This window comes from Cygnus atratus, chromosome 1 (genome assembly GCF_013377495.2).
Source record: "Cygnus atratus isolate AKBS03 ecotype Queensland, Australia chromosome 1, CAtr_DNAZoo_HiC_assembly, whole genome shotgun sequence".
Lineage (NCBI taxonomy): Eukaryota > Metazoa > Chordata > Aves > Anseriformes > Anatidae > Cygnus > Cygnus atratus.
The window spans coordinates 26,033,587-26,177,765 of record NC_066362.1 but is presented as its reverse complement, the minus strand read 5'-3'; the positions used below and the strand labels follow the sequence as shown (position 1 = coordinate 26,177,765).

The 144,179-nt window shown below is 42.6% G+C and overlaps 2 protein-coding genes and 1 long non-coding RNA gene across 3 annotated transcripts; 2 read left to right on the top strand and 1 right to left on the bottom strand.

Annotated features, from left to right (window-relative positions):
• Positions 1-41,663: 41,663 nt before the first annotated feature.
• On the top strand, positions 41,664-47,335 carry LSM8 (LSM8 homolog, U6 small nuclear RNA associated). Its single transcript, XM_035544179.2, has 4 exons — positions 41,664-41,814; positions 42,316-42,356; positions 44,650-44,777; positions 47,084-47,335. The coding sequence occupies exons 1-4, from the start codon at positions 41,784-41,786 to the stop codon at positions 47,172-47,174; spliced, it is 291 nt and encodes a 96-aa protein (XP_035400072.1). The 5' UTR covers positions 41,664-41,783; the 3' UTR covers positions 47,175-47,335.
• An 18,065-nt stretch (positions 47,336-65,400) lies between these two features.
• Positions 65,401-117,566, bottom strand: LOC118246889 (ankyrin repeat domain-containing protein 26-like). The gene is given in 36 exon segments (XM_050709043.1): positions 65,401-66,741; positions 68,177-68,222; positions 73,114-73,360; positions 74,166-74,401; positions 75,093-75,374; positions 76,590-76,731; positions 77,127-77,239; positions 78,071-78,205; positions 79,654-79,731; positions 81,213-81,306; positions 81,491-81,666; positions 82,361-82,513; positions 84,297-85,253; positions 86,475-86,621; positions 88,294-88,477; positions 88,752-88,965; positions 90,415-90,553; positions 90,784-90,817; positions 92,399-92,551; positions 93,341-93,579; positions 94,419-94,677; positions 94,679-95,412; positions 97,429-97,514; positions 98,673-98,784; positions 99,986-100,047; positions 101,076-101,223; positions 101,930-102,930; positions 103,975-104,035; positions 105,352-105,424; positions 105,505-105,538; positions 110,518-110,666; positions 114,168-114,305; positions 114,826-114,932; positions 115,044-115,217; positions 115,434-115,548; positions 117,270-117,566. Coding segments are annotated over 36 exon segments (7,380 nt in total). The 5' UTR covers positions 117,479-117,566; the 3' UTR covers positions 65,401-66,592.
• Positions 117,567-117,583: 17 nt separating this feature from the next.
• On the top strand, positions 117,584-129,473 carry LOC118246890 (uncharacterized). Its single transcript, XR_004778240.2, has 3 exons — positions 117,584-117,705; positions 120,236-120,474; positions 128,957-129,473. It is a non-coding gene; the product is annotated as an uncharacterized LOC118246890 (long non-coding RNA).
• Positions 129,474-144,179: the final 14,706 nt, after the last annotated feature.

Below are 144,179 nucleotides of genomic sequence, written 5' to 3'. Positions count from 1 at the left end.
TTGGTGGTTGATAACTCTGCGGCAGAAGCATAGCCTTGCTTCTTTAAACTCATGTTGTGAAAGATGCCAGCTAGATAGTCCTCAGGTATGATGTATATCATTCATCTATATACCAAGAGAAACGACACAAAATTAGTTCTCAATGCTATACAAGCACCCACAATAAATTACTAGAGCATTTTTTTAGTCCACAAATTATAAGAAACAGTATTCCTAGTCATATTTGCTATGCACTTCTTTTCTGTGAAAAGACAGAAAAATGGCAAATGAATTACTGTTTTTATGCGTACAGCATTGTATCATGACGTCTCTGCACGACCTACCATAGTCATCAGAAGTCATCAGTTTTGGAGCAGTATCTGTGCATTTTCATTTAGCTGTTGCATGAGCCACATGCTCTTATTCTGTGTTGCTGGGTTATTTGCACTAGAAACAAGGACGTGAAGGTTCTCTGGACTTCAGTTTGTGTTGAAGGTACCAATGTTTTCAAGGAATGTTATTCAAGAAGAATGACCAATGGAACTAAGGCTCAAAAGCCATTTTAAGTGTCTTCACTGAGACTATTTTCTATCACTTCTATTCTATTAGACTGAGGAATAGCCTGTGATATGTAAAATCACCAAGGAATTCCTCTGTAGGGTTTTTTTCCCTCATATGAATTTTCCTTGGTCGAGGTTAGACTTCATCAAATTGCCAGTCAAACCATATTGTCTCACAAAGACCTAAACCAGGCTTTATTAAGTCTAGGCATATCTAATAATCTCAATATATGTAATAATTTGATCCTCTTTTAAATCTGTTATCAACTGCACTACTTTATTTGAATTCACATACTTCATACCATCTCTTACAAGTCATGAAGGTGAAGAATAATATAAAAAAAATCAAATTTATATATTTTAATAACAAATTACATTAATATTATTGCGCACTTCCTAGAATAGGGTAGAAAAAGGAGCACAAATAGAAACAAAATTGAACAGAAAAAAATCAAAATCACAGAAAAAGAAAAAGAAAAAGAAAAAAAGAAGAAGAAGAAAAAAAAAAGCATATGACCTTAATTTGGAGTTAATTTAGAGACTTATCTGATGTGATCTGTGCTTCCCCTCCTGCTTCATTGTGTTGACTTTCCAAGGAGCTATTCTTCACTATAATGTCCCAGGCCTTAACTCTGTTTTAGCATTGCTGCTTCTTTGGTCAGAGTAACTATACAGCATTCAAAACCTTTGAAGGATTGTTTCCATTACCTTGAGTGTTAAAGGCACAACTCAATCTTATTTGACTGAAGAAGAAAAAAAAAAAAAAAGGAAAAAAAGGGGGAATTTTGGAATTTTGCTTTGCAGACACAGAGTAAGTAAATAGGGAAGTTTTCTTGCCCACAGAGCTCTGTGCCTCAAAAGGTCTCATGCTTTGCTTCCCTTGAGTCATGTTCGTGGGTACTTTCCAGACTGTGCCTTCAACTCACATGCACATGTATGCACGTTTGCTCACACACAGGGCCCGCTCCTGGATAAGCCATCCTGGTACCATTATGTTTAACCCCACACTCTTGTGAGACCACTACTGCAGGTGGTAGCAGTCACAGCTCTTCTCTATCCCTACTGTCTAACAGCATCTACTTGCTCTTTTTGGTGAGCCTGAAACAAGCTTTAGAGTGAGTCTTGGCATTATTTTTGTATTAAAGTCTCCTGTAAGTTAACCTGTAACACCTCCCAGTAAAGAAAAAAAAAAAAAGTCCAAAGCCATTCATTATATAATTGCTTCAGTTTCTAAGGTTCAGGCTACATAAACTAGGCTTGGAACAAGCTAATCTCTCAAATTCCCTTAACTGCTATAAGCAAAAACTAGATTACAAACTCAGTTGATAAACCAACATTTTATTGCATGACCACTCACTCTAACTAGGAATTCCCAGCACTCAGAAAGAACAAGATGGGCAACTCCTGGACTACTGCTACTACTTCTAAAAGTACTTTGATTTTATAAAAGGGTGTTACAGTGGATTCTTTATTTTCATGACCAAATCTAATTTATTCCACAGGAATTCTGACACATGTAGTGCATGAGGTCAGTGTTATCCTATGTCAAACGAAGGCTGTGCACCAGAGAAAAATGTTGTCCCCCCCAGACACCTGCCTCTTTTCCTGAATGTGGAACCTGAATGTGGAGAGGGGAAGTTGGGCTTCTGTCCCTGCCTCTCTGCTGAAGTCCTGCATGATGTCGAAAAAGTCACACAAACCACAGTTTTCAAAAAGCAGCCACAAGTTATGCATTCCTCATTTTTTGGGTATCTAATATGAAACATCTGGGGATGAATTTGCAGGCATAGTGAGTACTCAGAATTCCAGTGGGAGCCAGTTCCCATTGCAAAAAACTATAAAAAGGTTAAGTGCTCCGAAATAGCTGTCCGTTCTGACAATGGGATAGTAACAAACTGTTCCTATAGGAATACAGTGAGGACAAGTTCACTAAAATTTGTTAATCACTAACAGCAAATCTACAGAGATTTGGGTAGCAAAACAGATAACCTTCAGGTGCCATATCACAGTACAGGATCCACAACTCTGAATTAGTAATATGTAAGACATCCAAAGGTTTTGCATAAAGCCAGTGCAAAAAATGAAACCCTTCTCCTACCACATATATACCACAAGTGTTATACACACAAGGAAACAAATGAGAATTGAGGAATGCAAGAGGAATAAACAAATATTCCAGCCTCAATGACATGTAGGTATTCATAAATGAAAACGATTGTGGTAACACTGCAAGACAGACCTGTTTCAAAAATGTTTGTTGTTTCTCCAGTTACAAAAGCTTTTGAAGCTCTGCCTCCCACAAAACATGAGGAAAGAGAGGCATCTCCCAGCATATCCAGCACATTAGGTTAATTAATGCCAGCATCCAAACCGTCAAAACAGGGACCACTTTCACATTGCTGGGTCTGAGTGTATATCAGTGTCCTGCTCGGATAAAAGCAGGGGCCCAGCTCTGGGCACCATGGTTTCCATTGAGAGGAAGCACAGCTGGGCATTACAGAGACAATCATAATATGTTCTCATAAATGCCTAGTATTAGTAAAGGGACCAGTAGTGATATGAAGGCACAAGCTAAGCTAACCAGAAAGGTATGGCAAAGAACAAGCTCATACCATAAAACCTATCCATCTCAGCCAGACCATGGGAGGCTTGTGTTAAAAATTCTTTTTGCTGCTTAAGGAATCTGAGCTGACTTCTCCCACCTCCAGGTGAATATGCTGATCACTAATGGTTGGCTATTTTAAGGCACAAGGGTGAGGAGTCCCATTATTTCTGTTCAAACTGTTCCACTTTGCATGGAATGAATATTCATCAGGCTTATGAGGGAATGAAAGTATAAAAGTATATCTATAACTGGGTTGTTAGGATGCTCAGCAGGGAAGGTGGGTGAGCAGTATGAAGGGATACATAAGGTGAGTCCTTGCTTGAATTCTTGCAACAAAAGCAAGAAAACATTCCCTTGAGCAAGAGCACCCCCCCAGGTGAGTCAGGTGAGTGGGTGAGTGTACAAACCACTGTTTTCCTTTTTTTTTTTTTTTTTTTTGATTCCATCACTTGCTAGTTTGTGTGTGCCCAGAAAAACAACTTCAGCAGAAGAGCTTGTTCTGTGACATGGTGGATGCCTCCCCCTCCTCAAGCAAAGGCAGGGTAATAGTGGATCTTCCACTCCCTATCTGAGTGCTCTCAGGTAGTGAATGCGTGCAGGAAGAAAGGCTTCTCATCTCCGACCATGCAGGTTAAATAAGCAATACAGTCTAGCCATGTCCTGAATTACCTGGCTAGGCAATAGCAGAGTAAGGGTTTTGCTGATCTGTGCTTTGGTCTGAGATGCTGATGCTGGCAATAAGACAGAACTTGAAGGCTTGAATATGATTGTGGCAGCAGCCCTCAGATATTGTACTGACACTGCTTCATGGAAATTAACGGTAGTGTATTTAATGTTGGATAACATGAGGAAAATACATGTGAAGCCACTTGCAGAATGATGAGAATGACTCTCCTACAGCAGTGAAAATCAAATTTCTCCTTATAAACTACCCTTATATATAGATCTAGGAGTAAAAATTATCCTGGCATAGAAGTAATTAAATAGAATGACTGCAAAGGTCTGATGATAGATTGTCCTAAATTCAGCAAAAAGCCTTTCATCTAGATGCACTAAAATTTAGTTTAAATAACTGTTCACAGGAACTCTTCCACAAAGGTATTTTCCCCTTAGACTGTTGTTTTAATAACTGTGTAATTATTGGAATGAATTTGGTTTGAAGGAACACTACCATTTCTAACATAGGTTTTATCAAGCAGTGAGAGTGTATTTTGCCTTATTGTAACTTTCTATTTTAGCCACCTGATGCCTTATTACTGAATCAAACTTCATTTGTGAAGTAGGAGATAAATTTATCTCTGGTGGAAATTGATTCATTTAGGTCTGTTTATTTTGACGTCTTCTGGTTATCCTCAGGAATGAATCTGTACCACAAAGCTTGTTGCGAAATTATTTGGAGAGATGTTGACAAGGTAGACTGAACAGGTAAAGAAAAACATTTCTGTTTATACTGCCCTGAAATAACTGTGTTGTAGAGAAGGGTATTTGGGCATGGCTTCTTCTATGGAAAACAATCTATAGAATATAACAAGATGGAACAACACTGTTTTAAAACCTATCAGCAAAAATACATTATGTGCATTATGTGACCTGTATGTATTATCTACTGTACAATTTGGAATAATAATAATAAAAATAATAAACACATCACATTCCTAGATGATTGTAGTCCTAGTTGGGAACTGTATTGTATCCACAAGAATGAACATCCAATTCACACTGTCTGAAATCAATGATAGTTCCACTAAGGAGAAGACTGCCATCTCTGGATGTGGCCTGTTATATTTGTAATCAGAGAGAGGTTTTAACTTAGGAAATTCAGGGGTACATGTGCCATTTTAGTTTAGTCAAAGTTTATTTCAGATCTTCTGACTACCAAAAAACAGCAGATTTTTGTATGTTTGCATGTATGTAGCTGATTTGGGAATGCACCTTCATTTTATATGGCTGGTTTTTTGTTTGTTTGTTTTAAAATGTATGGTTTTCCAAAGAATAGAAAGCAACCAGCAAGAGGGAAAGAGCAGCAGCAGCAACTGTCTTCATACAAGTTTTGCTGTCTGATTAAGATTTACTAATATAGATTGGATGCACCAGCTCAATAACCTCTTATTTTTCTTGCAGACTGGTAAATTAGAGTAATGTTTCTTGCATTTCAAAAAAAAAAAATGTTGCTAGATTCAGACCACTGCTTTGATGATTTTAATTTATCCACAGAACTTTCATACTTCATAGTCCATGAAGTGTACCTTCTAGCCAATGGTGATATGCTGATTTGCACTAGCTGATGATCAGGGGATTGTGCAGGAAGAATTTAGGTTATATTTTTCCAGAACACTTGAGAAAAAATATCTGGGCCTTGGTAAGCTCTTATATTGCAGAAGAAATATTTTTGAGTGCCCAGGGAGAAAACATCTCTAGCAAGAATTATTTAAGAAGATGCAGAGAGAGGATTACATAAGAGGAGGGAGATCACCCAAAGCTTGTTTGCTTGCAAAAGTCTAGCATACTTCAGGTGCCCTCTAGGACTACATTGAGTGTAGCATTAGTAGATTTTATAAACAGTAATTATACCTTAAGAAGTATTTCTTTTTTTACTGCTTATAGATCATTATCCCATGTAGATATAGAGGTGCTGGTAAATGCAAACTTTTCCTTCTTCAAGGACACCCATGTGTTCAGGACCAGAACCAGGAAATAGAACCAGGAAACATTTGTCAACATTATGAAAAGGATGCACTGTAGAGGTTCCTTGTCCTAAAAACACAGAAACATGGATCTGGAAAGGACTACAGGAAGATGACCTGCCCAGGCTTAGAGTTGTCCCGACCAGGTGTTGATATGAATTGGCCTTAAAAACACCCAATAAAACACATACAGCTGTATTCTTGAAAGCTAAATCCAGGAATTCAGCGACCAAAATATTCCATCTTAAAAAGTTTGTAGTAAATGTTCTCTGATCCAAACTGCACTGATTTCTTCTCGTCCTTTCTCATTGGTCTTGAAAAACAACTGACCGTTATTCTTTTTATAATTACCTGTTTTACATACTAGAAGAATTATCCCTTTTAGTCTTTTATTTACCAGCCTAAAGGAACAGTTATCTTTCTTTCTGGATTGCGTTTTTTAAACCCATTAAACTCTTTTCACCCTCCTCTGGATTTTGACCAAGTTATCATCTCTTTTAAAATTCAGTGGACACACTGGTCTGAGATCCATCTGGCTTCCAAGTAGAGCAGAATAATTACTTCCCAAGGCTTGTATACAATATTCTTATGATTATATCTTAGACTAAGATCTTAAAAAAAATAATTTATTACTCATAGCCAGTTTGTGATTCACTAAAACCTCCAGATCCTTTTCTGTATAAAGTAACTCATATTGCATTTGTCTATTTGCATTTGTCGTTGTTGAATTTCATCTGCTTTTAATTTCAGGGGATGTCTGATTTTTCAGACTCATTTGACTTCTAGTTCTGAACTTGTCACCAAAGTAGGTGCAACTTTTCTCTTCACATTGTCTGTAGATTTTCTAAACGTATTAATTGAATTTCATTGTTCAGTGATTAATAACAATACTTAGAAGAAACGAGACTCCATGTGAGGTGCCACTCCAGCTTAACATTAATCACTGAAAATTATTCTTGGCACTCACTCAGTAACAATGACATGCAGAGGAGGGGGTTCAGTACTTATTTTACTCATGTGTGGGTAAATCACCCCAGTGGCTATGGTGGTTCCTAGCTCTGTTCCAGAGCAATGACATTTACCTAAACCCTAAAGTCTTTGACCCCTTTTCCCAAAATGCATGTTTCCAGGAAAATTGTAAAATAGAAGGCAGTAAAGAAGATGGAGCCAGAAGATGCAGTCAGTGACTGAGAGACAATGGGCATAAACTAAAACATAGGAAATTCCATTTAAACATAAGAAAACTTTTTTACTGTGAGGTTCATCAAAAATTGTAACAACTTGCCTGGAAGGATTGCGGAGTTTTCATCTTGGAGACACTCAAAACCTGAATGGACACAGCTCTGATCAACCTGCTCAAGATGACTTTGCTTGAGCTGGGGGCTTGCACTGGAGACCTCCTGAGGTCTCTTCCAACCTCAGTCATTCTGTGATTCTATGAATTTATGAGACAATTTTATTTATTCTTGAATTCAGACAGTGAGTTTTGCAAACAGTTTTGACTTTTTAGAATAATAATTTTAAATAGCCTGAAGTCATGGTCTGGTCTCCAGTTATTCTGTTGAAATTTCAAAACTGAAGGTCAGTCCGGGGATTAGATGAAACATTCTGCCAGTCCCTGCAATACTGTGAATGACAAATAATATTTCAAACAGCATGTTAAACTATGATTGACTCCTCTGGAAACTGAGTACATGTCTTTTCAACCCTAGATCTAAGTCTTTCTCCCAAAATTTGAGCACTGATATCAGACAGCTTCTCTCTTACAGCCTCCCTCTTCCCACCATTCCACTTTAAAAAGCAGCATGTTATTTTTCAGGAAGCTGAAGCCCAATGCCAACACTATTAGTGAAGATCTACATTCATCTTCATGACTCATGTGACCCAGAGTAGGCCTCTACAGTCAACTGGGAGTATTGGCAAGTATTCCTTCTGACCTGGACTCCGTCCCCTGTGTTCCCAGAACCTCATAGTCACTTCATTAGTGCCCACATGGATGAGTAATGTGAATAGCATGAGTCACAGTCAGGGACTGGATATGCCCCAACAGTCTTTCCACTGTGCCTAAGGTTTTGGATTAGTAAAGAAGCCTATGTCCTGGCAGGAAGGTCAGATTGGCAGATGGATGTCTCTGGCCCCATTACAAGAGTCTCTAATCATCCACTGAGAAGTTTATCGCTGAAGCAGCACAACAAATAACAGGATTGTATATTACTGAAGAGCTGGTCTGAAATGTATTTGTCCTAAAACAAACAAACAAACAAACAAAAATATCAGTATATATCCCTCCTAAAAGATGTTTACTTTTCTTCCCTACTGGGGTCAATGGGGAACCTCTGGCTTCTGATTTCAGTAGGCACAGGACCTGACTCTTAAACGAACCAAAAGTTTTTGTGATTACTGACTTGGAAACTGAGGGACTGGTCAAAACACTTTCAATTTCTCTTGTAACTTGATTTTGATACTTGTCAGAAATTTAAGAAATACTCTTACTTCTTCTCCTATTTAACAGATTGCTTTCAGCATTTTTCCTCTTTCACATCAGGTTTTTTGGTTGTGAAACTCTGTAAAACCCACCTAACTACAATGGAGAGTTTTAAATAATCTGTTCAGACAGGTTTTTAGAATGTAATACAAGCATATGTTCTTGAACATCAGTGCAATAGCAGGATGGAGAAAAACAACATTTAACACAACTCCCTGTGTATGTTTCTCATCATTAAACAGTTGAAATCCACATGTCAGCTATGAAGCAATTCTGTAATAGTGCCTCTTCTTTTTCTCATATACATGTGTTATGAACACCACTGTTTTCTCACTTATTGGTAAACCTGCCTAATCATGTCCTTAGAAGGTTAAATGGGACTTTTCTGTTAAATTTTCCACTGGGTTTTAGATATTACTAAACACATTTCTTCTATGTACAGACCTTCACATTTCCTTGTCCCAAATGAACACTTCTCCCCAGGGGATCACTGTATATAAAGACATCAGCACTTCTGTCCTCCAGGTGACATACATGATGGAAGTCCTCATTTGGAAGTCTTGCCATAGTTAGGTATGAGACAGACACTGGGTGGCTCAGCATCAATTGTTTCTGCAGAAAAGTTAGAACTTGAGTAACTCCAGTAAGAACTGTCTGGAAACTGAGGTGCCAAGGGGCTGTAAACACCTAAAGAAACTCAGGAGGGTTTTGTGAAATCCTAATGTGATTTAGGCACCTTGACAGCTAGCTAGGTAAAGAGTCCTGCAGTGAATCCAGCTTTTTGTCCCAGTTATTTTATCATACTTGTAAATCTTAAGCTAAATAGGGAAATGGTAAGGCAGTAGCCTTGCCTCTGAGGATAGTCAGTAAGTATATGGTATTCAAACCTACCACTGTTGTTTCTTCTAAAAATTCATTTTGATCTTATCATCTAACACCTCTAAAACTCTTATGGTTCTTATCAAAGGTTATTGAAATGTTAGTTTTAGGAAAGATTGGCTGCCTAGAGCTTTTTTTTGATGAGCAGAATGACCCTCTAGCTAGGCTAATTCACATGAGTTCTATCTGACTTTAGGAAATATAAATCCACATTTCTAATTAATATAGTCCAAATGGCTAATTTACTAGGAGCTGGAAAATTCAAACCTGCAAGACAAACGCAAGAGTAAACATATTTTTTGTCCTTTTCCTGATAAAATTCACAGTAACTGTGCAGATACAAGGGTACAAACCACAGGTGTGTGAGTATTAGCAAGAGGAAAATGGATTAAAAATCTAACAGCAATTCCTGGAAATATTTTCCTGCTAAGATGCTTCCGTCATGCTGCAATAAGATCTACAGTTAGCTCCCTCCCACTTCCAAAAAGAGCAAGTGATCTTGCACATTTATAACAGCAAGTCATGATTTCCATCAGCCACGTCAGTTTGAATGCTCATATCCTATTGGTTTCTTAGTTAAAAGTTATATTGGGCCAAAGTATTTGCACATTTCTAAGACAAATCTACTGTTATAGCACCAAAGATACATCCCCATTACAGCATAGTGCTTAGCTATTTCAGGAATGAAGAGTTTTAAGAGCTCCCCAAGGTTAAATACAGCATCCTATGTGCAAGCTGAGTTGCTATGGTGACATTGCTTCATGCTTGCATCACTTACTTGTTTAATACAGGCCTATGGCCTTCTGTTTTCTAATCACTGATGAACTATCAAACTGACCTAGATTAACTGTACATAGGTGACGTGAATCATATTTCAGAATCCCAAACTGAATATGATACAATTAAACCTGAGGAAATACATCACCATAAACTCTGTTAAGATAGATTTTAGGTTAAAACAGCATTGTTGAAGCAATATTGCTGCAACCTAATAGACACAAAATATGTTCCAGGAGGTAAAACTGGAATTAGGACTCACAGTTACAAAAGCAAAACATCACATGTCAGGAAATAACATTGTTCTCAGGAAAAAATCCTATCATAAGAAAGTCTGGAGATTTCTAAGCTTTTGATCTCAGTCCTTTGTGTCATCATGGTTTTCATTCACTGGCAGTTGAACCTCACCGTCTATCCCTTGGAAACAAAAAAAACAAACATGCCTCATCAGATAAAATGAATTATTAATTATTAGTAATATTTTTTTTCCTTTTTCCTTTTTTTTCACAGTTTTTTTTATATCTTTATTTAAAATTCAAAAAGTGTGATGCTGTTTCAGAATGCTATCCAAGCAAACAATATATGATGCCTACTCTATGTCCCTGATAGTGATCTTGAGAGATGGCAGCTGATTTTAGGCATTAAATAAGTACACAGCTTCTGGATCAGGATCTTGACAGGGATCACAGCTCTTCACACAAATAACACTTCGGTTTTGTTTTGTCTCTAGTTAGAAATTATCACAAGATATGTAAAAAGTTAAAATTTTCTAAAACTTAGAACTGTTAGGTATTTTATTTTAGGAAGAGTACTAAGATATTTATGTTGTGCTGGGGAGAAAGAATGTTTTTAGGCAGCTGGTGCAATTAACTGGTCCTGGCGCATCATTAACAGGCAAAATGTAACTAGAGAAGACACTCTCAAAGATCTTTTTATGCATATCAAGCAAAAAAAAAAAAAAGGCTCTGATTGCATATTTTACAAGCTTCATAACATCCTGTAAAGGAAAGCTGCTCTGTTTCTTCTTTTCAGCATTTGGGCTTTTCCCTTAAGGTTCTGCCACTTGGTATCCTTTGCTACCCAGTGACTTCTGGTCAAACACAGGCTGAAAGAGACAATCTGAGATGTACATTTCATTTGTTGTCATTTGATGAAAATTATTCTGGAGCAATACTTTGTTTGTTTCGTTTTTCTTTTGACTGGCATTAAAAATATGATACAGCTCCCTCAACATAAGCTTGCAGAACCATTTTGTTTATGACTGTTTCACCTGATTAGGTGTATCCAGGCATGATTTTTATTTGTAGCAACAAGCATAATGTGTTAAATATTTTCCAAACAATAACTACCTTTCTCCTGAGAAAGTCATAATTTAAGCCCAGAAAAGTAAGTGCTGGTCTTGGAAGAGGAACAAAATGAGATAATTTACATGCAAAAAATACTTGACTCTTCTGCCAAGCTATCTGAAGTGAGAGGGACCCTTATGAGGTCAACATATTCTTGTCCCCAGGATGCTGTTCATTATGTTTGCTGGGAATACTAAGATAAAGGTCACTTTTTTTTCTTAATTTCAAAGTTTCTGTAGCTAATGCTTATAGAAGAATAACTTAATACACTCTACTCTGTTGTGCTATTGAAAAAGTCCGTAATGCATTTGGAATGTTCCTATGCAGTGAGTGAGGAATGAATAGACTGAGATATCAGATTCGCAATAGACTGAGAGGTGTATTTTAGGGAAAGGCATTCTTTAAAATACTGCAGATTTCAGTTTTCAGAAGAACATCTAGTTCCATCCCTTAATGTGAGTCCCTCTGGAGACCTGAGGAGTTTGTAGTTCAGATACTAAGATAAAATACTTTCTGTGAAATATGTGGGTATATAGCTCCTTATCAGAAATTAAGTAGGGAATTATTATTTGAGAGGAATAAAAATTACAATTATTAAAAATTAAAGCTGTTGTCTTCATTGTGTGACGCTTATATGTCACATGCTGCAATCTAATAGCCAGACTTTTGAAAACTTGATTCCTAACCTTGCTAGCATATATCCTGTAGTAAATTGAAAGAGGTCCTTAAAAACGTTGATGCTAATTATCAGACAACTGTGGCAGGCAGAGAATGGGCTATCTGCTGGGGAGGGAGTAAGCATGTGTATGCAAATGTAGTAGTATCACTGTACCCTTTAAGGACAAGGTTTGGGAATTACTCATCCCAAACATATTGATTACCAAGTACGCTAGTCCCAAGAGAGAACCAGTGAAATGCAGATCTAATCCCATATTTGCGGTAAATGTAAAATACCCCATCTGAAAAGGCCTCAGGATGAATTCTAAAAATTACCAGGGGAGAAAGATCATTTTATCTCTCACTACACAAAAAATATGCTAGTAATTTAGACAAGCTATGAGAAACAAACCATGTTTATGTCTGAGAGAGGAAATGGCTGTAAAAGGGGTATTAACATTTCCATACTTGGGAAAGCAACCTATGAGGAACAGCCTCATAATATATTAAATGTATTGAATATATCTAATATATTCAATATATTCAATATAAAATATATATTAAATATATTAAATATTAAATATTTGTGATAGTATTTACCAGACATTTTATAAATGAGTATTTTTGTTTGCTTTGAATTTAATCTGTCTTAGACCATAGATTCAGTATAGCTGAGTAAAATTAAAATATACCAATCTTATAAGGATGTAATTACTATTAATTGGTGTCAGTGTCCTGGACTACACTCAGAGAAATACAAATATTTTGCTCCAGAATATTCAAAAAGTACCAATGAGATGTCTGGGGAGCTGGAACAGGGAAAGTATTCTGAAGACCATCATTATCCATACAACTTTTCTGTTATAGAGAAGTTTCCTGGAAAGAGAACTAAAGCCTGGCAGGTTCAGGAAAATGTCAAAGTGATGCACTTATAGGGCTCATAGGGAGGATGAGCTATGAGTCTGTTGTAAGGATACTCAACCTTTGGCACTTTAATGGACAGTGGAGAGTGACATTATGGATTTGCACCATGTAACTTCAGTTAAATGTAAGCTCCTGTTCTGAATTCTGGTTTGGCAGAACTGACCTCTGTCTACTGACTACAGAGAGAGGGGAGAAAATCTGACATTTTAATGCAGTTTGTTACCAGCTCAACGGGTACCACTGAAGACTGAGAAGAAAATTAATGTAGTGATTTCAGTACCATCCCAGTAGTGAGTTTTCACATTAAGAAGAACTGCAGAATTGTTACTGATTTTCCATATAAAGACATGAAGGCTGGCTCTCACCTTTTTTAAGGCTGGTCTTTCTACATCTGGCTGGATAGATGGCTAAGGAACAATACAGGGCAATGTGAGCAGTCACTGACAGTGTTACACCTATCCAAGAGAGAAACACAGGATGACAGTCTCCAGAGTTTTCAGCCTGGTAACTTTCAAAAGCATTTCAATCTCTGACAAAAATTTCAATAAAACAGAATTCTTCGGGTTAATGCCAGAAATTTTGCATCATGGTGAACAGTTAGTACCAAAATCAGACTTCCTGCTGCCTTCCAGTATAAAAATAACTCAATACTTCTGAGTGCACTACAGAAGACAAAGCACAAAACAGTTTTTTAAAGTTAATGAGGTAATTACTAGAAGCTAGAAGAGATGTATTTCTAACAATGTATTTAAATGGTAAGTCATGGGATGGATGTGTACCTCTTCTACATTTTCTGATTCACAGCCACTACTTCTAAAAATTACATGGACCTAACTGATATCCACATAAATTCCTTCTCACTCTAATGAATTAGGCAGACACATCTTAAAGCAAACAAACAAAGAGAAAATGGCATTTAAAATTTATGAATTAAGTGGTAACATAGTGCATTACGATTTTATAGTGGGGACTGTATTCTCATGGATTCTGAGAGAGGATGAGTTTTCTGTGATTTCTACCACCTTACCTACAGAATCTTATGTAAAAGTGGACCCTTCCACCCTGGTTGTGTTACAGAAAACTCTGGGGACTTACTCAAAGGCTAGAAGCATCTTTAAAGAATATTGTCAGGAAAGCAGAACTTTGAAGTCATTACTGTGTAGAAAGATAGTCCTTGCTTGAAATACTTCCCCTCTTGATAAACCAGACACAGGAAAAGAGATTAACAGTATTTACACTGAGATTTGCTAAGGTCACTGAGGAAGGCTGGTAAAGAGCTGGGAATGAGATTTCATTAGTTGTTACACCAGCCTTCCTCTGTGATTATAAGTTTCTGCTGAGAAATACCTGCTCTTAAATGATTTATGAGTTAATTAGCTTTCAGAAGGCTGACTCAGAAAGTTCAGAAACTGTAGCCCACCAATTTGAAATAGAGCTCTCAGACATAGGATATTAATTGTAACAGAGAAAAAAAACATTCTTTTAACTCTCTTTTTTGAAAGAATAGACAAATCAAGACATGTAACTAGTTTCCAAAGCAACAGTAACTAAGAGAAACCAGTCATGGTTTTTTTTGTTAGTTGTTTGACAATAGTGTTAATAAATTGAGGCATGAACTACCCTATCTAAACGCATACAGGCATTGCCATGATTGACAATTAAATATTTTATATTATAAAGGGAATTGCAAGAATATCATTAGCATAAGACAATGTAAAGAACGTCATGCAACATACTTCTCAATTGAAGCAAGTGTTAAAAAAAAAAAAAGATAATGTATGCTTTACTTCATAGCAGATATAAATGGTCAATTTGGGGATCAATTATATTTTAATATTGACAGTAGTATCTTGGTAATGAAGTGTAAATAGCTTCTTATTACCCAACTGAGAGATTAGGCAAATGGAAAATTAAAAGCTGGAAGCAGATCTCCTGGGCATTGCCAGTGACGAAGAGTTCAAGGGACTGACACCTTGCATAAAGACAAACATTTGCTGGAACCTGACTTGTGTCTTTAGCATATATGCAAATGTCAAAGAATCCATGCGTGTTTTTACAATTCAGAGCAGAGCACCGTATTCAATCAGCAGGGGGTTTATGCTTTTAACAGCTTGATGAAAATATTCCTATTGAAGCAGTATTTTTTGTGGAAAACTGGACTTTGATTTTTTGAGGTTTTCTTTTCATGCTCAATTTAATTTTTCTATGAAACATGAAAATTTGAAAGATAAAACATTTTCTCCAAAACCTCAACGTTTTTTTGTTTTGAAAGGCAATCAAATGTCCTCTGAAATTCATTATCTCCCCATCTACACCATTTTCTTAGGTTGTTCTCCTAAGGATCTCTCTCTTGGTGTCATTAGGAACGCCTAGGAATTTGGCAAGATTTAGATGATCAGACACAGGATAAATGGTGAAAGTGGATCAAAAAGAGAATTAACTATGACTTGTAAAATATAGATTATGGTAGTGATTCTAAATATATTTAATTTTTAGACATATATATATTTAATATTAAAAAATGTCGCTGAAAAGCTTTCATAGAGTATGTGTGTGTGCGCATAGGTATTGTTTTCAACATTTCTGAAAAATGCAACTAACTATATTTTATCCAACTAACCATAGCATTCATCACTAGTTACAGCTGTCCTGTGAAGCCACCTAACCTACTGGGCACACACATATGCTTAACACAGGTGATGGAAACTTCTATACTGAATACTTCAAAATCACAAAAAGTGAAGAAACACCTTTCCTCTGATAACCTGGGAAATTCCAGCAGCTACAGTGTCAAGCTATATAACTGTGCTGTATCCATTACAGATCTGGCTCCTTAGAAAAATATGATCTGTGTGACTATCCATCAAATAAATGACTCAGTCCTGCAGAAGCCTACCAAAAACAATAGGCTCATCTCTGTTCTGCCCTAGCTTTTAAGATCTGTCTGGTCTTGAATCCAAATGTTATCCCATGGGTACTTCAATTGCCACATGCAAGATTTCATCAGTAAATAACTAAGGGTGTCCCAGATTTTCATGATCAGGATTCTCTCGCATGGGATCCTCTTTCTCCCTCCTGGATCATTTGTATGATGCTCCCTTCTGCATCTCCTGTCTGTGCCTCTAATGGCTCAGCTATTACTGGCAGCTGGATTAGCTCAGGGACTGGCAGCAAGAGAAAAGACAAACGAGACAAAAACCATCTCCAAAGCCCACCTTGTCATGAAAGGAAGTGTCTGACTTTTCCCCTCCACTTGAACAGCTCCCCACTGTATTCTGCCAAGCTCCAGGGATAGCACTTTAATATGAATGGGACCTCATGCAAGTCCCTGGGAGGTGGGGTAGCTACTTCTGTGCTGCGTGGCAGCTGCCTGGCCCTGAAGGCTCCATCCTACAACTTTTCTGAGACCCGAGTCATGCATATGAGAGACAACCTTCTCAGGTGGCTTTGTGGCCAACAGTATGTGGGCTCCTGTAGGAAGCCTGTCATCCTGGTGACAGTCACCCCATGGCAGCACAGGTTGGAAGGCTATCAGGCCTAGCTGGGCTCAGGGGCCAGGCAGAACCTGCACACAAGAACCTGTCAAACATGAAAGTCTAGGGCTTTTGGGCCTCATGCACCAGGCCAGAGGTTGAAAGGGTGTTGGTGCGGGGGACAGGCCTGCCCTGCCATGCAAGATGAGCTCAATGCTTTAGGATGTTTCATCAGGATGAAGACTACAAAACTTGTGTTGATACTCAGACATCCTCTTCACGGACACCATCAGTAGCATATATAAGATTGTTCCTATCCAAGAAAAAAAACACCAGGACTTCGTGCCTCTCAGAAAGTACATGCTTGAACTTGTTCTAAAGTGCAAGCTGAGATGAGGTTCTCCTCCAAGCCTGAGCTGGCTCTCCCTAGCCCTGGTACCTGGGGCAATCCTGAGGCTCCCTCATGTGAAGACATGGGAAATTTGGACTCTCTAAGGGCTGGCTAAGCTCAGATTTAAACAGCCAACATACTGGGGCCTTTGCCTTTCACTCTCTTAACAGTCCTATTTTTCCAAGGTTTAATGTACTTCTTGCAGTAAGAAACCCCTTTAATGTATCAACATGCTGCATGTCTGACAAAGTGTGTTTAGGAAATTGTAAAGCAAAGAATACTGTATAAATGTAACAAAAACTGCTATCACAGCTATGTGCACTTGTGGGACAAAATTAAAGGCAAACAATTGATGGTTGAGGCCACCGTAACTTGGTAATTGAAATGTAACCCACAGCATCCTTTAAAAAATAAGCCAAATGCTAAAGACCTTATTTGAAACACTGCTTATTATTTCCTTTGAAGTTTTATGCAAGTAGTGTTTAGTAGAAAAAATGAGCTGGTAATTTAGGATTTTTCCCACTGTTTGTATACAATTTTCTTTTTAAAATGTGAAGAGAAAAGGAAACAAAGGTTTCATGAGAGAACAAACTGAAATACGAGAACTTCTGTGGGAAACTGAAATAGCAGCAGGATTAAAAGCAGAAAATACATGCATCCCACAGGCTCCTTTCTTGCCTCAGAGGCCTCTCATTCAAGCACTGACCAGGACCAGTGTAGCTTAGTTTATGACATCTGACAAGCTCAAAGTCTCTGCCTGTGAGACAGCATTAGGTATTTTTTAATGCATTCTTTGAAGCTCTAGGCAACAGTAAAACAGTATTAGGAATGAAATTCAGTTCTTCCAAATTTGTTCAGTGCTGCATCTATGTCAGGGTAGAGGTAAATTTAAATCTGTGTATATGTTGACATGGACATGTGTATAAAACATTGAAATATGTATTTAACTATCACAGAATTGGTAAGATCTGCTGTTTATATTGGGGAACCATATAATTTCAGAAGGACATGTAATATGATACTTGTATCTTCTTGTTTTACAATGCTGATTGGCAATATATATCAATTTTGTTAATTACATTTAACAGTTATTCATAGCATGTTAACTCAAATAGCTTTCTTTTAAATTAAATAGCTTCATTTTTTAAGGATTTGGGGGAATTTTTAGGTATTTGAAGAAGAGAATGGATTTTACGACTTGTTTCAGCACCACTAGAATCAATAATTTCTCCTCAATGTCAATGTCTGCAGGACCAAAGCACTAGAATCCAAATGGCTAACAGCTATCATCTTGCCCTCTAGTGGAATTTCTTTAGAGCCATCACTTGAATAAAACCCACATGGACTAGAGTATTTTAAATTTATGGGGAAAAAAAATAATAATTTATGTTGAAGCTGGAGAAGCAAATAGGTGTAAAAATGCCCAACTTTCCTATTTTTTTTCTGAGCACAGCAAGCATGATAAGGCTATTACAAAACCCTGAAAACTTCACAGGAATGTTTGCAATAGAAGATCAGGCAATGCTGGTAGATTGATTTGTTTTGTTAGTAAACAATACCCCACACTTTTTCAGCTTCTTCTGAAGCTTCCCATATAGGGACTATGATGGCAGACTTTTTTGATCACTGAATATCTCTCAGTTTTGCAAGGGCTGTGAGCAAAGTTTCAAAACAAAAAACAATCTTGACTGCAGGAATTTCTGCTTGCAATTTTTGCTGGTATCTCTATAGGTTGCTTAGAGGATACAGAGGGAAAATGCTGAGATTCAAACCTTCCAATGGAGTGAAGATGACACAGGTCATTTTATGCTCCTTGGGGAAAGAAGGTATCTGTCAAAGCACCAGGCAAGTTGTGCTGAAGCTAATTCATAGCAGAGTAAAGGGATGCTGCATTGGTCTTATCTATTTCATATGCAGCTTATGCAGTATGCCATTTACTACTTATCATGCAAAATATTTTGGTATCTGCTTGCACTGTTCTGTGTGTCAAAAAAAAAAAAAAAAGAAAGCTGAGGGCAAATCAAGAGAAAGACAAGTTCTCAGATTCTGGAAGAAAGGCACTGAAAACTGAGGGAATTAGATTGCTAGAGATGATTCTAAACCACAAAATCTTGATCTATAAGTAAAAGTGGTTTTAAACACATATTTTGGCTCATTCTGGTGCAGAGATGGTCTCAGGAATTCATAACATGAAGAAACAGAAAGCAACTAAACCATAGAGGTTTGGATTCAAGCTCTCCTCCAGTTCTTCACTCTATGATCATAATTTACTTGAATTGACTGTTTACTTCCTTCTTAGTGACTCCATCAATGTCTTCAGCAGTGTTTTGCATACCAAAATCTGTATGATCTTTTTCTGAAAGCAAAAAGGTATTTTCTTTTTAAGTAAAATAAAAATAATTTTAATGTAGGCTTTCAGAGAAATGTTTTAAATGTTCAAACTTCAGGCACCTAGATTAAACAGCTAGTCTTCCTTCTTTCCCTTTATAGTCCATTGATGTAGATTACTTTTTCTGAAGGTTACTTGGATCAAATACTTTTGACTCCTACCTGAGTACCTTTGGAAAAGCCTATTGCTCTGTTGGCTGCAGGTGGAGCTCAGTGAGATAAGATTTCTCATAAATCACTTATGCATTGGTCTGTACTTTAATTTCTCTATTTTCTTTAAAAGCCATGTGAAATAAAGCAGTGCCTGCATTTTCAGCCTGAATCTTTATTACAGTTATTATTGAAAAGATGGTGTATGAATCTAGAGGGATGCATTAGGACAGTCCTGGTACTGGAACATCAATTCTGCCCTTGACACTACTCAAAAAATTCCCACTGATGCTAGGGATTTACATGCAGTATGGAGGGAAGAGAAAAAATCTTCCTTTAAGAGAGAAATATGCAAACAGTTAATTGGTTAGTTCATTTGTTCAAAAATGAATAAAAGCAGTTTACCTCAGAAGATGGAATTCAGATCTTTTCAAAGCATCAGCCAAGCTACTAAGCTGGTAGATGATTTATTGAATGTCAAACTTAACCACTGTATTTCTGTGCCTGACTCCAGCAATAAAAGCTTTGATCTAATATTTGATCAAACAGATAATATTCTTATAAATTCCAATAAACTTTCTATGTCCTAGCTAACTTAACAAATGTTCATATCAGAATAAAAGTTTAAACAACCTATGCTTTCAGAATTTAAATCTACAAGGCCAAAATTTTCAAAAGTGTCTCGTGACCTAGGATATCTCCATTTCTATAGACTGAAGTAAGGATAGTTAAATAGTTTGATCTTTACAGTGTACTAAGTATGCATGCATAAAATGTCTCAACTTAAATCATGATCCACTTCTTTAAAAAATCGTTTTTAAAAGTTTTGCATGGATCACATTTGAAGTGCATTTATGTTGGAGGAAACCAATGTATGAGGTTAATTGAAGAGTATGTGTATATATACTTATTTTATATATTAGGAGTATACGTACATATTATATATTATACTTTTTAATATATAAATGCACAATTTCTTCAAGTGCAATACAGATGAATTACGAGAAGGTTCAGGTCCACCTTTAGTTCTAAATAGTGGTAGGATAGCCAGAACCTTTTCAAAGACATGTCCAAATATCATTCCTGCAGTGAAGCTGGGACTAGCAGAAAATGGAGAAAACAGAAAAAAATAGTCCCTACCCTTAGCACTGTGGCTACTGGCTTGATCACAGAGTTCCTTGATCAAACTCTGATATAATTTACGTGGCACTAGTACTAATTATGCTAAAGGATAGGAAGCTATCCCACAGTTATCCATAAACTCAAGATAAGAAATATTCTTGGACAAAAAAGTGTGGACATCATTTTACATTAACTAAGAAAGAGAGAGGGGAAAATGAGTGTTAAACTTAAAATGGGAGAGGCAAAAAGGAGATTTACAAAAGGCTATAGATACACAAAATTTACCTGGGGTGGTACCTTAGTGATGGATGTGTTTTCTAAAGGCTCTGCAATGAGCTGAATTTCACTGAAAGTGCTTAGCATATTTCCTTCTACCTGTATTGATTGCATAAGTGTTTCTTGATTCCCCTATGACCCTGGCAAAGTCACTGGGGTCATGTGGAGCTCAGAACTCCATGGTGAGCTCTGTGGCTCCAAAGGTGAAAGCCTACACAAAAAAAGACAGTAATGGACTTGCTTGGTATGAGCTGTAGGGCAGAAAGGGCAGCAGTCTGTCTCTCAAGTCCTGGACTGAGAAGAGGAGACAGATTTAACCTTTGGCAAATTGAAGTCTTTAGGGACCTTTGTTTCAGTTTTGTGGGCTGTATTTCTGTGAGCAGAGAAAGACATTATATAGCACAGAAATGTAGGACAAGTGATTACTGTGTGCCAAATCTGTGGAGAGAGGGTGGGAAGTGTTCATCTGCATATGCTATAACAGGTCATTAAATGCAGTAAACTGCCTGCAAAATTTACATAGTGGAAAGAGGGCATTTCATTTTTTCCTCTCTGAAAGAGACAAAGAATGCTGAATACATATCAGCACTCATCAACTTAAAAGGATTCTGTTCACTGCAGGGGAAGTACCTGGTAACACTTCAGTGGGGCCAGGCTTTTGCTGTGTGCTCATCAGCTTCCCTGGTGCTCTTAATACTGGAGATCAATAAAATGTATTCCTGGACTAGAAGAACATTTCCTCCAAGATTTTATGCATCAAATCCTCTGCTACATTGGCTCCACATATGTTAAACTTTTGTAGAATCATGTACATGTAAGAGAAAATATCAGAACTGAGACCTTCCATGTGACTGTGAACAGCTGAATGGAATGTTTTAATTGAATTGTCAGGATGCAGGATTTCATTGTCAGACAGTATCATAAAATAAAGCTTTGCCATCTAACTTGGGTGATCCTAGGTCTTTTGCCATTTAACATTTAAACTATGTCAGAAAACTGACAGATATTTCTATTTCCACTAAAAGTTATTTCTCCAAAAAGGTCCTTAAGAAATTTGCTTTCTCTTGCATGTAATTACAGCATAAAATTATTTTAAAGCAGAAAGAATTCCAGTGCATTTGCAAATCCCCTTTTGACAGTAGTCATCTTGGATTTTAGTAGCAATTACTCAGATTGAAAGGGATGTGTTATTGTAATTGACTCCTATTTATATGCCCCAAAATATCATTTGGTGTGGGTGGCGGGGGAACCTCCACCAACAAGCTGATTTGTTCCGTTACTACATGTTCTTTGAAATTATAAACAGCCTGAATAAATGAATTTGCCATATGTCTATACTCAGCCATTCTCCATTTGGTTGAATGTACAATTCCCATTTTATAGAGCTCTGGATTTTACTCTCTCGAATCCTGTTGAATGGAGACTCAAGTAAATCCAATGATCTGAAGCCAAACGGGTCAATTATGATCATACATCTGACCTACCATACCACATATAATTCTAGCTAGTCAAGCCCAATCAACTTCTGGTTGAAGCAAAGCAGGCTATATATTTAAGGAGAATATTCACCATTTTAGTCAGATGCAGAAAGCCTGAGTGTATGGGGCAGACTACCAATTATTTTTATAAAAACAAACAAACAAAACATAAACCAGTAGCAGATGTAGCTACACAATCTTACCAGCAGAAAATGACACTTTGGAGTAATGTTGAGATAAACTAAATTTTTTGCAGCCATGCACTGTGTTAGGAGTATATCCTTAGATATTGTAAGACATTGTTGGAGAATTTCATGTCCTCTGTGTGTCCTCTTCTTTCCTCTCTCCTGCAGTCACAAAAAAACATAACTTTTTCCATAAAGTAAAGGAAATGAGTACAAGGGTAGCGTGGCAGGTCAGGTAATGTGGCATGTCGACTGAGGCAAACAGACATGCAGCAGTCAGGTCAGCAGCCTGCAGAAGTATTTTTGGTCCATTCACGAATTGCTTGGGAAGAAGAATCCCTCTAGCAAGGTCAGTACCTTTTCTGGCTTAACATTACATCAAAGCACAAATACAAATGTCACTGTGTTATCCACAACTACAGGATACATCACATTAACTCTACTTCCTAATAAATAAGAACAGCTATAGTCAGGTAAGATTTGACCAGGCCTTAAGCATTACCATAGTGGGATGTCCTGGTTCTGGCACTATTTTTCTTAAGTTCTGGTACCATTTTTTGATGACATTAGGTCTTTTTTTTCACTCTTTTTCCTCTCTTTCCTTGTACACCATCCGTCACTACATGTTATGAAGAATTGGTTCATTCTATCAGTTTGGGGCTTTGTCACAATCTGCCACAAACAGCTGTTGTCACTTTGCATTCCCTGCTGCTCACTGTGGTGTCAGAACCATCTCACTCTAGTTTATATTATCCCTAGACTATTTTCAAGTGGGATTCTTGGTTACAGCATTAGCTTCTCTTCGGTTCCACTCACAAACTTCCTTAGCCTTCCATATTATCTGAATAACAACGCCTGTCCCTGGTCCTATAAAATGCTTTCTTTTGCTGCCCTCTGTGTAGGGCAGAGCAGCTCTCCACTGATGAGCTGGGGGCAGCCAGGAGTAGGGGAGTAGACAGACAGGCAGTTTGCCTTGGGGAACATGAAAACCACAGAAGCAGGGCCCTGTAGGAGGGCTGATGACACCCGAAGTACAGGGAACCCGTGGGAGCTGGCCTGCAGGTGTAAAGAGATGGTCAGGCAGTGATAGGCACACAGAGATGAAAGCTGGGATTTCAGAGGGGAAAAGTTAGATCTTCCAAACCGAGATGGACTGGAGTGGAAGGAATTTTTGAGGGGAAGAGGGAGAGAAATTGTTTAGACAGAAAAGTGGAAGATAGAGAAGGCAAGTTTGGTGCAGGTGAAGGCATATGTCAATTTAAACTCTTACAGCAAAGCACAGGCGGGCCCAATGTCAGGAAACTTGTGGACTGCTAGTTTTTACACATTGCTCTGTGTATTGTCCACAGAATAAGGCTGTGATACATCTGAGATTTAATCTTTAATATTGATTTAATCTATTGCAAGGAATTGGGCATTTAATTTTAGCCATTAATCTGTTGGGCAAGGAATCGATTAGACTGGATTCATTATGTCTATCTACCTATTTCAAAGGGCTGCTGTGAGGATTAATTAGTCATCATTTGTAGATTTCTTTGAAGATGCAAATGTAGAACTGTATAATTAAATGAAATCACTGTACATAAGGTTATGTGGCTTTGATATTCTCCTAAAACACATAAATTAATACCATTATATCTGCTTCCATTTTTTCTTAGGCATATTTGTAATCCTGGATAAGGAATTATATTGACTGTAAAACGTGCCTACATAGTGGTTGCATGAATGAAATCCATCTAATAAATAAAGCATTATTAAAATTATAAGGCTTATAGCAATATAAATTAGGTATATATATCAAGCTTACTGTTGATATTCAAAGACAGTGAATCTGAGATAGACCATTGCTGCTTTAAAGTATTGTATCCTCTACAGAAACCAAATCTCTGGCTGCTTTCCAACACTTAGGAACTGTGGCCATGCCCCCATGTTCCTCACAGCAGCAGTGAAACACCACTGGAGAGATAGGAATCAGAGATTTACACATGACAAGGTTACAGTCTAATACCTGAGTGGCACCTGAAGGGGTGACATGCCAGCCAATGTGCCCACATTTTACTGTCTTCTCTGGGACAGGCTCAGGACAGCATACATGGGGAGGCTGATGGATTTTACCTATTTCTTATTCAGAGGAACTGAAAGATTATGGTATTCTGGTTGGCTCACAGCTTCAGAAAGCATAAACTATCACCAACATGCTAAGTCAGTAAGACAGTATACATGACATGTATAGATATGGATATATACATATATAGACATATATACAAGATATATATACATATATACACAATATATGTACATATATATACAAGACATACATATATAGACATATATACAAGACATGTATACTAAGACAGTATACATTAGTCTACACATCATTGTCTCAGGCTAAGTGAGGTAATGTCAATGGTGGAACCATGTCTTTGAATTTCAATGTCTTTTTAGGTTCTGCATACCTACCTACATGTATGTAATGGAAGTTCCTGTGTTCTGTTATGGGTTTTCACCATTGCAGAGTACTGAGTAACTTTATACCTATAGCAGCAATAGTTTCTGGTGATAATAAAGAAAGTAGTCAAAAGGACTCTGAAACCATCATGGAAAGCTGCAGTGGAAAGTTTCTAAATTAGACTTGTTTTTTTCTTTAATGAAATTCTATTAATTGTTCCTGAATGGACACATCAACCCCACCACCACACAGTTTGCTTCTTTGTAGCTGTCGCTTAGCATTAATCTAATTATAGCAACATAAATGGTTTTATTTTAAATTGGTTGTTTTCCAAACAGCTTTTTGTGCACTGATTTATTGAACTTGGTGTGGAGGGGGAAACGAGAGGGAGTGTTAGATTCCTTCAGGGTCCAATCATCACACCCAATTTTTCACATCTCCTAAGACCCATACCACCCCTGGTGGGACCCATCTGCTGGCAGGAAATGGTGCCTAGGGCCCTATATTTCTCACTTAAAGTTTCTGAATAGAAACAAAGGCTAGCAGAATGGCTGAAAAGAAGAAAAAGATACCTATGTTAATGTTTACCTATCTTTAGATGACATTCAGAAAGCTTCCTGTGTTCTACTAAACTGTGAAGGCCGTGCCTCGACCATGGAGTTCACAATGCTGTCCTTATGCCAGTTCATCATAACCTGTGAAAGCAAACTTAAAGAAGACCTCAAATGGGGAATGCTTGTTTCCTCCTTCCTTTATTATTTGTTTGGGTTAATTCTTCCCTCTACAGACTCTCTTGCTTTGCCCTTCCCACCCCAACTCTGGCCCCTGCCGAAGAATTATGAATTCTTAATTTATTCAGGCAGCAATGTCAATACTCACTCCCCCAAAATCTTCACTGCTTTCACCACCTCAGAAAAGGCCTGTGTCGCTGTTGAAGCCAGCTGCTGGCATCCCTCTCCTCTCTGCAAGCAGCACCAGTTAATGAGGCCACCCCAGACTCAACCAAATGTTAAAAACATCATTAGCCCACCCTAAGGCAAAATTTCCTCTCTCACTTAGTAAGGGACTGTTCAAATCTCATCATGAAGACCTCCCATATATTGAAACTTGGATTAGATATAAGCATATAGATATGCCTATACACTTTGCCACACCTTACACAAATATATACCTGCATTACTGGCTCTTGTGTGAGATTGGACGTGGTGATAACTAATCATGTGGAAGTGGTGAGGTTTGGTGTGAAAGACCTTGAAGCAATCTTTGAGTGATTCTGTAACAGATTTATTATTTGCAGGATGTGTCAATAGGTACTGCATACTTCACACAACTCTTTACGAAGGGATTTTTCCTCAGGAGCAAGATGAGGAAACCACTCGGTACTTCCTCTCCTCATCCAGACTGCTTAGTTACAATTCACACGTCTGTTTTCCAAACCCTGTGCATTACAGACACACACAGCTCAGAGATTTCCTGGTCAAATAACCACAGCACGAAAGAATAGAAAATGGGTGCAGAATATTTCAGGCATAAAGGGTCTGGTTTTCTACTTTTTTGTACCTGCTTAGTGTGAGAACAAATGGCTGTAAAAAGCAGGCCAAAAATTTTCTATGCACTTGCCCATTGTATCCAATCTCTACAATCACTCCCTACACCTTCACTGCAAATACAGAGCACAGAAACATGCCTCTGTGGAGGCTGAGAAGAAAGGTGAGGTAAAATGAAACACTGACTTCACAGAAACAGAACCAGGCCTGCATAGATGTAAATTGCTATGAAAAAGGCAAAGAATTGGCTTTAGCAGCCTCCAATGACTGGGCTTAGACACTTGGTCCCTCCAGTTGCTGGGCCCAGGTTCTCTCTCTTCCCGTGTGCCTCATGCACAGGCACGCACACGAGGGGCTCTGGTCTCCTCACTGACCCCACAGCCTCTCCAGCAGGTGGCTGGGACCCCAGTCCATTTGGTAGCTGGCTTGTCCAGCAGCCTCACAGAGGCAGATGCACACACCTGGCTCCCAGGTCATGTCAACTACTTGTGTGCAAGTCAAGCTTGATTTTCACAAGTGATCACACAATGATTTAAACCACTCCAGTTGCCAACACCACAGACCCAGGCCCCTGTGCTCCTGTGGTCCCACTCCAGTCACTGGCCTTTTGGACCTCCATACACAGATAAGAAAGCCCCACACTCAGGAAAGTAAAAACTTTTCTTTAATGAAAAGAAAGGACAGTCTATGTGATCAAGTGCAGGGCATGTACAAACAAGTCTGCTGTCCAGCCATGTGTTTACATGTGACTGCCCCCTCTCAGCCCCTTGTCACTCTATATTACTTTTTTTTTTTCCCTAAGACACATCTGTCCCTTCCTCCCCTCAACATCCCACAATAGGCTTTGTGCAAACCCCAAATGCTCTTCCCCTGCAATCCATAATTGTGTCCTATACTTCCAGGCAGTGACCCTCTCAGTCTGTGAGATGCTACAGAGACCCACTCCCATCTTGTGGTCAACACTTTGTCTCTGTGTAACACAGCAGACCCCAAGTCCTGATAAAATTCAGCAGGAAACTGAAGCCTCCGCCTCTTAAATCCATGTTCTCAGCTGCTATATGGCTCCTAGATTGCAGATCTTGCTTGCATCTGACATACTGTGATAGATTGCTTAGCAAATCCTTGATAACAACGTGGGGAAAAAAAGTAAAGACCTGCATGAGAAAACAATACACAATATGAAACAATCCACCAGGGTTGTAACTCACCCATCCCCTAAATCCAATGCACTAGCATTGTTCAAAAGCTGTTTATAAGAGCATTAGCTGGCATAACCTTTTTGCCAACTTCCTTCATGCTCTTTTTATTTTTATGTTCAAACATTTGCCTTTGGAATCCTTGCACTGCATAGAGGCCCCATGCTGGACAATGTCTAAACCCAGCGCAGCAACTGTACCCTTCTAAACTGAGACTTTCACCAGCTGGAACATTACTGATTAATCACCAATTCAGCATAGCAATGCTATAAACTGAAAAATAGACCTGCTTCAGAAAAGCTGGCATTATAGTTGGCATTGTGTTTTACAATACATACACACGTGGTGACTTGATGTACAGTTTCTAAAGCTAAGCATTTTCCCAGAAAGATTTTATCCCTAAGATGTGAGTGATGCATGTTTCAGGAGGTTTTCCTACCCTGAGACAACTTTCAGCTAGATATATATATATATCCTGGACATAAAGCCTCCTGTAAAACCAATTTATTTCTGCATAAGAGTGGTGCAGCAGAAGAAGGAAGACTGCATTCAAGTCTCTAAACAAGTTTACTTGCAGATACTGGAGATAAGTTACCAGGTTGGCTTCCTCTGGAAACTGAAAACAATCATTTGTCCCTTACCAAACACATTTTCATAACACAATAATATCATGCTTATATTTTCAGAAAGTCTTGAAGTGCATTTAAAAAATCACCAGCAGGCTAAATCTTTGAAAAGCTTTTTTTTTTTTTTTAATCAAGGGCAATGTGCTGCTTTATCATACTAAGTGCATTTTGGATATTAACAATATGATGAAGTTTTATAAAAAAGGTCTATTACTTACAATTGTTGCTACTCAAGTGATACTGCTCATTTCATCTCAGTAATCACAGCTCTTAGGCTGAAATTGGGGATCAATATTATACAGAAACTGCAAAAGAAACAGACAAGCCTGTGTATATGTAAGAGCTTTCCAATTTAATATCATGCTTGCATTTCTAACACAATGATAATGTTCCCCAGGTAGAAACTAGAAATCAGATTCAAATCACCATGGATTTGTACACGAACATAATGAACATTGGGTATATTCTTTGAAAAACAGTCATAACACCCTCCTGCCAAAAAACAGCAACACTTTTTTTATTATTTCCTCTATAACACAGCCCCTTTACCATGTGCAGAACAGATCACCTCCTGTTTAAATACCACAATCGTGACTGCAAAATACCAGAGTCAGCCAATACGAAAAACACTTAAGTGCTGTATATGTTCATAATAAAGAATGAAAATATGAAAGCACTTGCAAAAACAGATTGTGCACATCAGCTTCAGGACAGCAGAGATTTGCACAATGACAGTCTTACCTTGAAACTGTGCTTCCATTTGCAATGGCCTGTTTTGCATAGGAGAGAGCTAACTTCCACACCTGCCTCATCAGTTATTTGACATAAGAGAAGACAGACTACTTTCTGAAAGATAAATAAACACCCTAATATGTCATGTCAGTGTCATCAGGAATGGCAGTGAATATTATTTCAATTCTAACGATATTGTTTCATATTTAATTCTCTATTAATTATCTATTTATTTTTCCTTTAAAAAAAATTATATTTATTTAGTTAAAAGACAGACAGTCATGTGAGGCAGATGATAACAATGCTTTACCTCATGTGTGGTGGTGTACTACGGTCCATACATATGCTCATACACGCCTTTTATCAAATAAAGATATATGGTGAGGGGGAAGGAGGGGAACCTTCCTCAAGGACCAAAAGTGTATTGTAAAATTAGCTATGAGAAATTGCCTAAAATATAGTTCAGAAATCTGAATTTGGTTTCTACTGGTACAGAGCAGCCTTAGGCAAATCGCTTTGCTTTGCTTCCTGTCTGTAAAATGGAGACATTAATATCTCCTTCGTTCTGCACTGTCTTGGCTATTCACTATGTAAATTCCTTGCAGCCAAGACTTTTTGTCTCTCATACGTACAGAGTTTAGCATAATGAGGCCCTAATACTGACTGAAGTCTTTTGGTATCATTATAATACCAATATTTAAAACTTAGCTAATTTCTATTTACAGTTCCAGCATTGACTTCAAAAGAAATTCTGCTACTTCAGTGAATGTCTATTTGATTCAACTTAAAGATTTAGTAGCTAATTATAGTAATACTTACCAATCATTCTGAGATACGGTAATACTTAATTAAGATGTACAGAACACTTTTACTCCCTACAATAAGTGAAACATGCAAGTCCAGAGCAGAAGTCGTAGCAGCATTTCCAGCATAAGTTGAGTAAATTATATTTAAAAAATAGCATTATGTTTGGAAATTTTATGCCTTCAGGATGGTTTCAATATTCAATGACATACATACTTTTGCCAATGACTATAAAGGGAAGGAGTGCTTATAAATGACATTTCACTCACTCTTCTTGATATTCAATGTGATGTGGGTGATATGTTAAGTGTTTTTCAGTAAGAACATAAGGGACCAGCAGGAATAGCTTTCAACAGCATTAATCAATAATGCAATAACACAGTGGTTGATAATGAAAAGGTAGCTGTTACTAATGGCTAGCACTGAGCTCCCTGAGACACATCTCTAATGTGCGATACTGGGGAGTGGTGCTAACCCTTCCACTTCATAACTAGTTAAGTGTGCACTCTGACATAAGGGCACGTCTGAAGGCCTTTACACTTTCCCTCCCAGATCCTCAAGCACTACAGAACTGTTAAGCTAACCTGCACTTTCAGACATCCGACATACCCATCCAAATACCCCAGAAATCGCAGAGCATGAGATATCTGTACCATTCATCAGTGCAGAGGGGCAGTCAGGCCTTGGACACATGATCATGGTAATCCAAGGACAGCAATTCTGTCTGAGCTTAAAAGGAAAAACAAACAAACACACACATAAAATCTAACCATCCAAACAAAAACAACGACAAACAACAACAAAACAGTGAGCATAATGCAACTTCTTGGTGCAAAACAGATCTGTTTCAAACAAAAAGCTTTACTTATGGGAATACCTGTTCAGACAAGGGATACATCTTGTCATGTCCCAAAACCCTGTCGTTTGTGTGTGGAGGTGTTTTCAGTGGTGTTCCCCAATTTATACCATCAGTGGAAACAGTAAGTCAACCAAAAGGGTGTCTTCTTCTGCCAGTCATTCTTACCCCTATAGTCCTCTGGAGCTGTATCCTCCCTCTCCTCCAGCTGCTCCTTGTGCAGCTCCCAGGGTGCAGAGCATGCTGATACCTTCTTCACACCAAAGGGCTCAACACCAAGCCCAGCACTGATGCCAGCTGTCTGCTTGAGTGAATCATGAGCTACCACAGCTGGGACAAGCAAGCTCACTGAAGCCATTTTGTCTCCCCATGAGCTGACTGGCTTCAATATCCGAAGAGTAACAGTTAAAAAAGACTTCACTATACGGAATCTCAAGTGCCAGCTCAAACACTAAGCAGATGTGAAGTGAGTACCTGAAAGTACCACGTGAAAGTGCTAGCACATACCCTGGTGGTGAACAAAGATGCCAACTGCCATTACCAAGGACATTCTGGGGGCTGTACGAGAAAACACCCAGCTGGAGCAGTAGCTCGCAAAGTCCTAGGCTAGAAATAATGACAAAAGAGACAACCCTTTTTGAGGCTGTGAAGACAGCGTAGCTGCTGCTATCCTCATGTGCCACCTCTTTTCACTGCTGTTGGTGCAATACTTTTTCCTTGTGCTTCAAGTTATGCCTTTCAGAGCATAGCCTACTGATAAAAAAAAAAAAGCCTCCTCTGTGCCCTTTGTTCTTACGCCTTTTATTAGACAAAACACAGTTCAGTGCCTGTTCAGAACAGCAGGTTCTCATATTTATTTTTTTCTTCTGTTGATCATTTTTCATTTACATGTTTCTAACACAAAGGGTTTCAGCACCTGTTCTGTGCAACATCAGATCCACGGTATATTCTTTCTCACTTCCATAATTGCTTTAAAGCTCCTGGTGCCAAAGACTACTCTGTGGTACAATGAGTAACCTTACTTCACAAAATAATGATGCCATGTAAGTTACAAAACAGAATTATAACAATTCTTAGTACAATTTACACTATATCTAGCAGTAAGCAGTGTGTAAGGCACCTCTGAACAGAGCCCTTTGACTATCTACTATTCCTTTTACACCATGATTCTGTGGCACACAGCAAATGAAACAAGAAGTAGAATGGGGTCAAATGGGCAGCACTATGGGGAGTATTAAGATAAAGGATCTTATATTTAAAACTGGAAGATCTAGTCATCTTAACAGAGGCTAAAGATTAGGATCATTGCTTTTACAAGAAGATGAATTATACTTTGAGAAGGAGGGAATCTATCAGAATGAAAAGCCTGCTTCATGAGAGCAATTTAGCAAATGCAATTTCAAGTATGACTGTAAAAAATGATGAACCTGACATGCTGGTAAATGTCAGCTACTTGAAGCTTATTACTCATTTTCTGTACAATAGCACTGTCTTAATACTCTGCTTAGAGCACATGAAAACAACAGTCTACTTGCTCTGCTAATTCTGGAGCTGAAGGTACACGACCCATTAGCAATGGCATTTTTCCTACCAATAGTTCATAACATCCCCTAAAATTACCATCTAAATGGATAATGGTAGCAAACTTCTACAGATGTTTTCAGTTTCTTCTTCTTCTTCTTCTTTTTTTTTTTTTTAAAAAAAAGGCAGATAAGATTTTGTTTTCCTGCAAATAGAAACATGCAATGTTATTTTTTATGCTAGCACATTAAGTGGGAATGTAAAGTCATTAGGACTGGTATCATATTTTGTCTATATTAGCAAAAATTGCTGGAAAAATATTCATGTTCTCATATAAAGGAGCTCTGAGTAAAATCAGGTTTTTTTAATGTTTCCTATGAGAGCAGCAGTTGCTATCATAACAAACAAAATTTAGATCAGGTGTTTGGTAACTGAGTTTCTAAAGATTAATAAAAAGCACTTTGAGACTACTCATGCGACAGGTTTGTTTCTAATGCATTGTAACTTATATTCAGTGTCTACTGGCAATTTTCAGACTGCTAACCTTTTATAATATTTTCCGGTTGTTTCATAGCAAAAACCTGTCATTTGATGTAATAATATACTACACAAAACGCAACTTAGATTGCAGCTAGTCATGCATGAGGAGAGCAGGATCTTTCTACTTCTCTCCAGCTACCAGTTAAAATCTATGTCCTCGCACTGCTGATGTTGTTTCTACAGACTTGGAGGAGCAAAGCAGAGGTGAAGGGATGTCTCTGTTTATCCTGAAGACGCAAGCGGGAATCAGTCATGTTTAGCCAGCTCGGGTGTGTATAAACTAAGGAAGGACTAAAGGCCTATGCTAGGGATGTTCTGCGAATGTAGATAAAAATCAGAGATATTTAAATCTTTGGGTCCCAGAAAGTATGAGAAAGGCTGTCAGAAGGATTAAATAATGAAATGCATGGGATTTGGGGATGCTTAGTTCTCTTCTGCAGAATGTGCTGTCTGCTTCCTCTTCTCTGGTACGTACCACTCCATTTTCCCAACCTCAGGTGCTATTTTTTCTTGAGCAGCAACTGGGCAATGCAATTCTTGCTGAGCAGGCTGACAGATGTTCACAACTTGGGAGGTTTTGCTGTAAGAAATTTCTTAAATCTCCTGTTCTCTCAATCAGATCATTACATCAGAGTTTCAGCTTTCAAGAAAGCCTGAACAGTAGGTGTTACACCTTTCTCCATCAGATATGACAGGGAACCCATTAGATCTTGGCATGCCATAGCGCAGTGGTACTGGACAGGCCTTTCTTCTCCTGAGAACTCTACAAAGCCATTTCACTTTTTAGCATGACTGTCTCCATAAAACCTGTCTGCTTCTTAATAACTAAGAAAAGCAAAGCCACCAGAAGCTGGTATGTTCTGGGAGATGTAAAGCTGATAAACAATACAGAGTGACAGCAGCAACAGATCGTTCACTCATCCATTCCACCAGACCTAGGCCAGATAACAAGTTTACACACAGTAACTGCTTGCAAATACACCCTACAACTACCATTGCAGGGTTTCCTTCCCTGACACACAATAAGGAAGCAGAAGAGTGTGCAGAGACACTCCAGGGCATGATTAGTTGGTTATACACTCTGTAGAAAGCATAACATGCAGCAATCGTTTGCCCCAGTAACCTTGATGTATGGAGAATCAATTAAATACATAAAATGATTTTAATTACAGGAGTAAATGTTATTATCAAGCTGTATGCTAGACAATGTAAGAGAAAAGGAAATCCTTATTATAAAGGTTTCTTTTTTCTTCAGATATTTGAGAGCTTAATGGCCATTATGCTTATATCCAGTTATTTAGTCTGTCCTCATGAGCAGATCTGCAGCAACTAAAGAGAAGAAACAGGCAAAAGGGTAGCTAGCTGCAGGTTTCTGATCCTAAAATCAACATTGTATTGGCAACTAAAGGTACCAGGATTAAAATTTCTGTGGCCTAATATAAGTGTTAATGTATAAAATATCCGTGTCTGAGCTGGTCACCTTACCAGCTCATAGCCCTTTATACATATGTCTCTCCCCATGCAAGGAGATCTTTAGTGAAAAATGCATCTCATCCTATGGTAGAAAACTAATTAATTTTCTCTGTAAAGAAGACTAGGGTGACATGCTCGGATTTAAATACTGAATTTCTTCTACACATAAAGTTAGGACTCAAGAGATCTTGACCAGCTAGAGAGAATGGATACTCAAAGCAGTTTACTCATTTTATCTTAAATGCTACTGGATTTCTGGAAAGAGCTTGTAATACAACCAGAAGCTAAGATTTCCCTCTACTGGACAAGTAGTTTAACCACAGTTTCAGACTCGATGGTAATTCACTAGCCAAATAGATTGATATTTCCTCTGCTCGTGGCACAGCTTTAATAAAAGGACAAATTATGCCCCCTAATTAACACCTAATACCAAACTTGCTACTGAGAGAGGTGAAAGACATCAGATTTTTATTTATTTATTTTCAAAAAGATGAGGAAATTAGATCAGAGTTTTTCTCTATGGAGGTTATTACATGAGAGGAGAATGATACTAGCAGTGGTTTCAAACAGAAGGCTGAAACTATCTTAGGACTCTGAGAAGATGGGCATAGCTGCTTGCCTTCAGAAAAACCTGGGGAGAGTCTGTGTGGATGAGGTCGGGATTTCTGTTTTCAGAGTTCCTTTATATCAAGCATGCCAGCTGTCATTAAGCATCTAATTCGGTAAAGCCTGGGTACTTAGTTTCAGCAGCCCAGATCTAAGCCTCATTCTTTGGCTTTTAGCTTTTCTTCACAAAATAAGAGAAATAGGCCTTCTCTGTTTTTCAGGGATACTGTTAAAATAAACAAGGTACCAGATTCTTACAGGATCAAGTATTGAGAAAATGTGGCTGTGCGAGTATTTAAGATTTTATCATGCATCCTCATATCCTAATGAGCTCATATTCCTGGCCTTTGAAAACACCAATCTTTAGAGGAAAGATGAAAAAGAAAATGTCAAACCAAAACAAAAATAAAAAGATCTTCAGCCTCTTACTTGGAATATATAGAAAAGATCTTCAGCCTCTTACATGGAATATATAATAACTACTTCCAATCCTGGTATAAGATTTAGTGGCAGCTGTTAAGCTTTTTATAATAAGAGCTTAAGAGAATGGGTCTCATGTAATGCCCAATTTCAAACACATTTTATAGTCTCCAATATCTCTTGTCATGTTTCTGATAAAGCATAGACATTAGACAAATTCCCGAGAGGCTCGTCTGGTGCCATTGCCTTCAGAGGTGCCAGGAGATGTCTGTCTACTTTTCCTGGCTACTTTAACTTTAAATACTTCATTTTGCTTTCTCTGCAGTTGTAATGTTGTTCACGTGAAATGAAACAATCAGCACTCTGGAAGGTGATGAAACAATAGCAGTCTATTGTCCAGAAGCAGTACTTCCTACAGGGATTAAAACGTGGGCTGGATAAATTCCAGTTTGCACCTTTTGCCAGTTTGTCCCTAGTATCTTTACTAAAACAAAAGAAAGTTGGACCTGTACTGGCAGGGACAATCTAAACTCTAAGCAGCATCTATACAGTAAAATAATAAATAAATAAATAAACCCCTACAAAAATATTTTTACGGTTGAAAAGCAAATATGCAGAAGTCAGGGAACACAGAACTGAGACGTTTAAAGTAAAACCAATTTGCCCTAATTTACATGATCTGAGGCTTCTTTTTAATAGGATTCAATCAGTCAATGAGAAGAAAAGTTGACACCTCATCCATGTTGAGTTATTCAGTTGCTTCTACAAAATGCAGAATAAAATAAACAACTTTGAATTTTTAGTTCGTATTTTAAACAGACACAGACACACAGACACAGACACAGATTTCTAGGTTGGAAGAGACCTCAAGATCATCGAGTCCAACCTCCGACCTAACACTAAGTACTCCACTAAACCATATCACTAAGCTCTACATCTAAACGTCTTTTAAAGACCTCCAGGGATGGTGACTCCACCACCTCCCTGGGCAGCCCGTTCCAATGCTTAATAACCCTTTCGGTAAAGAAGTACTTCCTAACATCCAACCTAAAACTCCCCTGTCGCAACTTTCGCCCATTCCCCCTCGTCCTGTCACCAGGCACGTGGGAGAACAGACCAACCCCCACCTCTCTACAGCCTCCTTTAAGGTAACTGTAGAGAGCGATAAGGTCGCCCCTGAGCCTCCTCTTCTCCAGCCTGAACAAGCCCAGCTCCCTCAGCCGCTCCTCATAAGACTTGTTCTCCAGACCCCTCACCAGCTTGGTCGCCCTTCTCTGGACTCGCTGACCCACAGTAATCTTTTGCTCATTAAAGGTCATTCACATATTAAAAAACACACCCATCAAAATGGAAAAGTATGGAAATGTAGGATTTGGTCTCCCCCCCCAGGTGCACTGGCCATGAACCTATGGATAATAGTTTTGGTGACCCAGATGGGACCCTAAATAGCTTTGCCCAGTACAACTTGTCACCATTGGTGTCAGAGGGGAGGACACCAGTGATCTGACTGCAGTCCAGCCTCAACCCACCAAAAGTCCGGGGCCAGTACAGCAGCACAACGCTTTAAGGAATCCACCGAACATCAGGGGGATAAGGGGGAAGTGACTGGACTGGTGAGTATGGTTTACATCTTGCTATGGGTATTTGGAGAGCAGATCATCAGCCTCACAAGTAGACACTGTGGTTCAGCAGGAACAGGATACAGACTCATGAGGCACCTGACCTGACTGGTTGGTTAAAGATAAAGCCGAGAGTGAGAACCCACTGAAGGGAAAATAGGAAGCAGTCAGTCCAAAATCTCCCCTTCCTCCACCATTGGATGCATCCTTAAAAATTGGTCTAAATTTGGTGGTGACTCCGTGACAAAGAGTAAATGAAGCAATATTGTAATCAACATAAACTGGACAATGGGGAACAACGGCCATAAAATGGATCCTTGAATTACAATACTGCACTGCAATTGATGTTATTTTGCTGTCAGGAATGAAAATGGGATGAGGTGATGCATGTTAGTGGTTTTATGTGATTGTATTGGTACCTGAAAAGTCAGTCTGAGTGCAGATTGTGGGAAGATCATATTATGCTATGTGCTGGAAAAAAAGGGGTGCTGGTGGTGAATAATAACCCCCCTAAAATTTATGCAGATCTAGAAGAAGTTGTTATTGGTACCCTTGGTACCACTGCCATATAATCCAGGGGAGGACTCAGATATTTCCCCAACTTCCAAAGCTCGTGTGGGGACATCAGCGTTCTCTCCTGAGGCCCAGGGTGATTCCAATTTTAGCCCAATAGCACATCACGCTCAACAGAAAATGGGGCCAGTTATCCAGGCTCCACTAAGACAGGTGGCGGGACCATGGGGAGAACTTGTTTCTGTTCATGTTCTGTTTACATCGGATTTGTTAAATTGGAAACAATCTGTTGGATCTTACAGGGGTAATCCAGCAGCAATGCACAAGTTGTTAAAAACTATTATGATTACTCTTAATCCCAACTGGGAGGATATGCAAGCTGACCGCATATATATGACCGCAGAGAATGAAAGGAGAATGATTTTAGAGAAAGCTCAGGAGGGGACGAGGCAGAGGTACCCATGGGGAGAGGTAGAGGAATTATTACCAGTTAGGAAAGATCCTAAGTGGGACCCAAATACCAATAGAACAATATTGATAATTAATCCTAGAGGCTAGAAAACTCACTCTGCGACAACCCTTGATGGTATTTGTGCTGCATGCAGTGCTAGCTGTAATGGAAGCCAAAGGAAACTGATGACTATCCCCAAGCTAGATGGCTAAATATCAAGCTGTACTAGTGACCAAGGAGACATAAAGTTGTCTATGGTCATCACCCTGAACCTGGCTATGCTCCTTCCAGCCTTGGAGACAGGGGAAATCCAACATGACTGCATGGGTATCATCGAGCACACTTATGCCAGCCGAGGATGAGCCGATTGCTAATGCAGACCTTGAGTATTTTAGAGTATTTTACAGACAGTGGTAGTTTTATGGAAAATGAACAGCGTAAAGCACAATATGCAGTAGTAACCCCTTGGGACACTGTAGAAGCAAAGTCACTACCTCATAATACCTCAGCACAAAAAGCTGAACTAATTGCCTTGACTAGGGCCTTGGAATTAGCAGAAGGAAAACCCCTCAATGTCTATACAAATTCTAAATATGCCTCCAGGGTTTTGCATGCTCACAGAGCCATCTGGAGGGCTACTGACAACAGCTGGAGGACCAATTAAGTACGGTCCAGAAATTTTACAGTTGTTAGAGGCCCAAAGCTGCAGCAGTAATGCACCGTAAGGCTCATCAAAAGGGTGATCACAACATAATAAAAGGGAACAGGAAAGCTGACTTAGCAGCCAAGGAAGCAGCTAGAAGAGCACCAGGAGAGGTATGTTAGTCCCCTGTGCAAAGACTTCACTCAGTCCACCAGAATATACAACTCAAGAGGTCCGACTAGCCAAAAAACTAAAATGCACAAAGCAGAAAGATGGATGGAGACCCCCAATGCACAGATACTGATAAAAAAAGTTATGAATAAACAGTTAATGAAAAATTTATATGAAGGGACAGACTTTGCCACTGATGTCGTGGTAACCTGAAGAGCTTTGCAATAGGACCAACAGTGCAAGCTATCACAAACCAAGCAGCGTGAAGGTGCCCCCTGTGCTGTGCAAACAACCCCAAGATCCAGCCAAAGCCACTGCCAAGGGTGACAAGGAAAGGGATGAAACTTGAGAGTACTAGCAAGTGAACTTTTCCAAATTGCCTTGACAAGGATCATATCGGTAACTCCTGGTGCTGGTGGACACATCCACTGGATAGCCTTCCCATGCCAAACTAATAAAGCTAGGGAGATTGTAAAGGCTTTGCTGAAAGAAAAAATCCCTCATTTTAGAATACCAGGGGGACTCTCTTCAGACAACGGACCTCACTTTATATGAAAGTGGTTCAAGGAATACTGAGAATGGTACACGTTAGGGGGGTCTTAAATACTCCTTGGGGACCACAAGGACAAGTAGAAAGAATGAATCAAAAACTGCAAAAGCAGTTAACTAAATTTCATCAAGAAGCTCAACTGAAATGGCTGGAGGCCCTACCTTTGTTGGGCTTTGTTGGGAGTTAGGATAGCCCCCAGAGTTAGGGAAAAAGTTAGCCCCTTTGAACTGTTATATGGCAAACCCTACCGTGTAAATTGGTGATAGAAGGGAGTCAAATGCATGTAAGGGGGGAAGGCTGGATGAGACAATATTTGCTGGCTTTGTCTGCCGTGTTGTCCTTTCTTCATAGATATGTACAGGAGCGAATACTGGTTCCACTGGATGTACTGGTGCATCCATTCCGACCTGGACATCAGGTACTGATCTGAACGTGGAAAAATGAGCTTCCAAAGGAAAAGTGGAATAGATCTTACACTGTCTTGCTCCACACCCACACTGCAATCAAAGTGGAAGGGATCAAACTGTGGATTTGATACACCTGCATAAAAGCAGCAGCACCACAAAGGGAAAAGTGGGACATAACCATCAGAAGAAGGAGCACAAAAAACTTTGTGGCAAGATGAACCAACTGAGAACTTGAAACTGCTGTTTAAAAGGACAAAATGATTTTTATTCCAGTTATATTTTCCATAGTGGGACTGACCTACAGTTCCAATCCTTGGACACAGAATTCTACAGTTCAATTAGCTTTAAACTTAATCCATTTTGCAAATACGTCATCTTATTGGGTGTGCACCCATGTACCTGTCTTGGTAAATGAGAGAAGTCCCATGTGTGCTGTACCCCTCACTGTGAATAAGACAGACGTGTGGCAATTAACAAACTCAAGCAATGCTAGTATCTCCTCTCCATCAGTTTCCCTTTCTCCCTGTGTATCCTATTGAAAGGGAAAATCTGTCATGTATATATATACTCAGTTAAGAGGACCAATAGGAAGCATGCCACCCAGGGATCGTATGTAGGTTCCTGGAATTTGACCGCACGATGTAAAACTGTTATTACAGTTGAAAATACCAATTACACTATCATAAGAAATTACGGAAATAGAAGCAGGCCTATCAGCCTCCGCTGGTGGATAGCCCCAGGAGGAGTGTATTGGCTCTGGCCCACAGGCACGTAAAGCAATTCTCCCTGGATGGTACGGGGCCAGTGCCCTGGGAGCCTTGGTTACACGTTAGACTCCATGACCACTCAGACATAAGGGGCTGGGTAAGATCACAGGCTGTCTTTATAACACCTTGGGAAAAATGAGAAATTTATAATCCCCCTTCAGACAGAAATATCTGGTTTCAGGCTTTCTCCCCTCATTGGGAAGAACAGAACTTGAGAGGGCAATAGTAAGTACTTCTGCAACACTAGAAATTATAAGCAATGCCACCACCAATATGCTTCGTCGAATACAAACAGAAATAACAGAGGTATCCCAAGTAGTCTTGGAAAATCGTTTTGCCTTAGACACGCTACTTGCAGCTCAGGGATGTGTCTGTGTTGTGATAAACCACAGCTGCTGTGTCTATGTGAGTGAGCAGCAGCAACTTCAAACAGACATTAAGCAAATCTGGCAAGCATCCCATTTGTTTCAAGTGTCTCAGGATGCAGCCATTAACAGCGGACTAGATTTCTGCTAGCTCGTGTCATGATTACCAATCGTTTTCTTGTTAAAAAAAATAAAAATCTCTTTTTACTTCTTATATTAATTGTAGCTACAGTAGTCATATGTAGTTGTGCCTTGCGGTGTACACCTAGCTCTCTGAACTCATGTATTTGGGCCCTCACTACAAGAAGGACATCGAGGCCCTGGAATGTGTCCAGAAAAGGGCTACAAAACTGGTGAGGGGCCTGGAACACAGGTCCTGTGAGGAGCGGCTGAAGGAACTGGGGTTGTTTAGTCTGGAGAAGAGGAGGCTCACGGGAGACCTTATTGCTCTCTACAGCTACCTGAAAGGAAGGTGTGGGGAGCTGGGGGTTGGCCTCCTCTCACAGGTAACTAGTGACAGGATTGGAGGGAATGGCCTCACGTTGTGCCAGGGAATGTTTAGGTTGGAAATTAGGAGACATTTCTTCTCAGAAAGAGCAGTCAGACATTGGAGCTGGTTGCCCAGGGAGGTGGTGGCATCACCGTCCCTGGGGGTGTTCAAGGAAAGGTTGGACCTGGCACTTAGGGACGTGGGTTAGTGAGTGACATTGGTGGTAGGGGGATGGTTGGGCCAGATGATCTTGGAGGGCTTTTCCAGCCTTAATGATTCTGTGATTCTATGTAGTGACACAGAGCACTTCTTAACACGTGCAGAAATGCACGGGGTGAGAACCACAAGGCCTCAGAACACGGCTCCTGGTGCCAAGGGGGGATGCTGCACTGTGGCGCGGAAGCAGACCCCGCCCCCCCGCAGCGGCGAGGAGCCGAAGCGGGAGGCGCGTGAGCAGTGCCCCCGCTCCCCTCTCCCCGGACGGAACCATCTGCTGGGCGACGGGGGGAGGCAGCCCAATCCCCCCGCGCCACACCCGGCGCGCTTCACTTGGCTCATTCCCGGCCCCTCACCTGGAGCGCCGCGCCTGCGCGGCGGGGCTGCGCGGCATCGGTGCGCGCCGGAAGTGGACGGCGCCGGCTGCGGCGGGCGGGAGGCGCAGAGGCAGGAGCGGCCGCCATGACGTCCGCGTTGGAGGGCTACATCAACCGCATCCGGGGGGCCGGGGGGGCCCGCTTTTATTTTATTTTATTGCGTTTTAATCTGAGCGGCTGCGGTCATAGCAGTACGGGGGTGAAACGAGGCCGTTCGGGTGTGGGGTCGCCAGAGGGGGGCGGCCGGGCCGCCAGCGGGGGTGCGAGCGGCAGGCCGGGTTCGTCACAAAGCTGTTGGTGGCGTTTGCGCTTGGGGCAGCGCAGGCAGTAGTGGGAAGAGACTTGAGGTCTAATCTGTGGCCTGCCTTTAGTAATAAAAAGTAGCAGCAGTAATAGCCCGGTCTTGTCTGTACACAACTTGGGTGAAGTCAGACTTTAAAGCAGGCTGCCGAAACGTATTTTCAAGTTTTCTTACCAGCTCTGCTGCCTTTTTGATTTTAAAAGGCCTCTGAGAAGCTTTTCTGGTTCTTCTAAAAACCTATTGCATATGGGTGTTACAGAAAATGTTAATAGTGTTGTTTCAGACGTCTCTGAATGTTTCCTTAATGAGCTACCAGGTACTGTCGCAGTAATAACTTCTGATGGAAGAATGATTGTGGTGAGATTTCTGGTTTTTTTTTCACATCTTATTTTACCCCCACAGAGGCTTGCTTGTCAGCTTTGTCCGTTGCTAAACTCGTACGTGCAAATATGCTAACTTTTTGTCAAGTAGCTGTTTACGCACCAGAAAGTGCACTTCTTTTTCTGTTCAGCTGTTTGGTTCCTCTCTAAAACGTCCTCCTCGTTCAGCAAGCTCTTCAACTTTCATGTTAAAAGCACTTCTTCTGTACAGCTACAGAAAAAATCATCCCATAATTGTCGAAGAACTGTAGTGGGATTCTGTTTAAGCCTGAAAAACTGAGAACTGGGAAACTGTTCTATATTAGACTGTCTAATGTTCTGGTTTTGTTGTTTCTATATTATTTATTTTCTTGCATTCCTTTTTCCCCCCTATGTTTTATCCTTTCCTACTTTCAGTTTCACTTAGTGGTGTGATCATTGCACAAAGATTGAATCTTCCTGTCTGTATTAGCTTAGAGTGGCCTCTGGAAAGGGGAAACTGTATTTTTAGTAAAAATGTAATAGTTTCACCAAAAATCATAGAACCGCAGAATGGTTTGGGTTGGAAGGGACCTTAAAGGTCACCCAGTTCCAACCCCCTGCCATAGGCAGGGACACCACCCACCAGACCAGGTTGCCCAAAGCCCCATCCAGCCTGGCCTTGAGCACCTCCAGGGACGGGGCATCCACAGCTTCTCTGGGCAGCCTGTGCCAGTGCCTCACCACCCTCTGAGTGAAGAATTTCTTCCTCATATCTAATCTAAACCTACCCTCTTCTAGTTTAAAGCCATTCCCCCTTGTCCTATCACTACATTCCCTGACAAAGAGTCCCTCCCGAGCTTTCCTGCAGGCCCCTTTTTGGTACTGGAAGACTGCTGTAAGATCTGGCCAGAGCTTTCTTTTCTCCAGGCTGAACGTTAACTCCCTCAGCCTGTCTTCATAGGAGAGGTGCTCCAGGCTCCGATCATCCTCGTGGGCCTCCTCTGGACCTGCTCCAACAGGCCCATGTCCTTGCTCCAGAGCTGCACACAGTGCTCCAGGTGGGGTCTCACGAGAGCAGAGAGGCAGAATCACCTCCCTCGCCCCGCTGGCCACGCCACTTTTGCTGCAGCCCAGGACACAGTTGCCTTTCTGGGCTGCAGGCGCACATTGCTGCTTCGTGTTGAGCTTCTCATCAACCAGCACCCCCAGGTCATCTCCTCAGAGCTGCTCTCAATCCATTTTCTGCCCAGCCTGTATTTGTGCTTGGGACTTCCCTGACCCAGGTGCAGAACCTTGCACTTGGCCTTGAACTCCATGGGATTTGTGCAGCCCCACCTCAAGCCTCTCCAGGTCTCTCTGGATGGCATCCCTTCCCTCCAGCGTGTCTGGCTGGAGTCTGTTTAACTTTGTGATACGATGCAAGATACTTCCTACCACAAAGACTTGAATGGAATTAGTGTATGACGTATTTCTGTGTGGGTAGATGGTGTAAGCGTTTATTATTGCTGTCTGAATTATAGTGTCTTACATGAGTGTGGTGGTTTCATGGAGAGCTGAGCTCCACGAAATCCCTCTCTCGCTCCCCCTCTTGAAATGAAGATGGGGAGAATAGCAGGTGAAAAAAGGCTCATGGGTTAAAACGAGGAGGAAAAGGAGAAAACAATTATTCTCTATATATATTCTCAGTGTAGTGAGTTTAAATTTCTTAATTATTAATGATAAATTACACAAATCAATTATGTTACCATTTTCCCAAACTCTTGTTGAAGTAGCACAGAAATTTTTCCTTTTGTGTGTTTTGCATTTTTGTTGAGTAATGTTGTGGAACCAAGCTAACCTTTAAAGAAACGTCACTTAAAATCGCATATTAGAAATGGTTTCAGTACTGGTTAATGTAAGAATCTAACTTTTATGTTATTTGGCTTTATTTTTCTCATTTGATTTCTAGACATTTCACTATAAGGAAGACAAAAATAGTGTAGAAACAGTAAAATTACCTGTTGAGAGGACCTCATTGGTATGAGGGAAACTTTTGTTTTTTCTAATACTAAATAATATAGCTGTTAGCATGACCACGCAGTAAATAAAGATACCTTTTCGTGAAATTAATCACCATTTTCAAAGTTTTGTTCTCCAGCTGTTTGTGTCTAAACCTCGCAATAAGACCCAAGTAGAGCAGCTGCTCTCCAGTACCTTGGTATTGCCCCTTTGCTGTTTAAGAAATCGTTGGGAGCAAGGATGTAAATTTAAAAGGCAATTGGAGTGCTTTATGTTTGTGTGCTTTTTTTTTTTTTTTTTTTTTTCCTTAGGGAACCCTCAAAGGTTTTGATCAGACCATTAACTTGATTTTGGATGAGAGCCATGAACGAGTGTTCAGTTCTTCACAAGGAGTTGAGCAAGTAGTGCTGGGATTGTACATTGTACGAGGTGATAATGTGTAAGTAGAGTAATTTTTTGTTTAATTCAATTTAAAAGAAAGTATGCATGTCTATATATTTACGTGCACGTTTATATATACATATGCAGCTGTGTCTGGATACATCTGGATCTTACATCCTTGTATCTGTGTGTAGCAGCTCTGATAGAGAGCTATCAAAGCTGAGGCACATTAAGCAGCAAAATATCTGCTGCTGTTGCAGAAGTGCCTGCATTTTAAAGTTAAGGTGTTGTTAGCCTAGAATTTCTGAGCTCTAAGTTAACCAGGTCACGTACTGATAGCAGTGTGGAAAAAGGGTCGGTACGAAGCTCAGCATTTTCCTTTCTTGAGTCTAGGCATTGTGTGTGTGCGTGTTCTTTATTCCAACCTGTGAACGGCAGGGTCTGTTGAGAGAGAAAAAGACAGAAGAATGAACAAGTGGTACAACAGAACTTGTGCGTAGTAGGTCGGTGATCTGGTATACAAGGTTAACTTTAATGGGATTTTTTTAGGCACACTAAGGGAGAGTTACGATGAGATGTTCACAGAGAACACTTGATAATCTGGAAAATGCTGGAAGGTTCTGGCTTGACAATGTAACAACCTGGCAGTCAGAGCTGATGTAGTAACAGATCAAGGTGGCAGTTGATATTTGATGTCAAATGATATGACAGAATGAGATCAAAACTCATCAAATGCAGAGCTGATGCCCCAGAGAGATGGGGAGGTTACAAGAGCAGTAGAAAGAAGGCCTGGTAAATGGGCCTGCTAGGAAGATGAATTTTGCAGCAGCTTTCTGAAACATGGCGAAAACTGAGTTTTGTTTTTTTATCACAACCGGAAAGAGCATTTTGCAGTGACCAACATGTGAGTCTGGATAGGAATTTTAATTGTCTACTTTCAACAGATAGTTCTAAGAAATGTCAAGACTTGGGTTTATATCTGGATGTGTTTATGTAACATCATTGAGAAAACATTATTTTACAAGGTCTTCATTGCTTTTGACGTAATCTTTTCAGCAAAAATAAATAAAATAAACATTCAGAAATGAACAAAGGTAGAGCTAAAGATGCTGCTCTAACAAAACCAAATCTTTTTTTTTTACTACGTTTTTTTCACCATACCAGGCTGCTGTGTTACTCAAATATACTTAAAACATTATTTCATAGAAAATATTCTGTGTTTTTTGTAAACTTAACAAATTCAGAAACATACTCATTAGAAGGGATAATCCTGTATTCCTGCAATTCCTAACATGCTGACCTTCAGCATTCTTATTAGGAGCAGGGGGTGGGAAGCAGCCAAGTAACAGCAACTTCAAAAAACAGCATCTCTGAGAAGGTGGAGAATCTACTGAAAAGTAAAATGAACAGTCAAGGGATAAAATGTTTGTAGGTATTTCAGTGTTAAAGATGCATACTAGAATCTTGTAGAGCGTATGCGCCATAAAGCAGAAAAACTCAGTGTGTTTCAGCAGCAGGTAAAGATTGTTAGGAGGAAGACAACTTCAGTTTTAGAAGCATTTGTTGAAATAGGAAAAATAAAAAAAGACTGTAGTACTAGGCAGTTGTGTGTAAAACAGTAGTAAAGATTGTGATGAAAAGCTGGTTAAAGAAGTGAACCTCTTAAATACATGTGTTTTTGTGGTATCAGAAGCAGAAATTAGGTTTCACGCTGGTCCATACTTGAATATTCAGTTAGCATAAGCAGTGTATGTTTCTGTTGTCAAAGCTGCCAGCACAGTGAGGATCTAATCAGTGGTAGAACTGAGAAAGCTGCTCAGCTGGCTAGGCTTCTGTTTCAAGGCAAGTCAAATTCCTCGGTCTCCACTGACAATCACGGGAACCTAGGCGCCTGTATTGGGATGTCTTACTCGCGAACTCAGTGCTACCCTCATCTCTAGCAACTTCTTCGTAAATGCCGATTTACCAGGGAGAAAGAATACTGGGGATCACTGGAAAGAAAATTAAAACAGCAAACAGTATGTCATTGCATAAGCACTTGGTATACCACCATCTTCAAGAGGGATGCAGTAGGAAAATGCACAAAGAGCAGAAGTTAGCATAGCTAGAGGTACGACATGTTTTCAGTCAAGGAAAATCTGAACAGGGAGGGTCTCTCTGGCTTGGAAAAGGCACAGCTATAGAGGTAACTGATTGCTGTGAAGTCAGGAATGGTATAAGGAGATGGGGGGATGCCATCAAAATTTGAAGTTCAAATCATAGACGTCTACAATTAAATTTAAAAAATAAAAACAGTCTTGGATTTCCTGATTTGTATCTGGGGATTTTAACAAATGGTAACCTGTTTTTTTTTTTTTTTTTCAGTGCTGTCATTGGTGAGATTGATGAAGAGACAGATTCAGCTCTTGATTTGGGGAACATTCGAGCAGAACCTTTAAATTCAGTTGTGCATTGAAAAGAAGAAAATGCACAGGGACTTTGTAAATCTTTGGTTGTACAGACCTATTTAACAACGTTGACAGTTTTTACAAATTGTGTGTAACTTTAGTCACCAGTTTTTTATTATGAATATGTTGTAGTTTCGCATGTAAATTAAAGTTTCTACGTTTTACTAAAGATTTTTTCATTGAGTTTACTTTGGATTTTCATGCTGAATAATTTCACTCTAAAATGTGTTGGTAAATTCAAGCAGTATCAGTGATAGTCCTGACATGGTGTGTAACTACCTTGTTCCTGAAGTAGAGAACTCATTCCTAAAGGTACACCAAAGCTTTTTTGTGTGAACTCAGGTTTAGTTGGAGAAAGGTTAACAGTGAGCGACCTCAGCTCTTGCATTCACTCTTTCTGGATCTGTGAAACTGTGTGCACAGGATGGAGTCTACAGTGTAGAGCTTAAAGAAGGTAAGATGCGTCTCTACTCACGGGCTGACCTAAATATAGTTGTTAGGGCATTCTTTGAGAGAGTGAGAAAGATTAGTTTAAACTCTCTTTCAGAAAAAGCACACTTAGGAGAACTGGCAGCACAAAGCCCAAGTATAGGTTGACATGCTCTGTGTTGTCAAACTGAACCTTCTCCAGCGAGGAAGGCAAAAAATGGCCTGCTCACGTCTGGTTAGTATTGTGGACGGCAACTCTTCCCTGTAAGAAGGAGCCTGCTCAGAAGCAAAGTCCTGTCTAAAAACTTAAAACTGGCAGCTGTGGAGTTTGGTTACCTTCATGCTTAGATCGCAGCAATGCTAAGCTGCTTTCTAATTTTTGGCTTACATTCAAATTTGTTTGAATTTCTATTTCAACATTGGATTTTACTTCAATTTGATGCTGTTGTTTTTGGTCTGGAGTTGACCAAAGCCTGTGCTGGGTGTGTTGGTGAAGGAAGCAAGGCCAGGAGAGAGAGTCAGAAGGGAGTTCTTGAAATCAAAGCTAGGGCCCAATCTATTTCTAAAAAAAATTCTAAAAGATGAATATAGCCTTGTAAACTTGTGGGCACTCTGTAGTGGATAGCTAGGTCCCTGTAAGTATATGTGGTAGAGAGAAAGCACTGAAGAAAGCCGTATTTGATGCAGGAGGTTGAATTGTAACCAGTCTGAAACTTTTTTATTTAATCAAAGTCCTATTGCAAGGAAGTTAAAAAGTAGGTCACCAGTGAAAGTTAATTAATAATTTCTTAAATTATTAATTTTCATAAAATGAATCAGTGGCAAACAAATAGGATTGAAAACAGAAAGTGGACATAGAAAATTGGCCTTGTATTCGTTATTCTAAAAAGAGAGCTAGAGAATGTTAGTCACTGGAGGAGGAGGAATCTAGGGTGGAGGTTTAAGTGTGAAGGTTGCGTGTCTTAACTCCAGGTAAAACCACAGCACAGCTAATGCAGCAAAACTGTTGAAGGTACTGAAGAAATAAAAGAACTGAAGAACAGTTGAATTTTGAGGAGAAGATTTATTCCCTCAATGTTTAGGAGGTATGAAAGAGGACTGTAATGGAAAAGAAGAACCAGAAACCATTACTGTGTTGGACAGGGCTATGTCAGCCGGCGCGTGCTAGATGGTTTCGCACTGTATGTATAGAAGTAGCAAGGCAAATGTTTCCTAGGAGATGCGGGGTAGTATTCTCTGGGAGGGGGTAGATTTTGTCTGTTTATTTATTTATTTTCTGGAGGGAAACGTATTCAGAAAGAAGAAGAATCCCCTTCTTGGATGTGAAGGTACTCTGAGTGAATTCTGACTGCTGTGGCCAAATGACTCTCAGCTGGTTCCTCAGGGTATGTGGAGAGCTCTGCTGAGGTAGGAAAAAGGTGTCAGTCCATAGTGTGCTTGGAAACGAACTTTTCCTGCCGTGAGCATAAAACAAATATCCAAAAAATAACAGGTGACATTTAGTAAAATTCAGAGTGTCCTTGCAGGCTAATGAACTGATTTTACAAAAATGAGCAGGGCAGGGAAAGATGATGCTAAGGACAAAAGGAAGTTACGCTGAATTGGAGGTAATCATCATATTCCATTAAGTTTCCTGCATTGCATGACGTTGGTCACTTCCTCCTTTTGTTTATTTAATAGAGATCTTGGAGTGAAAGGACAAGTCTTGGCTAGTACTGGAAAAAGATGTCTCCAGTGAAATGACTGAGCTGGCTTATGAAAAAACGAGCTGAAGTCAGTTGTGTATGAAGCAAAGCAGAAGCCATCTTCTGTGGTCCAAGGGCAACTTACTTAATTGCAGTCCATGTGCAGTGCCTCACTGTCAACACATTTACAAGCATATTTCTTCAAATATCACATGGTGTACAAGCTGGTTACTGGTTTGGAAGAACGCGCATTCTGTTTTGAGGACTTACTCTGAAAATGCAGACTTTATGTACCCTCACTGTTAACTATGGCCTGTTACCCTTAGTCCTTGGAGTTAGTCATTATCTTTCAACCCATTTTGTAGGATATCAAACAGAATGTGCTAGAGCTGGTGATAAAACAGGTGGTTTGAATGATACATCTATCACAATTTAATCAGCATACTATTTTCGTAGCAAACATACTGGTTCTGTATGTTTGAATGTTTCTTTGTCCCTGTGGCAACATAATTCCACCTGTTAGCCTCTGCTGGCTGAAAGTACACTCCACTGAGAATTTTCTTGTACAGATTCATACAGAAACAATCCTAAATACCAGGTTGGTGTTCCCAGTGCATTGGTGAGAGGGGGTTTAGTTTATTCCACAGTTAACAATCCGTGGCTTGGTATTTGTCATGTTCCTTTAGGAGTTAAATGACAATGACCATGAAGGTAGTTCTCAACAAAGTAAAAGCCTCAGTTGAAGAAGACTCAAACGCCAAATGTGAGTAACGCCAATGAAACGTTAAGATGGTTTGTGCTTGCTAGATTTATTTGCTCTATGGTACTTCTGAAAACACCTTTCTCTTTTGCATCTTTCAAGCTGTGGGTTTCAGGAGCCACGATGCCAACCAAAGAAAGCACAAGACAAGGAGACAGACAAAATACCAGCTCTGTCTCCATTTCTGGCACTAGTGTTTGCAACTTTGCTAATTTTTGCTACTTGTGTTTTTATTCCTGCTTTCCAGTTGAGTACACTGCAGTTTAGAGATTAGAAGCAGGAAAATAAGCTTGTAGATTATATAACTAAACAATTATTTTTAAGTGGGAGAGATTTCTTCAGGCTCAATAAAGATCCAGAAAAGCGAAGTCATAGCAGTCTTATAGAGTTATAGAGTCAAGCAGTCCTAGAGTCAGGCAGTCTCAGCTGCCCTGTTTAAATAATCAGGCATACTTAATGTATCAGGTATTCACAGGCAAAAAAAATAAATAAAAAAATAAAAGCCAGATGTGTCAGAAGGTGGTGTCTGTACAGACCAAGCCTTGAGCTGAGGGACGGAAACTTGCCCCAGGCTTATTTTAACTGCATATGATAGAAGGCAATAACAAGCCAGGTGTTTGCCCTGAAAATCTTGTACCTGCTCGCCTCTTACAGCATAGGATATTCTGGTTTAGGGGATTTTTATTTTTTTTTACACTATTTTGTACAGTCATTGCAGAAATACTGAGGGAAATAAAAGCCCTACTGATGAAAGTAGCAATCAAAGCTGAAAACAAAATAGCATTCAGACTTTTGCCAAGAACTACTTGCTCGTGCTAAAAGTCTGACCTTATCTAGGCGGTAATATCTTCCTTCCTGGAGCCTTGCAGCACGTTCCAGGAACTGAGGGACTTGTGCTGAACAACGTGTTGCTGCTGTTAGGCTTACATCAGTAACACTGCCAGAGAATGGATGCCAATAAATTTCACTCCACACTGAACTTGTTGCCTGCTACTTGCACTTCTAGATAAAAGGTGTTCATTACGTAAGGGGGCACAAGTGCATGAAGAGGCCCCGTGTATGTACAACTTCTGTCCTCTAAAACACCATTAGTAGTTGTTTACCCTACTTCCCATCACTATTTTTTTGTTTTACAATGTAGTTTTATCTCGTCTTGATATCAGTGTATATTTTGCCAGGATGATGATTGCAACACATTGCATAGAAACTGAAGTGGAAATTGTACAGGTGGAGATATCAAAAGTTGAAACTGAAGTAATGAAGCCCAGCAAAAAAGAAAGACGCAGGATAGCAACCTGTTAAATGTGGACAAAAGTTGTCATAGCTAAGTTCTCTTTAATGCAGATACAGCTAATGTGGATGTTATATTACAAGAAACACTGGGAAACTGTGAGAAAACCTGCTCTGATCAGGAATTCTTTAAGGCATTAGAATGTTAAATGGAAGCTTTCTTTCCTGAAATACTTTTATTATTATGGTTCTTGCTTCAGATTTTTGTTTAAATGCTTGAGAATTCTTACTTGTGTAAGTTCAAACTTCAGCTCTGCTTATGATGCAAATGGAAACCTGTGTGCAGTTGAGCTCTGTGGTGTTTCTGCAAATTGTCCGACCAGAGCTTCTGGTGGTTTATGGTAAACATCTGCATTGATGGAATGTGCAGATGATGCAGTGACCTCAGCTACAGGGGGCAGATTCTCAAAATTATGCTCAAAGCAATATGAAAACAAACAAACAAACAAAAAAAAACAGCAAAACCCACACAACTATAAAACCAAAACGTAGCTATTTACAACTATTTCATATTCAGTTCATAGCATTTCGAATAAATAAAAAGTCTTTCCTACTGCAACTTAAGCACCATTTTATCTACGCCACTGCACCTACACATCAGATTCATGGGAACTCTGTTTTGCAGTGAGGTGCAGTGCTGAACAGAAGCCAAAGCAGGAAGTGATTATGGCTGAGGAGTTGGTGCTGATTGAAAATGTGTGATGCTGCAAAGGAAATATCACACAATAGAACTTCACTTAGTTTGGAACTAGATTTCCAAAACAGGGCACATTAAGATGTAAACAGTCAATAGGACTGGGACCCACCTTTCTCCTAACGATCACATCATTAGCAGTAAAAGCACACAGGACGACTTCCATGACTAAACTGCAAGCGCAATGTGCGTGGAAGTGTGTGCTCATCAAATGAACTGAAGCAGCCTTCTTGCTTTTCACCATGTTTCTTCTACCGCTTGTCCCAACTCATCCTGGATACACATGTCAGGCATAAACGCAGCTTAAATTTAGGAAGTGCAAACGCTCGAAGTGTTTGAAAAGGTAGGTTTGTTTCTTTCAAGTAAAATATTTAGGATCAGAGTGGAAATGGTCTCTGATGTGAGGAAGAGACTATGTGTTAAGCCATGTCTGAGAGTGTTGCCCAAATGCTTCTTGAATGCTGTGCTCAATAGCACACCATCCCTCAGACACTGTCATGTTGCCCCATGGCTTATCACCAGCAGATATCCCTCTCCCAGTTTGTCTCCACTAAATTCTGAGCAAAAATACTCCTCCCACTCTGAGAAAGGCGCACCTCGTCACCCTCAGCAGCCCTGGTGTTGTGTAGACCAGACCGACCATCCCATGATCCAGGATCAGCCAGCAGCTGCTGCTCAGGAATGCCGCCAAGGCCCCTGATGGGTTTCTGCAGAGCAGGGCAAGGCCTGGCAGCACCCTGCCCAGGCTCTGCCCCCTGCCCACCAGCACTGCCCTCACTCACCCCTCAGATTTTGCACAGCTTCTCCTCACCCTGGCCCTCAGCATGCTCCCAGCAGCATGGCCCCTGCCTGGCCACCTCAGCAGGGCTGACAGGAGAACGACAGTGCCTGAGGCCCTGGGACCAAGCGAGGTGCCCACCTGGGTGGGCAGGGGTGGAGAGGGAGGCACAGCGCACTGGAGGCCTCAGCTGCTGCCACAGGCTGCCCAAGGAGGGCCCCCAGAGGCTGGGGCTCGCCAATGATTCTCATGGCTGCCTCTCAAAAGGTGGCCCGAGTGTCTGCCAAGTACAGCTGGCTCTACTGCAGGTATCCTAACACCCTGCTCCCATCCTGAACCAGCTGGAGAGAGCACAAGGGCACGGCCTTTTTCAGCAGAGGTTTCTTCAAGAGGGGGAGGTGTCAACCTTCTGCCAGAGAGACTCCAAAGAGCCCTGTGCATGGCTAGATTTACAACACAGACTTTACCCATGGTGTCCCATTAGTGTATCACCCCTGAAGACCAGCAAGCCATTCAGCACACCCATTAAAATCACACCTCTCCACACAATTTTCCCCTCTCACTGACAGCCAACAGCACAGAAGCAGGTTAGGAAGAAACTTAAAAGAGGTCATACCTGAGTTTGTTAAAGTGACAACACAAAGTGAAGGCCGAGACTTTCTGCTCTTGCTTTCACAGAATCACAGAATCAAAGGGGTTGGAAGGGACCTCGAAAGATCATTGGGTCCAACCCCCCTGCCAAAGCAGGTTCCTTAGAGCAGGCTGCCCAGGTAGGCGTCCAGACGGGCCTTGAATATCTCCAGAGAAGGAGACTCCACAACCTCCCTGGGCAGCCTGTTCCAGTGCTCCGTCACCCTCACTGTGAAGAAGTTCTTTCGCATGTTGGTGCGGAACTTCCTGTGCTCTATCTTGTGGCCATTACCCCTTGTCCTATCCCCACAAACCACTGAAAAGAGGTTGGCCAAATCCCTCTGTCTCCCACACCTCAGGTATTTGGTGAGATCCCCTCTCAGTCTTCTTTTCTCCAGGCTGAACAGACCCAGGTCTCTCAGCCTTTCCTCATAGGGAAGATGCTCCAGGCCCCGTATCATCTTTGTGGCCCTCCGCTGGACTCTTTCCAGGAGATCCCTGTCTTTTTTGTACCGGGGAGCCCAGAAGTGGACACAGTACTCTGGGTGAGGCCTGACCAGGGCAGAGTAGAGGGGGAGGATCACCTCCCTTGACCTGCTGGCCATGCTCCTTTTAATGCACGCCAGGATCCCACTGGCCCACTTGGCCATGAGGGCACACTGCTGGCTCATGGTCAACCTGTCATCCACCAGGACCCCCAGGTCCTTCTTCTCAGAGCTCTTCTCCAGCAGGTTGCTTCCCAGCCTGTACTGATACGTCTGGTTGTTCCTTCCCAGGTACAGGACTCTACACTTGCTCTTGTTAAACTTCATTTGGTTTCTTCCTGCCCACCTCTACAGCCTGTCCAGGTCTCGCTGAATGGCAGCACAGCCTTCTGGCATGTCAGCCACTCCTCCCAGCTTTGTGTCATCGGTGTACTTGCTGAGGGCGGACACTATTCCCTCATCAAGGTCGTCAATGAAGATGTTGAACAAGAGCGGACCCAGCACCGACCCCTGGAGAACACCGCTAGTCACAGGTCTCCAGCCAGACTCTGCAGCGCTGATCACCACCCTCTGAGCTCGGCCAGTCAGCCAGTTCTCAACCCACCTTACTGTCCACTCCTCTATCCCACACCTTCTCACCTTTGCTAGCAGGATGTCATGGGAGACAGTATCAAAAGCCTTGCTAAAGTCAGGGTAGATGACATCCACTGCTCTCCCCCCGTCTACCCAGCTGGTGATGCCATCATAGAAGGCAACAAGGTTGGTCGAGCACGACTTCCCCTTGGTGAATCCATGCTGACTACTCCTCATAACATTCTTCTCTTCCAATTGCTTGGAGATGGCATCCAGAACAAGCTGTTCCAACACCTTTCCAGGGACAGAGGTGAGACTGACTGGCCTGTAGTTTCCCGGATCCTCCTTGCCCTTCTTGAAGACTGGAGTGACACTGGCTATCTGCCAGTCTTCAGGCACCTCACCTGTTCTCCAGGACCTTTCAAAGATGATAGAGAGTGGTTCGGCGATCACCTCTGCCAGCTCCCTTAGCACACGCAGATGCATCCCATTGGGACCCATGGATTTGTGTGTGTTGAGCCCACTCAGACACTCCTGAACCGCTCTCGTCAACCAGGGGGGAGCTCTCCATTTCTCAGACCCTTTGTCCTCCTGCCAGGGTCGAGGAGTCCCAGGGCGGGGGGAGTCCTTGAAGCAAAGACTGAAGCAAAGAAAGCATTCAGTATCTCCACCTTCTTGGCATCTCCCGTTACCAGGACACCCCCCTTGTTCAGCAAGGGACGCACATTATCCCTAGTCTTCCTTTTACTGTTTACATACTTTAAAAAAAAAAACACCCTTCTTATTATCTTTTATCTCTTTTGCAAGCCTCATCTCTAGGTGGGCTTTAGCCTTCCTCGTTGCGTCCCTGCAGGCCCTGACAACACTTCTATACTCCTCCCAAGAGGACAGGCCCTTTTCCCACATTTCATAGACCTTCATCTTCCTTTTGATCTTATCGATGAGCTCCTTGCTCATCCACGCAGGTTTCCTGCCCCCCTTCCCCGATTTCCTACTCTTAGGGATGCACCGATCCTGAGCTTGGAAGAAGTGCTGTTTAAATGTAGCCCAGCTCTCACAAGCACCCTTGCCTTTTAGCAACCTAGCCCATGAGATACTCCCAAGCAGGTCCCGGAAGAGGTCGAAGTTGGCTCTTCAAAAGTCCAGGGTAGCAATCCTGCTACTAGCCTTACCTCTTCCACCAAGTTCCATCTTGAACTCCACCATCTCATGGTCGCTGCATCCCAAGCTGCCCCCAGCCTTCACATCTGTTGTGGTTTAGCCCGGCTGGCAGCCAAACACCACACAGCCGTTCGCCCACCCTCCCCCCTCCCTCTCCGGGATGGGGGAGAGAAACGGGAAAGTGAAGCCTGTGAGTTGAGATAAGGACAGTTTATTAAGACAGGGAAAATAATAACAATAATAATAATAATAATAATAATAGTAATAATGTGTACAAAGTGATGCACAATGCAATTGCTCACCACCCGTTGACCGATGCCCAGCCTATCCCCGAGCAGCCGGCCCCCCCACCCCGGCTAGCCACCCCTATATATTGTTCAGCATGACGTCAGATGGTATGGAATACCCCTTTGGCCAGTTTGGGTCAGCTGTCCTGGGTCTGTCCCCTCCCAGCTCCTGCTGCACCCCCAGCCTGCTCGCTAGCAGGACAGAGCGAGAAGCTGAAAAGTCCTTGGCTTGGTGTAAGCATTGCTCTACAACAATTAAAACATCAGCATGTTATCAGCGCTCTTCTCATCCTAATCCAAAACATAGCACCCTGCCAGCTACTAGGAGGAAAATTAACTCTGTCCTACCTGAAACCAGGACAGATATCCACCCCTTATTCCATACCATTTATGTCATGCTCAGGTTACACTCTTTCCAATACCTTCTAATTAGTCACCATTTTCATCTATGATATATAGCAACCATGGTAGTGATGACATACAGTGTTATATGATAAGTAACATACTACAATTCAACTCATGGGCTATTCTCACCCAGTATTAGGTCCCCTTGAGGTACACACTGAACCTCCCCATTCTTTTGCATTACCCACCAAGTGCATCCAGGTCCCTGGGCAAAAGCAATCCCACGAATGGGCTTGCCTTTTCCTGAGGCAGGAGTAGCCCAGACTGTCTTACCCAGTATGTTTCTTACGTGCACTACAGGAACTTTATCCCCTTCTACAGTGCGTAACAGGTTTGATTGGGCAGGTCCAGCTCGGTTGGCAGATCCTCTAGTATTGACTAACCAGGTGGCCTTTGCCAAATGTGTTTCCCAATTTTTGAATGTCCCAGCACCCATCGCTTTCAGTGTAGTCTTTAACAGTCCATTGTATCGTTCAACTTTCCCGGAGGCTGGTGCATGATAAGGGATGTGATACACCCACTCAATACCATGTTCTTTGGCCCAAGTGTCTATAAGGTTGTTTCGGAAATGAGTCCCATTGTCTGACTCAATTCTTTCTGGGGTGCCATGTCGCCATAGGACTTGCTTTTCAAGGCCCAGGATAGTGTTCCGGGCGGTGGCATGGGGCACAGGATATGTTTCCAGCCATCCGGTGGTTGCTTCCACCATTGTAAGTACGTGGCGCTTGCCGTTGCGGGTTTGGGGGAGTGTGATGTAATCAATCTGCCAGGCCTCTCCATATTTGTATTTCAGCCATCGTCCTCCATACCAGAGAGGCTTTGACCGTTTGGCTTGTTTAATTGCAGCACATGTTTCACAATCATGAATAACCTGTGCTATAGTGTCCATGGTCAGGTCCACCCCTCGGTCACGAGCCCATCTGTATGTTGCATCTCTACCTTGATGGCCTGAGGTGTCATGGGCCCATCGGGCTATAAATAATTCACCTTTATGTTGCCAGTCCAGGTCCACCTGAGCCACTTCAATCTTAGCAGCCTGATCCACCTGCTGGTTGTTTTGATGTTCTTCAGTAGCCCGATTCTTGGGCACATGAGCATCTACATGGCGTACCTTTACAACCAGGTTCTCTACCCGGGCAGCAATATCTTGCCACAATGCAGCAGCCCAGATGGGTTTGCCCCGGCGTTCCCAGTTGTTCTGCTTCCATTGCTGTAGCCACCCCCACAGGGCATTTGCTACCATCCATGAATCAGTGTAGAGATAGAGAACTGGCCACTTTTCTCGTTCAGCAATATCTAAGGCCAGCTGAACAGCTTTCACTTCTGCAAACTGACTCGATTCACCTTCTCCCTCAGCAGCTTCTGCAACTCGTCGTGTAGGACTCCATACGGCAGCTTTCCATCTCCGATGCTTTCCCACCATACGACAGGACCCATCAGTGAACAGGGCGTATTTCTTCTCATTTTCTGGTAGCTTGTTGTACAGTGGGGCTTCTTCAGCACGGACCACCTCCTCCTCTGCTGATATCCCAAAGTACTTGCCTTCTGGCCAGTCCATAATCACTTCCAGGATTCCTGGGCGACTGGGGTTTCCTATTCGAGCCCGCTGAGTAATCAGTGCAACCCACTTGCTCCATGTAGCATCAGTTGCATGATGTGTAGAGGGGACCCTTCCTTTGAACATCCAACCCAGTACCGGCAGTCGGGGTGCCAGAAGGAGCTGCGCTTCAGTACCGATCACTTCCGAAGCAGATCGAACTCCCTCATATGCTGCCAATATCTCCTTTTCGGTTGGAGTATAGCGGGCCTCAGATCCTCTGTATCCCCGACTCCAAAACCCCAGGGGTCGACCTCGAGTTTCCCCAGGTTCTTTCTGCCAGAGGCTCCAGGTGGGACCATTCTCCCCGGCTGCGGTGTAGAGCACATTCTTTACGTCTGGTCCTGTTCGGACTGGCCCAAGGGCTACTGCATGAACTATTTCCTGCTTAATTTGTTCAAAGGCTTGTCGTTGCTCAGGGCCCCATTCAAAAGCATTCTTCTTACGAGTTACTTGGTAGAGCGGGTTTACAATCAGACTGTAATTTGGAATATGCATTCTCCAAAACCCCACGACACCTAGGAAAGTTTGTGTTTCCTTTTTGCTAGTTGGTGGAGACATAGCTGTTATTTTGTTGATCACATCCATTGGGATTTGACGACGTCCATCTTGCCATTTTATTCCTAAAAACTGGATCTCTCGTGCAGGTCCTTTGACTTTATTTTGTTTTATGGCAAAACCGGCCTTCAGAAGGATTTGGACTATTTTCTTCCCTTTCTCGAAAACTTCCTCTGCCGTGTCACCCCACACAATGATGTCATCGATGTACTGCAGGTGTTCAGGAGCCTCCCCCTGCTCCAGCGCAGACTGGATCAGTCCATGGCAAATGGTAGGGCTATGTTTCCACCCCTGGGGCAGCCGATTCCACGTATATTGGACTCCCCTCCAAGTGAAAGCAAACTGTGGCCTGCACTCTGCTGCTAGAGGGATGGAGAAAAATGCATTAGCAATATCAATTGTGGCATACCACTTGGCTGCCTTTGATTCCAGTTCGTACTGGAGTTCTAGCATGTCCGGCACTGCAGCACTCAGTGGTGGCGTGACTTCGTTCAGGCCACGATAGTCCACTGTTAGTCTCCACTCACCATTAGACTTTCGCACTGGCCATATGGGACTATTAAAAGGTGAATGGGTCTTGCTGATCACTCCTTGGCTCTCCAGTTGACGAATTAGCTCGTGGATGGGAATCAGGGAGTCTCGGTTGGTGCGATATTGCCGCCGGTGCACAGTTGTGGTAGCGATTGGCACTTGCTGTTCTTCAACCCTCAGCAGCCCCACAACAGAAGGGTCCTCTGAGAGACCGGGCAAGGTAGACAACTGTTTAATGTCCTCTGTCTCTAAGGCAGCTATGCCAAAAGCCCAGCGGAACCCTTTTGGGTCCTTGAAATATCCTCTTCTAAGATAGTCTATGCCAAGGATGCACGGAGCATCCGGGCCAGTCACAATACGGTGCTTTTGCCACTCATTTCCAGTTAGACTCACTTCAGCTTCCAATACAGTTAACTGCTGGATCCCCCTGTCACGCCATAAATACAGATGGGCTCTGGCCCTTTACAGCTTGATGGCATTAGAGTACATTGTGCACCGGTGTCTACTAAAGCCTTATACTTCTGTGCGTCAGACGTGCCAGGCCATCGAATCCACACAGTCCAATAAACTCGGTTGTCCCTTTCCTCCCCCTGGCTGGAGGCAGGGCCCCTCTAGTCCTGGTCAGAATCTTCGTTTCTGTGTTTAAAAGACTGCCTGCTGGAAGTTGGAGCAGCAAACTTTTCAGAGAACCCCTTTCTCCCGATTGTTTTCTTTTGCAAACTCACGTACCCGTGCCTCTAGGGTCTCAGTAGATTTTCCATCCCATTTTCTCATGTCCTCTCCATGGTCACGTAGGTAAAACCACAGGGTGGGCGCGGGGTGTGTACCCACCATATTGTCTTCTTTGCACGGATGAACGTTTACCCCTAATAGCCGAGACACTGGTTTGTACAGGTGGGGAAGAAAATAAACTCTCTTTAAGTTGGTGGACCTCTTCAAAAAGTTTCTCCAAAGTATTCTCTTTTAGTTGGTGGCCACTGGTTTGTTCAGGTGGGGGGGAAGATAAATTCTCTTTAAGTTGGTGGAACTCTTCAGAGAGTTTCTCCACAGCCGAGACGCAGGCCTGTAGGGAAGAGGAGAGATTTCCTTCGTACTCCCGGAGTTCGCGGAGTTGTTTAGCCATGTCACCCACTGTGGGATCTTCACCGTCTTTCCAGGTTTATTATTGCCAATGAGCTGGCCCATGATGATGGTGCATTTCCGTACAAACTTCCGCCACATATGGGTCGAGTACACTGGACTTCATCTGGATCTGTGGATATTTGTGCGTCGTCTAGGTCCTTATAAATTACTTCCCGTACGGCTAATTCCCTCAGGTACTGAATTCCCTTCTCCATGGTGGTCCACTTGACTGGTAGACATACAAGTTCTTCCTTGAAGGGATACCTTTCCCTTCACAGCTAACAGGAGACGCCTCCAGAGGCTGTGAGATCGTGCTCCATCTCCAATTGCTTTGTCAATGCTTGCATCTCTAGCAAGGGATCCCAACCGCTTGGCTTCCCTGCCCTCTAATTCCACACCATTGGCTCCAGTGTCCCAGCACCGGAGCAGCCAGGTGACAAGCTGTTCACCTATACAGCGACCAAAAATCTTTTCGCACATCTCGTAGCTCACGCTGGTATAGGGTTCGGGTAGTTACTGTTGATTTTTTTTCGACATCCTCATCCTCATCTTCATCCTCCTGCACATTTGATGGCCCAGCCTCGTCTTCTCCATACCCAGACTAGCAGAAGACTTGTCTGCGTTCTAAACGACCTGAGTCTCTATACCATTTTTTTCACCTTTTCTACAGGGGCAACTTGCACTGCTTTTCACAGGGTCTGCCACAGGGGTTGGCAACTTGCACTGCTACAGTTCGCTTCTCTGACCCAGCCACAGGGTCTGCCACAGGGGTTGGAATACCCTCTGCAGGGGCAACTTGCACTGCTACTCGCTTCTCTGACCCAGCCACAGGGTCTGCCACAGGGGTTGGAATACCCTCTGCAGGGGCAACTTGCACTGCTACAGTTTTCGTTTCTCTGACCCAGCCACAGGAGTGGGAACGGCTGCGGGAGCTGAACAGCTGCGGGACGGCTGCGGGAGCTGGAGCTGGAAACGGCTGGGGAGCTGGAACGGCTGCGGGGCTGGAGCTGGGGCTGCGGGAGCTGGAGCTGGAACGGCTGCAGGAGCTGGAACTGCAGGGCGGGAGCTGGAGCGGGAGCTGGACGGCTGGAAGCTGGAACTTGGCTGCAGGAGCTGGAGCTGGACGGCTGCGGGAGCTGGGAAGCTGCGGAGCTGGACTGGAACGGCTGCGGGAGCTGGAGCTGGAACCGGGACGGCTGCGGGAGCTGGAGCTGGAACGGCTGCGGGAGCTGGAGCTGGAACGGCTGCGGGAGTGGAGCACGGCTGCGGGAGCTGGAGCTGGAACGGCTGCGGGAGCTGTCACTAGGTTGATAGTAGCATCAATTGCAGCTCGATAGGCACAAGCCAGACCCCAGCACGCCACAGTGATTTGTGTCACTTTGGAACTGCCAGAGTCATGACACCTTTTTTTCAAGCATTCTACCAGTTTTTTAGGATTTTGCAGTTGTTCAGGGGTGAATGTCCAAAACACTGGAGGTGCCCACTGCCCTAGAAACCTGCCCATATCCTCCCACACTCCCTGCCACTCGCAAATATCCCGCCTCAAGACAGATCTCCGGATGAGATTCCTAAGTAGTTGTTTAACCTTAAACAAAACCTGAAGCGCATTCAGGAGACATAACAACAAGAACATGCTGGTCTGAGTATCCCAAGGATATTCAACATCTTGGAGAGCTACCGTAACTAGCTCGCGGGGGATAAGAGGGTGGTGAAGGAGGAAGGGAGAGTGAACAGGTAGGAAAAAATATCTTCCCCTGTCCCCTCCACAGATTGACTCCCTGATGAAAAAAGGCAATAGGTGTAATTGCTAATAGTTTCTGAGATATGGTTTCCGAAGTATAGAGTCGACGACAGTGCTGAGTACAAATACCTTCGCCCACCCTCCCCCCTCCCTCTCCGGGATGGGGGAGAGAAACGGGAAAATGAAGCCTGTGAGTTGAGATAAGGACAGTTTATTAAGACAGGGAAAATAATAACAATAATAATAATAATAATAATAATAATAATAGTAATAATGTGTACAAAGTGATGCACAATGCAATTGCTCACCACCCGTTGACCGATGCCCAGCCTATCCCCGAGCAGCCGGCCCCCCCACCCCGGCTAGCCACCCCTATATATTGTTCAGCATGACGTCAGATGGTATGGAATACCCCTTTGGCCAGTTTGGGTCAGCTGTCCTGGGTCTGTCCCCTCCCAGCTCCTGCTGCACCCCCAGCCTGCTCGCTAGCAGGACAGAGCGAGAAGCTGAAAAGTCCTTGGCTTGGTGTAAGCATTGCTCTACAACAATTAAAACATCAGCATGTTATCAGCGCTCTTCTCATCCTAATCCAAAACATAGCACCCTGCCAGCTACTAGGAGGAAAATTAACTCTGTCCTACCTGAAACCAGGACAACATCCCTAACAAGCCCGTCCCTGTCGGTAAGGACAAGGTCCAGAAGCAACCCCCGCCTCATCGGCTCCTCCACCACCTGCATCAGAAAATTGTCTTCAACACATTGTAGGAACTGTTTGGACTGCACGTGCCTGGCTGAGTTGCTTACCCAACAGATGTCTGGATAATTGAAGTTCCCCATGAGAACCAGCGTCCATGATCTTGAGGCTACTACCAGCTGCTTGTAGAAGGCCTCATGGACCTCCTCCTCCTGATCTGGTGACCTGTAGTACACCCCCCCAACAGTGTCCCCCATACCAGCCCACCCCTTAATTCTCACCCACAAGCTCTCCACTTGTCCTTCACCCACCCCCAGGTGGAGCTGGGTGCACTCTAGTTGCTCCCTCACATAAAGGGCTACCCCACCCCCTCGCTTCCCCAGCCTGTCTCTCCTAAAAAGGACATAGCCCCCCATGACAGTGTTCCAGTCATGGGAGCTGTCCCACCACGTCTCTGTGGTTGCTACAAGATCGTGGCCCTGTGACCAAACACAGATCTCGAACTCATCCTGTTTATTTACTATGCTCCGTGCATTGGTATACAGGCACTTTAGGGAAGCAGCAGGCGCAGTTACCCCTGGAGGGATGCAAGAAGAAGATTCCGGATGGGGTATTGGGATCGTTACCTTTTCTGAGGAGCCCTCAGACAATCCTATGGGACAACTCAGAGGTTTTTCCCTACTATCTTCAACAGCGACAGCAGTGACAAGTTCCCCCAGCCCTTCTCTGTCACTTTTAGCTCCCCTCCCTTCCCCCGTCAAACCTAGTTTAAAGCCCTGGTAATCAGCCCAGAGAGCTTGCTCCCCAACACACTTGTGTCCCACTTGCTGAGTTGGAGTCGGTCAGCAGTCCACACACCCGGCTTCTCAAAGGACTGCCCAAGATCGAAATACCCAAATCCTTGGTCCAGACACCACCCCGTCAGCCAGTCGTTCACCTGTCCCGTTCTCCTCCTTCTTTCTGGGTCCCGGTCACCCAGCGGGAGGACAGAGGAGAACACTACCTGCACCCCCGATCCCTTCAACAACCTTCCCAGGGATGCAAAGTCCTTTTTAATAGTCCTCATTTTTCTAGTTGCAGCTTCCCGGGATCCAACCTGAATGACGACAAGAGGACAGTAGTCCTCCGGTTTAACGAGCTGTGGCAGAGCCTTCTAACATCTCTGACACATGCCCCAGGAAGACAGCACACCTCCCTGGATAGGTTATCTGGGCGACAAATGGGAGCCTCAGTGCCCCTCAGCAAGGAGTCTGCGATCACTAAGACTCTCCGCTCTTTGTGGCACTGGTCGTGATGCAGTGCCCTGTCCGGCCCCTATCCCTATGCTCAGTACTTCTCCCAATCTTGACACGCTTCTCAGGGTTGCTTCCCAGGTTCAGACTACTGTCCAGACCCTCAACCTCTTCATTTTCCTGCCTGAGAGCCTCAAATCTATTACCCAGGGACACCGTGGGGGTTGGTGGCACCGTGGGTGTCAGGGGCAGACGTCTCTTTCTGTTTCTAGCTGAGATGAGGGTCCAGCCCCTTTTCTCTTGTGGGTGGTCAAGCCCTCTGTCCTGCATGTGATAAGCGGGGTCAGCTTCTACCCCTTGCAGGGACTTAGGAGGGGGCTGCTGGGCATCAGCAGGGGCAGGTTGACACCTCCTATCTGTCACCCTCAGAGACTCCCAGGAGCCCCTCAGGCTGCAGATTTCTTGCTGCAGCCCAGCCACCTGCTCGAGGAGTTCTTAAAACAGGGCACACCTGCACCCATGACAGCCCTCTCTTCCCTCAGGACCCAGGTGGGTCTCCAGATTCCAGAGCTCCCTGCAGTCTCCTGTCTGGACTGCCACTTCCCCCCTCAGGGGATCCACCTGAGTGCCCACATGAGCCCAGAAAGACAGTATCTCCTCCATTTGGGTTGCCGCCTTGGACCGGCCGCTGCGACGGGTGCCCATCATGGTGAATTCTAGGTGCAAAGAGGTGGAGGTCGCCGAGGAGAGGAGGGGAAGAGAAAGGGAGGAGAGGATCCTCCTTGCACTTCTCCCTGCCCCGCAGGAACTGCCCCACGCAAACTACCTGCGCTAACTGCCAAGCCGACCCTGTTAGTGGGCCCTGTTCGCGGCACTCCCTAGGGACTGCTTTTACAGCGCCAGGGGGTGGGTGGGTGGGCTGCCGCCGCCCCTGGCGGCACAAGCACAGCTCCTGCCTGCTCGGGGGGACGGGGCCGGGGCTGCGGCTCTGACCAACAGCTCTGTGCCGCGTTACTGGGGGGGGTTGGCTCCGTCCGTCTCCCGGCCACGAGCCCTCGCTGCAGCCCATCCGCGCGAGGTCCTCGTTAAAATGGTACTTAAAATGGTACTCATTAAAATTTCTCTTTGGTACTTTCTAGCATCTCTCCAACAATGTGAACTCCTCTTTGACCACTGTGCTGAAGGCCAGAGGAATTTCTTAACACCTTTCCCCTCGGCAGACTACAAATTGATCAGCTCCCCATGGGATCCAAAGCTGTGGGATTTGATAACCTTTCATGCCTACCAGAAGCTCATCTGCTTTGGACGACAAGCAGAATTGCTCTAAAAAGTAGCCTGGAAAATGGTTAGTTAGCAATACTTCAATTCTAGTCCCTGATCTTCAAACGTGCTTCAAGTCTCAAGTGGAAGGACAGAGATGTGTGCCTTTTTTTCAGCCATTTGCCTGCTCTCAGGCCAGGCTGAAGGCGCAGCCACGAACAGAGCTGAAGAGAGCAGAGGAAAGCTCTAGCAAGTCACACAGGCAAGGAAGGAGGTGGAAAGCAAAATCAAGAAGGGGAATATAATAAAACAAAGACATGTATTAGATTTTAAATTTTATTAAATACCAAGTTGGAACATAATGCCTGGAATTAAATACAGTGTATTAGCTTCACAAAACTGTTGTATTAATATAAAAAGGAGCAGAGAGTCATAGCAGCATTCACTGCTTTTCCTCACTGCCTGTTAACTCAAGTTATTGAATTAATGGGTAAAAAAAACATTTTTTTTCCAGTCTTCATTTATCTCAGTACAACCATTTTTATTTCTCCAGAATTTGGACTTCATTTGTTCTGTAATCTTCTAATTGCCAGCAGATTTGGTAGACGTGAAATGAAGATTGCTGATCTTCAGTAGCAGATAACTCCCTGAAATAAGTAAAACTGCTTGTTTTATTGACACAGATGTCCCATAATACTGCCCTTCACCTGGGCTACAGCCACTGTACCATCAGCTGTTAGCAACAACAAAAAGCTGTTCTATCACACAAATAGTGTTAAGTACCAACCAGACCGAAGGTTGGTATGTTAATACTCCTTTTTCCCTATAGGGACTGTTTCAGGTTCACCACAGGTGTTCATCTAGCAACTGCAAATGTCTGAAATTGAAGCAAGTTTTAATACAAAAACCAACATGGATACCAAAACAAACATACCACATAAAAGCTTTCTTGGCACTACTATACACTCACAGTATTTTTAAGCCTAGGGGACATAAAAGTGACAGCAATATAAAGTGCCCTGTTTTCCAGCTTAAACAGTGGTAAAACTTTCACTTCATCAACAGAAATATTCACTGCATCAGGACTGGAGCAGCAGACAAAAAGCCAATCAAATAATATCCTAAGCATTAAAATAACACCGGAAACACTAAAACACATAGAATGAAAAGTATTATTAAACAGAACAAAAGGAATGCTTTTGTTAAAACACTGAACAAGAGTGGAACAAAATAACGTATCTAACTTTAATAAGAAACACTTCAAATTCTGTAAAGTTCAAGAATCAAGATTAAGTCATTCTGCTAGTCAGAAAAAACAGATATGGTTCTTATTTTGAGTGCAAAATAAACCAACTATACATCAAAAAACAAGTAAGTGCGGTGTGCTTGACATCTATTTAACAGAATCTATGTTCAAACTGCAATGAAGATGTTTTTGCTTCTGAGCCACGGGATGGGAAACAACAGATATGTTATGTAAACAAATTTCCTAGTGCCTTTCCCTAGCATTTTGTTCAGATAAGATAATTTTTGGTTAAAACATCACGGTACTCCTGTATTGCCCTGCAAAGGGGATCCTGGTCAACGTTGAAATTTTTTGAAGATCCATCAGTAGATACCATGGGAGAAGCTCCAGCAGATCCAGTTTCAAGTTCAGCAGTGGCTGGGGAGAAAAGAAACAAGATTCATGATGCTACTTTTACAGTAGACCAAGTCAAATAAGTCATTGTAAAAACATTATGGGCAACTGGACAGTCTAAAATCTGGAGAGAGATTTAAAAACTTCTAAGAAAAAAGCAAAAGGAACAGGCACAAAGGAAGAAACATTGTTTTTCACATTTAATTATCAGTCAACAGTATTTCTAAAACTAGTGAAAGAAATTTCAGAAGCTACACACAGAACATCTTCAGGGAACCTGCAAACAACTCTTGCTTACACCAGTGCTAAATTTAGCTCCCTGCAGATCTTGGAACACTACCCCTTAAAAACAGCTTCCATATTCATTGTGACCAACGTGAAAAAGATCTGCCTTTGAAAATGGAAACACCTTGTACTGCAGTCCAAGCAGGACAAGTCTCCCAGCCTGGAACTAACGCAGCCTTTTCTGTGGAATGTCTTTATAACTTGCCCTGGCAAACCCCTCTCTCCTCCATGGAAACACATATGCAATGAGAGCGGAAAAACAAAGCTCTGCTGTGTTTCCATCCATCCACCTTCTTGAGACAAGATCCCCAAACCAAACAAGCACTATGACTCCTAGCATACACATCACTACATTTGAAAACACCAGTGGATACAAAGCAATGGGTTTGTGTCCATGCGAGCAAATGTAAAGAGCTGTAAAGCAACAGCTGGACTCACTATACATAAATGAAGCACACTGGAACAGAAGGCAATCCTCTCAGGGGTTTGCTGCTTCAGAATAGCTCCAGGCACAGCAGCAGTGACTCTGGCAGTATAATTATCATGAAAGAGGTGCAATTTCTCTCTGGAGACCTGGCCTCATATTACAGAACATGTTTTTAACTACATATTGCGAGCAAACACCTCATACTGTGTTTGCCTCAACATTACTGAATGAACTTTTCCTAAAGAAAGGATGCATTTTGTCACTGATTCTTTTGGCTCATCCAAAGAAGATTGCAACGTGTAAACTACAAATACAAGCAGTGAATAAGAGACAGCAAAAATAAAGAACTAACACCAGAAAATGTGTTATGGTATGCTTCAGTGCTAAATGCAATGAATGTATGCAGAAAGAGAAGTGATGGCTGAAGTCTATAAAAATCTTATTTCAGGGCTTCTTTTATGTTTGATGTTTGTGTCTGAGGACTAGAGATAGCTTTAGCTTAAGTCAAGTGCACCTGTGTGGGGGAGGTAGTTTAGTTTCCTTTGCTTTTTCTCAAGGTAACTGCAGAACATTCTGTGCAGTATTTTGGTAAGCAGGAAATTTCCCACATAAAACTCTAAATCAGAGAGTTAGCAGAAAACAGGTGTGCTTAGAACAGGCCCTTGACAGCTTTCAAGTCATTATTTCCAAAAATTAGGAACAATCATAATTTTCCTTAAAAACACTGCTAACAGAATTACACGTTACCTTGTTCAAGTTCTTTAGTGATTTTTTCATCCAGTTCCCGCCGTATCTAGAGTTACAGGTAAAATATATAGTTAAAATTTCAACAGTTATATTTTTGCAATAAAAAAATAAAACAGTTTTGAAACCCATGTATAATGTGTGTCAAACACTGAAAACATCATCCTAAATAGAGATATCTTCGTTTGGGGGTTGATTTTTTTTTTTTTTTTTTTTTTTTTTTTTTTTTTTTACAAAGAGAAACTCTTGGTCAGCCAGGCCGTAGCATTCTCATTGCTGAGCAACATTAATTTTAGCACAACAAAATTGGTAACTCGCCATCTGGATCACAACTGAGCATAAAAAAGTAGAGGAAGAAAGCACAGTGGTTTTATAAAAGTGCATGCATGGTTAATGTCCATCCTCAAATACACGAGCGGAACGTCAGCCAAACAGTAAGATACGCACAAATGCCATCACGGGGCCCGTTTCAGTTGAGGCCTACTTCTGCGACTTCGTAAGAGAACAGCTGCAACAACAGCAGCTGCTGAAGGACCGATATATTCCATTGTGGACAAAAAAGCACGCATCAATATTCTTCTTTTTTCCACCTTAAGATGGAAAATTGAAAGAGCTCCTATAGATCATGCCAGTATTTTTCCTTATTGTTATTACACATGTAAAAAAACATAGAAACACTTTATTTTCTTGTTACCTGCCTACTAAGAAACGATGAGCAGCAGCTGCAGGTTCTACAAAGCAAGTGCTGTGGGTTTTACTATAGAACTGAAATCGGCTTGGATCACTAGGAAGCAGCCTCTACCCCTCTCACCCCTAGAAGCTGGTTCTTGCTGCCAACTAGTTAAGTTACTGCCCTGTATTCTGACTGCAAAGTCTTCATAGTGAGAAATCAGACCTTTCAAAGGTCAAACGCTACATGCTGTTGTGTACATTTGATGATACTTGTGACTCCTGTATTATTTTCCATCAAGTCTGTGACACATAGAAGTGACCGTCGGAACAGACAGTGTACAGCTTCCAGATTTGTGTCATTAGCAAATATGAAGGCCATGAATATAATTAGGTGCCTGGAGCATGTGACTTACGTGGATACGCTGAGAGAGCTGGGACTGTTCAGCTTGGAGAAGAGAAGACTCAGGGTGTTTTATCCATGTGCGTTAACTATCTGATTTGTGGGTGGAGTATAAAGAAGACAGCACCAGACTCTTCTCAGTGGTGCCAAGTGAAAGAACAAGAGGCAGAAGTAGAAATAAAGGAAAATGCATTTAAACATAAGGATTTTTGTATTAATATTTTAGTGAGTATGGTCAAACACTGAACACTTTACCAGGAAATGTCGTGGAGTCTCCGTCCTTGGAGATGCTCAAAAACTGGCTGGACATGACCCTAAGCAAACTGCTGTGGCTGACCCTGCTCTGAGCAGGGGTGTGGTTAGACTAGATGATCTCCAGAAGCCCCTTCCAACCTCACCCATTCTGTGATTCTCTGACTTCAGTGCTGAATCCCTGGGGGAACAGGGATTTATTTTATGAAATGAGTAGGCTCGCCTAGCAACGTATCAAAGATAAGAACTGAAAAACTATTCAATGTACTCAACAGGCCAGGGAGAGCAAGAATCTCTGGAAGAGAAGAACTGTGCAAACCCTCACAAGAAGAGCGGTAACAGGCCACTGTGAGGGCCAAAGAAGTGGGGGTACAAACCAGCAGAGAGGAGGGAAGGGCATTCTCTCTCCAGGACCACAGGGATCGCTGCAACCAAATCCACCATCTCCACCAGGAGAAGAATCAGTCAGTGATATTTCTTGGTACCTTCGCAGGTAGAAGAAGGGAACAAGGAGCTGAAAGAAGACAGGAAGAGGATCCCCCAGATCCTTCAACCTCTAGTTATTTAAAAGCAGGGGAAAGCAGCAGCAAAATCCTGGGCAGAAGGGAGCCTAACACATAAAGAGAGACACTGCTAACAAAAAGACGAAGGAAACCAAGTACCTAGACCAAAAGATAGCTCAGAAACAGGACCAATCCTAAGCAGAGCAGTAGTAGTTCAGAAGAAAAAAACACTTCCACTGGTTTCTGGAGTCTCCGCAGTGATCAGAAGGCCCACCAAATCCTCCCCAACAAGTACAGATGAATCAAGAAAATAGAAAGTTCTTCTTTTCTTATATACTCTGTTAACATCTTTGTGATCCTCATGAAAGTCTGAGGAAAGAGGGGTAAGTGGAAAATAAGCTGGCACAGTCATTTCCAAAAGAGGGAATGAAAAACCAGGCAAAATACACACTTGAAGACAATAACTTGTGCCTTCACTGTTGTTCTTCCTCCCTTATCCCCCTGGAAAAGGCATCACAGCTGACTATCTTGAACCTCCTGAGCAATAAGGTGACAACTTCAGATTCCAGAAAAACTTGCCAGACAACAGTAACAGAACTGGAAAACTGATTAATGATCTCTGATCCGTTCTGCACCAAGTTCTACCCAGAGGTACTTCTCATCCCACTGCACATCTCTTCAGGCAGTAGCACACTGGGTTGCCCTGCAGCAGTCACCTTCTTGAAAACTCTTTTTCAGAGAGCAGTTTTGACTTACTATTCACCCACACAGGTTGCTTGAGCAGAGTAACTTGGATCCTGTGAGACTCCATGAAATGATACTCACAGTTGAGGAAGTCAGAACACTACTGGCACTTAATATATGAATTGCTGTTACTACCAAGAGCTTTCTGAATATCAGAACTGGCAAGGAGGATATCTTATAGACAGTTAACTACCACAAAAGCTGTAACATACATTAAAGCACAAAAGCACTCTGCAGCAGTGATCATGTCTCTTGGACAAACTAACAAGTTTAAAATATTTGCAGTAATAGGAAAATGTGAATGCATCTGTAAGTTTTAATCAAAACCTAACAGCGTATATAGACAAAAACATTTCTAGTATATAATACCACTCCAAATGAAACAATACTGGCTACAAACCTTGTCATGTATCTGGCTGCAGAGAAGAGAAAGAACAGATTTTTGATTAAGGAGTTGAAGAAGAAAGAACAACGGCCTTAAGTTCAAAAGTCTTCAGTAAGAACTAAGAACATGACCTACATGTAAATAAAACAACTAAATTGGCTAATGATACAAAGACTGCTACAATACAGGACTGCAGACAGGAAACAAAATCAGAAAGGAACAGCAATTGAGAGACAGTAGAAGGAGGGCATTCCTGCTCTCACGTTACCAGGAGAAAAGCTGGTTTCATAATTCCGTTAACTCACACTGGTTGCATTTAGCAGCCTTCACTATTATTTTCTGTGTCAAGACACTCACATTCATTTTCACCATGCCTTTGGCACAGCTGTTAGGGTTTAAGCTTGATGTTTGTGGAACCTATTAACAGGACTCTTGCCTCCAAAACTCCTTGCAGCAGAAATTCCTTGCCTTTATCTAAGGACTAAAGCAGCAGTTCCCAAATTATGGTACGCAGACCACTAAAAGAACCTTGCATGTGTGTTTCATCTGCTTGATTCAGTCAAATTCAGGACAGTGGTAGGCCAATGTGTGAGCAGTTTGGCAGTCAGCAGACCAAATCATAAAGTAAAAAACAGAACCCAAAGATCTCTTTACTCCTGTAATGGAAATACACACTTTTTTCAAATGGCACAAGTCCTACTATGAAACCAACTTCAGCCAACATTATTCCAGAACATAAGGAATTGCTTGCTAGTTCCTACAGTTACTGTTTGTAGTGACTTACATGGAATTTTTCAAGTACTTGTAGTTTACTCCTCACTACTGGAGCTCTAATAATAATGAAATATTATAATAACAATAAAAATATAATAATAAAACAGACATTTACATGTGATTTGATCTTTTTGGTTGATTAGCATGTGTCAGTATGAACTTTTCTGGATTTTTCAAGATGCTTTTGCATGTCCATTTCAAGGCCATTGATTTCTGTAACATATACGCTTGGTATGGGGAAAGGGGCTATACTGTAATGGAACATGTGTTTCTTTATGCTTGTTAAGAGTAAGATGTTCATTTTTGGCTGAGCTTGCGACATGACTGTCTTCAAAATGTAAGGTTAAATGCAACATCAGTGATATTAGCCTTCTAATGTTAAATAGTAGTTTATGAAAACTGAAATCTTTCATGCCTTTAAACTCCAAATTTGGTTTCCTGATATAATGCTCACCATTCTGTTAGGGCTGTACTATTTTATGCTACTTTTACCAGAGCTATTGTAGAGGTTGCAGCATTGCTGTAAAATTAGAAAGCTGTGAAGACTTCCTGAAGAATAGTTTATTTTATTTAGGTGTTATTTCAGGTAATAATACTCAGCAGGAACCACAAAAAGAAATGCCTCCTAGGCACAGCATGCATCCCACAATACACTATATAGTAAGAAGTTAAGCAATCATGCTGCTATCATCCTAGTTTTGAAGCATCCTTTGTTGGTATTAATGTACTAAAACATGTTCCAGCAAAGGAAGTATTAAAATGAAGATCAGCAAGGAAAGAAAAAGTGTCTTGAGTAAAGATGTCTGATGGGATTTTGCATTCAAAGTTATCCATTTTAAAGATGTCATACACTTATCTACACACTGTACATTAAAATTTAACAAATAGCTTAGCTGGGAACTTCTGATGCCACAGCATTCTTTATCACATTTTCTCTTGTTAATAAATAGATACATATTAGTTAATAGCTCATTATTTAGATGCCAGTATTTTTGGTCTCTGAGCACTCTTGGAATTTTGTACAATCCCGATGACTGAAAGCCTTCATCCCTGCCACACAGATGTGTAATGTTTTGATGATCAGCTGTTGGTTTAGCATATTAGACTATGGTTTCAAACTATAGATAGATTCTAACTGTATACTAAGAATCATAACTTTGCTTACAGATATTCTTCAACAGTAGCTAGAAGAGCATTTCACAATGCTTACCTTAGCAACATAGGCTTCAACCCTGTTTCTCGACGATAATGCATTCCCGGTTGTGCCTAGGAAGCTTCCTCCTAGACTAAGACTTCTGTTCAGTGCCAAATTGTTGCCAAGATGTCCCAGTTCAGTTGAATATAGAACTGGACTTGCAGCCAGACCTCCACCGACAATGCTGCTTGCAATTAAAGATTTGCTTCTATGGCGCTCTTGAAGGAGCTTAGCGTTGGCTTCTGCTAGTCTCTCATTAGCTCTGAAACATTTAAAACCATGCAAAGAATTATCTTTGTAATATTTTTGCAAAGCCACTTTCCAGGTCTTTTGATTTTAATTTAACTTCTGAAAATAGAAGAGATTAAGAGAGTTCAAAATGAGAGTGTAGTCTCATCTGAAGATTTTGGAGAACCTACTTCCAGGAAGTTACACTACCCGTAGAAAGCAGCAAGTTACCAACACTTTAGCACTGAATGCATTTGAAGCATTAGGACTTGCAAGCAAGCCATATATTTACACAGCTTCTTCTGAAAGGTGCATCACCTGCATAAGAACTCCAGGATTCTCTCCGCCACCCAAGGAAAACTCAAACATGCTGCCAAAATGGCAGCCAAAAAGATCGTTTTGTGTCACAGAATCAAGAGTCCGCCCCCTGGAAAGTCTATCTTTAAGCATTCCTAGTTTGCAGACAGTGGGACAGGACATGCAATTACTCTTTTCTGCCTTACATAGAAGAAGAAGAGGACATTATTAGAAGGGGCCAAAAGGATGCCTGTTAAAATGCTGTTAACTTCAAAAATACTCTAGTAATACCATGACCCGTGGCAGCACTGCTGGAACACTGAAGCGAAATGAAGGCAGTTCTTAAAAAGGGGAAGGATCGTAGAGGACTCTTTTTATAAAATTAAAAAATTAGAATTTGTAATATGCCATCTTATGCACATTTACTGACATAATGCTGACCAGAGCAGAAGAGGGATTTCAGGAGGAAATTGTACAATGTTTTTTATACAGCTTGCTACCACTGCACGTCTTGCTACCACTCCAAAAAAGCATGGACTTACCTTTCCAGCTTATTTGCTAGACATCTTCTAATTTTCACTTCTTCCAGATACAGTTCTTTGTATTTTTCCACTTCTGCTTGTGTGGATTCTTTTTGAAAAATACTGTCTTGTTGCGTATTTTTTATCCTGTCCAACTCGCATTCAAGATCTTTAATTCTGTGCTTTAGTTGGTTTCTCAGTGAAGCATGATGGCTGGCTCTGATTTGTTCTAACCTGTCTTGGGAGGCTGCCTGTGTCTGAAGCAGATAATGCAATTTCAACCACCATAAAGAAAAAGAGAACTGCCCCCCCCCAACAGACGGGTGCACATACTCGATTTCAAGGTCCCAAACTTACAAAGTTGAGGCAACTGTGCCTCCTCACTACCATCAGCAATCAAGACAGATCTCTGGAACTACCACATTAAATAATTAATTCAGAAAGATATCTGCTCTTAGCACTATTATTCAAAGGTAGTACCAAAAGAACATTATCTCTGCACGACAGATCACACAGAAAAAGATTCTATAAAGAAACTGTGAGGGTCCTACTCCCACCCTCCTGCCTCCTTCACAAAAGCCTGTGTAACTTGAGTGACTTCTTTCCTGAGCACTTTACCCCACAGAATGATAAAGCAAGGCTGGCCAAACCATCTAAGTTACAATGCTCATTCAAGAATGAACAGCAAGAACAAGATCACTTGACAGCTATATCCCCTAAGAACTGCAAAACTAAGTCTGCCATGGGCAGACTACGAGCTTGGGAACCTGCAGGCACATCACACACGCACACTTTAGCCCAACCATTTTCCCTTCTCCCACTCCCTTCTGGAAAGACAGACGCACAGCACTAACGCACAGAATGAGCCACCATAAATAAAATACTAAAAAATGACAGAAAAACTATAATGCAATAAAGACTAAAGGCTAAAATGACTAATTAATATACCTGCAAAAACAAATTGACTTCTTGTAGCTTTTGTCTGATTTCTTGTCCAGCTCGTTCTTCCATCTCTCTTTTATATTGCTCTATTTGGCTGTGATCCACCCTATTAGTTTCCAAACGATGTCTGAGGTTTGCCACTTCTTCCTTCAGCTGGCATTTGCTCTTCTCCAGTATTTCATGATTCCCACGCAGAGCAGACAGCTCTTCTCGCAAATCCTGATTTTGTGCTTCCAGCTGCATGCATTTTTTAGACTCCAACTCCAGCTGCTGGGAAAGTTCACTAACCTGTAGACAGCAATAAAATAAATGTAGAGGGGTCAAAAAATATTAAATTCAGTGAAAATTCATAAACAGGAAGGCCACCAAGACTATATTTGTTATCTTCTGAAACAGTATTAAGATCAAAGTAAAGCTAGGCTTGTATTTAAAAAGAAGAACAGCTTTAACATCATTACCGACAGGATTCCCAAGTTCCCATCCTTCCTTAGTTCTTCTGAAGCAGGTCACACACCACAAACAGGTACCAAACCAGCAGCATTTCCCCTGTGGGACTGGGCTGAAAGGCGCTAGGGACGCTCTTGCCCGAAATGCTCCTCTGCTCATGGGACATCAAACACACCTCTACCCAGACACCAGAAAGAATGCCTATTGTGTGTGGGGGGAAGCGCTGCAGTGCAGAACGGAGTAGGCACGAGCAACAAATACTCTTCCTGCCGTTACTCTGAAAGCTTTGGAAACAGTGCCTCAGGAGGCCACTTTGACAGAACTGCTGGAGGAAGGCATTTTCTCTCTAGGTCAAAGCTGATGTTTGGTTGCAAGGATACGGAGGATATAGCAGATGTTCCATTAAGTCCCAAAGGCCAGCTGCGATGCTGTCTTACTCTTCTCCCCCAGAAATATACCTTTTCTATACCTTCTAAAAATACACTCGGGAGGTTCCTGCCTTTTATAAACAGACAGAAAACAAAACAAAAACCCTCACAAAAGCAAACAAACAAACAAAAAATAAAAAAGAAAACAAGAACAACAAAAAACCCGGAAACTTAATCTTCATTTTACACTGCCTAAACACAATGCCATTCCCTGTCATTTAAGAGAACTCTCCTAATGGCAGTGAAGCCACGAGAATGCTACGAGCCTTTGGACTAAGAATGAGCCACCACAAGGGCACTTGACTCCTTCTACAATACCTTCTAAAGCACATGTGTGCCTTAGCAGCAACTCTCAGTAACCAGGGGAAATGTAGATAAAGGGTTCCATGCAACTGAACAAGACACCCACGGCAGCTCAAAAGCACTTCTTGGACCTCTTCTTCAGGGTGCCTATGGCTAGGGAAAGACAGGCTGAGACAGCTGCTGGTGAGTTAGAAAACTTCTTCATCCCTTCACTGCATCCTGCCCTGGGAGCCAACAACACCATTTAGAGAAGCAAGTATATGAAAATAATCTTACAGATTTCCAGAAAATAACGCCATATATAAACAAACAAACCAGAACTCACCTTTGTTCTCAATCTGCCAACTTCATTGACCATTTCAGAATACCTGTTCTTCATTTCTCCCTGGAAATTAAACTGGCACTCTCTTTCTCTGGCCTCATACATCCTGATTTTCTTCATAGCTCTGTTCAGAAGCCTCTTGCACCTGGGTGGCAAATTAGTCAATAAAATAATGAGGTGAAGGAACTACCAGTCTGTTCCACATTCTCAGACGTAAGCAGCATAGAGATGGCTTTAACACGCTCGACAGACCAGGAGTTACTGAGAAAAACCAGCATTCCAGTGCCACAGATCACTTGGAGGGTCCATCTTTCACCCCAACCCTTCCCTCCCAGGAGAACTGCAGGGTAACCTGCATTTGCAGTTCTTTTGGCAGCTCTGAAAAAACATAGGCATGTGTACAGAAGAGCCTTGCAAGACCTGGTGTGAGGCTTGAATTTGCTCACAGACAGTTACCCTCACCTATTTTTACACTCAAGTTCCATAAAGCTTAATTTCTGCTCTATGGGATCTCTCTTTAAAGTACTAAACAAGCCATACCTGTGACATTCTTTTTGCAGTTCAATGTTTCTTTTCATTTCCTGGTCCAGACGCACCTCAACTGGGCGTTTCAACTCTACCAGCTTCTTCACTTTCTTTCTCTCACTCTCGCACTTTCAAAACAGAAAAGACACATGGCACAACCAGCACAGGGACAGCATCTACATGTGGTATGCGCAAATGGAGTTCTCCACAAAGAAGCTGCAGTACACCCCTTACAGAGTTCAACAGAACACTAGGGTCCCTGCAAACATTTCTGCAGGAAATCACTTCAGGTTTCACACAGAGAGTCCAATACTGAGAGACAGAAAGAGATGCCTCCAATGAAGCAAAGGCCTCCTCTCCTACGGCTTCACGGTGAGGTGGCGGCAAAGACCTTCTCATGGAACCTTCAACAAGGAGGAGAAGGTGGCTCTTCTGGAACTGGTCAATGTTTCATTCTCCTCTGCCATTCCCTCTGCATGATCTTTGTCAGTGTTTACTAATTCAGGCATTGTTCTTTCTTTTGGTGTCTTCTCAGGCAAAACAGAAGGGATCTGGCAGTTTTTCCTGCACTTTGTACTTGCTCCTTATTTTTCTGCAAGAATTTTAAGCTCCTGCTATTCTGAAAACCCGTAGCAGCTGCTCCATACACTGTACTGGAAACATCAAGTGTTTTAACCCTGTCCCAAAATCAAGGGACTATATGATGACCAGAAGGAATTTAAATGAAGAACTGGGGAACTTCAGTCTTGCTCAATGTGCTCAAGCCACACTGTTTTCCCAACAGAACCACTCCAGCATTTACAGAGAAATATCCCATGGGCTTTTATTCAATTCCTGCATAACCCCCAAATCAACAGTTACTTGTGGTCTGAATAGCAAGAAGAGAAAAGGCTGAGTATGTAAAAAGTCAGCAAAAATGTGAACATAATTCTGGGTATTGACTAGGTGTTAGGGCTCACCTGTTCTAGGAGCTCAGCCTTTTCCCTGCCAAGCTGAGCAAGACGATCTTCAAGGTGGGTTCTTGACTTCAATTCCTCTTCCCACATACTGCGTGAGTCTTTTGATGTCATAGGCAGCACATTCTGCTTTTGCATCTGTGGAAGTAACAATGGCAAAGGAAAAAAACAACATAACTAGAAAGCCAATACTGCTATATGAAGTAGTAACTTAACTGGAAGCAGGGTTAAGCTCTCCTCTCACCACTAAAAATCTACAGTGAACATTAATACAAAGTGTAAAACAGCTCAGGAACACAACCAAGAACAGCACTTAAAGCTAGTGGAAAGAGTCAATGCTCTGTATGTGACAAAATGAGGTTACAACTCTAGGAGTAAGAAGACACACAAAATTTCCCTACAACTTTATTCACAAGTTCCCCCTGATTTCATAACGGTGCATAATTGATTAAATTCATAATTTGTCTAGTGCCCACCACAGAAAATACCCTACACTCACTGCTTGTGTAATAACTGCAAATCTTCTCAGAGCAAGAAAATGTTTTCAAATCAGCAATATTCTCCTTTTACACAAAGCAACAAAGATTTGAGTCACAGATATATTTATGTGGAAATGAGCTTGTTTTTTCAGTTCACATGTACAGAATAGAAGTTAACTAGATGCGTTGAGTAGCACATTTAAAAACAAAACGTCCACTGATCTACAGAAAGACATAAAAACCTTAGCACAAAGGCTTAGGTGTAAATTTACAATTTTGTAAAGCTTTCTCAGGTGTCCTTACAGAGTAGGTCAAATCCTGGGTCTTAATACACAACAATGTAGAGGTAAGATAAAGAAACCTTAAAAAACATTAATAAGTGTATGTATGCCCGAAACCCGATGATTGCTTCTAATTGGTATGACACCAAAAGAGGAAGAAAGAAAAGGAGGCTGGAAAAGAGCTCAGACTTCACTGGGGCAGAAAATCAACAGCTTTTCACTTCCAGCAGAGCCCTGCAATAGGTTCATTTCCAAACAACAAAGTCCTTTAAGAATACTCCAGGGTTTCACAAGATGCTAGACCATGCACATACAGCAGCTCCCGTCCAGCTGCCTGCCACTGCGCAGTATCACCTCACCTAATTACTCCACTCCTTCCTCACCTCAGCCCCCTGTGTGGCAGGAAAGCACCAGTACCTATTCACAAGTGGGAAAAAAAGCTAACGAGCTCATGTGGAAGCTGTGACAAAGTGCTGAAGATAACACAGATCTCCCAAGTCCAGTCTCCCTTCTCAGCCTTCAACCATACGTCTCCCTCCTGCCCACATCATCCATCATATCCATCAAAGGAATCATGCCAATGAACACAAGTATCCACATACCACCACACAGATACAAAATGCAGCAGCAGCAGAGGAATGCAGAAATTTACAGCCTTTACCCTTGAAGGTGCCTTGCCCTGAAACCAGAAGGGTATTTGTCAGCTCATCTGTACTTTACAACGTACCCAATCTTTCCATTAATTACCTGCATACAAAAACAAAAACAAAAAGCAAAACAACAAAACAAAGACTAAACCAGTTATTTGCAGAAGCCATTAAGGTACCTGCTGATGTTGGTGCTCTTCTGCAGTTGTCTGTGTTGTCCGCAAGCCAGTTATCAAGTCCTCTAGGCGATTATGAACCTAAGGAAGCATTAAAAAAAAAAAAAAAAAAGACAACACTGACTTTCTAGACTGAAGTTCACACTTCAGTACCAGAAATAAATATTACACACATCTTTCCATCTCTTTATACCTTTAATATTTATCCCCACCACCAACGATCAGAACTACCTTAGTCTGATGCTATCGTAAAATTCATAGCAATCATCACCTCTGCCATTTGCTCCAGGAAGAGAACCATGTAGAATACAAAGAATCTTTGATGAATACAAAAAGGATGTTTTCCCATTCACAGTACATATGAAAGCCATGCTATCTTAACTAAGGGGGAAGTGTAAGCACTGTGACTGCCTTCTCTCCTCTTTTGCCAGCGTCAGCACAGCATGCAAAGTTCAACTCTCAGGTATAGTTATTTTCAAAGCCTCTTCAACATTAATTAACTACAGGTGTAACAATGACCCTAGTTCACTGGTTAGAATATAAAAATTATTTACTTCATGTAAGTCACAGATGAAACCACCTTATTTATGCTAATATTAACCACTGAGTTGTGGCACTGAGAAATTCCAAGCCTTGCAACAAGTTCTGCAAATGATACCATGGAAATTCCTCTTTACTGTTTCATGAAAACAAACACACACCAAGCCACCAAGGGCAAAGCAATTCTGCACAGCAAAATCTCTGGGGAATATAATCCTTGTCCTGGTCTGATCAGAGAATCATTAAGGTTGGAAAAAGCCTCCAAGATCATCTGGTCCAACCATCCCCCTACACCATGTCCCTAAGCACCAGGTCCAACCTTTCCTTGAACACCCCCAGGGACGGTGACGCCACCACCTCCCTGGGCAACCTGTTCCAATGCCTGACTGCTCTTTCTGAGAAGAAATGTCTCCTCATTTATAACGTTATCCTCCCCTGGTGCAACTTGAGGCCATTCCCTCTGGTCCTATCACTAGTTACCTATGAGAAGAGGCCGATCCCCAGCTCCCCACAACTTTCTTTCAGGCAGTTGTAGAGAGCAATAAGGTCTCCCCTGAGCCTCCTCTTCTCCAGACTAAACAACCCCAGTTCCCTCAGCTGTTCCTCCAGTCAGGCTTCTGGCATAAAGCTCTTGGCACCAATATCAGTTGTGGAATTTCCCTGGGGTAACTTACTGAAAATCTTTCAAGATGCACATACTGATACGTGTCTGAAGCAGCATCTGATGTCATGGTATAAAACAGAAAATATTTAAACCGGCACTTGAGTGTCAAAACCTTACCTTAGACAGCGTTAAGTAGGGCTTGCTATAATATTACAGGAAAACTCTCAAAACTGGGAAGCTGGGGAAGCGACCAGCAGGATTTTCAGAGCTGCCTATAGTCAGCAGAACTCAGGAACTGAGCTCCCCTACACTGTCCAGGAAAATCCCATGTTACAGCTTTCTCACAGAAAATACATAACTATTCTCAGAAGCTCACAAAAAAAAAAAAAAAAAAAAGGGAAGTTTATGACTAGCTTACTGAGGCAGAAGTTTGCAGGTCTTTCTGAAGGGCTTCAATCCTGTTGGTTTGTTGTTTGGCTGTGGCTTCCAATCTGGCATTTTCAATTTCAAGCCTGAAAGAGAAATACAGGTCTTATGATGGAAATTCACATGAGCACCAATTCTGAAAGAACATAATCTAATGTGAAAGCTTCTTTTAAAACCCTATAGTAATATCTTGTGATGCAACAAAACAATCCTGGTGTTTTCACATAATCACAGAAAGCAAAATCTTGCTTCACTATGTTATTTTCTTACCTTTGCACATGCTCTTCCAGTTGTTTTATAGTAGTATTAGTTCCAGAAGATGATAACAGAAGGTCTTGCAGTTTCTGGGAAGAAGCTATTAATTCTCTTTCCTTATTATCTAAGACAGTCTTTAAGTCATGAACACAATGCTCAGACTGAATACGTTGTTGTTCTGATTCCTGCAACTGAAAAAACTCACAGTAGAAATCCATACTACAGGTTAGTTTCTCTCTAGAGAAGTCAACGGGTGCTAAAGAATTTGAGCACTGCATGTATCTGCATATACACTCTACACAAAGTATTGTTATCACCTGAAATACATTTGAACCTTCACTTCTCCTAGCAAATGAATAGAAATTGTGTTACTTCATGTTATACCAGCCTCTCCCATCCCTATATTGAATTTCCATAGCACTTATCTAAGCACTGACACCACCACTCCTACCCTTTCAGTGACTCACGACATGGAATCTGCTTGCTTGCTAGCGGTCTGAAAATTATTAATTAATTAATTTCAGTGAACTGAAAATTTTCAGTTCATCCTTCTCCTAAAGTGACTTCACAGCTCCAAAATAATTAGATTCTCATGACTTATATTTCAGGAAAAGAAAAGCATAGACAACTACCATGGTTTTGGCTGGTACAGATTAATTTTCTTCAGAGGCTCACACAATGCTGTGTTTTAGATTTTTGATGAAAACTGGTGAAAACACACCAATGTTTTAGATGTCATAGAGCAGTCTGTACGTAGAGCCAAGGACTTTTCAGCTCCTCATGCTGCCCTGTCAGCGAGGAGGCTAGGGGTGCACAAGAAGCTGGGAGGGGACACAGCTGGGACAGCTGACCCACACCGGCCAGAGGGGTATTTCATTTCTATACCTTGGTTTTAACCCTGTCCAACTCCTTTTGCAAGCGCAGTTTGTCTTCCTCCAGGTCACTGCGGTAGTGCGTAGTAACTTCAAGTGCAGCTTCTGACATAGACTGCTTTTTAAGAGCATTAGCAAGTTCCTGCTGCAGCTGTCTGACCATACCCTAAAAAAAATCAGTAACATGAACATGAAGAATAGAATACGAAATATGCCTTTGCTTCTTTACTTAAAACTTACTAGATCATATAATTCAGTGTTCACGATAAATTCAAAGGTGTGAAATTTTGCGTGCCACCAACAGGCATCTGCACATCTCAACTGCACACATACAAACTATGAGCAGCTCTTTAAGAGAGTTTCTGTTTCTAAATAAAAAAAGGGCTTAAGTCATATTCTTCTTGGAACAACACATAAGCACACACTGTAATCATGTATTCTTTTTCTAAGAAAACACAAATAATCTGTTTTGATGTAAGAGCTAAAGATATTGCTCTGATAATCAATGGTGGGACTTTGTCTTAGATCTCTCCTTGTGCTATTCCTCCACTAGGCAAATATAATTAAGCTCTTTTGAAGCTTTAAGTACATGTTAAATCACATCCTCTTACAGTCTTATTGAATTCATTTTGGATTAACATTGTATATCTATTAACTTCAAAAGGTAGTAGGAAAAATATAAAGCAATTTACAGGTTAAATTGACTGACAACACACTGCTGGACTACTCTCCCCATGTCCCACCTTTCAAAGTAAACAAAAATTAAGGTGGTTATCAGACACATTCAAGTACTTAACTCACTCAAAGATTCTGAGTTTGTTATGAAGAAGGAAAAGTAATTTTGGATCACCATTCAAATCATTAAAGGACATGAACCTCACACCAGAGAGTCTAAATACAGAACATGATTATTTCCTATTTTCTAGACAGGAAAAGAAGATTAAACAAAATGGTTAAGGCAACTTTTTAATCATTATTCTACTTGGAATTGAGAGTACGCTACCTATTATATAACGTACATAACTACACATTCTCTCATCACCTATAGCTTTTTCAGCTGTCTAGCTATTCCTTGCTTCTACCTCCATCGTAATTTTCAGTTCCATCCTTTTTATTGACAAAAGTCATTTACAATTGGGAGCAACACTTGTTTCATGCATATTTGAGTAATACAAAGTTATGCTAGCACTCTGCAAAGCAGCACGTTTCATATTCATGCATTGTATCAATTTGCAGAAAGTTTAACTGATTTCCTAATTGGCCTTTCTTCTGTGTGGCTAAGTAGCCTTTCACAGAGCCACAAAGAAAGAAAATATTTAAATATGGCTATACAACAAAAAAAAAAATACAGAAGACTAAACTTAGGTCAGTGTTCAAAATCAAATTCTTGAGGAACTGACAGGTACTTTAGAACTCCCAAAACACATACAAAAATTAACACCTGGACAATACTAACGGTCTTCAATTTTATAGCATCTTACAGAGAAGCATTTTTTTTTTCTGTAGTAACATACTATAAACACTCCTCCCCCCCCCCCCCCCCCCCGCCCCAATCACTTCACTTACCTACATCTTCATTTCTCAACCCTTGCATATTGGATGGTTCTTCTTTATGTATTTCTGTGTGTGTCATCAGTGCAGTGGTATATCAAACCACCACTCTACAGGGCATAGAAAGGACTAAGGAAAAGGGATGAAAAAAGTTCTAAGGAAGAACTACCTTCTTCATCAAACCCTACATTTGGATACCTTTTTCTGTTCTCTGATCAGATCTTGGCATTGGCATCCAATTTGCCAAAATCTTTCACAGTTCCAGGAGAAACACAACAAACCAGAAAAAAAATCGGCATGATTTGGTCCTATGCATATAACTTATACATGATTTGTTTTATATTTCTAAAAATTTCAAGAAATTATAAATTTTAAATTGCTCTGAATGTATACTTTACCTCTCTTTCTACTTTGTCAGCCTCGTATTTGAAGACTTGTTCTCTTAAATCTGTACACTTGGTTTTTAATTCCTTGTTTCTCTCTTCCATCAGGTAAACTTGCTTTTCAGTATCAGCTCTGAGTTTGCTGAAAATATCATTAAACCTGTCCTGGACATCATTCACAACTTTTTCTTTGATGATCCCCTTGTTCTGCATATCTTCCAACTGTTGACGGAGTAAAAGATTTTCACTTTGGAGCTGGGCCAATCGCTCCTGCATGGATTCCTGCTTTATCATAAACTTGCTTACTTGATCTTTCTCAAGTTGCCGAGCATGATCACTTTCCTTTGCCTGACATTGGGCTTGACTTAATTCCTTTTGTGTCATTTCTAAAAGTAGTGTTTTTTCTCTAAGTGTTTGTTTCAACTGGTGAAGCTCATTTTCTAGAGTATTAGCTTTGCTTTCAGCTTTACTCAGCTGCTGAGACAAGCTCTTGTTGGCTTCTCGCACATCAGAGAGGTCATGATGGAGCTTGTCTTGCAACCGAAGCCATTCATCACGTTCTCTCTGAAATGTTCGTTCGACATCACTTTTTGATGTCTGATGACGTTCAAGATCTTGAACAGCAACGTTCAGGCGAGAACGGAACGATTCAATCTCTGTCTCCAGTCTGTCTTTGCTTTCTTTAGTCTGCTCAAGTTTGGAAGTTAGCACTGCAGATTCTGTCTTTAGTAAATTCAGCTGTCCATTGTATTGAAACACTGTTTGTGTTAAGGCTTCCTCATTCAGTTTAAGTTCCTTTTTAAGATCTTCATTTTTTTCTTTCAAAGTTTCATTTTCCTCTAAATATTTTCCTTCATCCTCCTGGTGCCTAAGTTTTACTTGGTCAAGTTCTAGTCTTAGCATAGCAATCTCATCTTGCAGTAACTGATTTTTGTACAACAGATCCTTTTCTCTTTCATTAGTGTCAGATTCCTGAGTGACAGGGAAAATGAATAAATAGCCAGTCAGGAAATAAATCTGCAAAATACACTTGCAAACTATGTTTTAACATTTGTAATATTGAAGCATGACTGCTAAGATGAGAGAGAAATTTCAGGTGATACATAAGCTACTGTACAATGCATGTGTACAACAAGTACACGCACTGGAATTTTAACAAACCCTTAAAAGCCGTATGAACATCCCAAACATATGCCTTCCACCCCCCAGCCCTGAAGCAGCAACTAAATAATAATTTATATTTGCGATATTTTAAATACAATTTTTTCAGGTGTCAATGTTTTCTTGTAACCACATACCTTTGTGTTATAAATCTAGTATAAACAGAGATATGAAAAGGTTATTTTCCTTTTCTAACATGAAGCTGAATTGCAGCAACTATAAATGCTACCTCTCCTCTTGCATCAGCCCTCAAATGCCTCCTTAAGGCCTAGCTTTTTTTTTATTACTGAAAGCAAACTATACAACTCCATCAATCATCCCTTAAATGTAGTACTCTTACGTGTTTTCTGCTCATAATATATGTAAATTATTTCCACATTAATGTAACAATCCCATGTTTTTTGGACAGTACAACAAAGAACAAATAATTACTTGAAGCACTGGGTGTTCTTCAGTAAACCCTTGGCAGGTTTGTGGTTATTTCCCCTCCCCCCCCGCCCCATCCCCCAATAGAGTCTAGGTTTGCTTTTTCTCCTCCAATTATTCGATCTCCTAGAGAAATTTCATTCATTCTTTATATTCTTTCATAAAATTTTAGAATGTGAAGGTGGAAGAAGGCATACTTTAAAGTAAACAGATTTGATGATGGTATAACTAATCCAAAAGCCAAGCAATGGGATTGCAAACAGTGCTGAAAAACTTCTTTCCTGGTCAGCCTCGAGATAGCTGTGTGTCTGACTGCTAGAAACCTTAAAAACGATAACATCTATAAAATGAAAAATAGCAGACAGCTTAAGAAACTGGGTAAACAGTGTCTTATTTTATATTGGCTTTCTATTTCTACATACAATTCAGGTAAATTCATGGGACTCATGCTGCTTTCCCAAACTTTTGAAGACATCAGTAACATAGTTGGGTTATATTGACAACTGTAGGTTAATCCACCAAAAAGCACAAAAAGTTACTTAAGATTTATTATCATTTTAGAATGAGAGCAGTGAAATTTAATTAATTAGAAACAGAACTGCTTACCTCTGAATTTTTTCCTATGGTTATTCTCGTCTCTTCTTCTAGTTCCTTCTGTCTCCACAGGTGGCTGTTCAAAATTCCTTCTTGTAGGGCTCTGGCACTCTTTTCCTGAGACAGCTGTCTCTGTGTTTCATCACGTTCTTCTTCAACCTACAGTAATATAATCGAACTTCTGAATCTTGAGCAAAATCAGAGCTATCAGTATCTTCCCAGTTCATTCTTCTTTATATTTCATGTACTTTTGCTTCCTCAAAGTTACAAGAGTCCACCTTGCTCAACTAGACTTAATATCGTTTCCAAAAGATCTCCTTTGAATGGCAACTTGATTTTTTATTTTTATTTTTTACTGGTTTCAGTTTCTGTGGCAGGGGACAAACACCCACTCTGACATAATGTGGGTTGCGTAGATCTGTCTTCTTGCCTGTTTATGTTCCTGGCTACTTATTCTATGCAAGAGAAAGTATTCCTAATGTTACAAATTTGACAACTTACGTGAACCGAAAAGCAGCATCCAGGTGTTAGCCAGCTGACTACATATTTAGGAAGATGCAACTGCCCTTTAGGGCAGAGTGTACAGAATTTTAGTAAGCTGCTTCATCTTGTCCTAGACAAACAACACATCGATGGCAAGCATCCCACAGGCTAACCCTACTACAGCAAATGATTTAGACTGCTCTGAATTTAAATGTATTATAATTATTATTAAAGCAACTTGGAATAACAGAATCACAAGACTGAAATAAAATTTTGAAGTAAATACAGGCCTGTACTTCCAAAACAACCTTCTCATACTAAGCACAGACTTACAAATGCATTTTCAGTATTTGAAAACAAGCATGTTTAGATTTCTGAATGAATCAAAAATTGTATGAATAGCACATGTCCAAGTTTAGTCTGCACAATCAGCATTATAAAAGTTTTATACTTAATGAATCACTCTCTATACAAAAAAAAAATTAAAATATAAGAAAGCTATTATTCTTGGTAACATATTCCATACAGAGCTTAAGCAGAAACCCAAGTCAAATTACTAACACACTATACATACTCACTTAAAACAGGAACGGACATTCATATGCTTAAAGTCAAAGATATGAGAACACCGATTCATCAGTTTTATCACTAACGTTAAGAGCAACATAAACTGAACAAATAACATTTCTAAAAGCACATCAATTCCATTGACTGTACCCTATTGCAATGTCCTAAGCAGAGACTGTGTAGAACCATGACAGAAATACTTAAAAAGTATGTCAAGACCAGTGAAAAGATCCACAAAACCATATGTAAGAGCTGAAGAATTTATGCTGATCATATACAGTGAGAATGTCATCATCTCAATCACAGTAAATAAAGCACTAAAGCTGTAATTAAAACACAGGCGAGAGGCTTGCCTGGATTCAGTCCCCTGACTGTGGGCAACAGAGGCAGTGTACAGAATCTCACGTAAATGCTAACATTTGGGCGTGAATTTAAATCCCTGTAATTATACTTGCCCTGCAAGAAAAATTTTATTTTTCAGAAGGAAAATAAAATTTAAGAAAAAAAAATACGTTTTGTAGTAATTAGGAAAAATAACTCCAAGTGAGGCTTTGCCTGAAATACAAATAAAAGCATGATTCTGAAAAAGGAGAAAAGGAATCTTGCCTGTAAACCTGCCTGTGAACCAACAGTTTTCTACTGTCCTCAAAATGTGGCAATATAGTTATTTAATGCCTCTTCCATTAACCAGGTATCTCTTTCTCTGAACATACTAGAATGCAATGTCAATTGAAACAAACAGAAAAGAGAAGATGAATGTTTACCTTAGTATTTAATATACCTGTTTCAAGAGCTTTCTCAATGTTATTAACTCTGTTTGTAGATTCCCTGAGTGCAACTCAAGTTGTTGTTTTTCCTCCATCTCTTTACAGTATTGATCCTCTTTCCTTCTTAGTTGTTCTCTTGTTTTCTCATACAGCATTTCAACTCTGAGCCTCTTTTCTTCTTCTTGTTTCAAAGAAAATCTGTGATTTAACAAAGATTATCTGAGGAACTAAATGCTGATATAAAAAGTAAATATGCCACGTTATGAACTTGCATAGGCAACTTAAACTGTAAAAATGTCACATCTTTTCAAATACAGTATTTTGCTATAATTTTAGACTTCTAAAAGAATTGTAATTTCATTCCATTAGTGGTGGAAAACATCTTGTGCATCAGCTGTACAAACACACAAACTATTACACAACGTGAATACTGACAAGACAACACACATGATCAGAATAAAGGATTACATACTTAAGGCTTTGGATATCACTTTTCCATTCCACTTCTTGGTGAGCCAATATGGATTTCAAATCCTGAGTCTCTTCTGCTATTAATTGTGACTCTTCTTTTTCACTTTCCAATTTCCTGACTTCTCTACAGAGAGCTGCATACCGACTTTTTTCGCGTTCTATTATCTGTTCATATTGAAGAAGTATGTTTTGAATTTTCAACAGAATAACAGAACCTATTTGGAGATAGAAAATAGACAAAATTGCACATACACACAAATACTTTCCAATGTATAACCTATTTAATACTTAGCTGTATTGAGTTTAGGTGGCGAGGCTTTGGTAGTGGGAAATCTCTGAAAAGGACAGGGGCTGCCTATGCCAGACACAGATGATTCCAACAGACCCACTGCAGGACACAGCTCAGCCTCTCAGCCAAGCTTGTGGCACCTCCAGGAAAACGTATTTTAGAAAGGACAAAAAACACCACACAGGCAGAGGAGGAGAAGGGAGAAAAAAAGAAAAAAAACATGAGTAAGAGCAAACAGCAAGGTCTGATGAAGGTTGGGGAGGAGGTGCTCCAGATGCTTGAACAGACTCCCCTACAACCTGTGGAGAGCATGCATTTCCCTGCAGCCCCTGGAGAGGACCACGCTGGAGTGCATATCCACACTGCAGCCCATGGAGGACCCCACAATTCCTAAAGGACGTGTAGTCAACGAAGAGCCCACACTGGAACAGACAAGAAATGCAGCACATGCAGAACCTATCCTGGAGCAGGTTTATCCTGAAGCACTGCAGCCTGTGGAAGGTCCCACGCTCGAGTAGGGAAAGGTGTGAAAAGGAAGGAGAGGCACTGCTTTGTACTGACTGCAAACCCACCATCCTACCTGCACTGCTCAGGTGGTGGGACTGAAGTGAAGTTAAGCCTGAGAAAGGGGTGGGAGGAAGGTGTTGTTTTAATATTTTTTATTTTTTTATTTTTTGGTCTTTCTCACCACCCAAATCTATTTTAAATAGTAAACAAATTAATTTTCCCCAAGTGGACTCTGTTTTGCCCATGACAGTAATTGGTAAGGGATGTCCCTGTCTTTATCTCACTCATTGAGTATTTTCATCCTATTTTCCGCCACTGTCCTGTTGATAAGTGGGAGTGATAGTTCAAGTGGGTGGGAGTTTGGCCTATAGCCAAGGTTAACCCACATTTGCCTAATGAAGCTTTAGCATAGTTTAAGAAAAGAAGTACTGATTATGTTTATATAAACCGACGTGTTTCTATGCAAGCATATTACAACATTTTATTATATTTTTTTTCAGAAAAGCCATTAATTTGGTGAGTTGTCATTACATATTGGGGCCAAAAAGATTGATTTTGCTAACTTTTGACCACTATATTTGAATGAGCTGATCTGTACCTTACAAGAACCTGCTTTTCCAATTCTGACTAGAGACATAGCCTGCGATAAGTAAGATGCATTTGCTGACAATACAGATAGACATAAAAGATTAGGTGAGATGAATTCTACATTCAGTGCTGAAGAAGTCCGTACTTCTCTGGCTTGTGGGAAGGCGCTGTCTCTCATCGTAAATATTAGATCAAAATAGAAAACTGAAAAATTAGGTATACAAGAGATCATGTTTTAAAAGAGGAACTCGTAACAGAAAACAGTGATTTGAAAACTTACCTGTATGATCCACGCTAAGCTGTTCTAACAGCAACATAGCTTCTTTGTAGGTTGGAGTTGTCAATTCAACATCCTCTGTAGTTGTGTCAGATGACTGTGTTAAATCAAGGTTATCCACAACATCCATTTGTATGCTGACCTGTAAAAGTTACAGTATTTTCTGCATACAACAACACGTTATTATAGATCATTACAGATGCAAGAACAATTCATCCTCTCATTCACAGCCCATAGATTTGGCTCAAATAGTGTGAAGTTGCATACTAGCAGAAATTTGTGCATCTGGTGGACCACTACGTAAAAGCTGTTCCTATCTAAGTGATTACAAATTGATACAGAATAATTATCAGGAAACTAATTTTACATTACCGTGTTCTTTTCACTCCCTGTTTTTGCTGCAGGTCTGGAAAACAGAAATACATTTCATTACTGAAATGCTTATTCAGCATCACAATCAATATCTGAAGTTGCTCTGAAAACTTAATTTCAAAAGTGAATTGAACTAAAATTTAATATAAGAATTTTGAACATCCTGTTGAAGACAGATAAAAAAGTCTTATGTGTACAGGAAGGCTATCTTTCCCACAAGATACTAAGAATAATATCATAGAACAACCCAGTTTGAAAGGGACCTCAAAAGATCATCAGGTCCAACCTCTAGTACTATTGTCTGTGAGCTCTGGTAGGTTAAGCCCACTAAGCACTCATTAGCTGCTTGCTCACGCCCCCTCTGGGGGAGAGAATCAGAAGACCAATAGCAAGAAAAACTCAAGGGAAGAAACAGAAACAGGGATAAATAAACAAAGGGAGAAGGAGAGGAAAACAAAAATGATGCAAAGCACTCACCACCTCCCAACAGCAAACCAGTGCCCAGACAGTCTCTGAGCAAGACTACACCCTAGTTTTAGCGGTGAGCACGATGAAGCTACATGGTACAGAATATCCCTTTGGTCATTTTAGGTCAGCTGTCCTGGCTGTGTCCTTTCCCAGCCTCTAGCCCATACCCAACCTACTTGCTGTGGTGGCAAAATCAGAAACAGAGAATGCACTAGCACTGTGAAACCACTGCTCAGCAGCAGCTAAACCACTGGTGTGTTATCAACACTGTTTTAGTCATGTATCTAAAAAACACAGCACTGGGTGGGCTGCCAGGAAGAAAATTAACTCCATCCCATCCAGACTCAGGACATCTAGGCATGATGGTGTCACTCTCAGTTTGAGGACTGCTCATTCAGTCAAACTTATTTAGCCATTACGATTATTTTTGTACGAAAGACATCCTGAGTTCACTACTTTCCACTTGAGGTAATTTCAGGCGAGCAAAACATCAACTTCTTTTTTTTTAAACAAAAGTTGATTAATCAGGGAAAACTGCTCTTCAGCAAGAACTATGTGCCTGCAACCTGTATTGATCAGCTCTGTGCAGTTTTTCCTTCTTGATGCTTCATGAATCTGAGACAGCTCAATGGCATGCCAAGTATCACTGAACTAGTTCTAGAAAAACTGTTATTCACACTCTACAGCACAGTGGATTATAGAGATAACTAGAGCAACATCCAAAGGTTACACAGCTGTCTTTGTGCTGTACTACAAAGGAGGTAATATTTCTCTCTTTTTGGGCAGGCAAAAGAAAAAAAAGCAGGAAAAAAGAGAAACCTGTAGTGTATGAGCAACTTTGCCTTTTATAAGTCTCCCTTCTCCTTTAAAAAAATATTTAAAAAATGTATGTTTGTGCACATGTGTAAATATAAATGTGTGCACACATTCAGGTAGTTCAGAATTTGTGCTCATTTTCCCTTATCATTAGCTTGACTAATATCTTCAAAGCATTCTAAGCAAGTGATTTTGAACATAAAGGGCATTAGATTAAATTGTCACATGAAAGAAGAATCATTGTATGCATTCAATTTACAAAACTTACTTTTAATTTTCAGGTCAATTTTTATAACTAAATTTTATTTATAATATTCCTTATATTCAGTACCTTTCTTCATCTTGAGATGTTTCACTGAAAGTGCTATCATCCAGTACTTGAAAATGATTCCCACTGGAAGAACTCATCCTCTGATTAGCCTTCTGCTTTGAAGACTGTCTTTTACTCTCTTTTTTTACATCTTTTGCTTTCAGGAAAGATTTACTGCATTAAACAGAAAGAAAAAAAAAACTCACCAAGTATCTTACATAAAATATGAAACATATGCTCCAGAAACAAGTCCTGAAACAATCAAGACTAAACACATCTGTGATAAACCACAAGCTTGACTCCCAAGATTCTAGAATACACTCAATTATTTAATCATTTTCCTCTAGAACTGAGGGAGGAAAGGTAGAATCTGAGGAAAATTCAGGTAAGCTGGAACATCACTATCCCCATTAGAAGAAGTACCCAGAGCAGAGATTCTCCTCAGAGGGACAGTAAAAAATGCCTGAGGTTACGTAAAAGCATCTGCAACTTCTTCAAACTTTTTAGATAAGTTTGCTATCGCTATCTTTCCCTTTTTCCTGACAAAGGTAATCTAAGCTTAATGAAAAGGAAAACAACTGCATGAGGATCACTAAAGTCTTCTAGAAAAGGGAGAAAGCAAATAAGTCCCTACTTTTCTGTGTGGCTGTTTCCTAAGACAATAACTCTTTCTTTCAATCTTATGGCCCTCGTTTTGAAAACATGCTTAGCCTCAGTATTGACAATTAAATTCACAAGATCTCTCTCTCACCCCCCACTGCAATAAATTAGAGCTTCTGTTATGAACTTAGCTCTTCCTGAAAATATTATTTTTCTTAAATGCTTGAGAAGCAATGGACTACTCAGTGTGGCTTTCAGCACTGAGGAAACTACTTCAACTACTATAAGATTAAAAAAAAAAGTCCTAAAGCTACTTAATATTAAAAATAAGAATTAGAGATTATTTTTTTTAAATCTCTTTACCTTTTTATTGGCATTTCATTTACTTTTGAAGTTTCCTCAAATGAAAAATCCTTTTTGTGCTTTTCTTCTATTATTTTTTCATCCTCAGTTTTCAAACATTCATTCTTCCTGAGATTAAGCTTTTGCTTCATTTGCTGATTAATGGCATTGCCTGCTGGTGTATTTAATTTATCAAGATCTTCTTGTTTCTCCACTGCCTGCATTTTGAAACGTCTCTGCTTCCTTTTTTCCTTCTCAACCTATGAAAAGAAAGTTCAGCTTCATATATTTATCTTTTTCTACAGGAGAGAAACACCATATCCACGATCAAGTAATTCAAGCTTTACTTCTGAAATCAAATAAAATAAGACCATTTCAATTCATATAGGGAAATATTTTCATAAAAATTACACTACAAAGTATACAGAGTCAATGAAAGTACACTGAATTCACTTGTGATTTAAACCATAACAAAAACATAGCCTTTAGAAAGAAAACAATGGTTTATCTTAAAACATGAACAACAGAAAAGAAAGCATTACTGGAGGACAAGAAGTTGGAAAGACTACACACCGTTAGTAGTAAATACACAGAAAATACAAGTGGAAGTATGCTCGGCTACCTCCTTAATGGGGGGAGCAAGGGGAATCTCAAACCCACAAGCAGAAATGGTTTCACAGCAAACAGGAATTTTAGTGAAGGGCAATGAAGGCACGCCATGCACAAATCACAGCAAATGAATAGATTAGTCAAGACCCTGTTCAGAAGCTATTTTCATTCTTTGATTGAGAATCAGAACTGGTATAGCTGTGCGCGTTTCTTTTTACGGCAATGAAGTGATAACTACTTACACTGGAACTGACTGTCACCTATTGTTAAACCGAAACAATAATATATTCTGTTTTCTCAAAAACCTAATTAGGTAATGCGGAGAAGGACAACTCTCCACTGCTCTCTTTCTTCATAAGTAATGAAACATTAAAACAACAACAAAAAAAATTGCACAAAGCACCTTCCATTAATGATGAATAGCTAATGTGAACAGGACCATTGATACGCAGAAAGGCTAAAGAATAAGGAGTAGCAGGTGAACTTCTACCTCTTTTTGTAGCTGTACCTTCTCTTTCTCCAAAGCCAGGAATACTATTTGCAGCATTCCTACCTTACTCTTAAATCTTTCCACGTCTTGTTCTAGTTCTTCATCCAGATTCCTTTTCAGAGTGCCACAAGGTTGCTGAGAATTTGCAAAAATACTTTCAATTTCTGCCTCTCCTATTTTATTGTTTTTGATAAGGTAGTCTCTGGAAATATTGCCACTAAGACAGAAGTCTTTTCCAAATTTCCTTTCTCCTACAAAAAATGCTTTTTTCACCATTTGTAGAAGGAGGTCTTAAATTAGGACGAATATTAGAAATGTCATCCAAAATATTTGTTTTTAAACAGTGTCTCAGGGAGTATTCAGAATTTCCCTCTGCATTTCTACTACTTCCATACTTGTTCTCTTCCATTTCCATAGTAGACATTTTATTTTCCTCTTCTTTCGTTAGAGGCACTTTTGTATTATCTGCATCATTAGTGTAATCTCTTTCATCTGTACTCCAGGTATCTTCCATGTTTGCATTTAAGTTATTTTGATCAGGAAGAACACCAAGGCTTGCAATTACAATTTCCATTTTGGGTTCTTTTAGGTCTGCATTAAGTTTAGTATCTCCAAATTCACCTTTACTTTCTAACTTATTTGATTCTGTCACGTCAGATGAAGCAACGTGAAAACTCTTCAGTTCTTCATTAAAGTTGTCTTCTGACATTTCTTCCACAAAGGAAGTAGTTTTCACAGGTTCACAAACTTCACCAAACAGCTGCTTCAGCTCTGCTGTAATGTTTTTAAAATTTGTTTTCAATTCCCTTTTCTCATTTTCAACCCACATTCTTTCATACCTTTCTTCCCAAGGTTTTAGGCTTAACTGCTTGTCAGCACTGTGGGATTCCTCATTTTCTGCTAGGGCTTCCTGATGTGAAATTTCTGCTTTGTCAGCCTGATTTTCATGTGCTGTTTTTTCTATCAAGTTGGTAGTTTCTAAAATATATTTTTCCTTGAGTAAGCAGGTACAGACAGAAAGATTACCAAAAGAAAGGAAGTTACAGTTAATCCATGTAATTTACGCTGCAAGCTTATCCATCATACAACAGAAATAAAGATAGGGAATCGCTTTTTTTTTTTCCTTCTATTTTTCCTTTTTTTCTTTAAAATAAAAGGACTTACTTTAGAAATAATACTTTTTCTTCAGTTAGATTTCTCTGGACCTGAGGATTGCTTTTACCTTTTAGCCTGCCTGCTCTCTACAATTGGTGTCACTAAGTAGTTTATTTTTTTCATATTTTATTACTTTACTTAAAAAAACACACAACACAATAAACAAATAAAACATGACTGCCTGAATTTTCCCATCCTCCTTCCTTCATCACTCTCTACTGTTTGGTGTTCTACAATTTCCTGCCAGCTGAGCTAATATAGTGCAAGTGACCATAAAAAGCTTATTATCCACCACAGGGAGAAGTGGCTACGTTGCAATTCCCCGCCCCAATCAGAAATGTTAAATTCCATTCCAAGCTCCAAAGAAAAATATTTATTAGGAAAGCCTGTCCATTCCTTCCCTCAGCCCCAAAACAGGAACCCAAACTTCTACCAAACCTGTACAATGCCTCAACCCCTCCAACCAGCTCCTCTCTCCAGTCTCCTCAGATCCCTGACCCCACCTACACTTTGTTCCTCAACGTTTCTGACTGATCGTATGCCTCACGCTCCCCTCAACATGTTCCCTCCCTGCGTGCCTCCTCAGCTTGTGCTCCCTTCTAACTAGGGCCTGCAGCCTTGGTGTCCCAAGGGGCCAAGACCATCCAACTTCTCACTCCTTCTAGTTAGACAGGCCCTTTTCTCCCTTTTAACTCTGCAGAAATTCCTCCTGTCACAATGGGGAGTAGCATCTCAACCAGCCACCACCTGTCTCGGCCACTCCGTTCCCAAGCTCCGTTCTCTTTGCCCAACTTTCACCACCTTCCAAATGCCTCAAGTTCGGTGCTCTGCTGTGGGAGTATCGCCATGGGGGTCTACAAGCCCCCGTGCTTGGTGATAACATCAGACTCGTGAGGATGAAGCCATGAGGAATGTAAAGAAGTGAGAAGGAACAAAGAAGTGGTGATCCACAGGACACCTTGCTGTCTCAAACTGCTTGTTCTCCAACCTTTAAGATATGGAAGTTGCTAAATGTTTGCTGTTGCTGGGCAAAGTTGTGAACCAACAAATAGCTAGTGGGAAAGTACCGCTTGTAGAGCTAATGGTATAAGAAGGGAGGCTGTCCTCAATAAAGTTGTTAAAGTTATTGATCCTTAAACATGCCCTGGTGCTTGTGTGGTTATTACACTACACTCTGCCTGTTGAAATTATGACCCTCATGACCCTCTTTCATGGTGCCTGGGTGTGGGGTGGAAATTACTTGCTCCACTGTCCCTTAAATGTTACAGCAGATTCCACACACTCACTGGAGACCCCTACGCAGCCCTGTCCTTTATGCCTAATATAAACAGAATGCCTGCTTTATACTCCTCTAAAAGGCCCTCCAAAAATTCTTTTCAAACACTTATTGACTTGATAAACCAAGGGACATTTTGTATGAGCAAAGAAAGCAGCTGGCAGATCATCTCACCAGATTTTTGCTTGACCTTTCTCTTACAAAGAGGAATATCTGTCATGTTTTATCCAACAGGTCAGGAGATGATAGAAAAAACTTTCTCCCCACTTGAATATGCATTTTGCATAGGAAAAATGAACACATTTGACTGCACTGTTTCTCAGCACCACACACTCAAAGAAAAACAGTGGTCAATGTTTAAGCAAATCAGCTGGAAACAAATCGGGATAATCAATGTCAAACACTCATCATAATGGCAAGCATTTTACACAAACATAAGATTGTATCCAACTTCAGATAATACAACCTTCATGTACAGGACGCTTTCTTCAGCACCATTTACTAACTGGTAAGTTTTCTTTTACTTTAACGTATAATACAGTTTACAGAATATAAATCAAGATACTTGGTTTCACATACCTGCCTCCCATAGTTTTCAATGGCATCCTTGATCGCTTCTTTTTCACCTGATGATGACATATGAAAAGTAGAGTCTGAGCACTCACCTACAGTGAAGACATCACATTTTTATATCCAACATGACTTAATACAAATTATTTATAGCTAAAGCGCATCCAGAATCATCATATTTATGAGAAAAATCTTAACACAAACTAACATATCCCCTCAAATGCATGATTTATAATATGATATGATTTATGATAGAGAAAACATAACACAGATTTAAGACATATCTTTGTGAACTTCTGTTTTTTTCCAGGGCACTTTGCTTTTTCATGTATAAGGGAAATTTGCTGAAAATTAATATAAATGGTCACAAACACACCTTTAAGAAACAGGAATGGTTTATGTATATATAAATTCATATATATGTGGCACATATCAAACAGTATTTGTAATCAAACAGTATTTGATTTCAGCAAACTCGGTGGTCCAGTAATATGGAAATACCTTAGAAAGATTACCATAATCACCTCTTAACCCCTTTTCGTATTGATTTCAAATTTAACTTAGCAGAATCATACAACACAGACTTTCATGACAACTAATCAAGCTCATTTAAAGCTCTCATCTTGTAAAGTTCTGCTTCCAGCCTACTAAACTAAAATTGGCCTCTACAACTAATTTATTACACCCGTATTACAAGCTGGATTGACAAGTCATTTTTTAAAGGAGAAAATCCTCAGAAAAGAATTTTACCCCAACAGCAAAACTTTTCTGCTCTTCTACGCTCAAGATGGTCAAAAGGCAAATTTCACAAGCTACAGGAATAAGTCCTTAGGAACAGAACCTGAACTTTCATCACATTTTAGCTCCTAGACAAAGCACAACATAAACCTATCATGAATTAAGCTAGAAAAAAAATGCTTGGCCAGTTGATATTTCTTCTGCTGTGTTATTATCCAGGAACGTCTCAGTGTTCTGACAGATCAGTCCTAAACCACACACACTTTTACCACTGTAAGCAACAACCTGAAACCAAAATATAAGTGTCCAAAGAACACATAATGCACACAAGAAATTCCTTTACTAATCAAACAGGCCATCAAGTGCTGCGTTAACTGGTGTTAATTAACAAGTACCAGGCACTTCTTCATTGCTATGGCACACAGCCACTGCGTAACAGCACTCCTAAGGAAGACACTGGTAAAAGTTCACTTCAGTCTATAAATGCTTACAAACACAATCCACCAGAAAGTTACCATTGTTGCGCTCCACTGAAACACTCTGCAAGCATGCTCCATGTTCATCTGCAGCTGGGAGCAACACACCAGGCGATACTTTTCTCAGACTTTCAGAATCTGTCTGTATAATCTAGAACACATGCAAGACAATTGGTACAAACTCTTTTACCGCCCCCCCCACTTATTTCCATGAATAATGTTGCAACTCAGCCAATGTGCACAACATGATATCAAGTGTATCAAAAGGTTTTTGTAACTGAAGGCTTGTAAAGGACACATCAATGCATAGCACACAGTCACAGCAGTAGTGTGTATTTTCAGATCTTTGGCTAAACAAACACGCTTATAACTCATCTAATCTATCCTGTAACACTGATAATCCTTGACAAACAGAATGGCCGCAAAAGAGAATTAATATTGGAAATCAAGATGTGGATTGCGAACGAGTAACTGCAGCTCTGTGGTGATCTGACATTTGTACCAAACTTGTGCCTGACATTCAAATTTGAGCTTATGTTCGTTCCTGGAGCATGTATCCTGCAGTACTGAGTGAATTCACCACTATGCTGCAAAAATAAAGCAAAAATTTGGGTTGAATAAAGACTAACAAGGCAAAGTTAGCAGAGATTAACGTTATCTTAAAAACGTTAGTCTAGTATTTTTTAAGGAAGGAGGTGAGGAGGAATTCATTTTTCCTCACAAGAAAAGCCAGAGGGGGTTAGCTATAGACCCTGCTCTTTTGTCTAGCCAATTACCGCAGACAGAAAGGACACACACAGCCAGCTTGTTTGGTATCTATTGAAAATGACTTTCTAAAAAGGATGAAGTATACCTAAAAAAGATAAGGGTTCCATACAGAAAAATCTAGATGTCTAGGTTGCAGACAGTAGGGGCAACCATTTAACACTGACTGGGGCAGCAGAATAGAGCTGTATGGTAAAAAAAACAAACAAACAAACAAACAAACAAACAAACAAAAACAACAAAAAAACCCACAATCCTCACACCACCAGCCCTTTTGAGAAGCTCACAAGATTTTAAGTAGCAGAAAACTTCACTGTCTCAATATTGTACTAGACATCAAACTCAAAGGCCAGCTACTAGAATGCCTACATCATTAGCTTGATCCAACTTTGTCCCGATTCTAACTAGAAAACCTAGCGCACAAGCATTTCAAGGACCCCCTAGTTACAAACATACAGCAGAAGCAACAAGAGGTAAACAAGCCTCATTAATGGCAGCGACAAATTCAAAAGCAAACTCTGAAGTGGTTCTGGATGTGACCTTCCCCCCACTGGGACCCCACTACATCTTTCACAGAAAGTACCTACCTCAGAATCCCAGGGAGATTCAGCTTCCTCCTCTTGCTCTGCTCCTAGAGCTGGCAGGGCACCTACAAAGGGTGGACAAAGAGAGGTGCTGTGAGCATTTATTGCACTCCATTTTTCCCCATCAGTCAAACCCTGCATCTGAAAGATGAGTAACAGTTCTTCTGCAGAGGAGAAACTAAGAAATGAGTTATATTCAATGGTAGGTTCATACACGGTCACATCACAATGTTCTCTTTACTCCTCTTATCTCCTTTCAAGCAGAAGATGCTTAAGCATGACAGCTGACAGAGCTACAAACTATGCCTTGCACATATTTGGGTAATGTTCAGGAAGAAACTGCAGGATGCAGAGCTTGGGTCTTCTCTCTTACCTACAGGCCCAGAGTTTCGCATTTAGGCACACCACCTTCAGAGCATTAGCTTCTGCCAGGTCCTCTGTGTAGCACCTGATCAGCAGTTACATGTGCTCTGAAGACATCTACTGCATCGAGTTACGCTCAGGAGACACACATTGGAACCACTGTCTTCTCCTCCTGCTCCAAGACCCTGAGATGAGCACCAAAGCACTCAACTCTGTCCGAGCTGGGAATGGTCTCAAGCACACAAAGGATTGGCATTGGGAGACCTCCTACATTTTAAAACTGAACAAGGTGAAGCACTGTAGCAGAACAGTTTTCTCACAGCTTGACTCAAGTCTTTCCCAGGCTTCAGCCAAGAGCAATCACAGCTTTTCAATATGGTAGTACAAGCCAGAAAGGGAAATAACTACTGCCACACCCAAGACACACCAGTTCCTCTCTATCTATTTGTCTTATTCAGACCACTTCAGGGAGAATACGGCAACAAAAGCAAGAACAGCACTTGCTTCCTATAGAATTCATTTGGAATCCAACACCATGTTTTGTGCTCCCTAAGAACGAATGAAAAGGAAAACAAGCTGCTGTCTTTCTCTGCCACTGCCTACTACAAATCACAGGCAACAGGAGAATTTACCACCTCTGAAAGTCAATCACCAAATCACCATTTCAGTTCATTTACAGCACATTAATACTTAGAGAGGAACAACTGGGATCAATGTTTAATTAACTCACTTCTCTCATCAGCAGTGTCTTCTGAAGCATTATAGTCTTGATGGCTATTACTATGAACAGAATTTTCCACACCCTCAACAGCTGCAGTTTGCAGCTCTCCTCCACAAGCATCTTCCTTCTCCTCTCCTTCCCACTTAAGTGGCTCTTCCTAAAAGAGACAGACCAAAACAGCTGGAAAGAACAGAAACAAGCATCTTCCTCAACACACACTGACAACTTGGAAAATGCTTTTCTTGTGTAAGACAGAAGTAAAGCAAAGCTCAAAAGTCTCCCAAGGCCTTCAGGTTTCCAGTGGTAATCTACATGATCAAACAGCAATGCCCCATGTCATAAACTTCATCCCTAGTTCTGGAAAGCCCCTAAAAAGCACTTCCTCATGTCAGTCTAACCCCAGTTTTATTTAAATTATATTATTCAGGAACACATTCCTTCTTTCCCCCAGTTTGCTCCACAGAAAATTACTAGCTTCCTACTCTCAATTTCATTCTGTTTTGTTTTCTCAGTTGCAGTCGTCATGCTGTGAATTTTACTAAATGGCAGTAACACTTCACAAATAACATCCATTCTCTCAGTTATATAACTAAGAGAAATTTCACCAATTCCAGAAAAAAAGTTTCCTGTCTTTCTCCTTCAAGATCATTGTAATCACACGTTAAAAATATTGAAAATAATGCCTGGCATTATTCTTATATCTTAGAAATTACTTTGGCTAGAAGTAACACTTTTTAGTATCAAAAGATGATAACTGAAATACAGATCTATGCAATAACTATCCATAAGAATACAGCTTACTGTTTCTTACCTGTATTACCCTTAAAAATACCCTTGTGATTGAATCATCCCTGTATATTTACCTTTGTGCTTGAGGAAAACGCTGCCCTTGTGTTTTCTTCACATCTAATTAAGTGCATGTGTTCACTTTCTTGTTTCAGTGCTCCACAGACTTTATTATCTACTTCTTCATACCCTTCTTCAGCATCTTCCTCACCCACATATTCAAGAAGATCAGATTTTGGTCTTTGACTTTCAAGTCTTGGGTTTTCTGCTGCTGACTGAGAACCATTAATACTTTTAAAGCCATCACCAAAACTTGACTTTTTCTCCTTAAGACCACAACTGTCAGAGAGAGGCTGGGGGATCTCTTTTTTCCAGTCTGTTGTTTCTGAGTCTGCAAAACAGGAGTCACCCTTTTGGTGTATCTTCTCCTGAATCACACTTTTCTTGTTCAAAGTTTCTTGTCTAGTTTGTAAATTATTTAGATTTTGAAGGACAGCTTGTTTTGGTATGGATTCGTAAGATAATTCATTATTCATTACCTTTGGGGATATCGCTGTTATATTTTCTTGCAACCTTTCATAACACCCAGCTATAAAAGACACAGGAGCATCAACAGATCCCTCCATCTTTTCATCAAGTTCTTTACATATTTTCTGATCATTACCAAAGACATTTCCAGTCCCGCATTGAGTTTCCCCTTCATACTTAACATTTCTAAAACACCCCAATTCCTGATTAATTTCTCCTTTAGGTTCTATTTCACCCCCCTGCTCCTCCTCCATTATGTCGTTAGACTGAGTTTCTTCATCTTCCAGATCTTCCTCCTCCTTTTCACCTTGAGTAAGATCTTCCTCCTCTTCATATTCTTCATCATCATCTCCATCGTCATTTTCATCTTCCTCCTCCTCTTCTTCCTCCTCGTCCAATTCCTCTTCTTCCAGGTTGCTTGCATCTGAAACATCTTGGTTCAACAGTTCACCACACTCTCCTTTGTTCAGATTTGCATCTGATGGGGTTCTTTGCTTGAGGTTTTTCTTCTGTGACTTAGGACTTTCAATTCTAGAGCCACCACCATCATCTTAAAGCATGAGAAAATGAAAAAGGCATATGAACCAAAGGAGTTACAAAAATAGCAACAGGCCTATTACCTGCTTAAAGCATAGAAGAGGAGTCATCTGGGAATGTCTGGAAAAGGAGCCAGGTAAGGGATTGTACTGGGGATGCAGGAATGTTAACTTTCCCTGCAGCAGCCCATACAGTGCTGTGCTAGAACAGCACTTGTAGCTAGAACAGCACTGGTATCACACCAGCGGCGTGTCTGCTGCTGAGCAATACTGGCACCGCATCAGGACTCCCTCTAACCCCCCCAGAGTCAGCAGGCTGGGGGTGGGCAAGAGGGAAGGAAGGAACATCACCAGGGCAGCTGACCTAAACCAACGGAAAGGATATTCCATACCACACGATGCCACACTCAGCAACAAGAGGTGGAAAAAGGAAGAAGGGGGGGAGGGGTGTGCTCTTGTTGTGAAAACGTCTCTCCTCCTGAACAATGGCTACGTGCATTGAGGCCTGGCTTCAAGGATGTGGTCAAGCATCGCTCGTTTGTGGGAAGTATAGAGTAATTTATTTCCTCTGCACTTCCACACAGCCTTGTTTGTTGTTTGTTTCACCCCCCCCCTTCCCCTTTCCCTTTCTGTTTTTTTCCCTTTAGTTAAATTGTATAATTAATAATAATTTTTCCTTAATTATTTTTTCCTTTAATTAAATTATCCGTATCTCAGCCCGTGAATTGTTTCTTTCCTTTTCTTCTTCCCCTCCTCTTCTAAGGAGGAGGAGTGAGAGAGTGGTTGTGGTGAAGTTCAGCTGCCTAGCAAGGTAAAACCACCTAATATTTCTGTGGATGAGCAGGATGGGAGAAAGGACTTGATCAGGGACAAAGGCTTAGGAAGGGACTCAATATCTTCACTTTCATGATCTCAATTATTTTGCTCTAAAATGACTATGTGCTCTGTTCTTATAATACTACTTTTCTCACTTTCTATAGACAAAGGGGGAAAAAAATTACTTAGCTAGTTTACTTTTGTATCTCATTATATCATGCAGTCTTTTCTAAATAGCTTACTGTTTTTCTTGAACTGCTGGGAAGCATTCATTAACAACGTCAAGTTTGGCTTCTGTGGCTTCTGTAAATAAAAATACATTTGAAGAGAATTATTTGATCTATTTTTTGCTTGCTTGTTTTTAAAAACAAACAAATCATTTACTTAAATCAAATCTTGAACAGTAAATACAACCAGGCTGTCCTTTTGACAGTTCTCAGGTGCTTGGTACATCCTATAGGTCTAATTACACAAACATTCCCACATATGCAAGTCAGTGACTATTCTACCTCAAAAAAACCTGCTCAGGTATTCTTCAGCAAATTCTTTCCAAAACTGTATTTACATGCATAACAAGTCTAAAAATCTGTTTTTGAGTTAATGTTTTTAATATGTAGGATGCTTACTTTTAAGTGTGTACAACTCAAGTAACTGTTAAAGTTCCTTAGACTTAACACACAAATGAGTCACTGCAAGTCCACTTACCAAAAGATCCCTAATTTTCAAAATCATGCTACAAAAATGCATCACTTCCATTTAAATCAATGTAAGGAAATGAAATAATGTTTAAACTACACATGCTTGCATCTCCAGCATCAGAGTGTGTTGAACCCCACCAGTTCACCACCACCATACACCAGTTCCTCATTACTGCAGAATGCCAGCACAATAGACCAGATGCTCCGGATATCACTGGAGAAACTGATAATCCTTCATAATACTAGCAAAAACAGTAGGAGATAACACGTGGCTGATAAAAGAGTACCACACGAGCTTTCAAAAAAATAAAAACATGCAGTGTGAGATTATACACAAGTATGCAATACCATCCCATAAAAGAAGGGAAAAAAAGAAAGAAAGGGGGAAAAAACCGACCAATTTGAGCAACTCATTCATTGAGCCCTGGAGGAACCTGAGGAGAAGGAATGGAGAACCAGGTGCTGAACAGCTTCAGTAGATGTTTTCAGTTAATAAATGCTCTTTTTCATTATCAGTTAGAATTCTATCACATAAATTAGGGGAAACAATAGCCACGTTTGGAGGAGAACAGGTTATACAGTAACTTATAAACTTTCAGGGTCTGCAAATCTGACTCAAATGAACCAGAACAACTAAAATAATGTGGTTGTTTATCTTGTCACCTACCACTCTTTTGCCCCAAACCACAAATTTAGAGCATGCTCTGCCACAGCTACAATTCTTTTACCAAAAAACAAACAAACAAACAAACAAACAAACAAAAAAAAGACACCTCACAGCAGAAAAAAAAAGCTGTCAGACCAGAGACTGCTTTGAAAGTGAAAACAATATTAGCTGGAAAAAGTTTCTTTCTATCCCAGAGAAAATTGCTTTCAAATCACTTATTTCTACAGGACAATTTTCCTGTAAAGGCACCATACCTTGGGGGTAAAATCAAGTTCTTCTTCCTCAGAAGTATGCCAACTGTCATCACTCCCCTCTTTCTCAGAGCTTCTTAAAAAGCAAAGCAGAATGAATAGTGGCTCCCTCATATCATTCTTCAAGTAAGTATTAGGTATTTTTAGAAGTCTCACCTTATTGAGTCTCCTTGGGAAAAGTCATCTATTGCTGTTCAAATATTAATTGACATGTTGAAATTAGATTTGGCATGCTAAAAATTAATCAATACAGGAAAACATTTAACATGGACAACACTACAAGTCATAACAGAATGAAACTTGGGCCAATTTAATACAAGACAGAATGAATGAAAGCATTTCCAAAGCACCTGTTTTTTCAAATCATACAGAATTAAAAAACAATAATAATAATAAAGAAGATAGGTGGTATTTTCTTTGGGCTCTTACGTTTAAGAAATATTTCTAAACTAAAGAACAGCATAGCATGACTATGCTATGTTAGTAAACAGTTAACAAATGGTGGTGGTTTATGAAGACAGTAAGTAGATGAATCTTCAAAGTACTCATACTACACACACATTCACACACCACAAGCAGAGGTTTTACCACTTTAAACATTAAGTGCTTTATACTGTCATACAGTACACTTTATTTTCTACTTTACCCAACTATGGATTATTTTGAAAATTTAAAGAAAAATGAAAAAGCACAGTCAAGATCTAAAGCTTATCTCTAGGTAGAAGAATCACCAGCAGGTCTCTATAACACACCAAAAAAGAGTATACAATAGACAAAAGCAGCATTACCAGGCCATACTATACTATACTCTAAACTTTCTTTGGTGAAATGAAGGCAACTAGCACTTAAGATCATAGGATAAGTCAGGTCAAAAGGGACCTCAGGAAGTCTCTTAGCCAACTGCCTCCTCAAAGCCAGCCCAGATATGAGGTCAGGCAAAGTTCTCAGAGCTTTATTCAGTCTGATCTTGAACATGTCTAAAGAGGAAAGCCAAACAACCTCCCTGTTTTAACTGTCCTTATCATGGCAATGCTTCTAACATGCAGTTAGAAACTTTCCTGTTTCCCCTTACACCTCGTCTCTCTACCTCCTGTCATGTACCACGGGGAAGCTCCTGGCTTTGCCTTCTCGTACATATTGGAAGCTGCTGTTAGGTCCCCTTTGAAGCTGCCTCTTCTTCAGGCTGACCAAGCCCTGTTTTCTCAGCCCCTCCTCAGAGGGCAAGTATTCCTGCCCCTGACAAATCTGATGGCTCCCCGCTGAACTTGCTCACTGCTGGAAGATCAACCTCTTCTGCGCTGGGGGCTCAAAATTATAACCTGGGATTAAGACAGTCCAACAAGTACCAAGTAGGGGCAGACAATCACTTTCCCTAGTCTCCTGGCTGGGCTGCTCTTAACACAGCCCAAGATACCGTTGACCTTCTCATCAGCCAGGGCACCCTGCTGGCTCATGCTCAGCTTGCTCACTGCCAAGACTCTCTGGGCCTTCCCAGCAAAGCTGCTCCCCTGCCAGGCAGTCCCATCATGTTTTGTAGCAAGGAGCTATTCCTACCCAGGGGCACAACTTGGCATTTGCCTTTGCTGAAATTTCTTAAGATGCCTTTTAGTCCACTTCCCCAGCTTGTCAAGGTCCCTCCAAATGGCAGCTCTGTGCGGAAGCACATCCGTCAATTCTCTCCGATTTCATATCATTTGCAGACTTGATGAGAGTGTACTATAGCACATCCTTGCTATAGTCACTGAGGTACTAATAAATCTGCACTCTAGGAAGACAGTTTGAGAAGTGCTACAACCTCTCAACTATTAACAACTAAGACAAAATAAAAGGACTCTGATTCCCAACACAAAAGGGGAAAAACAAGCACATATAACCTCCTAATCTCCACACAGAAGCTATGTCAGCGTTCATGAAGTTCTTTAACCAATTGTTAACTATCATAAGTTTTTTTTTTTTTTTTTTTTAAATAAGCAAGACCCTGGGACCTTCCACAAAGTCATATCATGGAAAGTAAACCAAAGGCTTGGACAAAATTATTAAAGGGAAAACAAGCAAACAAACCCAACAACCAAGAAACATCACACCTGAAGACATCTCTACTACCAATAGCCCATAAATGATTGTACAAATTCTGTCTTTCCTAACAACAGAGTTTAGGTGAGAACTTTGAAGAGCATGTCTCCTGATCTGAACAGAGCTTATTGTCAATGCGATACAGCTGAAAAGAAACGTGTCTCATAGAAATAGTTAGGGTGGAACAGTTATAAACTTTGAACAGGTGACTTCAGTATTTTCAATTAGTACTGTTACAGTTAATCAAAGCAGCTCAATAAGTTATCTGAACTTTTGCTTTTGATGTATAATAAATATAGTCAATGATCAAAACCAGGTCACAGCACCCTTTAGAAGACAATAAGTTCATGAGATAGCTTTCAGTCAGACCAAAACCAAGGCTTTGATGCCCTGACACAGAAATAGGATCTAGAAAACCAGTCTCTGGGGACTGCTGGTTTTCACCATTGAAGCCCATTTTGAAGCACCATGAGAACAAATGGAAATAAATAAATAAAAAGATATACTATCACTGGTGACAAAAGCAAACATTGAATTCAGTAATAAAAGACTCGCACAAAAAACATGCAAATGAAAACACCCCAAACCAACTCTTAAGTCTAACTTATAGATCTCAAACCATCAAAGCGTGGATCTCCAAGACGATAAGTATGTATCATGTATAGGTATTTGTGAATTATACATGTTCCATACTTAAAACGCTACCGTACAGAATACCTTTCCTTGATTCTCCTGTTCTTGGTGCCTGGTTAGAAGACTGTTGCATTCCTATATCCATTTAGGAAAGGCATGGAAAGGACAGACGAAACAATTACATCAGAATAAATTTGAAATCTCAGAAACATGAGAAGCACATAGATAAAGCTATAGCAGTGGGAGAATGCACTGTGACTACGAGCATACGTTTGTCTGTACTGCAAATTAGAAGTTTTGGAATGTAAAATCACTATCTACCCATCCCACCTACAAATAAGTTTTGTATTTAGGTAACTGAACAATGCGGTTCTGTTATTGCAGCTACCTTAAGCCAAATTCTTTCATGACAAAGCTGTAGCTATTGTTTTAGAGCAGAAGGGCATCCTACTTATACTGATTTTATCACAAATGCATGCAATGATGTGACAAAATGACTACTATCAAAATCATACACTTAAATAGTTAAGAAACGGCCTCAAGTTGTTTTCTCATCCCTTCTGCTTTTCTCTGTTTCCTTAAGAAGAGATATAGGATAACTTTTCCTGACGTCAGGAGATGTAAAACACCGGTGTGCTCATTTATTTTTCAAGAACTTTACCCTGCAGAAACGACTTCTCTAACAACTCAGGGAAACACTGAAGGAACAACAGAGTAGTATGTGCTGCAGTAGTTAAAAAAGCTGTCATCGCAGACATACTAGAAATATGGATTGTGTAATTATTTTTCCCCCAAAGGAATTCCAACTTAAAATCTAAAAAGTCTATCACTTGATACACTAGTGCTGGAAGCCGTTCATTTGGAGGTTTTTGCAAACCTGTCTGCGATTAATAAAAACATTCATGTTCTGACATTCCAATAAGCTAGCGAGCTTAAAAATGCAGACTTGTTCAACATTCTACACAATCTCCTCTTCTAATTAGGAAGTGCAAAAGCAGCAAAAAGAATAAGGTCAAAATTGAAAATCCCAGAAATTCGACCAAAGAACATGTATTTCCCTGTACATATGACAGTTTTGGAATTACACAATACTAGTCCTCTTTAAGCCACATATTTTAAAATAATACAGGCCTGTCAGACATTACAATGTGGTACCAGAGCAACTATCTACATACAAAGAAAGTAGTAACAGAGTTTTTGGGGTGAAAACAGTATTTTGGTCATTAAACTACCTGTAACAAGCCCTGCTGAAAAAACAACAAACAAAGTTTCAAAAAAAACAGCCTATGAAGAAACTTCAAATCTCTGACTAGATCAAAGGAACTGTTTCTAAGTCAAAGGCAAAGCTTGGCTCTAAATTCAGTTCTCCTTCTCGTGAAAAATCCAGAAGGAAAAAAACATGCCACACTTTTTGTTCATATTTCTTGACACATTGTCAAAATAAAAAAGAGCAATTGCATTTGAACACTGTCTGCTTCCCCTTGGACACATCATTCTAACATAAAACCCTTAAAAATACAGAACGAATAAAACCTCCTACTGTTGGGCCAGAAACAAAGTATAAAGCAAACAATTTCATTTGTATTCAAATATTAATTTAAGATTCCTTGAGTGCTATTTGAGCTCATAAGCATTGACTGGATTTTACAAACTCACTGAAAGTTTCTTTCTTTTAATCACAAAGCAATTTAACTGTTTTTCTGAATCACAAAGTTACATGAACTTTAATTTTTTTTTTTTGTATAAAACTAATCGAAGTGGAATAAAAGCTTATTATAAATCAAACTACGTCCAAGAAGATACAGTATACACAGACGCTGAATTGTTGTTGCTGATGAAGTTACTCTTCCAAGACAATTTTTCTTAAGTGTCTCCATAGCACCTAAACAAAAGCAATTCTAACTTAAGATGAGAAATAATGCGACTCACTAAAATAAGCTTAGTACAAGTGAAACTATTAAAACAAACAGACGTATAAATTCAGTAGGAATCAACAAGCCATTCATCTTTCTAACTCAGCCGCTGTTTCCCTACTACAGAAAGGTGAACCCTACAGAAAGGTGAACCAACTACCCAGGATGAACCTACAGCACAATCTCAAAAAGCATCTGTAAGCGCCCACCTGAAAAACAAAGCCAGTCTAGTCTAGTTCCTTACTTGTCCTCCTTTTCTTCCCTCACATCCCACTGAAAGGAAAACCTGTATAAATGGACGATCTGATGGGCTGAAGGTGACAACCATATGAATTGATATAAAACGCACAAATCACAATTGTCCTCATGGATGGTAAGATGCACTTCCAACTAGCAACAAACAAGCACATTCATAAAACTTCTTGTGATACTCCATCTGATGCCTCCACTAAAGTCAACGTTGAGCACAATAAGCTTGAACAATATAAAACACCTAAAGTAAAGGCCACTTATTTTTTCTCATTAGGTCCGCCACAGTTACATATCCTACCTCCTCTGTCCATAGCAGGTGCACCCAACGTAAAGCCAGCAGCTCCTGCTCTGTGAGGAGTCGTAAGTACTGGGATGGTTTGTTTACCGCCTGCAGAAGCTTCTCCTGTGTTCTCCCAGTCTGTGTACTCTGCCAGTTGTTTGCTAAGACTATATACAGAAAGAGAGGAAATGCATTTGGTAAGAATAACCACATACCTGCATACACCACTTAATGGAATAGTATCAGCCACTCACTATCCAACCTAGATAAATCCAAAGCCAAATTAATTCATATATTCACTAAGGTTAACACACGCTCTACTTACTGCATTGCTTATAACATACCCAAACACTCACTAAACTCATGTTCATTCTACAGATGCACATTCATGGCCACTTGCCGAGGCTCCGGGCCAGACGTGTTCTGCAGTGGAGCAGGGAATCGAGACAGGCAGGGCTTTTTTTTTTTTTTTTTTTTTTTTTTTTTTTTTTTTTTTTGGCATCGAGGCCACTCGAAGCAGCCGAGGGAGCCGCCAGGACTCGGCAGCCCTCGCGAGGGAGGCTGATGAGGCGTAGGTGGAGCCAGCAGTGCCCCCTCCCCGGCCATTCAAAAGCAGGTCCCTCCGCGAGCGACCAGGAGTGCGGTGACCAGGGCGCGGTGCGTCAGAAGGGCATGGCGCAGCAGTTTGCGCAGCAGTGCGCGCAGGCAGGGCCCCTCACTGCTCTTTTGCAGCGGTCTTTCCCTTCGGTACTTGTAAACTGCCTGCAAGGAACCTGGCCATGGTATCAACCAGGCAGAAAACCATGGCCTCTGCATCTCTTGTGGCCTCTCCAGCCGCAGTCACCGACGTGGCTACTCAGACGGAGGGCTTGGGGACACACACCGCCATCCAGGTCTTGGGCTGCAGGGTGTGCCCGAGTCTTCTGTCAGTATCCATCAGCAGCAGCGAGGGTGGCAGGTGTGCCCAGATTGAAGAGCTGCTCAAACAGGTAGGGGAGCTTTGGGAAGAGGTGAGCAGGCTCAGGAGCATCAGGGAGTCGGAAAGGGAAATTGACTGGTGGGGGTGTACTCTACCCTCTCTGAGACAGACTCATGAGCCTGCCACAGCACAAATGTCTCCTGCTACGCAGAAGACAAGAGTTCCCTCATCCCACCAGGCAGTAGGAGGAGACCTAGGCCAAGGGGGGGAATGGAGCCAGGTTCCTGTTCAGGGTCAGGCGATGAGGAAGGAATACAGGGATGCTGTTTGTGTTTGAAGGGAGAATATTCGTGTGGCCAAAGCCCAACTAGAGTTGAAGCTGGCCATGTCTGTGAGAGACAATAAACATTTTTTTAGATATGTGAACAGAAAAAGGAGAACCAAAGAAAACATCGCTCCAATATTTGATGGGGAAGGTCTCCTCACAGACAATGACATAGGCAAAGCAGAGACATTTAATGCCTTCTTCGCCTCTGTCTTCAACACTGATGATGGGCTTCAGGACCCAGGGTGCCCTGAGCTGGAGGACCATGACGGTGGGAATGACAAACTCCCAACCGACCCTGAACGTGTGCGGGATTTGCTGCTCCATCTGGATCTATTCAAGTCCATGGGTCCGTGTGGAATTCATCCCAGGGTGCTTAACGAGCTGGCTGACATCATCGTGGGACCTCTCTCAATTATTTTTCAATGATCTTGGGAATATGGAGAGGTCCCAGTAGACTGGAAGCTGGCAAATGTTGTGCCAATTTTCAAGAAGGGTAAGAAAGAAGACCCTAGCAATTACAGGCCTGTCAGTCTCACGCCAGTGCCTGGTAAAATTATGGAGAGGATGATCCTTGAAGTTATTGAAGCGCACCTGGGGGACAATGCAGTCATTGGTCCCAGCCAACATGGGTTCATGAGGGGTAGGTCCTGCCTAACAAATTTGATTTCCTTTTATGATAAGATGACCCACCTAGTCGATCAAGGGAAACCAACTGATGTGATCTTTTTAGACTTCAAAGCTTTTGACATGGTTTCCCATAGGACCCTACTGGACAAAATGTCCAGCATACAGCTAAACAAAAACATCATACGATGGGTGAGCAACTGGCTGATGGGCAGGGCTCAAAGGCTTGTGGTAAATGGGGCCACATCTGGCTGGCGGATGGTCACTAGTGGGGTCCCTCAAGGCTTCATTTTAGGGCCAGTCCTCTTCAATGTTTTTATAAATGATTTGGATGTAGGACTAGAAGGTGTTTTGAGCAAATTTGCCAACGACACCAAACTTCGAGGAATTGTGGGCTCGGATGAGGGTGGAAAGGCCTTGCAGAGAGATCTGGACAGATTGGAGAGCTGGGCATGACACATGAAGTTTAACAAAAGCAAGTGCTGGGTCCTGCACCTGGAACGGGGCAACCCTGGCTGTATGTACAGACTGGGCGACGAGACACTGGAGAGCAGCCCCGCAGAGAGGGATCTGGGGGTTGTGGTTGACAGCAAGTTGAATATGAGCCAGCAGTGCGCCCTGGCAGCCAGGAGGGCCAGCCGTATCCTGGGATGCATCAAGCATGGCATTGCTAGTCGGTCGAGGGAGGTGATTGTCCCGCTCTACTCTGCGCTGGTGCAGCCTCACCTCGAGTACTGTGTGCAGTTCTGGGCACCACAGTACAAAAAGGACATTGAACTGTTGGAGAGTGTCCAGAGGAGGGCGACGAAGATGGTGAAGGGCCTTGAGGGGAAGACATATGAGGAGCGGCTGAGGTCACTGGGCCTGTTCAGACTGAAGAAGAGGAGGCTGAGGGGGGACCTCATCGCAGTCTACAACTTCCTCGCGAGGGGGAGTGGAGAGGCAGGTGACCTATTCTCCGTTATCACCAGTGATAGGACCCATGGGAACGGTGTTAAGCTGAGGCAGGGGAAGTTTAGGCTGGACATCAGGAAGAGGTTCTTCACCGAGAGGGTGGTCGCACACTGGAACAGGCTCCCCAGTGAAGTAGTCGCTGCACCAAGCCTGTCTGAATTTAAGAAGCGATTGGACTGTGCACTTAGTCACATGGTCTAAACTTTTGGGCAGACCTGTGCGGTGCCAGGACTTGGACTTGATGATCCTTATGGGTCCCTTCCAACTCGGGATATTCTATGATTCTGTGATTCATATCTATGAAATTCACTCCTGCTTGGTACACTTTTTCAGTATAGTTTAAGCACACATAACTGCCGTTAAGAATGAACACCCATGGTTGTAACACTTAAACATGAGAGGAGCAAGACTGTTAAGTAAATTAACTAAAGTGATAATCGCTGGATCTCCTCTGAAACAAAAGGTGGATTGTTCCTGGTCAGAGAATCGGAAGACAGTAGTAGCAATAGTGCTAGTTGGGGAAAGGGTTTACAAACATTCCTGTTTGTCAAGTTCCACCTCTGGATAACTGCAGGTTACAGAAACTTCTTAAGAGTTTATAATGGCCAGGTATGAGCTTAGCGACACAAACTTGAAATTTAACAGAATTTGGTGTGGAAGTGTTACTAAACTTCCAAATTAGCAGTAAACACAGGAACAATACATTCCAGAAAATTGAAGCTGTGCTCAGTGACAGAGTTATCCCAAGATACCATTAAACCTTGGTACTGTTAGCAGAAAAGTCCAAAGCCAACATTGATAACTGACAACTTAGCAATTCTAAGAATAAAGTTAAAAGTTTACCTAGAATATCCATGAATAATAGCATAATCCTCAGCTGTCCATCCTTTAGTGTCTTTATGGGAAAGATCAGCACCATAGCGAAGAAGAACTTTTATCAAATTAAGCTCCCCACCAGATGCAGCAGTCATAAGTGGGGTTCTGAAGCATCCAAAATATAATACGAAATGAATCATTTTACACAGACATTGCAATTATTTTAATCCCTATTTGCTTACTCTCTCTCTCAAAAAAAAATCCCCATTAGTTTACAATGAACAGGAGAAAACGTATTTTTTAACTACTTATTAAGAGCAACAATAAAATGTGAGAGGGAATAAAAAAATTAAGTGTTTGATCCTCACACAAAGCTCCTACGTTGACAATGCTTACATATGAACTATTCCTCAATTTGAAAAAGCATCTCCTTCATAACAGCAATGCTCCTAACAAGTCTCCTGCCACGGTGGCCACCACAAACAATGCTTTCCTGCAATCTTCAATGCAGGAAACATGCAATGACCCATGACAGTGGCCTTCTGTAGACCTGCTTCCAGCAGTCACACAGGGAACTCCTTCTGTGTGGCTCTTTCTATTTCAGTGCTCATTTTCCTGTGCCTCTTATCAGTCCGACCTGAAGACGACTAAGGCAATCCATGTAGAGTTTTGACGAGCACCTCACCTTTCACACTGATCTCGAGCATGCACATCAGCTCCTTTTTTAAGGAGAAATTCTACCATCTCTTCATGATGTTCCAAGACACCAAGAATAAGGGGGGTATATCCCTCCTGAAAGGGCAGATAAATCATTCAAGTTAAAAATCAAAACCAAAAAACCCTTCAACAGAAATATTAATACAACTTTTTGAAAGAACTTCCCTAACAAATCTCAAAATTTACCTTATTTTGAGCATCAATATGGGCATTATGCTCAAGTAACATCCCTGCTAGAGATGTATTCGGAGCTGCGGCAGCCAGGTGAAGGGCAGTGTTGCCACTAGCATCTGCCAGGTTCGGATCAGCACCATGCTCTAGCAAAATAGCCACACATTTTTCTTGCTGACATTGTACTGCCTGGAAACAATACACAAAAAAGGAAAAAAATTGCAACAGTCATGTTTCACTCTACCAACAAATACTGCAACTTCCCAATGTTGGAAAGCCTCTTCCAAGACTTGCTATCGTATACCTGTTTCTACACAGATTTATGTAAAGAATTCAGCAAGATAGCCATCATTTAACACGTAATCAACAAGCCCCACTTTGTGTAGGATAAGACATTCCACATACCTTCATCAGTGGCGATCTGTTATCATTGTCAAAAAGATTTAGCTTACACTTGTTTTCTACTAGGTATGTAACGACATCCACATGTCCATTTGCACAAGCAAGATGCAGCGGTGTCCTAAAAAATAAATGTATTAAATTCACACTGACAGACGAAGAAATTATTTCAGTCTGTGGTACACAGTTAGGGCAAATTTCATGTCTCAAAATACCGAAACAGAACAAATACCCAAGCTCATTCCATTGCCAGCAACAGCAGTTGCACACCCAAAGCCTGAAGACGGCTAGGAACCCCCCCCCCTCCCCCCACCCCCAACATTTGCTTAGTAAGATGACATTTTTTCCGCTTTAGAACTGAATCTGCACAAACAGATTCCTGTGTCCAGACTCTGGTCACTGCCTCCAGCACAACTGCACCCATGACACAGCACAGAAGACCAAGGCCTGGGAATCTGAGGTCTAAAGCAAATAAACCTCTAAGTTCTCACAGGATCATTCACACGCCAGAAGCATATCAGAGATGTAGGAGATGGGTTTTATAGCAAGAATATTGATGTTTTGCTTTGCTTTTTGAAAACACCTGCTTTTTCTTTTTGCTAGCCTGGTTACTACTGCAAACCTGAAACACACATATGCATCAAAGCACCTCTGATAACATCTAGCAAAACAGACACAACACCGTAATCCTGACTACAGGAAAGTAGTATGTCACCATCCTGACATTTATAACTATCATACAAATGGAATGTCACAGAAGAAGGTCGTGCAACAAAAATCCTGCAATTCCTCAAGAACTGAGAGAGAAAGAGTCCACTGTTTTTTGAACTGCATCACTGTGGGTAGGATCCTTCTCTGCATTTAGGAAGCCTCAAGTAACCTTGGAAAAAAACAACTGTTGGGGTATTTTGTTGAGAGACTGGAGCACAACTGCTCTCGAGCTAGGTGGGAACAGAAAAGGAGAGGTGCGCCAATGCCGTGACATGATGCAGAAATACAGCAGTTTTTAATGCAGATACTTCTCTTCCCATCGCAGGGCAGCTAATGAACCACCTATACAAAAAAAAGCTTCTGCCAAGGCAAGAAGGATGAAGACAAGTAAATCACACAAAACTTCAGAGAACCTGTCATGTCTTGCTACAGACAGGGAACAGCAGCAGTCACTCGAGAGCGACTATTTCCACTTTTTGGAGAAACTCCCGTAGGAGCGCACAGGATCCTCCACCTCTGAAGGTCTGACTGTGATCACCTGAAAGCCAACCAGCACAGCATGATAGCAGCTGACTATACAGACCTCAGGTGGGCAACCGATAACCACAACCAATGCAACTCTGAAGGAGTCTGTGATCACCTTAAAGCTGCTAGGACCAAGCACTAGGAAACATGACGATCCTAAAGAAGCCAGCATTAGCTTCACAAACAAGAAAGCCTTCGGAAAAGCTGCAGCCCTGTTGTCGCCCTCCTAAACCCTGTCCTGATAACCCTGCTGCAACGAATGGAGAGGTCTCTGCTGGAAGAAAACCGTCTGCAGGATGCGTGCTGGCAGCGAGCATGGGAGCTCTCAGCGTTGCCCACCGCAGCAACGCAATGCCTCCAGTGCCAGCAAAGCCGCTCCTGTCCCCAAAGGCCCGGGTGACCCAGCCTCTGCCCCTCCTGCCACCACCCTACGCTGACCGCCCCCAGGGCGCTACTGACGCTGGCTGTGCTACCCGCTCCGTGCCGGCCTTCACCCCTCTCCTTCAGCACAGCGCTCCCCAGGGGCGTGTTTTTGGGGAGTGGGGAGGTCCTGGGGGTTACAAGGACCCCCTCCCAGCCCCAGCCCCAGCCCCGCTCCACCCTTACCGCTGCGCCTTGTCCCGCTCGTCGATGCCGTGTTTCTTCAGCCCCTGCCGCACCTGGGCCAGGTCGCCGCTGGCGGCAGCGCGATGCAGCTTGCCCAGCTCCTTCTGGCGGAGCTCGTAGGCACCGGCGGGACAGGGCAAGGCGGCGGCGCCGCCGGGAGGCGGCGGCTGCCCCTTCCTCTTCCTCCCGAAGCCGAAAATCTTCTTCATGCCGAGGTGGCGGGGGGGCGTTTAGGAACAGGCAACCGGCAGCGCTTCCCCCGGCTCCGCTCCCGGCCCGCCCGCCGCGGGGCGGCTCTCCGCATGCGCAGCCCGGCCGGGGCCGCCTCCATTTTCTGAGAGCGGCGCGGGGGTTCTGTTCAACGGCTGCTGCGGCAGCGGCGTGCGGGGCGGGTTGATTGTGGGGCCGCTGATGAGCTTCATGAGCATGTCACAGTGTAAGGAGAGGGGGTCGGGGGATCTTCTTTAGTAATAGGTAGGGAAGAGTGGCGAAACCTTGCAATAAGAAAGTGTAAATTGTGAGTAGTGCCGCGGTACGGTTTGTGCGACGTCATCTGGCTCGCGGGACGCGTTACCCAAAGTGGCCAAGCCTGGCAGCAGTCCTCCCTGTGGTTACGAGCTGCTTCGTGCGTCTGAGTTTGTGAAAAATGAAGAGATGGCAATCAAAACCCAATTATAGCGTGCATATTTTCTTATCGTTAGCAGTGAAAATATTTAGTATAGTATAGTACGACTTTCAGAGGAGGAGATACAGCCCTCTGAAATACTTTCTTCTCTTTCATCACTAATAACAGTATAGCTATTAAAGCCTTAATTTTCCTTTCTAGGATGAGTCTTCACGGCTTTATCAAGCGTGTTTGCTTCTGGCAGTATTGCTCTCTTTGACCAAACTGGTTGATGTACCAGATACTTCTATCAGTTGCTTATTAGCAGTGCTCTGTTGTTTCAGACCTGATCTGTAGAAGGAAGAGCTAAAATAATAATAATTAAAAAAAAAACAAAAAACAACTTTTGTTGAACCTTCAGCCAAGTAAATCTAGCTTGTAAAACGTAATTCTATGAGCAGCTATTTTGAGAGCATCTCCTTAATTAGCACAACCATTTAATGGAGAAATGGAGAACAAAATGCATTTTTAGCTAGGTGTATCTGTTTTCTTCCAGATACCTTAGAAGAATTGGTAGGATTTTATTTATGAGATGGTAATATAGAGTAAACACAATCCATCCCAGTGCTCTTCCCTGGAGGAAGTGTTTTTTCTCGAGTTCTTTTTCAAGTGGCAGCATGCTCAGCTATAAAAGCATCTGGTTTGCAGCATAGTCCCCAGCAGAGACAGAGGCACTATGCTTCCTGCCAAATATCACGTGTTTCAGAGTGGGATCAATAAAAACTGATTGCAGAGGCAGCTCTAATTGGTAAGGACTGTGGTAGGTAGTTGGGCTGAAATTTACAGTTTTATGCTTTGAAGTTAGGGTCTTCTGATGGGGCCTGTGAATACAGATAGCCATTTAGGCACAACAGGAACAGTTCATTATTAGCTGAAAAGGTTGCAAAATGAATTACTAGAAGCTGTTACTAAACCAACTATCAGGTTTCTGTATTTGTGTTTTTTTTCCCTTTTTTGTTAATATTATGTCTTTAGTCTCTTTGTATGGATGATGCTGAAGATACTAAATTTAAAATTAGTGTCAATCCATTTCTGTTTTTAATTTCTTTTAGATAATTCTCTTTATTTATTTATTAGATACTGGTATTTCCTGATGTATTTCTTCATCCTCTCAATGTGTTCTACTTAGCTAATCTGTAGCTTTCTCTGAGCACCATCTAGTAAATGCTGTTTCTATTCTTGGCTGCATGAGGCGATTCATTCCTGTTCTGATACCCAGTACAAGATGCATGTACCACAGGAAGATTTCCAAATAGGGCTTAAGTGTTGTGTAAGCTTTGGCGTTTGAGTTAGTCCATTGAATGACTAACTTTCCTTTGACGTGATTCGCTACAGCTAGATAATTTAGCTCACAGTCTTGCGTAGATCTGAGGTACATAATGGCAGTCAAATTCTCTGTTTCGAATCTTTATCCTCCCCCAGTACACAATGACAGTGTGTATTTTGTTTACCAACAAGTAAAAACTGCAGTAAAGACTTGGTGGGCTGATAACTATGTGCTGCTCATCATCTGGTGATTTGCTACACCTGCTTTGCAACTCCTGCATTTATAGGAGGGGGGTACAACTCAGAAAAGCTATCTGGGCAGTTTGTGTTTTTCTGCATTGCATGCCCTGGGTCTTTGAAGAGAACGAGGTAGTTACGTGCATGCTGCAGGTAGAGACTGTAACAGCTTCAGCTCTGTCTAGGTGGAGAGCTGGAGCTGTGGTGGTGCTCCTGGTGTGCCACTTGTAGAGAGAACCCTGCGTAGCCCGTGGATATGCTGAGTGCAGCAGCGGTTTTGCTTGTTCCCAGTCCAGTCTAACACCATGGCACTGTATCCCATGCACACAGTCTGTTAATCCTCAGCAAGATTAACAGCTACCTTTCTGTTGACAAAGCAGAATGGATGTCTTTAGGCTTCCTCTAAGTGAGGAACAAGAAATGTTTCTTTGCTTTCAATACAGTAAGAGGTTTTTGTGTAACAGAAGACCCTAGCATATTCAGAACCACATAGATTCATTGTATTAATGACAGTTTAGAAAAAACTCAGGCAGGCCTGTGCATATTACATCTATATACAATTATCAAAAAGGACTCTTAAGTGTGTTATTGTGGGTCCAAGTACATCATAATTGGATTTGTTAAGTTTAGCAACATTTTAGCTTATAAAAAAAAAACAAACAAGAACTTTTCCTTCCTTTAATTCAACTGTTCACAAATTATAAACCATAAGAAAGTGAAAAATGTTTGCGAAAAGTGGGATTGTAATGTGTGGAGAACTGATTTCAATTCCCAAAGGAAATTTCATTATTTGTTTCAGACACGGGCAGCCTCCCCAGACATGCAAGAACTGACAAGATCCCCTCCTTGTGCTTCGCTAAGAAGGAAGCTAAAGCACAGAAGCAGAGATGCTGACTCTGAAGAGGAGGATGGAGGGAGAAAGACACCACAAGAGCATACTTTTCCAAATGAGTCCATTCAGGCAAAACTGGAAAGGTACAAGCGCTACTATCTGGAGGAACAAAAGCTCAGAAAAGGTCTAGAAAATGACCTGCAAAGGTATGTCCAGAGTGGTTTTTGGAGTGAGAGCAAGATGCTGCTTTTTCCTTGCACGTTCTCCTCCTAAAATCCCTCTTGTATATCTGGTCAACATTATGTCAGTAAATATGCCTATAATTGCATAGTCACTCTCTGCCCCTGCTCCATGAGGGGTCCCTCCCACGGGATGCCGTCCTTCCCGAACTGAGCCTGTGGGGGCTGCCCACAGGCAGCAGCTCTTCAAGAACTGCTCCAACATGGCTCCGTACCACAGGGTCCATCCCCCAGGAGCAAACTGCTCCAGCACGGGTCCCCCACGGGCGGCAGCTCCCCCCAGGCCCCCTGCTCCTGCGTGGGCTCCTCTCCACGGGCTGCAGCTCCGGCCCGGGGCCTGCTCCTGCGGGGGCTCATCCACGGGCCGCAGCCTCCTCCAGGCCACATCCACCTGCTCCACCGGGGGCTCCTCCACGGGCTGCAGCGTGGAGATCTGCTCCATGTGGGACCCATGGGCTGCAGGGGGACAGCCTGCTCCACCAGGGGCCTCTCCACAGGCCGCAGGGGAACTTCAGCTCTGGCACCTGGAGCACCTCCTGCCCTCCTTCTGCACTGAGCTTGGTGTCTGCATGTTAGCATTCATAAAGACACATAATCCACAAAGTGATTATATGAAGGTGCTTTTATTAGGCGCCGGAAGTTAGGGGCATGCCTGCCCAAATCTAACTTCATCCGATTTGTTCACTCAGTTCTTTTTTATCTCCTAAAATATTACATACGCATTAAGGTTCACAACACATCTATGCATGTTCATTTCCTAGCTCCGCCTAGCCCCGCTTCGTATGCTGATTATCTTATCAGTCCTTCTGCGCTTGCGTATTACTCTCTGGTGGTCGTCCGGGTGGTCGTTGGGATGAAGTAAGATGTCTTCATCAGAGTAGAACTTTTTAACCTTTTCTTCTTACGCATGTTCTCTGAGCCCTTGTTCTCAGTCCAAACCGCAAGGTTGGTTTGATCCAGTTCTCGGAGTCCGAGAGGCCCCAGTTATCTAGATGTCTTGCAAATTGGGCATTCTTTTAGTCCTCCTTCTTACTCCTCCTCATTAATCGGTGCATTCTCTCATGCTATCTGTCCTGGTTTCAGGTAGGTCAGAGTTAATTTTCCTCCTAGTAGCTGGCAGGGTGTTATGTTTTGGATTAGGATGAGAAGAGCGCTGATAACATGCTGATGTTTTAATTGTTGTAGAGCAATGCTTACACCAAGCCAAGGACTTTTCAGCTTCTCGCTCTGTCCTGCTAGCGAGCAGGCTGGGGGTGCAGCAGGAGCTGGGAGGGGACAGACCCAGGACAGCTGACCCAAACTGGCCAAAGGGGTATTCCATACCATCTGACGTCATGCTGAACAATATATAGGGGTGGCTAGCCGGGGTGGGGGGCCGGCTGCTCGGGGATAGGCTGGGCATCGGTCAACGGGTGGTGAGCAATTGCATTGTGCATCACTTTGTACACATTATTACTATTATTATTATTATTATTATTATTATTGTTATTATTTTCCCTGTCTTAATAAACTGTCCTTATCTCAACTCACAGGCTTCACTTTCCCGTTTCTCTCCCCCATCCCGGAGAGGGAGGGGGGAGGGTGAGCGAACGGCTGTGTGGTGTTTGGCTGCCAGCCGGGCTAAACCACAACACTATCCTTGCACATATATTTTGTATCTTCCAAGCGCAGCCCCGGAACAGTACATCGCAAATGTAACACATATTAAGCAATATTCTATATTTCATCTTCCATTACCAACGTGCAGGGTTGGTTCTCACTCCTGGCTCTCCCAGCTGCTGTTGTTCCACAGTTTTGTTTGTTTGTTTGTTTGTTTTCCCTTTCTTAAATATGCTTTCACAGATGCACAAACAGCAATTTTTGGCTCATCTCTGGCCAGCATCAGGTCCCTTTCGAGCCAACGGAATCTGGCCCTTGTCTAACATGGGGCATCTTCTGGACTCTTCTCACAGAGGCTACCCCTGCAGCGCCCTGCAGATAAAACCTTGCTATGTAAACCCAATACTCCTATAGGAAGAGATCTTCTGCCATTCCTCTGGCAAATTCGGGGAGGGCCCTCTGCACCCAGACGGTCTGGAGCACGGGGACGCCTTCAGCCGCTGTCACCAACCCAGCGACAGCACTGTGGCAGCACGAGTGAAGAATGGCCCCGCAGGAGCTGGACGTCAGGGGGGACCTGTCCCTGGATGTGGGTACGGTGCTGCCCTGTGCCCGGGAGAGTGCGGGGGTGAGCCAGGACAGCTGCCAGATCAACCACAGCCATGCGGAAGTAACGCTGTGCCCCTGCCAGCGGCGGAAATTAGAGGGAACGGTCAAATGAGAAGGGGAGGGGAGAAGCAAAGCCCGGAAGGGAGAAGAGAAGAAGACAAAGACCCGCACTACATGACATGGTTTATTAAATACCAAGGTGGGTGACAGAACTTGGAATTAAAGGCAGGCTGTTATCTGCACAGAACCGCTGCGTTCTTGCCAGCGTGGTGGGGGCAATGGCTGATCTTGCTCACTGCCTGGAAACTAGGGAAATGACACAATAAGAAGGAAATGCACAAGGCAGGAACACTTTTTCACCTCCAATTATCAGTATTTCAGAAGTTAGTGAAGGAAATTCCAGAAGCTACACACACAGAATGTTGTGAGGGAACCTGCAAATGACTCTTGCTCATCAATGTTAGACTTAGTCCTCTGCAGCCCTCTTCATCCTCAAGTGTCCCTACTCCCTAAACATTCAAACTGGGCATTCTTTGGAACACTACTCCTAAAATACAGCTTCCGCATTCACCTTGAAAACATTGAAAAGGATCTGCCTTTGAAAAGGGCAAACATCTTCTTGCTGCAGCCTGGCCCTAACGCAGCCTTCAGTGTGTGGCATGTCTTTGTCTGGTGCCTCTTCTCCTATTACCATTTGTACGGTTATTTTGTCTATTCTCCCTTTCTTTCCCTTTACTCTTTCCTTTACGGCTTTGCAGAAGAAGAAGGGCACTCTGTATTTTGCACACACCCCCAATGACCAGAGGTCTTCAGCCCGCCCCCATACAGTTGTGTACTCTTCTGATGCTTAGCAGTTGTTTTAGCATAAAGAAGGTGTGTTTTGGAACCACAAAGGGATTCTAACTTGAGGCTCAGAAGCATAGGCTTGCTCACAGATATTCTTTAGAGGGGTTGAGAATAACATTTATGAATGCTGACCTTAGCCACGCAGGCTTCAGTGGTGATTCTGGTGGAGCTTAGCTTTGACTTCAGTTAGTCTCTGATGAGCTCTGAAAAATTCAGAGAGATTGAATCAGCATATTCAGAGATTCTGCTCTCTAGAAGGCCCATATTATTCAAGCATTCATGTTTGCAGACAGGACAATAGGACAGGCAATTCCGCTTCTCTGCCTTATATCGCAGAGAACATTACAATGAGGAACACATCATCAGAGTGGCCAGAAGGCCACCTGTTAAGACGATACCAACTTCAAAAATGCTTTTGTAATGCCACGACCAGTGATGGTACTGCGGGAACACTGAAGCATTATGAAGGCAGTTCTAAAAAAGAGGAAGGGTTGCAGAGGAGTCTTTTATCAATATGCCTTTTTAGGCATATTTACTGACATAATGCTGACCAGACAAAAAAAAGGGATGATAGGAAGAAAATGTACAGGGAAAAAGCAGCATCTTGCTCTCACTCCAAAAACGTCCAGACATACCTTTGGAGGTCCTTTTCTAGGCATCTTCTGAGGTTTACTTCCTCCAGATAGTAGCGCTTGTACCTTTCCAGTCTTGCCTGAATGGACTCATCTGGAAAAGTATGCTCTTGTGGTGTCTTTCTCCCTCCATCCTCCTCTTCAGAGTCAGCATCTCTGCTTCTGTGCTTTGGGTTCTTTCTCAGAGAAGCACAAGGAGGGGATCTTGTCAGTTCTTGCATGTCTGGAGAGGCTGCCCGTGTCTGAAGCAGATAATGAAATTTCCATCACCACAAAGAAGAAGAGAACCATCCCCCCATCAGTCACACATGCCCAGTTTCAAGGGCCCAGCCTCACTAAGGGGAGGCCACTCGCCTCCTCACTACCACCAGCAGTCAGGGCAGAAGCTGGAAACTACCACAGGTCAACGATTCTTTTTCTCAGGAGGAGAAAGTAAGCCTTTTCCAAAGGCTCCATACACAATTCACAGGGACTTCTGTGCCTGTGGAGAACAACGCCTCACAGAAAGAATGAGGGGCAAGACCCCAAATACAAACATCACCTGTGACTTCTGGTCCGAGCACTTGTTCCTTGTCAGGCTTTTTCTTATCTCTGTCTCATGCTGTTGCTTTTGCCTGTGACCCACCTTGTAAGTCTTCAGAAGAGCTTTGATGTATGCCACCTCTTCTTGCAGCTGGCCATTGCTCTTCTCCAGTTTTTCCTGAGACCCACGCAGAGCAGACAGCTCTTCTTGCAGGTCGCAGTTTTGTGCTTCTAGCTGCCTGCGTCTTTCAGACTCCATCTCCAGCTGCTGTGAAAGTTCTTTGAGCTGTGGAGAGCAATGCATAAAGGGGTAGGGCGTCAAGATGGTGTTTGTCACCTTCTGACTCGGTATTACAAGCAAAGTAAAGGCAGGCTCGTCTTTTAAGAGAAGAACAGCTTTAAGATCTTTGCTGACAGGATTCCCCAAGTTTCCATCCTTCCTCGGTTCTTTTGCTAGGGACGCTCTTGCCCGGGATGCTCCTCTGCTCATGGGACATCAAACACACCTCTACCCAGACACCAGAAAGAATGCCTATTGTGTGTGGGGGGAAGCGCTGCAGTGCAGAACGGAGTAGGCACGAGCAACAAATACTCTTCCTGCCGTTACTCTGAAAGCTTTGGAAACAGTGCCTCAGGAGGCCACTTTGACAGAACTGCTGGAGGAAGGCATTTTCTCTCTAGGTCAAAGCTGATGTTTGGTTGCAAGGATACGGAGGATATAGCAGATGTTCCATTAAGTCCCAAAGGCCAGCTGCGATGCTGTCTTACTCTTCTCCCCCAGAAATATACCTTTTCTATACCTTCTAAAAATACACTCGGGAGGTTCCTGCCTTTTATAAATAGATAGAAAACAAACCAGAAACCCTCACAAAAGCAAACAACAAACAAAAAAATAAAAAAGAAAACAAGAACAACAAAAAACCCGGAAACTTAATCTTCATTTTACACTGCCTAAACACAATGCCATTCCCTGTCATTTAAGAGAACTCTTCTAATGGCAGTGAAGCCACGAGAATGCTACGAGCCTTTGGACTAAGGATGAGCCACCACAAGGGGCACTTGACTCCTTCTACAATACCTGCTATGTATGACAACAGAAAGAGCATCAAGGAGAGAACAGACATCTCACAATACAAGAAGGAGCATAGAAAAGAATAACAGAGGTATGAACATTAACAGACAAAAAAAGAAACCACAAAATCCTGCAGAATCCGGAGCTCACCTTTGCTGTTAATTTATCAGCTTCACTGGCCCCTTCAGAGCAGCTGCTTGTCATGTCTCCTGCAGTATTAATCTCGGGCTCTCTTTCTCTGGCCTCATATTCTCTTAGTTTCTGCAGAGCTCTGTTCAGAAGCCTCCTTAACCTGTGCAGCAAATTAGTCAAGAAAAAACAATGAGGTAGGAAGTGAAGGAACTACCAGCCTGTTTCACATTCTCAGACATAAACAGCATAGAGAAGGCTTGCTTCTTCTTTAACACGCTTGACAGACCAGGCGTTACTGAGAAAAAAAAAACCAGCATTCCAGTGCCACAGATCACTTGGAGGGTCCACCTTGCACCTGAACGGAGGAATAAATGGAGAAGGGACTTCCTGCCCTCCCAGGAGAATTGCAGGGCAACCCGCACTTGAAGTTCTTTTGGCAGCTCTGTAAAACCATAGGCACGTGTACAGAAGAGCCTTGGAAGACCTAGCGTGAGGCTTGAATTTGCTCACAGACAGTTACCCTCACCTATTTTTACATTCAGCCTCCATGAAGCTTGATTTCTACTCCATGGGATCTCTCTTTAAAGTGCTAACGAGCCATACCTGCGACATTCTCTCTGCAGTTCGCTGTTGCTTTTCATTTCCTGCTCGAGGCGCACTTCGACTGGGCATTTCAACTCAACCAGCTTCTCTTCTGTTCTCTCACACTGATGCTTTCAAAACAAAAACGATACATGGTAGAACCAGCACAGGGACAGTATCTACATGTGGTATGTGCAGATAGCCTAGGCAGAACTGGGTAGCAGTACTGGGGAAGCAGGAGTAGCAGGGCTTCCCTTCCCTTGAACGTGCCCTGCCATAAAAGCAGGAGGGTTTCCCATGGCTCCCCTGGTCTTTTCACCCACTACCTGCCCAGCAGGTATTCAAAAACTAAAATAGTCATTCACAGAAAGCATTCCCATACCTGCTGGTGTGGATGCCCGTCTGCGGTTGTCTGTGTTGACTGAAAGGCAGTTACCAAGTCCTCCGGTTGATTACGAGCCTACAGAAGCACAAAAAGAAGCGAAAAGTCATGCTGCATGCAACTTTCCTGCCTCACACCTCTCTGCCCGCTCTTCCCCTCCTGCCAGTCTCAGTAGAGTACAGGGCTCATGTTCACCTCCCTCCTCCCCAGGCAGACAAAAAGAATCATTTGCTTCACAGAGGCCACAGATGAAAGCCCCTCCTTTATGCCAAGAGGAACTGCTTTATTAGCGACAGCGCGGCATTTCAGGTCGGGGCTGTGCAGCATTGTGCAAACTTGACTACTACCTCTCATGCAGGAGGAATATCTCAAGTGCAGCCTGAGATCTTCAATATCACCACTGGTCTAAAGCAGAAAATAGCTAGACCGGTGCATTCCAGTGAACCCATATTTTTCCTAGTGCTAAGAACTTCCTGGTGTTGTAGGACTTGCCGTAGTATCATGGGAAAACTCTCAAAACCAGAAAGCTGGGGAACAGACCGGCAGGATTTTCAGAGCAGCCTACAGTCAGCACAGCTGGTCAAGATCTCAGCTCTCCTAAGCTTGCCAGAAAAATCTCATCTTACTTTGTCCCCACAGAACTACTTAGCTAGGCGCAGGAGCTCACAGGGAAGAGGGAAGTTTATCATTGACTTACTGAGGCAGAGGCTTGCCGGTGTCTCTGAAGGGCTTCAATCAGTCTGCTTTGTTGCTGGATTGTGGCTTCCAATCTGCCACTTCCAGCTTCGAGTCTGAAAGAGAAATACGGGCCTTATTGTGGAACTCCACAAGAGCACACAGTTGGAAAGAACAGTGTGCAAGAACATAAGCTAAAGCAAAGGCTTCTTTCCAAATCCTGTATTAACTTTCTGTGATGTGACGAGGCAATTCCCTTGTGTTCACACAGTCCCAGAAAGCAGCGCCTCGCCCCTCTGTCTTACTACCCTGCCTACCCTTGCATGCGTTCTTCCAGCTGTTGGAGAGCTGCAGTTCCAGAGAGTGCCTCCAGAAGGTCTTGCACTTTCTGGGAAGAAGCTGGTACTTCTCTCTTCTTATCCTCCAGTACAGTCTCCAGGTATTTTATCCAGACCTCAGCCTGAATACGCTTTTGTTCCGATTCCTCCACCTGCAAAACCAAAGGAAGAATCAATCCATGGTGGTCAGCCAGTCTTTATGGAGGGAAATTGACTGATTCCCTCTCAAACCCCCTTGCATGTTACTTCACTGCATTTTGTACTAACCCCTCTCCTATAGCGCTACAGATTTTCTACAGCATTTCCTGAACACTGGCACAAAACTCTGCCCGCTTTGTCTGCGACTCTGGCACAGACACTGCCATGCTGTTCCCAACATAGAGACATGAAAAAAAATTTGCACCTGTTGTCAGAGCACACCCAAGTGGTGCCACACCCTCTGTGTCTCAGAGCACACCCAAGTTTTGAGAAAGCGCAAACTGCTCTGGTCAAACCTACCCACCGGAAGGTGGCTCCTAATGCACTGCTTTGTCCCTCCAGCTTGTGAAAAGCTCCCCAAAGGGCCCGTTGTGTTGGTCACCAGCAGAGAGGGGGAAGAAGGGAAGAGAAAGGACAACCACCCTTGGATTTATCCCTGTAGTGCAGCCTTTCCATACCTCAGCTTTAACCATCTCCAATTCCTCTCGCAAGCGCTCTGTGTCTTTCTCAATGTCACTGCGCTGGCTCTCAGTATATTCAGGTGTGGCTTCTGACACGGACAGACTTTCAGGAGCACCAGGAAGCTTCAGCTGCAGCTGTCTGTCTTGATCCTAAAGAAATGGGGTTCCGTGAGCATGACAAAGTCAGTGAGAACATGGGAATATGAGCTTTTACTCATTAGATTCTACAACTAGGTCAGTCTTCTGACTGAAACAAAGGATTGGAAGCGCACCACCAGCAGGCATCTGCACAGCTGGGGACCTCTCTCCATCTTTCTTAGCCTCAACTATCAGCAGCTCTTTGTGAGGGTTTCTGTTTCGTAGAGGGAAGGCTTAATGTTTTTTCTCTTCTTGGAACATAGGCTGAGAGACTGGGCAGGGGCTTTCTACCTACACAAAAAGGCGGGCAGTGGAGAGAACGGAATCTGCAGAACTATGGTTGCCTCCAATGGCATTTCAGCAGCTGTAAAGCAGAAGCCAGACTTCTTTCTGCCAGAGCTTAAGCATGGCCTGGAATCTCCCTGCTGCTTCTGAGAACATGCTCGTGGCCAAGGAATGCACGCTGAAAGCAGAGCTGCAAGCCCTCAATGCTATTCTCTGGTATCTCTTTGTGAGAAACAAATTGTGTTTTTGTAGTAGAAGGTGTTTTTGTAGTGGAAAATTCCACTAACCTTGTATATTCAAAAGTGATTGTGTGGCATAGCACTGGGGAGTATGTTAAGCAGAAGAGGGGAAGTTGCCACTGTCTCAAAATGAGGAGGACAGCTAAGAAAAACAGGATGAGCAGTACGAAATCAGTAAAAAAATAAATAAATCATGGGCTCTCTAGTCACTAGAGAAGCAGGAAAAAAAAGGAAAAGGAGAAATTAATGGTTGGTCAAATAAAATTGTACATATATGGTATAGAATTGTGTCGAGTAGGTTGTGAACTCAGTAGTACTCAGGCAATGAAGAAACAGGAGAAATCAGGTGTCAGGTAACAGGGAATATAAGGTTATGATAAACTTTTATTGTGTGCTCCTGCTTGCAGGACGCTCGCCATTGAAATCGTGAATAAAATAGCTTCACAGAAGAAAATCATTGAGATTTTTCTCATATCTTGGTTGTTGGCGTTAAAAATTGCCATCTAAAGGTTGCCAGAGCGCTGGTGAAGTGTGGTGAAAAGCAACAGTCCACTCCCGGCCAGCCCCTTTGAGAAGCTCAGAAGATTTTAAGCAGCAGGAATAATCTTTGCTGCTTCATTATGTAGAATATGCTTCCCCTAGACTGGAACTCCATTGAAAGGCCAGCTGCAGCGAGACCCAGTTCTCCTAGCAGTTTCACCAACCCCGTGCAAACTGAACAGCTGGGCTGGAGCACAAGTAGTTCAAGGGCCCCAGTCACAAATATGTGGCAGAGGCAGCAACAGAGGTAAGCGAGCCCAGAGGTAAACTTGCCCCAAAGTAAGCGAGCCAAATGGGAGCCCAGTGGGTCCTTCACAGAAAGTACCTTGTGATCCCAGGGCAATTCAGCCTCTTCCTCCTGCTCTGCTCCTACAGCTGGCAGGGCACCTACAAGGGATGGACGAAGCAAGACAGTGTGAGCATTCCTGGCACTCTGCTTTTCCCTGCCAGTCAAGCGCTGCCCCCAGATACGGGAAGCGGTCTGACATCAGGCCACATTAGCTGTGCTCATCAGCTCTTCCACACTTCAGGATCCTACCTTCTCCATCCAAAGCAAGTGTGGCCAGTGCAAAGCGCTCAGTCCTCGGAGAGCAGAATCTGCTGGGGACTGCTGTGTCTTGTGCAGTATCAGCAGAAGCTTCTCCTGTCTTTTCACAGCGTGCGCGTTCTGCCAGTTTCTTGCAAAGGCTACACACAGATAGAGAGAACATACAGGCAGTCAGATCCAAAACATCCTTGCCTAGGATCCTTGCTCTTGCCTAGGACAGCAACTGACTTGGAGCCAGTTCAGAACTGTCTGTGTGCGGTGTCAGTCTCCCCATGATGGTGGACCTGCTACGCCACCAGGGATCTCTTTGAGGGTTTATCTAAAGGGACACTGGTAAGATCCCCACTGAAAGAAAAGGTGCCTCTTTCCTGGTCAGTGGAGTGGAACTGGGCTTAGCAACACAAGCGGGATTTCTAAGAAAGCCTTGTGGGTGGAAGTTCTCCTCTACTTCCAAATCCTCTCTTGACTTGGGAAGGAGATTTATGAGAAGACATCACTGAGCCCAGCTTCAAGAAAGGTCTGAAGATATCATTAAGCCTTTGTGCATCTATCCCAAAGGGTGACAAATCAGCACGGACACTCTGACAACTCAGCTGCTCTAACAGTGACGTACAACACACTCACTCAAAATGTCCCGACCGGAGAGCATAATCCACAGCCGTGTCACAAGCAATATCCTTGCAAGTAATGTTGGCACCGTAGGAAAGAAGTAGCTCTATTACATCTGTTTCCCCAGCAGAAGCGGCAAGCATAAGAGCAGTCCTAAAGCATCCAAAAGATGATATGAAACATAGCAGCATTTGCATGCTCTGTGTTGTTGTTATTATAATCCCTGTTTCCTCCCCAAACAATTCCCTCCCCGATTCCTACAAGCACACGGAAAGCAAAGCCACACACAGGGGAGTGCTGGAGGACTGAGGCTGGAAGGCACCTCCAGACGCCTCCTGGCCAACCGCCTCCCCAGAGCAGACTCAGCCACGAGGCCAGACCACGTTGCTCAAGGCTTCTTCCACTCTGCTCTTCAAAGCCTCCAAGGATGGAGGCTGCTCAAACCCCTGGCGCCACCTGCTCCCCTGATTAACCTTCCTCATGCTGAGAGGGTTTCTCCTAAGCAGCTGTGGGAAGGCCTCTTGCTTCACTTTATGCCCATTGTCTCTTGGACAACACTGACTCTCCTGTTCATTCCAGTGACAATGCTAAGGAGAGCCACATGCACTTTGGAGCAATGCCTCACCTTCCAAACAAATTTTGAGCACACACATTCGCTCCTTTTTGAAGAAGAAACTTTACCATCTCTTTATGATGGCTGGAGATGGCAAGAAGAAGCGGGGTATTTCCCTCCTGAAAGAATAAAGGATCCCAGTCAGAACAACCCAGATGAATTAAGTGCCTGTCCCAAAGAGCAGTGCTACCCAAATTCAAAACTTACCCAGTCCTTTGCTTCAAGGTGTGCACCATGCTCAACTAACATCTCTGCTAGAGATGTGTTAGGAGCTGCGGCAGCCAGGTGAAGGGCAGAGTTGCCTCTGTAAACTTTGAGGTTTGGGTCGGCACGGTGCTCTAGCAGAATCGCCACGCATTCTTCATGCTGGTTCTCCACTGCCTGCAAGCAACATAAAGAAAAGGAAGGACTTGTGCCGTGTTTCACTCTGTCACAGCTACAGCAGCTTCCCAGTGCTGGAAGATAAGAGCGTCTTCCGAGATGAGCTAGTGTACGCCTATTACGTGCCGATTACAACTTTCATGTTTCTCCACAGGTCGGTGTGAAGAATGCGGCAAGACACTTGTCATTTGAAGCACAATTGATAAAGCCCCACTTAGAGCAGAGTAACGTGTGTTCCACATACCTTCATCAGTGGCGATCTGCCAGTGTTGTCACAAAGGTTCAGCAGGCACTTCTCTTGCACCAGGAATCGAACAACGTCTGCATGGCCGTTCGCACAAGCAAGGTGCAGCGGTGTCCTAAAACCAAAATAAATTAGCTTTCCACAGGCAGGCAATGCCCAAAATCACTTCTGGCTGTGGAACACGCGCAGGGCCACAAGTCTCCACGTGCCAACGCCAAGCGGAACGTAAGCTTTGGAGGCTGTGGAACTCCATGAAGACTGTGAAGTCTGTGTAAGCCTCCGAGTTTTTCGACAATCACTCAAGCGGCAGAAGGGTGGTGAATGCCCTGACGCTGATCACCCACAGGACAGGAGAGAACTGCTAATGCCCGAGCGGCTGCTAAACAACCCCCCAGGCAGCGGACAGGGCAGTGGCGGTCGGCGGCACACCCTTCAAGCAGCGCTCGAGCCGCCCCAGCAATTCCAAGCAAAGCTGGATTTTTCCCCTCTGCCAGCTGAGAGGGAAAAGCCCTCTCAGTGATCAGCTCTGACCCAGGGTTCCAGAGGAGGCGGTGCCCTTGCTGCCGTGCTCCTGACTCTGCCCTGGGCTTCAGCCGTCTCTCTGCGCAGGGCTGAAGGCTTTGCCAAGGGCTGGTAGGAGCATGTGCTCCCGACTATGTCCAGTGCCAGTGACTTCAGGGCGAGAGGCTGCCTGGTCGGACAACGCCCAGTCTCAGCCCTCCATCGCCTCGGCTCTTGCTGACACCTGCTGCAGAAGGAGGGTTGGTGCCAGAGCCGCGTACGCAGCGGCGCCAGGCTGAAGCTCGCACGCCACGGGAGAGCGATCCCACCCCAAGCCTTTAAGCGCGCCCCCCAGCCCCTCTCACCGCTTTGCGTGGTCTCGACGGTTTTTGCCTCGTTTCTTCAGCCACCAGTGCTGCCTCAGCCGGGCCAGGTCGCCACGGGCGGCCGCGCGGTGCAGCCCGTGCAGGCCCGCCTCTGGCAGCTGGTGGGCATCGCTGTCTCTGGACAGGGAAGTGCTGCTGGGCATCGGACGCTCCTGGCCCCGGTGGAAGAGCCCCAGGAGCCTCTGCATGCTGCAGCAAGGATGTGGGCACACAGCCCACCTGGGGCCACCAGAGCCCTGCGGGCCCTGCTTGGGTCCGACACGGACAGGCGCAGGGGCAGGGGAGCCGAGCCCCGAGCAGCGGCTGTGGCCTGGTGCTCCCAGGCAGGGCAGGGACGCACCGAGGCTCCCAGCCAGGGCAGCGCTGTTGCTCCCACAGCAGAGGCAACAGCACTGAGCACTGGTGCTGGCAGGGGTGCATATACACTGCGTCTCAGCTATGATGTCACATTGTGTCACAATGGGCATCACCAGGGGCGTCACAAGTGTCCTCTTAAGTTGGAGGGCCACGCTCCCCCACAGTCCAGCAGTGACTGCGGCAGTTTCTGGCTCCTGCCTTAAGAGCTCTTTGTGCCTCACTTGACGTTCTTCCGCAGCGTGGATGGGGATCTTGGGCCATGCGATGTGGCAGGGCTCCTCGGGAGGCATCGAGAACGTGCCTGGCTGGCAGGGGCACTGCATTACTCCCCTGTGGCCATGGTTGAGCTGGCACCTGCCCCAGTTGTACTGGGTCTGGCTGGGATGGAGTTTAACATTCCCTGCAGCAGCCCATATAGCGTTGTTCTCTGCACTTGTACAGAATCATAGAATCATAGAATCATTAAGGCTGGAAGAGACCTTCAAGATCATCTGGTCCAACCATCACCCTACTACCAATGTCACTCACTAACCCACGTCCCTAAGCGCCAGGTCCAACCTTTCCTTGAACACCTCCCGGGGACGGTGACGCCACCACCTCCCTGGGCAACCAGCTCCAATGTCTGACTGCTTTTTCTGAGAAGAAATGTCTCCTCATTTATAACCTATCCTCCCCTGGTGCAACTTGAGGCCATTCCCTCCAATCCTGTCACTAGTTACCTGAGAGAAGAGGTGGACCCCCAGCTCGCCACGCCTTCCTTTCAGGTAGTTGTAGACAGCAATAAGGTCTCCCCTGAGGTCTCACCAGCTTTATAGCCCTTTTCTGGACATGTTCCACGGCCTTGATGTCCTTCTTGCACCGAGGAGCCCAAAGCTGAACACAGTACTCAAGGTGCAGCCTCACCAGAGCAGAGTACAGGGGAAAAATCACCTCCCTGGTCCTGCTGGCTACGCTTTTCCTGATACAAGCCAGGATGCCGTTGGCCTTCTTGGACACCTGGGCACAGTGCTGGCTCATGTTCAGGCGAGCATCGACCAACACCCCCAGATCCTTTTCCTCTGCACAGCTCTTGAGCCACTCTCCCCCAAGCCTGTAGCGCTGCATGGGGTTGTTGTGGCCAAAGTGCAGGACCCGGCACTTAGCCATGTTGAACCTCATCCCATTGGCCTCTGCCCATCGAACCATCCTGTCCAGGTCACTCTGCAGGGCCTTCTGTATTTTAGGAGTAGTTTTAGCTGTATTTTAGGAGTAGTTTTCCAAAAAATGCCCAGTTTGAATGTTTAGGGAGTAGGGACACTTGAGGATGAAGAGGGCTGCAGAGGACTAAGTCTAACACTGGTGTGCAATAGTCCTTTGCAGGTTCCCTTTAGATGTTCTGTGTGTAGCCTGTGGAATTTCTTTCAGTAACTTCTGAAATGCTTGTAGTTGGAGGTGAAAACGTGTTCCTTCCTCAAGCATTTCCCTCTTATTGTGCATTTCCCTATTTTCACAGCTGGATATCATTAGTGATCAGATGAAGGTGGAGCAGACAAAGTCCCAGTCCAGAAAACAAGGCATAGTTCTACCAAGATGGAAGATGACTGCCAACACTTGCCTTCTGCCCCCTAATTCGGGCAGTTTCCAGGCAGTGAGCAAGATCAGCCATTGCCCCCACCACGCTGGCAAGAACGCAGCGGTTCTGTGCAGATAACAGCCTGCCTTTAATTCCAAGTTCTGTCACCCACCTTGGTATTTAATAAACCATGTCATGTAGTGCGGGTCTTTGTCTTCTTCTCTTCTCCCTTCCGGGCTTTGCTTCTCCCCTCCCCTTCTCATTTGACCGTTCCCTCTAATTTCCGCCGCTGGCAGGGGCACAGCGTTACTTCCGCATGGCTGTGGTTGATCTGGCAGCTGTCCTGGCTCACCCCCGCACTCTCCCGGGCACAGGGCAGCACCGTACCCACATCCAGGGACAGGTCCCCCCTGACGTCCAGCTCCTGCGGGGCCATTCTTCACTTGTGCTGCCACAGTGCTGTCGCTGGGTTGGTGACAGCGGCTGAAGGCGTCCCCGTGCTCCAGACCGTCTGGGTGCAGAGGGCCCTCCCCGAATTTGCCAGAGGAATGGCAGAAGATCTCTTCCTATAGGAGTATTGGGTTTACATAGCAAGGTTTTATCTGCAGGGCGCTGCAGGGGTAGCCTCTGTGAGAAGAGTCCAGAAGATGCCCCATGTTAGACAAGGGCCAGACTCTGTTGGCTCCAAAGGGACCTGATGCTGGCCAGAGATGAGCCAAAAATTGCTGTTTGTGAAAGCATAAGTTCCCCTGCGGCCTGTGGAGAGGCCCCTGGTGGAGCAGGCTGTCCCCCTGCAGCCCATGGGTCCCACATGGAGCAGATCTCCACGCTGCAGCCCGTGGAGGAGCCCCCGGTGGAGCAGGTGGATGTGGCCTGGAGGAGGCTGCGCCCCATGGAGAGCCCCCGCAGGAGCAGGCCCCGGGCCGGAGCTGCAGCCCGTGGAGAGGAGCCCACGCAGGAGCAGGGGGTCTGGGGGGAGCTGCCGCCTCTGGAAGGATGGCATCTCATGGGAGGGACCCCACGTAGAGCTGGGGCAGAGAGTGACCGTGAAGGAGTGGTGGAGACAAAGCATCAGGGACTTGGTTCATGGAAGAATACTATAACTCAACACAAGTTATAAAGTAGGTATGTGGTTTATTTTGGCGCCGGGCACATGCGGGATAGCCCCCAAAGGCATGCGCACCTTAACGCGGCAACTTGTTTTGGTTATATGCGGTAAAAAGTTACATATGCATGAAGCTTCCCAATACGCTTATACGTATGCATAACCTATCCCCGCTTTGTATTAAAATTAGCTCCAAGAAGTCATTTCCATAAACTCCTCCCATCTGCGCCTGCGCAGTGCCTTCTGGTGTGGTGGTCGTCGAGGGGTCGTGGGGATGAAGTCCGATACCTCCTCTTCATCACCACTAGTTGACCCCGTGCCTTTGTACAGACTCAGCTGCTCTTTGGCTCTTGTCCAAACCACAAGGTCGGTCAGCTGGTTTTTGAGACAGGTTCCCCATTTTTGTCAGGAAACATCTTCTGTGAGGGGCCTCAAGACTCCTTGTTTCGATTAATTTGCACAGCAGTAAGCAAAGACACTCAGCAATATCTATTTTAAAGTGATTAAGCAAGCCCCCATTCTTTCATTCCTGGCTTTAATAATTACAATTGTTTTATTTAGAAATCATTAATACGATTAAGCAAGCCCCCATTCTTCTATCCCTGGCTTCAGTCCCCCCTTTCTAGAAGATTAGTAAATTCTTTTACTCGCAGCAAAGATTCCCAGCTTGGTACTGATCACTTAATGCCATACCATGGACGTGCAACAAAGAAGTCAGCATGGCTATCCGGTATAACATTCTCCAGTTCCAGATTAGTATAATTACAGACAATACAAGACTTATACCAACTAAGATCAATATGACTGTGATCGGGTGACACAATGTATGGAGAATGCCATTTGCCGTTGGTGACCACGCAAAGAGTGTATCCCACCAGTGATGACCAGCACCTTGTTTATATTGTATTGTTAGACTTGATCAACTGGTGGGATACCACTGGTGCCAAATATAAAAATCACACCCGACAATTCTAACAAAGCTACAAATACAAAAGTTAGAATGATTTTTGCTAGGGAGAGTTATATTCTCCTTATCTACTTCTGCAAAAGCACAAGCAGTTCTTAAACACACGCAGCCTTGACCAATATATAAGCACAGTCTTTTGACTAGTATTTGAATGAATTTCAAAGTGGAAAACACCTTGCTCAGTGTCAAGACATATGTCCTGAGCGTCAATTGTGTTGCTTTCACAGATAAATCCTTTAATCATTAATCATTAATATGATTAAGCAAGCCCCAATTCTTCTATCCCTGGTTTCAGGCTGACCGCAGCCCCCATTCCCCCGTGCCGCTCAGGGGGAGGAGGTGCAAGAGGGTGGATGGGAAGAAGTTGGTTTTGGTTTCTTTCCTTTGTTTCTCACTTCTCTGGCTTGTTAGGAATAGCCAATAGATTTTACTAATTTCCATACTCTGAGCTTGTTTTGCCCTTCACAATAATTGTTGAGTGAACTCCCTGTTCTTGTCTCAACTCTTGAGCCCTTTTCATCATATTTTCTCCCCCTTTTCCCTTTTCTCTTATTCTTTTTCCCTTTCTTATTCCCTTTTCTCTTATTCTTTTTTTTATTTCTCTTATTCTTTTCCCTTATTCTTTAAGAGCAGTTGTGGTGGAGCTCAGCTGCCCACCTGAGTAAAACCACCACAGAGGTGTGTCCCACAGTCACTCCATAGGCAAACAAGGGCTCTTGCAAAGTAACTCCTTCACAGGGGATGAGAACTTCCCCCTGCCCCCTTCTTTTGCTCCCTCCATAGAGGTTTGCAGTCCAAGGCAGTCGCGTGCTGTTGCGGAGAGGGGATCGCGGCGGGCAGGCGATTTTCCGCATCGAGGCCACTGGAGGCAGTCAAGGGAGCCGCAAGGACCCAGCGAGTCGACTCCACGCCTCAAGACTTTCTCCAACAAGAAGGAAAGAAGGGTAATGGTTGTAGGCGACTCCCTTCTGAAGGTAACAGAGGGCCCCATATGTCAGCTAGACCCTACCCGTAGGGAAGTCTGCAGCCTACCTGGGGCTCGGGTCAAGGACATTACCAGGAAACTTCCTGACCTTGTTAGCCCCCCTCCGATTATTACCCATTAGTGAGAATTCCGGGTGGCAGTGATGAAATTGCTGAGAAGCCTGGAGACTATTAAAAGGGACTTCAGGGGATTGGGGCAATTGCTGGATGGAGTGGGTGCACAGGTGGTGTTTTCCTCTCTGCCTTCAGCCCTCCCTGAATTTGCCAGATGAGTAGCAGAAGATCTCTTTATATGGGGGAGCCTGGGTCTTCTTCCCAGGAGAACACCTTGCTCAGAGGATGCTGGTTTGAAGCCTACAAATCATTTCCCCTGTATTCAGAAATCTGGCCACAGCATTAAAGCTCTCTGCCAGCCTCATGGACAGTGTGGTTGAGGTCCCCCACTTGTCGTGGACTATCCCTTTTGCAAGGGAACCACTTCCAGCCACAAGAGGCAAATGACACCTCTGTCTTTGTGTATTCTCCCTTTTTCCATCCCAAGCCCTTGTCCCTAGTTCACCCAGGAGTTTCCCTTGGTACTGTGTAATTCACAGGACACATCTGCAAAAGGGTTGGTCTGCTTCCCACAACGGAAATAATACATTTGCTGTTCACAGGATGCTCCTGGTCAGTAAGAGAGACAAGCAGAAGGAATCAGAGGGAACAGTCACATGGGCATGGGAGAGGAGAAGCAAAGTCCGTTAAGGGAGAAGGGAATAGACAAAGACCCACACTACGTGACATGGTTTACTAAATGCCAAGGTGGGTGACAGAACTTGGAATTAAAGGCAGGCTGTTATCTGCACAGAACTGCTGTGTTCTTGCCAGCGTGGTGGGGGCAATGGCTGCTTTTGCTCACTGCCTGGAAACTGCCCAAATTAGGGGGCAGAAGGCAGGTGTTGGCAGTCATCTTCCATCTTGGTAGAAGTATGCCTTGTTTTCTGGACTGGGACTTTGTCTGCTCCACCTTCATCTGATCAGTAATAATGTTCAGCTGTGAAAATAGGAAAACACACAATAAGAAGGAAATGCACAAGGCAGGAACACTTTTTCACCTCCAATTATCAGTATTTCAGAAGTTAGTGAAGGAAATTCCAGAAGCTACACACAGAATGTTGTGAGGGAACCTGCAAATGACTCTTGCTCATCAATGTTAGACTTAGTCCTCTGCAGCCCTCTTCATCCTCAAGTGTCCCTACTCCCTAAACATTCAAACTGGGCATTCTTTGGAACACTACTCCTAAAATACAGCTTCCGCATTCACCTTGAAAACAGTTGAAAAGGATCTGCCTTTGAAAAGGCAAACATCTTCTTGCTGCAGCCTGGCCCTAACGCAGCCTTCAGTGTGTGGCATGTCTTTGTCTGGTGCCTCTTCTCCTATTACCATTTGTACGGTTATTTTGTCTATTCTCCCTTTCTTTCCCTTTACTCTTTCCTTTACGGCTTTGCAGAAGAAGAAGGGCACTCTGTATTTTGCACACCCCGCAATGACCAGAGGTCTTCAGCCCGCCCCCATACAGTTGTGTACTCTTCTGATGCTTAGCAGTTGTTTTAGCATAAAGAAGGTGTGTTTTGGAACCACAAAGGGATTCTAACTTGAGGCTCAGAAGCATAGGCTTGCTCACAGATATTCTTTAAGAGGGGTTGAGAATAACATTTATGAATGCTGACCTTAGCCACGCAGGCTTCAGTGGTGCTTCCGGTGGAGCTTAGCGTTGTTTTCGTCTAGATGCTGACAAGCTCTGAAAAAGTCAGATGCATGCAAGAATTATATTTGGTTACAGTTTGGCAAAGCTACTCTCCAGGTCTTTGACCAATATTCGACTTCTGAGAGTGGAAGGGATTAATGGCGTCTAAACACAAAAACATCATTTGATTTGAGGTTTTTGGAGAGCCTGCGTCCATGGTGGAAAAGTACCGCCAATGCTGTATATTTATGTGGCTTCTTCTGGAAGATGCATCACCTGCATAAAGAGTCAGGGATATCCTCCCCTGCCTAAGGAAAACTCAAAGCTCAGACATGCTGCTGAAACTGGCAGCCAAAGCCGTAGACTTCACGGAATCAGATTCTACTATCTAGAAGGCTCCTACTTCTTTAAGCATTCTTAGTTTGTTGTCATGACAACAGGACATGCAGTTCCTCTTTTCTGCCTTACATCGCTGTATTGGGTGTACGTGGCAAGGTTTTGGTTGTAACGGGCTGCAGGGTTGGCCTCTGTGAGAAGAGTCCAGGATCTCCATGCTGCAGCCCGTGGAGGAGCCCCCGGTGGAGCAGGTGGATGTGGCCTGGAGGAGGCTGCGGCCCATGGAGAGCCCCCGCAGGAGCAGGCCCCGGGCCAGAGCTGCAGCCCGTGGAGAGGAGCCCACGCAGGAGCAGGGGGTATGGGAGAGCTGCTGCCCGTGGGGTGCCCATAGTAGAACAGTTTGCTCCTGACGGACGGACCCCGTGGTACGGACCCATGTTGGAGCAGTTCTTGAAGAGCTGCTGCCTGTGGGCAGCCCCCACAGGCTCAGTTCGGGAAGGACGGCATCCCGTGGGAGGGACCCCACATGGAGCAGGGGCAGAGAGTGACTATGCAATTACAGGCATATTTACTGACATAATGTTGACCAGATATACAAGAGGGATTTTAGGAGGAGTATGTACAAGGAAAAAGCAGCATCTTGCTCTCACTCCAAAAACCAGTCTGGACATACCTTTGCAGGTCATTTTCTAGACCTCTTCTGAGCTTTTGTTCCTCCAGATAGTAGCGCTTGTACCTTTCCAGTTTTGCCTGAATGGACTCATCTGGAAAAGTATGCTCTTGTGGTGTCTTTCTCCCTCCATCCTCCTCTTCAGAGTCAGCATCTCTGCTTCTGTGCTTTGGGTTCTTTCTCAGAGAAGCACAAGGAGGGGATCTTGTCAGTTCTTGCATGTCTGGAGAGGCTGCCCGTGTCTGAAGCAGATAATGAAATTTCCATCACCACAAAGAAGAAGAGAACCATCCCCCCATCAGTCACACATGCCCAGTTTCAAGGGCCCAGCCTCACTAAGGGGAGGCCACTCGCCTCCTCACTACCACCAGCAGTCAAGGCAGAAGCTGGAAACTACCACAGGTCAACGATTCTTTTTCTCAGGAGGAGAAAGTAAGCCTTTTCCAAAGGCTCCATACACAATTCACAGGGACTTCTGTGCCTGTGGAGAACAACGCCTCACAGAAAGAATGGGGGGCAAGACCCCAAATACAAACATCACCTGCGACTTCTGGTCCGAGCACTTGTTCCTTGTCAGGCTTTTTCTTATCTCTGTCTCATGCTGTTGCTTTTGCCTGTGACCCACCTTGTAAGTCTTCAGAAGAGCTTTGATGTATGCCACCTCTTCTTGCAGCTGGCCATTGCTCTTCTCCAGTTTTTCCTGAGACCCACGCAGAGCAGACAGCTCTTCTTGCAGGTCGCAGTTTTGTGCTTCTAGCTGCCTGCGTCTTTCAGACTCCATCTCCAGCTGCTGTGAAAGTTCTTTGAGCTGTGGAGAGCAATGCATAAAGGGGTAGGGCGTCAAGATGGTGTTTGTCACCTTCTGACTCGGTATTACAAGCAAAGTAAAGGCAGGCTCGTCTTTTAAGAGAAGAACAGCTTTAAGATCTTTGCTGACAGGATTCCCCAAGTTTCCATCCTTCCTCGGTTCTTTTGCTAGGGACGCTCTTGCCCGGGATGCTCCTCTGCTCATGGGACATCAAACACACCTCTACCCAGACACCAGAAAGAATGCCTATTGTGTGTGGGGGGAAGTGCTGCAGTGCAGAACGGAGTAGGCACGAGCAACAAATACTCTTCCTGCCGTTACTCTGAAAGCTTTGGAAACAGTGCCTCAGGAGGCCACTTTGACAGAACTGCTGGAGGAAGGCATTTTCTCTCTAGGTCAAAGCTGATGTTTGGTTGCAAGGATACGGAGGATATAGCAGATGTTCCATTAAGTCCCAAAGGCCAGCTGCGATGCTGTCTTACTCTTCTCCCCCAGAAATATACCTTTTCTATACCTTCTAAAAATACACTCGGGAGGTTCCTGCCTTTTATAAATAGATAGAAAACAAACCAGAAACCCTCACAAAAGCAAACAAACAAACAAAAAATAAAAAAGAAAACAAGAACAACAAAAAACCCGGAAACTTAATCTTCATTTTACACTGCCTAAACACAATGCCATTCCCTGTCATTTAAGAGAACTCTTCTAATGGCAGTGAAGCCACGAGAATGCTACGAGCCTTTGGACTAAGAATGAGCCACCACAAGGGCACTTGACTCCTTCTACAATACCTTCTAAAGCACATGTGTGCCTTAGCAGCAACTCTCAGTAACCAGGGGAAATGTAGATAAAGGGTTCCATGCAACTGAACAAGACACCCACTGGCAGCTCAAAAGCACTTCTTGGACCTCTACTTCAGGGTGCCCATGGCTAGGGAAAGACGGGTTGAGACAGCTGCTGGTGAGCGGTAAGTTACAAAAGCATCACTGGCTCAACTCCTAAGACAGGGCTCCGGAAGTGAACTTGGGCAAAGCCAACTTCAGACAGGTGGAGTTCCACCTGCCAGACCTGGAAAATGCTGTGGGCCTGTGCCATGGCCTGTGAAGCCACTGAGCCCTGCCATCCTTGCTGTGACTCTCAGCTCGTCCTTCCCCCGCAGAGCAGCCTGCCCTCAGTGTGCCCTTGCAGATACTGCTCTGCACGTTCATTTTGACCCATAATGACAACTGCTCTGCGTTCACCTGCTATGTATGACAACAGAAGGAGCATCAAGGAGAGAACAGACAACTCACAATACAAGAAGGACCATAGAAAAGAACAACAGAGGTATGAACATTAATAGACAAAAAAAGAAATCACTAAATCCTGCAGAATCCAGAGCTCACCTTTACCTTTCACATAGCCAGTTTCAAGGGCCCAGCCTCACTCAGGGGAGGCCACTCTGCCTCCTCACTGCCACCAGCAGTGAAGGCAGAAGCCGGAAACTCCCACAGGTCAACCATTCATTTTAGTCTGGAGGACACCAGTTCTCAGCACTCTGTTCTTACCTCAGAGTTAGTGCTAAGACACTTCTGTCTCTGTAAGACAGTCCTCAGCTTGTAAGCCTTTTCCAAAGGCTCCATACACAATTCACAGGGACTTCTGTGCCTGTGGAGAACAACGCCTCACAGAAAGAATGAGGGGCAAGACCCCAAATACAAACATCACCTGCGACTTCTGGTCCGAGCACTTGTTCCTTGTCAGGCTTTTTCTTATCTCTGTCTCATGCTGTTGCTTTTGCCTGTGACCCACCTTGTAAGTCTTCAGAAGAGCTTTGATGTATGCCACCTCTTCTTGCAGCTGGCCATTGCTCTTCTCCAGTTTTTCCTGAGACCCACGCAGAGCAGACAGCTCTTCTTGCAGGTCGCAATTTTGTGCTTCTAGCTGCCTGCGACTTTCAGACTCCATCTCCAGCTGCTGTGAAAGTTCTTTGAGCTGTGGAGAGCAATGCATAAAGGGGTAGGGCGTCAAGATGGTGTTTGTCACCTTCTGACTCGGTATTACAAGCAAAGTAAAGGCAGGCTCGTCTTTTAAGAGAAGAACAGCTTTAAGATCTTTGCTGACAGGATTCCCCAAGTTTCCATCCTTCCTCGGTTCTTTTGCTAGGGATGCTCTTGCCCGGGATGCTCCTCTGCTCATGGGACATCAAACACACCTCTACCCAGACACCAGAAAGAATGCCTATTGTGTGTGGGGGGAAGCGCTGCAGTGCAGAACGGAGTAGGCACGAGCAACAAATACTCTTCCTGCCGTTACTCTGAAAGCTTTGGAAACAGTGCCTCAGGAGGCCACTTTGACAGAACTGCTGGAGGAAGGCATTTTCTCTCTAGGTCAAAGCTGATGTTTGGTTGCAAGGATACGGAGGATATAGCAGATGTTCCATTAAGTCCCAAAGGCCAGCTGCGATGCTGTCTTACTCTTCTCCCCCAGAAATATACCTTTTCTATACCTTCTAAAAATACACTCGGGAGGTTCCTGCCTTTTATAAATAGATAGAAAACAAACCAGAAACCCTCACAAAAGCAAACAAACAAACAAAAAATAAAAAAGAAAACAAGAACAACAAAAAACCCGGAAACTTAATCTTCATTTTACA

Excerpts from the sequence above, each read along its gene's own strand:
- LSM8 (XM_035544179.2), top strand. The coding sequence starts at position 41,784 with ATGACGTCCGCGTTGGAGGGCTACATCAACC. Across the intron at positions 41,815-42,315 it reads GTTGGAGGGCTACATCAACC|GTACTGTCGCAGTAATAACT; the intron begins GCATCCGGGGGG and ends ATGAGCTACCAG. Across the intron at positions 44,778-47,083 it reads ATTGTACGAGGTGATAATGT|TGCTGTCATTGGTGAGATTG; the intron begins GTAAGTAGAGTA and ends TTTTTTTTTCAG.